The sequence below is a fragment of the Syzygium oleosum genome, unplaced genomic scaffold, assembly GCF_021117445.2.
Source record: "Syzygium oleosum isolate NSW1041296 unplaced genomic scaffold, Sole_v2.1 Sole_v2.01, whole genome shotgun sequence".
Lineage (NCBI taxonomy): Eukaryota > Viridiplantae > Streptophyta > Magnoliopsida > Myrtales > Myrtaceae > Syzygium > Syzygium oleosum.
In genome coordinates this window covers 25881121-26025299 of record NW_026607485.1, presented here as the reverse complement: position 1 = coordinate 26025299, position 144179 = coordinate 25881121, and the positions used below count along the sequence as shown (strand labels likewise).

Genomic DNA, 144179 nt, shown 5'->3' with positions numbered 1-144179 from the left:
GATGGACTCTGTGACCATGGCGGCCTACCATAACGGTGGTTGGACTGCACAGGTGAGGAGAGAGGATGAGAAAGAGAGATTAGAGATTGGTGAAATTGGGTTGTGGTCCCTAATTTGAACAGTAATTCCACATTCAAATGAGGGAGTTCGGATGCCGGTCGATGACACAATGGACACTCCCTTTGATATAAGACACTTCCCTTACAGTCCATGATAGCACCACACAAGCAATGCCAGTCAAGAACACCAGTTGAGCGGACCAACTGATATCGAAGATAAGTCCTACTCTTGACTGGAATTCCTTTCCAATGATTGTCAGATAACACCTTGAATAATGTTTGTATCGTGGCAAATCATCACTGTAGCCCCATATTATCTGCTAGAAGTCGAAATCGATTGGACTCAACACGTTAGCAGCAATCGTGCCCAGAAAAATAATCTCAGAGATGCAAAGTAAAATCCTTCAAGCCGAGCTTAGGGTCACACTCTTGATGCATGCTCTCTATCAGTAGCACAAGAAAAATGAGAAAAAAACAAAGACGATGAGCTTACAAAGTGAACTAGCCACGAAAGGAGGCAAATACACGAGGGGTATACAATAAACGACAGCAATAAGAGAAGCTACTAAATAAAAAGTAAGGACAAAGGCGAGGAGACTCGAGGAAAGAAGATAAAGCATATGAATCTCAAGTTTGATGTATGACATATTCCATTCACCATATAATTCTAGTGCAGAATTTATAATGAAACAATGCTACACAGAAGTGAGAATAATAGTTGTAGGAAGCATAAGCTTTTCTTTCAGCCAAATTTGAAGATGAGCGAATGGGAGATGAATCTCCATTAAACAATTTTTAGATAGTTGCTCTTTCTCATTTAATTTCTATTTTCCGGTACGCTCCAAGAATATCAGAAAAGCAGCCAGTCAGCAGGTATCCACTTTGGCTTTCCAAGTAGCATCATTCTGACAATACCATGTTCAGATACCAATTTTAGAGAACAAGGGAGAGAGCGAGATCTATTGCTGCCGAAATAGAAGATGACTAACTGGGGGAAAAAGCCTAGAGCCGAAATCAACATTGGCTCCATTCATCTCATAGACCAACTACTGGCATGTCAATGGCCTACACTTTGGATCATCATGAATATCTGAATGGAGTAGTGCTTCTGATCACGTACTTCCTCGAATTTTTTCAAAGACAAATCTGCTAAAAGCAAGCAGCTATATCAAAAATGCCAATCCTTTTCTAACTTTCCACTTTCCAGCACTCTTCATTGCCCAGGCTTATTCTTTCTTGGTGTTTCAGTAAACATGACTAATGCCATTCTCAGCAAAGTACAAAGATGCTAATTGTACAAAGCCATCTAATTACAACCCAACACCCAACAAAGAAGAACGTACAAATCAAATGCTGGCTAGTATTTTTTTCAAAAGTTGCTTCAGTTGTCAAATACAAAGTAAATTGTTAGTTACCCAAATTCATTAAGCTTCGCTGCCGAGCCAACAATAAGCTGAATTTAATCAGAAAACTACAAACCACCTATGCAATTCTGACCTTGACAACCTGCCCATCGCTAGAATCTCATGCACAGTTTGTATAGGTAAGCCATCTCATGCCAAAACGAGAGCATGCCAATAACTATGACCTTGAAACTACCCAAATTTTAGAGCCTATTCTCTCCACTTCTCATTCTGCTCAAACCATAGACACCCATGGGCTTCGGAATAATAGTGGCCCTGGCAACTCGAAGCATTTTATCAGACCGACTTCACCCAACACTGCCTGACAAACGGGGGAGATATCCAGATAAATCAGGAGAATTAACCATGCGCAGCAAATCAATTCAAAATGTGACAAGTCCATGATTTACATCTGTGCGACCGCCTGAGGTAAGCGACACTTTTGATCATTAGGTGCCAGAATCACAACAACTAAGTCCAAACATATTTTCATATCCTTTTCCTCTTCTACACATACAACATTGCTCATTATGCAATTAGTGATCGGTCAAGAAGCAATTTTTGGTGGCTTCTTTTGAGTCAAATTCCAAGGCTTAATCCTAGATCCAACCCAGATGAACCTAAAGGTGATAACCATTGCATGCTGAATCCTCAATCAAACGATGTCATGTGTACATCATCATTCAACAGTTAACTGGCTTAAGCAAATTGCAAACTACAGCATAAGAAACTCTCAATTTTACTCCTACAGCCCTCCAGATGATTATCTTTCGCCTTTTTTCAGGAGTTAGGAAGTTGCATTCCAAGGAATAAGAAAGTCTCGACATAATTTCACTGCTCCAGCCCTTCAATGGATGACAGCTAGAAGGCAAGGTCGGCTATTTGTATCACAATATTCAAAAAACCAAGACTTCCAAAAAAAATTTCAGTTAGTGAATGAACTGTCTCATTACTTTGGCATTTCCAAGAGAAGTTAAGTTTACTATTTCTCAATGTGGCAGCTTTAACCAAGACTTACATAGCTTTGCTTATTCAGGAAGCATCTAATTCTAAACAACTTATACAGCATCATTATGCACTCCAGCTGTTCATCGTCATCATTCAAAGTTTAGCATTGAAAAAGCACAAGAACTGTCACACAGTTTCAATCCATAAAGGCCAAAGAGGCCAAATGCTCTCCCTGGAGCATAACATCAGAGCATCCCATTTAGAACATGAGAGAAATAGTTGCAAGATCAGCTATGGTCGACATGGATCTTATTGGCAAAACAAAATATTCCCATCATCGTCCTGTCATTGCCAGGATCTCCAAAATGACAAATTTTTCCTCATTATGAGCACTCAATGTCTATGTTTTGACACGAGAGCACCACATGAAGTTTGAAAAGAAAACCTTCAGCACAATGTGAAGCCCTACAAATTAGGAATCCTGCAATCAAATGATACATGCTCAATATCCACAGATGAGTCCACAACTTTCACTTGCTTTTCTGATTAGGTTCTCCATTGCATACATAAGGTAGATCCTCTACCGAATAAAGACGAAATTGTCTCGATTAACAGAGTGGAGATCTATTAGCTGAACATGACTTGCCCTAACGCAGTGATAAGAATCATTATGTCGCAAAACCAGATCCAAGTAGTCATCTAGTTCACAGTAGCTCTATTTCTTGGTTTCATCCAGAGAGATTTCATGTCTCCTTGAGAGAATGTTGCGAGATATGCACAAGGATAGTGACTATACAACTTGACACTAGAGGTGCCTGTATCACATTCCACACCAGATTGTCATCAGTCGTCAAATGCATACAAGCTTCCATGCCGCAAAAGGACATTAAGCAAATGCATCGCCACAGGAGTCCATGAGTAGAATTTTTTGTTTAACTTTGTCATTCTGATCAAATGCACTGTAGTAAAGAATATTATCCGTGCACAGATCATTGGCAATCTGGTATCAGGTGATACCCTGACAGGGAACCCAGACTCTACATATATTTTTCTTAAACTATGCACTTACCTAGCGCTAAACAATGGCGAATATTCCTCGAGAAACCCGTTTCAGATTATAATCTCCATTTCATCTCAACGAACAGTCCATGGATCGATCCGCACAACATGATTGAAACCACGCCCGCAAGTCCAAGGCTTTAGTTCCGACCATCGTCGTGTTTGTAATTCAACCACCAATCTGCTTAATTTGATTGGTCTTATTCTACATTATATGTATTATATGCCGAGAAGCACCAATTGCGTCGACTCATCACAATACATCAGCAATAAGCAGCCACCAGTCACCACCAACCAGTAAAAAGCAATTCGAATTCCAATTGCGATCAATCCGTTTGAATCACCCAATCCGAAAAGAAAGAAAGAACGACAAAGGAACGAAAGAGAAACAGTATGATCCCCACCTACCGAGCAAAGCCCTAAATCGAAGAAGCCAGAGCCTTCATCCTGATCTTCCTCGCGCCGCCTCCGCCGACGCAATCGAACCCGCACCCGCACTGCGGGGACTCGAAGAAGTTGTCGATGGTGAAGGAAGCCGAGGCGATCCCGACCGAGAACTCGAGCTCGTCCCCGACCCTCTCGACCTCGACGATGTTGAGCCACAGGAAGAGCACCTTGACGCTGACCCCGGTGAGGCTGGTGAGCTTGTTCTGCGAGATGTACCCGCTGATCGTGGACTTGTACCGGAGCTGGTACGACCCTTCGAGGGAGAAGCTGCAGGAGCCGCCCAGGTAGGCCCGGAACTTCCCCGTGGGGCGGTCGAGCTCGTACCCGGTCACGCCCTTGGGGAGGATGCCCTCCGGGAAGTTGAACCCCTCGAGGACCTCGTAGGCCGACCGGCCGTCGTCATCGTCGCCGTCGCCGGCGGCGGAGGCGAGAGGGGACGCGGCGGCGGCGTCGGCGGCGGAGAAGAGGAGGAGGAGGAGGGAGAGGGCGGCGAGGATGAGAGAGGGAGACATGGCCGCGTTCGAAGACTCAGCTTGTCTCACTTGTGCAACACAGAGCGAGAGAGACAGAGAATTTGTACTAGGGTGGGGACGACGACGATGTCGATGTCGATGACGATGACGATGACGACGACGACGACGACGATCGGAACATGTCTGGCTTGGGCCTTCTCTTACCAAATGACGGTGGGCGGTGGGACACAACAACACAACGTAACTCGATTTGCTTCCTCCTTGGAAGGTGGAAATACGTCGGCGTTTCATCATAGGCACGTCAAAATGGCACAAATGGTTCATGAACTTTTTGTTAATATGCAATGCGGCCCTCGAACTTTTAATTTGTTCATTGTGATCCTTGAATTATGGCCCAATGTGCGACGTGGTCCTTGAACTTTCGATTTGTTTAATATGATCCTTGTAATTTCGGTAAGTGTTCATTTCAGCCAGTAAACTATATGAAAATGTTCGATATTATCTATGAACTTGAATTAATGGAATGATAATATTGAACATTTTCATATAGCTTAGGGACTAAGTTGAATATGTGCCAAAAGTTTAGGAATCGCGTTAAACAAATTAAAAGTTGAGGGATCACATTGCACATTGAATCAAAGTTTATGGACCATATCGAACAAATTAAAAGTTCACGGATCATATTGTGCATTGGGCTAAAGTTCAAGGAACATTTTTGTCATTATCCCTCACATAAAAAAAGTGACACCTGTCAAATTCAAGTCGACCTTAGTCATCTACATATGCCTTTTTAGGCGACGCTAATTCCACCCACCTAGACGATTAAATCCTCCTAATTTTCATCATAAAAGCAAAATTTCATTCAATTGCAATTTAAGTTGGTGGTCCCAAATTTATTTACTGTCCTTTTTTAAGTTTTTTTATATCTATGTATGATCTACTTACCATAATTAAGAATTTAATATGTTTAGTTTTTGTTTATTGTAAATTTTCGCATGTATATCAAAGGCATTATGTTTTTTTTTAATTTATTGTTAGATATTACTTCCATAAAATTTGTTTCGTTGAAAAGAGAAATTTCCAAGAAATCTAGTTGTTTTCTACGCTGTTGATCAAATTTATGGATAAATTGTTAAGTAGATTAAATTTAACAAATCAAGACTCTACATAAAGTAAGATTTTTTTTTTGGAAAATTCCAGTTAAATATCATTATTTTAGATTGACAAAAATTAATATCTCCTGCGAACTATTTACAAAAAAATATCCTGATACCTAATTGCTCACCTAGCCATGGTGAGGCTTGAGCTCTCTGTCGTTGAGCCTCACCTAGTGACGGCGAGGTCAGCTGGTGAGGCCTCGCCTTTGGCCAGTTGCCAAGATTTGACACCCAGTTAGAGGAAGAAGGAAGGGAAGAAGAAAAAAAAAAGAAAGAGAAAGAAAACAAAAGGAGGAAAAAGAAAATTAAAAAAAATTAAAAAATCGAAAACATATTAAAATATTATTTAAAATGTCCACGTCAGCGTCGACTGCGCCATGTATGACGGTTGATGTCCAAGTCAGTGCCAGCAGGTCAAAATTGACCGAATGAACTGAATTGGTATAAATGCAAAAAGTTTGGAACTCAATTGGTAAAAAAAATGTTTAGGACTGATTTGGCATAAATACAATAGATTTAAGACTTTTTTGGTAATTCTCCCAAAGATTGAGGGCAATTTTATTTTTTTAGTGTAAATTGAGGTAGATTTAGTCATTCAAGGGTAGAAATACCGCTGCCCTTTTTTTTTTGTCACATTTTTACATCTTCTAATTTACTCTTCCATTTTGTTTTCTCGTATCGCCCATTTCTTAAATAACACCTCGCCTTTTTTTTCTCTCTCTCTTCTCGCTGTTAGATTTCTTAAATTACCCTTATCCTTTTTATCCTATACCCACCTTCCGTACATAACTATTCATTTTCTTTCCGTTAATTATCTAATTACTAATCATGCACACGTACTGCGCCCGTACCTTAACCTAACAATATATTACCAATAAATCACAAATCCATAACTTTAATCCATTAAAATTTTAAATTTAAGCTCGAGCTCCAATTCGTAAAATGTAGTTTCTTTGCTCAAGATTGACCTTTTTTTTTTTCATCGATCCCAAAAATAAATTTGATGATGAAATTGAATAACAGTGAAGAACCTCAACTATCGTTAGGACAATCTTGGTAAACTATCGTTAGGACAATCTCTGCAGTGATTTTCACACCGTGTGGCTCCACTTCATAGGATTGGACTTTGTCTAATTAACAGTAACCATTAGAATCAGGAGCTGCGATTGATCCACTCCACAGGCCTCTTAAATCTAGTCGCATCGCATGCAATGTGATCAAATTACACAAAATTCTCAACCTTCGATTCAATCCCAACCAGCCCAAGAAAAGCTTAGAACGAGAAATTCCAACCAGCCTCGAGACACCAACATCTTTGCCCGTTTGACATTATGACAAATCCATGAACACTACCGAAATGCACCCAATTCCCAAAACTAGGAGACAGAAGAAAGTAAAATAGTTCGATCAAGAGATTACTTTGCTCACACCGCCATTTCCCACATTTCGATTAATCCATAAGATCTTGAAACACGTCTCTCTTGATTAGGAAGACGCCCAAAAGGGGTTCTTGATCCTGAACTTCCTCTTCTTCTCCACGCTATCGCAGTCGAATCCGCACCCGCAGGTCGGGCACTCGTCGAAGTTGCTCACCGCGAAGTCCGCGGACGCTATCCCGACAGAGAACTCCAGCTCGTCGCTGTCGCGGACCACCTTGACTATGCTGAGCCAGAAGAACCACACCTTCACCTTGATCCCGCTCAGGCTCGAGAGCTTGTCCGTGGATATGATCCCGGTGATCGACGAGCTGTACTTGAGCTCGTAGGAGTCGATTGAGAAGGTGCACGACCCGTTCAGGTACGCGGTGAACTCGCCGGTCGAGTTGTCCAGCTCGTAGCCGAGGACGCCGTTGGGGAGGAGGCCGATCGGGAAGTCGTACTCCTCGAGGACTTCATAGGCGGACAGCGAGTTGTCATTGGCGGCAGAGGAGGAATGCGATGGTGGGGTTGAGAAGATCAAGAGGATGGTGAAGATGAGGATTGGGTAGAGATGGACATGGAGATGTTTTGGGAGGGACATGGTCTCTGTGTTCTTGGTTCGGAGATGATGCGAAGTCCCCTTCTTTGTGTATTGATTTAAAGAGGAGTGACATCTTTTGACCGTTTGGTTTTGAGAGGCAGGTGGTAGAGAAACTATATATAGTTGAGTTTGGTTGAAGAGACGACATGGGGAAAAATGGATATGGATAATGGCATATTCCATGAGGGTGGACCTACTTGCAGTTTGATGTATACATCTTAGCAGATCTGCATAATTAAGTTTATGTATTTGTGCATATGGATCATGATTTAGGTTCTGAATGTGCAATCTTGATGTCCTTTATATGGTTAGATTTGAATTATAGACCAATCAACTTAATTGAGTTTTAGTTATAAGATGACTTGATAGGTTAGCATTTCGGATGCAAGATTTTCTCATCCTACGTCTGGTTCATAAGATAAAGATATCAAACTTTATTACATTCTGTCTCGTCTCGGTTTTATGCTCAAGGTCGACTTGGAAGAGTTGCGCATTGAGAGGATCGATCAATGCATAAAGAAGCAAAGCCAAAGAGCAAAATTCGACATTATGACGCGACGAATCGACTTAACGAAGTTGCTCTCTTGCAAGATTGAGCATCTCCATCCCCTAAAAGCAACTGATTAAATCTCAGGTCATGGTTTCAATTTGTTGATCAAGACGTAGGTGAGATGCCAGATGGAATTTTGAGCCGGGACCAACAAGTTCCGGTAAATGATGTCGTATAGACGAACAAATGCTACTACACACAAAAGCAATCGCTTGGCTACACTCGCTCACCAAGCAAACGAGGGGAAACGAGTTTACACTTGCTTAAGCATTTAGTGAGATCGTGTGAATAATGACCTAGCTCTACCAAGAATAGTTCATGGAATAGCGACAACCTAACCGGATCATAATCCAGAAAGAACACTGCCTCAATAGTCACCGACTCCAAGCCGCAATACGATCAGCAAACTAGATGCAATTTACAGTGAACTAGATGCTATATACAAAGAAGGCATTCAATCACAGCAAATTCTTGGCCAAACACTTTATTTTTAGAGCAGATCATAAGACGGTTGACAGATAGAAAGCGACGACAAATTAAATAGATATCTCAGAATAACAAGCTCGTTATAATCTGCACAAAGAAACATAACCCGCGCATAGAGTTACTCCCTATAAGAACAACACTTACGAACAATCCTAAGGAGGATGATTTGCTTGATCTGGACTAGCTAACATAAAGGAGTGGAAACATTGAGCACTATTTTATTACACAACATTCTAATTCTATGGCCAAAAAGAATACCGTCACGACTAAAAATTCTTGAACTCAAGTTTTATAGGTATTGAAACCAAGCAACCATAGTAATTAGCATGAAGCAAGCATCATAGCTGTAGCTTTAAAATAGATACTGAAGACATTCATCCAATCCATAGTGCGGAACATGAGAACAAGAAGTGTTTGGTCTCAATGTAATGTCTGGGCCATGTGACATTAATAGATTCTCTTAGGTGGCATAGAGCAACCACCCTGTCTGTGTGTTAATTTTATCTTTCCCAAAGATTTTCTTAGAATGATGACAATTGGTCGCTTAACCACTCCATCTTTCTTATCTGCTTTAGGACAGACATCTCTCTCTCTAACATGAGCTAGGCAATTTGGAAAAGATGAGTTTAGGTTTGATGCGAATAGAAAATTTCATCTCACAGAATCTTAGAAGAAAAACAGCAACACCGGAGGGTCCAAAACTGAGGGCACCGTGCCAGCTTTGTCCCATAAGATGGAAGAGTCCTATCTGTAAATTGGCACGAGCTACTCTCATCCAGGCTAGAGTTAGGGTATGCATATTTTGGAAGCTTGCGGAATGCCTCTTGAATGGAGCGGACAAGGAATTTAATCAGTCATGGACAACCGGGTTCATTAGTTTCTCCAAATGATAAATGACTGCAAGACTGACCAGCACGGCTCTCAGCTAAAGAATGAACCGAGAATAATCTGACAATTAAATAATGGAAGCATCCTTCCGGAAGACAGATTTTGAATACATTCACTGATCATTCAATGGATGTTTTGAGGCATAGATTTACAAGGATCAAAGATCAGAAAGCTCAAATGCGTACAGAGAGAGAGAGAGAGAGAGAGAGAGAGAGAGAGAGAGAGAGAGAGAGTTCACATATTCTGAACTTGAAGGTATGCACTTTACATACAAAGAAGGGGCAAACCCTCAAGAGTTGTACCAGAAGACATGAAAATGGATGTTTTTATGTCAGCATGAGAAGACCAAGCTCACATTGATTGAATAAAAATAGCTGAGATAGCCACTGCACAAGGGGCGTAGTATGTAGCAGCAAAATCTAAAGGTTCTTTCAAGTCTTGAATGATGCCCGACTTCTGGAAAATCAGTTATGCAGCCTTTAATTTACTTTTCTTCTCAACACTATATAGGAGGGGAAACAAGCTCGCTAGTCTTGACAATTCAGATGTCCATGAAGAGACAAGCCGTAAGGATAAGGCCTCAACTCAAAATGGTCACTAGGGATACCTCAATATACCATGCTGCAATGGCAATGATATCCATTTTATTGTGTTCAGTCGGAACCATCCTCAGTAGGGGTGAGCAACGGTTTTGCATGCAGTGCATAGTGAAAGAGAAGGTAAAACCTCAACAAGTCAGTTTCCTACCAAAAAGCCTACTTTTTCACATGATCTAACCTCCAAAGTCGCAACTGGAAAAACTTAATTAACTTCAGGAGTCTCTGGTCTGGGCATATGCTTCCTTATGGTATGATGGCATGAAATACATCCTGGGGCTCCCAGAATAATTGAATCCATAAATTTCTATCAGTAAAAATAATTGAAACATTAATAACTCTAACTTGTCCTCTATTGTGAAGAACCAGAAGTTTATGGTTGCCTAGCTCTCAGCAGAACCCACCTCAATTATTTATCCCTAATTTGCTAGTTCTACAGACATATTACCATATACATCCTGCCTCATAATGCTCTCTGGGATAAACGGGGTTTAGCCATCATATGCTACCACAGGTGAATCTAGGAGTCCATGTTTCATAAAACATGGAAGTCCATGATTTCCATGATTACAGTCTACGCAAGCAGAAGTCACCAAATGGATCCAATCCTGTTTCTTCCAAAGTGATTCTTCACATTTTATTCATGGCAAGTGACAGATGTTTATAAAGCCAAAAATAGTTCCACACAATCAAAAAGATAATATCGTGCCAAATTAGAGGATCAAGGGGATCATTATAAAGAAGACGACGCAAAAAACAAATCAATCCCAACACAGGGAAGAGATCACAAGTACTAAGAGCGAGAAGAGAGTTTCTTCTCTTAATCAGTATTGTGGTTGATAAAGCCAAGAAATAAGCTGACAATTGATAACGTTTCTACTACACAAATAACGAGTTCTAATCAGACTTAAGGGTTCAACGGTGGTCTATGTTGAATTAAAGATGTTGCATCAAGTCACAAATGATTTATCAAGAGCAGCATCAGTTCTCCTAAGGATGTTGGAAGCACACGATTGAAAGATGCTCTCATAATTAAAAGAATTGATACAACTCATGCAAGTGTGACAATTATACAGCCAAAAAGAACTTATGAAACTATCGATACAATAAACAGAAAAACCTGAATGACCTTTACCACTAACAATAACAGAAATGATTTTCTACAAAGTAAATAGAATGCAATCGACACAGACAATTTAGAACAAGGAAATATCACAAGTAGAGTCATGTCTGAATCAATTGACATCCTTGAGTCTTCTTATTAATGTATCAAGAGATTTCTTTTTCGGATTTTGCTTGGCTCCTCTTGTTGTAAAGGAAGAGAAATACCTGTCTGAAGGATCCCTCAACTTTTCCGAGATCGTCACAACTTTCTTGTGGTCCAAAGTGTTGTAACTCCTCACCCGAATGACAGGATTCAAGAAATTCTCCGGATGATTGCTTAGAAGCAAATTGATCATTTGCCTCGACTCAGAAAGTGCTGTTTTCAGCTGGTTTGCTTCCTCCTCCGAGAAAAGTGGAGCTTGATTATCTGCAAAAGATTCTAGTAATCGTACGTCCACATCAATCCCCATGATTGCATTGACATTAAACCTTTTCACAGAATCACCGTATAAGGCACCAATTATCATCTCCGAAATGTGAGATAGGACATCTTGTAATACTCTCTTGAGAACATTAGCTGGCAATATCTGCTGTGCGGTAGAAACCAGAGTTTCCAAATAAATAATCACCTCATTTACATACTCGTTCCCGCTTTGTGGAGGGTCATCGGCCATCCAATTTACATTCTCAATTAATGACATGAACCCATCGACCTTTTGCTTAAGCAACCCGGATAGCATTTCCTCCGCTGCAGCACGGGACTTAGTCAGAGGAAACTGCCTCCGACTCCTCTCAACCATTCTCAGAGCAACGCCCGAAAGCTGTCCCGCATGACGGGAGAAGAAATCACAAGCACGCTCAAATACGGCCATATTAGCAGCAATTTGCATCGCCTGGGAAACCCCATGGACGGACGTATTTATGATTTTCAACAGAGCTCCATCCAGGACCTCACCCAAAAGCCTGTCTAGATACTTCTTGACCACATCGTAAAAATCCAACTGCCCTCCGTAAGACATGAAACTCACAGAATCTTCAATAAAAGACCTCACAATACGGCAACAATCCGGCACAGTCGATGAAAATGGCGCGACATAGGGAAATGCCGGTGTGATATCGGAAGCTTGCAACTGAAAAGAAAGCACATTCATTGAATACTCATACTCTTTCTTCATCAGCAGCTGTTCAAACTTATCGGCAGCAAGCGCTTCAGTGATCTGCTTTCGGCAATCGGACAGCAATAGCTCGTGGTACTTATCCCTATGCTTACTCAACACGTCAAGCAACGAATCGACCAGGTATCCGTATCTTCGCAGCGTCACACCCAACAAGCTCACATAGTCCTTTATCAACAAAAGATGATTCGCCGTCTGCATCCTAGAAAACTGATCCTCCAAAACCGAACACATCTTACTGACCGCCGTCTCCCACAGATTCTCGACTTCCATTTTCGAGATCAACCCGCCGCCGGTCCTCATAATGCGATCCTCGACGATGAAAAAGCCGGCGATTTGCGCGAAAAAGGTCTGGTGCGATTCGAGAAACGGGGTCATGGACGATACCTGGAAATCCGACGTCAATTGAAGCTTCCTGTTCTCGAAATAATACTGCTTGAACCGGTCCTCGAGCCCCAGAGTCTGGTGAATGTGATAAGCTCTGTACAGCGGGGTTAAATCGAGACCCGAGAATCCATTCTCGGACTTGCCATCGCTCTCACTCCCCACGCTGAGCACGTCGTCGTCGTCCTCCTCCTGCAGAGCATAAACGCAGTCTCTCAAGCTAAGCCTGCTCTGTTCCTCGGCTTGCCTCTGCTTGATCCTAAGATCTTCCTCCCTCTGTCGCGCAGCAGAGGCTTGCCCGATCGCTAATTGACCTAGGTTCCTGCTGACCACGCGGATCTCGACGAGCCAATCGCCGAACTCCTTGCTCACCTTCCTCTCTATGCAGGATCGAATCTCCGGAATCTTCTTCTCGAGCATGTTCTTGAGGGTGGACGAGGGCGTCCTGTCGAGGAACTGGGCCTCGATGGCGTCGACGCACTTCAGGGCCATGTAGAAGTTGCCGCCGGAGAGGTGGAGGTTGGCCCGGGAGCAGAGATCCATGAGGCCGATGCAGGAGGCGACGGAGCCGAGGGCGAGGTGGATGTTGGCGGAGACGTTGCGGGCCTCGAGGTAGGCGTCGAGGGAGGAGAGGAGCGGGAGGGCGACGGACTGGAGGGCGGAGTTGGAGCGGGAGAGGGCGGACTTGAGGGAATCGACGTCGGAGAGGAGGGATCGGAGGTCGTCGACGGCGAGGATGAAGTCCTGGTAGTGGGCCTTGCAGACCTCCTCGATCTCGGACTCCTTGGCGCGGGCGAAGTGGCGGAGGAGGTGGAGGAGGGCGTCGGGCTTGCCGGACGCGAAGGCGCGGCGGATGAAGGGGCCGAGGTCCTCGTTGTTGCAGATGGCGGAGGAGAGGAGGAGCTGGTCCTGCTTGTCGGCTGAGTCGAAGCCGCCGCCGTCCGCGGCCGCCGCGGCGGGGGCCACCTTGCGGCGCGGCTTGGTGGCGGAGGACTGCATCATCATCCTTCTTCTACTACTTCGACGCGGCGTCTCTGAGAGAGAGAGAGAGAGAGAGAGTCGGAGAGAGAGAAGAACGGAGCAGTTTTTTTTTTTTTTTGTTTTCTGGTTATTAGGACATGGGGCTGGATGGTGGTTTGACCAAAATGACACTATAAATTACAGTTACTTTGGTGGGCGTCTTGTTCCCTCCTCTTAAGGGGTCACAACCGCGAAGATTGAGGATGGGCAGAATGGGCATTTCGCCAATTGGGATGGAGGGGTGGCGGAAGAAACGGGTTGACTAAAAGGAGGGGGAAGAGGTCGGCGTTGTGGCGGCGGCGAGGCACCGGACCTGTCCGGAGGCGGGCATGAGCTGTAACCGGATTTGACATGAATATCGGGCTCTCCAATTATGGTGATTTGAAGCTCCTCTCGTTGCCATTTTGAATACCTCCATCTTTAAAATCTAGATTAGACAGTCAAAATGAGTTATGAACGGATGTTTTTAATTCATATTTCGTAGATTGAGTTATTATATAAATCAGTTATATTCAGTAAATGGATCATAAATGAATTTAGAATAATCAAACTTAAAAATAATATGGGTATTAAATAGGTTCACAACTTATTTAGACAAGTTTATCTTTGATTTTGCGCTCGTTCACTTTGCGCTCTCACCTCTATTTGGCCATAAGTTTTTCTAGATTTAGTTTTATATGGAAGTATTTTAGTAATATAATTCGGATCGGATATAACTCTTTGAATTTTATACTACATGGAAATGGGTCAAAAATAGGTTAAATGGGTCAATTTGGGTTAAACCATTTTCGACCAAATCCAAACTCACATGTTTGACGGGTCTAACGTAAATTGAGTCTATCTACCATAGGTATTGTGGGGGAACTGCTCGAGATGAGCAGAAGAAGCAGTAGTGACCATCCGACGCGGATTGCCTCTACCCAACTTATTTAATGAAAAAAGAATTATAATTTTAATGAAATGACCCATCAAACTCTTCCTTTTCTTATAGGAAACACCCTTTTATTATCGATAAGCCTTGACGTGGCATTCCCATTATTGGAGATAAAGACCAACTTAATTATTCCAAATAAGAAGAAAAACCCTATTTTAACTGAATAATTCGCATCAAAGGGGAGGAAGAGAGACACCAGTCGGCCATTCTTGACCACCATGGAGTCCGCGTTGAGTGCTCCGGCCGCAACCTTTATTATGGCACGGAGATCGTAATCTCCATCGCGATCTGAGTTGCGACTTCGGGAACCGATGGGAGAATAGATAATGTGTACCATCGATAATACCCGAGATAGGAATCGCGAAATCTCCTCGCGTAAGTCGAGTTCGTGCCTGCAGTGAGGCCTGATCATGGGGCTGACGGACCACCTGACTAGCTCGGGCCCAGAAACTCGTCGCATAGAGTATAATATACCCTCTTCGGCTCGGGCCCGCCCATTTAAGCCCGATCAAGCCCGCCCGCATCCTATTACCTTGGCCCAACCTCAATACAACAAGAACATGATTGTAGGCTATGGGTGAATTTATTTTTGCAGAGAATGAATGATTCGGAAATGCTTTTTCTAAAAATGATTGCTTACAAAAATGAACCAATGAAAAATATTGCAATCATTCACGAAAATGAACTATTTTTTATTGATTGATTATTTTAAATGATACAAGCGATCATTTGTAGGAATTTTTTTTTTCAAATAATTCATTTTCCGTGAAAAACAAGCAGAGCCTGTGTATATATGGTTTTTTTTTCCAAATAATTTATTTTCTCTCTAGACCGGATCCTAATTTGGCATTGGGTGAGATTTCGGACAAGTTGAATGTTCTGGTTCGGGATGTGAAAAATGTTATCATATGGGGAAATCACTCGTCAACTCAATATCCCCATGTCAACCGTCCTGTGGTCCATACATCGTTTGGTGAATATGGGTGCACTCATTAACGATGGTGCACGGTTGAACGGAGAGTGTATCACTAATTTTTCAACAACACGCTGCTTCGATTATTGAAATTGGGGGAGTTTTAGATGCCATTACTATTGCTCGAGGTGCCCGTGACCACGTCCGTGATTGGGTGCCTAGAACTCCGAAGGGTACGTGGGTTTCGATGGGGTTGCATTCTTTCCCGATAACTTGTCACAATAGAGAATGGACCATCGTGCAAGGTCTCCCGCCTGATGAGTTGCTTATTCTAATTTGATTCGTGTTGACCTAATTATTATCATAGGTTGACACGACACGGACATCACTCCGGAGTGGATTTCAAGATAAGACGATGAATGATATTCCCTATGAAAGAAAAATTCGTAAATTTTTTGGTCATAGTTCAGGTTTTTTTTTTTTGGGTCAAACACAGTTCAGGTTATTATCGATAAGAATTGTAAATTTTCAAGAACTTGCGGGGTGCAGCAAACTTGATCGTTGAGTGACCGATCTAAAATGCCTTATAGAGCAACTGTTTGAATCTTTTATTCTTGCACGACTCCATTACATTTTTCGAATCTACTGCAGAAAATTTCATATGCTTATCGAATCGCTAATGATGGGAAAAGGGTTCGGCATTCAGCGGGCACAAGTGCATTTGCAGAGTCCCCTGTGACACTTCTTCCCCGGGCATTTGAAGTAATCGCAGAATTTCACGCAATCATGATCGCCGGCGCAAGGGTGTCGGACAACGTCGTCAACCGCAGCACGTTCGCCGCTTGCAAGACAATAGCAGATGTGCTCAAGACAGTAACCTTTTTTCGTAGGGCATTGAGAGATGCAGGCTTCTGTCGATCTGCAGAACGCTTGAGAGCTTGGTACGACTGTCAAAAGTCAATGCATTGATAAGTGAAAATGTGATGGCTATGGCGTGATGCGAGAGAGAGAGAGAGAGAGAGAGAGAGAGAAAGAGAGACTAACATGCTACGACGAGCAATACCGCAACTACGTACGTCAACTGGCACGACCTCTTCTCCATGTCTCGTATGTTGTATGAGAGCTGAGAACAAGTCACGAGACAAGCAGTGCATGATTGGTAAATATAGTGGCTTCACATTGACTGCAGTATCAGATTTTTTTTTTTTGGTCAGATTGTAGTATCAGATTACAACGCCTAGGTTGGAAACTCCGTTAACACATCCCCCAACGTAGCCGATCTCGTATTTATGAACCTGACAATTTTAAGTTTATAACTAGGCGAGGGCCGGGACAGTTTTCCCTTTATTTTTCAACAAGTGGACTAATTTTCACTATTAAGTCCTTAAATTGCTAAACAAGCTCTAACCAGCATGAGTGAAAGACTTAACAGAGTATTCTTTTGGTACGTGTATGCGTATGTTTCGATGTGAATCGTATTTCGTTGGTAATAAGAAGAATCGCGATGATGATACGAGTCTATAAATATCTCTTTAAGTGGGAATAAAACGGGAGAATTATTCAAAAAATCCTAAACCTATTACACTTTTATCAATTCAGTTCTAAACTTTTTAATTATGCACATTTTCATTTTTTACCAATTGAGTCTGTTTGATCAATTTTGATCTAAAATCGCTAACGTGGACTACGTGGCGTCATAAGCGCTGACGTTGACAATTTTAATATTTTAGATTTAATTATTTATTTTCTTTTTTCTTTTCTTTCTCTTTCTTTTTTTTTTTTCTGCCCTTCTTTCTATTGCGTGAGGTCGAGGGAGAAGCTAGCAACGGTGAGGTCAGCCTAGCCTTGGCTGGGTGAGGCTTGAGGCGAGCGAGCTTCGCCAAAGGCCAGAGAGGTTGACCTCATCGGGCATCGCCTTTGGCAGGTCGCTAGAGGAAGAAGAGCAGAAAAAAAGAAAGAGAAAGAAAAGAAAAAATAAAAAAATTCAATTTTTTAATAATATTATTAAAAATTATCCACATTGATGCCATTGACGCTGTATTAGATGGCTGGTGTCCAAGTTAGCGATTTTCGGCCAAAATTAGCCAGATGGACTCAATTGACAAAAAGTAAAAATGTTTGGAACTCAATTGGCACAATTAAAAGGTTTAGGATTGAATTGACAAAATTGTAATAGATTTATGACATTTTGAATAATTTTTCTGTTATTATTAAGTCATTAATGTAATGTTCTTGCGCTTAAAAAGTATGACAGGAACTAGTATTGTGTTGGTTTTGTTTGTCTATAGGAGCTACATTTTCATAACTCTATAATTGGGTATTAAACTTTCTCAACTTCTGGAGCAGAATGAAATGACAATATTTATTAATGACTTGTTTTTGAATCTATTGAGAAATTTAATGGGCCATAAGTAAAGGTGGCAAAATGGGTCTAGAACCCATATTTTAATTCATATTTAATAATGTGGGTCATAAATGGGATGTTTTAAGTTTTGAAAACAATCTTAAGTGTATCATAAACAAGTTATTAACAACTTAATGAGCCTTAAATGGGTTTTAAATAGATCATAAATGGGTTACTTAAGTGAGTCCCAGATAGATAAATCGTTTTTTTAATTTTCTAATTTTTCATAATTTTTAATTATTTTGTTTTTCTTTCTTTTCCTTTTTTTATTGTCGGCAGCCGTCAGTCGTTGGTCGTCGCTTGCCACTAGTCGTCGCTGGTCACCAGTCGTTAGTGGTCGTCGGTCGCCAATCGCTTGCCAGTAGTTGCAGGACGCCACCGATCATTGCTAGTTGCCGGTCACCACCGATTGCCGGTCGTCACCGATTGCCGATCGCCGGTGGTCATTGGTTGTCGGCAGTCATCGTTGGCTGCCGGTCATTGCCAGTCACCGGGCACTACTGGTAGTTGCCGGCCGGTCAACGGTCACCAACGGCCTCCATTCATTGGCCGTCGCCAGTCGCTAGCAAGCCGGAGGTCGCTGGCCATCGCTGGTTGCCCAACGTGGAAGAGAAAAAAAATGGATTTTTTTGAAAATTATAAAAATTGTCCACAATGTTTTAGCAATATATATTTTTAAAAATTAATAAGAAACATGTTTTCTAAATTGGATTTATCAGCCTCTAGTTTTTCTCACACTCAAAACAGCTAAGACGAGTTCAAAGAACCACTGCGTGAGTTTGTGTGATACTTGTAAAAAGAGGAGGAAGAAGACAATAAGAGGTGAAAGTAGTAAGCTTTAACCTTGAGCTGCCGTCGACAAGGGGCGAGCGGATGAGAGGCAGGAAAGGAGGTGTTGAAAATAGAGACAATTCAACTTCTTTGATAGGTTATTGAGCTTTATCGCAAAGCCTTTTCCTATCAAAACTGTAAGCTTTCTGACAAACTATTTTCCTCTGCAGGTCTTGTCAGAAGCTGTGCGATAAAAGCTCAACATCCAATCAACTAAGTTGCCCAAAACAAAGTGGAACCCGAGATTGGCCTTCATTTATCTTCGCATTTATCTTCGGCCTTTCGCGTGTCTTGATCGTTGACGAACTGGAGCACCCGAGAGAGAGAGAGAGAGAGAGACAGAGATTTGGGACAAGGAATAAAACTAACGAAAAGATATTAGGAAGTTGAGAGGACATGTTGGGGTATTTACTATTTATTAGACGGAGTCCACGCTAATCCAACAGATGGGAAGAATATAAAAACAGGAAGACCTTTGTAGACATGGAACAACTCAAGAATCATACGGCCACGGGCCAGTAGGGACAAGAAGAGCGAAGACAAGACCCATCTCCAAAAAGTCCCCGCCATGCAACCACCGAAACTTCGATTCCACTTCTTTTGTCCTCTTTCTCAAGACCTATTACGTTACCTTCACCGAACAGAACAGCCCCTCTCTCTCTCTCTCATCTTGGCATGCGGCTCATATTGGCCATGCACTTCTTTGTAGTTCTTTCTTTTCTGACTTTATTAAGATCCAATGTGAGCTCGTGGTTCCTTCAATCCTACGCAAACTTCTTAAGGTATATATCTGATTGAAGTTTGCAGAAATTGAACTACTCGATCAGGTTCAACTTATTACGTATATTGGGTTCACTGAATGATTTGCCGTGGCTTGTAATTGTCCGGACTGGAGTTATTTAATCGGCCGTATTTCATGGCCACTATTTCATCTTTATGCATATCGGAATAGGGTTTCATTTGTACAAAAGCCTATGAGGTCATCATTTACATGTGGTGAGAAAAAATATTAAATAGATCAGTCTTGTCACGTAAGCAATAAAATACTCTACTCATTGATTGCCATGTGTCCGAGTGCGACCCACATTTCAGATTTTCTCTCTCTCTCTCTCTCTCTCTCCCCGCCTCCTCCTCCTATTTGTTTCTTCTTCTTCTTCTTCTTCTTCTCTGTGCAGGCAACATCTCCTTCCACATCGACTGCGGCTCCGCCACCAACTCCACCAAACCCTTCAACACTTCCTGGCTGCCCGATTGCTTCTTCATCGACAGCTCCTCCTCCGTCGCCACTCCACTCATTGATTTTCGTCCTTGCCCTCTCGTCCTCGCTGTCTAGCAATGCGAGGGCCGCAATGCCCTGTCGGCCCTCACCCCATAGCCAAGTACCAACCACAAGTCAAGGGAAAGAAAGGAAAAAAAGAAAAAAAAAGAGGAAAAAAACGGTGAAGAAGACAAAGAGACTCACTAGTAAGGTCACCTAGACACGTGGCGAGCGCTGAATGGAGTGTCCTACCGCCTACGTGGCAAAATCAACCTACCTAATATTTTCTCCACATACGATAGTAGGGTGCAAAATAGGTCAATCTTAAAGATGGTCAAAGGCCGAGAGTTGTTTTGCAACTGCCGACTTTCTTCTCCAACTCTAGCTTTCTTCTAAAACTGGGCGAGGTAGCAATTTTATTTCAACTTATTAATTGAAAAAAGAATTATAATTTTAATGAAATGACCCATCAAACTCTTCCTTTTCTTATAGGAAACACCCTTTTCTTATCGATAAGCCTTGACGTGGCATTCCCATTATTGGAGATAAAGACCAATTTAATTATTCCTAATAAGAAGAAAAACCTATTTTAACTGAATAATTCGCATCAAAGGGGAGGGAGAGAGACAGCACTGGGCCATTCTTGACCACCATGGAGTCCGCGTTGAGTGCTCCGGCCGCAACCTTTATTATGGCACGGAGATCGTAATCTCCATCGCGATATGAGTTGCGACTTCGGGAACCGATGGGAGAATAGATAATAATGTGTACTATCGATAATACCCGAGATAGGAATCGCGAAATCTCCTCGCGTAAGTCGAGTTCGTGCCTGCAGTGAGGCCTGATCATGGGGCTGACGGACCACCTGACTAGCTCGGGCCCAGAAACTCGTTGCATAGAGTATAATATACCCTCTTCGGCTCAGGCCTGCCCATTGAAGCCCGATCAAGCCCGCCCGCATACTAATACCTTGGCCCAACCTCAATACAACAAGAACATGATTGTAGATTATGGGTGAATTTATTTTCGCAGAGAACGAATGATTCGGAAAAATATTTCCTAAAAATGATTACTTACAAAAATGAACCAATGAAAAATATTGCAATCATTCACGAAAATGAACTATTTTTTATTGATTGATTATTTTAAATGATACAAGCGATCATTTGTAGGAATTTTTTTTTTCAAATAATTCATTTTCCGTGAAAACAAGCAGAGCCTGCGTATATATGGTTTTTTTTCCAAATAATTTATTTTCTCTCTAGACCGGATCCTAATTTGGCATTGGGTGAGATTTCGGACAAGTTGAATGTTCTGGTTCGGGATGTGAAAAATGTTATCATATGGGGAAATCACTCGTCAACTCAATATCCCCATGTCAACCGTCCTGTGGTCCATACATCGTTTGGTGAATATGGGTGCACTCATTAACGATGGTGCACGGTTGAACGGAGAGTGTATCACTAATTTTTCAACAACACGCTGCTTCGATTATTGAAATTGGGGGAGTTTTAGATGCCATTACTATTGCTGGAGGTGCCCGCGACCACGTCCGTGATTGGGTGCCTAGAACTCCGAAGGGTACGTGGGTTTCGATGGGGTTGCATTCTTTCCCGATAACTTGTCACAATAGAGAATGGACCATCGTGCAAGGTCTCCTGCCTGATGAGTTGCTTTTTCTAATTTGATTCGTGTTGACCTAATTATTATCATAAGTTGACACGATACGGACATCACTCCGGAGTGGATTTCAAGATAAGACGATGAATGATATTCCCTATGAAAGAAAAATTCGTAAATTTTTTGGTCATAGTTCAGGTTTTTTTTTTTTTGGGTCAAACACAGTTCAGGTTATTATCGATAAGAATTGTAAATTTTCAAGAACTTGTGGGGTGCAGCAAACTTGATCATTGAGTGACCGATCTAAAATGCCTTATAGAGCAACTGTTTGAATCTTTTATTCTTGCACGACTCCATTTCATTTTTCGAATCTACTGCAGAAATTCCATATGCTTATCGAATCACTAATGACAGGAAAAGGGGTCGGCATTCAGCGGGTACAAGTGCATTTGCAGAGTCCCTTGTCACACTTCCTCACCGGGCATTTGAAGTAATCGCAGAATTTCACGCAATCTTGATCGCCGGCGCAAGGGTGTCCGACAACGTTGTCAACCGCAGCACGTTCGCCGCTTGCAAAACAAAAGCAGATGTGCTCAAGACAGAAACCTTTTTCCGTAGGGCATTGAAAGATGCAGTCTTCTGTCGATCTGCACTTGGCTTGAGAGCTTGGTACGACTGTCAAAAGTCAATGCATTGATAAGTGAATATGTGATGGCTATGGCGTGATGCGAGAGAGAGAGAGAGAGAGAGAGAGAGAGAGAGAGAGACTAACATGCTACGACGAGCAACATCGCAACTACGCACGTCAACTGGCACGAACTCTTCTCCATGTCTCGCACGTTGTATGAGAGTTGAAAACAAGTCACGAGATAAGCGGTGCATGATTGGTAAATATAGTGGCTTCACATTGAATGCAGTATCAGATTACAACGCCTAGGTACAACTGGCACGAACTCTTCTCCATGTCTCACACGTTGTATGAGAGTTGAAAACAAGTCACGAGACAAGCAGTGCATGATTAGTAAATATAGTAGCTTCACATTGAATGCAGTATCAGATTCCAACGCCTAGGTAGGAAACTCCCTTAACACATCCCCCAACGTAGCCGGTCTCGTATTTATGAACCTGACAATTTTAAGTTTATAACTAGGCGAGGGCTGGGACAGTTTTCCCTTTATTTTTCAACAAGTGGACTAATTTTCACTATTAAGTCCTTAAATTACTAAACAAGCTCTAACCAGCATAAGTGAAAGCCTTAACGGAGTATTCTTTTGGTACGTGTACGCATATGGTTCGATGTGAATCGTATTTCGTAGGTAATAAGAAGAATCGCGATGATGATACACTACAAAAAAATACCGGATTAGGGACAAAATTTGCGACGGAACTTTTGGAAAAATCCGTCGCAAATCGAATTTGCGACGAATTTTGCGACGGAAAAAATTCCGTTGCTACTAGGTCGTCGCAAAATTTTGCGACGGAAAATTTAAAAGTTCGTCGCAAAATTGCGACGAAAATAAATTCGTCGCAAATTAGCCACGAATACAATCCGTCGTAAAATTCGTCGCAAATATTTCATCGCAAATTTGCGACGAACTCTATCCGTCGCAAAATTCGTCGCAAATTTCGTCGCAAATTCGTCGGAAATTCGTCGCAAAATCTCGTCGCAAAATTTCGTCGCAAAATCGTCGCAAAATTCGTCGCAAATTTCGTCGCAAAATTAGCGACGAATACAATCCGTCGCAAAATTCGTCGCAAATAGTTCGTCTCAAAATTCGTCGTAAAATTTGTCGCAAATTACATCGCAAAATTCGTCGCAAAATTCGTCGCAAAGTTCGTCGCAAAAATTCGTTGAAAAATGTATTCGTCGCAAATTAGCGACAAACTGTAATGATTGCAAAATTCGGCTTAAAATATTTGTCGCTATGTTTACATCATTTCGGCCATAAATTCTTGTCCATATCAAACAAAGGAGACAATGACATATAATTGAAACAGAAAAATAAACAAACCATAAATTCTGACAAACAAGCCGCAATGACATATAATTGAAACAAATAACTGAAGGAAAGTTACAGAGTCTGACATGATGCTATTTGATATTCAATCTTACAATACATTCAAAACATGAACTAAGAGACGGGACAACCATAGAAGACGTAGAAAAACCATACACAAGAAGACGCAGCTTTGGTACGATGGCAGGACACCAAAAGTAGTGTCACGCCCCGAATCCTACGGACACACAACATCCCGCTATGGTCATTATGATGCGACGTCCCAGGACTCGTCGCCGACCCTTCATTTTATCTTTTAATTACGCATGCGGAAACGAACACAACAATCCCGGACAACAACAAATAGGGATAGTCGGGAAAACAAATCACAACACCAAACAACACTATTTTAATTTCCACTTGATTAACCCCTGGAATATTCTTACAAGCCCATTTCGGCGCCGCCACAAAAGCCAGCAAAAGATATTAGGCTGGGGTCGGTCTACTCCACCAACAGTCGAACTCCAAAAACCAGCTTTCAAACGACCGAACCACACTGGGTGCGTCGACATGCTAAGGGCCCGAAAAAGGGGTTAACAACAACAAATGAGACGAAAGTCTCAATAAGTTAACGGCCTAAGCCCCGCTTAGGAGGCCTACTCGCACGGGGGTCCCTAAGCAGGCAACACAGCACCAACAATACATTATTAAACAACCACAGGCATCCTTACCTCGCCTTGGTACATTCGTTGATGAAATGCATATGTCACATACTCGAAGCATTTAAAGAGATTTCCCATGCATCAATGCATCACAGTCGCGCGTGTCTCGATTATAAGGTAAAACCCACTTGGGCACGTCCCATACCATGCCTAGCAGTTTCTACCCCATAATCAAGCACTATGCATCACATGTATCCAGTTATTACGCCCCCTCGGGGCCACTACACATCAAGCGATACGCAGCAAGATGGCGCTCTTCCGATAAAAACCAGTTCGTCCCGCCCGTCGGGCACGGCTACGTCAAACGATACACGGATGACGGCATTCCAATACGGCAACATCAAACGATACACGCAAGATGGTATCCCGTAAGAGCATCGAGTCCGGCCTCAAAGCCGCGACAAGGCATCCGGGTATCGGTACTCGCATAATCCCCGTGCATCCGATAAATCGGGCATCGTCAAGCGATACACAGCAAGACGGCTCCAACGTGTGACCACACGAGCACACAAGCATTCCGGCCAATTATTATCTTTGCAATTAGCCCATGCATCCATGAATAGTGCTCACAAAATGCCACATAACAAATCAAGTGGTCACACATGTAAACAGTCAATCAATTCTTGCAAACTTCGATGCCAAACATGTTTATCAACTACAAAGCACCACTATCATTCTTGGCATAACAATAAAAATAATTTAATGCCAATAATCTCGTAAACTTTCTTGAAAACTTCCGATCAAAACAATTTGTCGTAAAAATAGTTTTATACGACAAATCACGGCACAAACGCCAACATTCAAACTAGAAATTATAAATTTTCCGAAATAATAATAAATAAATTCGGAATTTAATTATTTAATAATATCCGAAAATAATTTCTTTTCAAAGAATTCAAAATATTTTCTCGAATCAAAATCATTCAAATAATTTTCTAAAACGCCATCTGATACGGCAAAACTCAACATTGGCATCACAATTTGACGCTAGAAATTTTCCGAAAATAATAACATTTAATTTTCGGAAATTAATTATTTAATAATAAAATATTAATATTTAATCCGAAATTTATCATTTAATAATAAAATAATATTTAATTCCGAAATAAATTCATTTAATAAAATAATCAATAACAATAAAATAACTGATAACTTATCACAATTACACGATAGCTTATCGCAACCCATCAATAGCCTATCAAATAATTACCGATAACCTATCACCTAATCCCACTTAATTTACCATAAACTTAAATCAACTACCCTAAGCAAGTTTAACACCCTAAACACGGATTAGGGGTTAACTTACTCGGCTAACGCCGGCGACGACGCGAGGACGACGGCGGTGACGAGGCGGCTCCGCGGTGTCCCCTGAATGCTCGGTGAGCGGCGAACGGGCGTGGCGAGGGAGACACCGCTTTCAGCAAGGGCCGGGCTGGCCGGTTCAAGGCCGAACTGCTGGCCGATGGTGGTGTCCCGGCCGGCAGGGACAACGGTGGCGAGCGACGGTGGACGGACGGCGGCCGGGTTTGGCGAGCCCAGTGCGGCTCGCGCTGCGAGACAAAGCCGCCGACGGCCGAGGACGTAGCCGCGGAGCCTGGCCGCTCGCGAGGGAAGCCGGGATGGCGGCGGCTCGCGCGAAGGCGGCGTGCGGCGGAGCTGGTCCCTGCGAAGATGGCCGGCGACGCAGTGAGAAGAAGCAAGAAGCGCAGCAAAGAACAAGCCGAAGCCGGCTGAAGGAAGCAAGACCAGCGAAGGAGAAGAAGAAAGGAAGAAAAGAAAAGAAAAAGAAGAAAAGAAAAGAAAAGGAAGAAGAGAGGAAATGATGGGGCTGGTGAGAGTGGGTGGGGTGTCAGACGCATGGGGGGAGACCGGCGTGGAAAAGAGGGGAGGAGAGAGAGAGAGAAAATAGTCAAATCGCAATAATTGCGATCCAACGGCTACGATTCGAATTCAAAAACGATCTAACGGTCCCCGAAAAATCCTAATTAATAATTTAGGATTTGGCCAAAGGGTATTAATAAAAACACACCGCGAGAGAGGTCTACCAGTCCACATTCGTACCCGGTCAAAAATTTACTTTTCCCATATCCCGGGTAACATCGAGGTTGGCCACAATAATATTGACACCATCCAATTAAATTCGTCCCGAAACCCCGAGAAACTCGACACCAAAGTTTGGGTTCTAAATAACGGTCAAATTCGATCGAGTGCGATTCTAGCGAAATCTCAATTTTAAAACAATAACCGGGAGTGATCGGTTCCGGCGAGATTTTACTATAAGCACACCGACGAATTACACGTTTTATAAATCCCAAAAATGGGTCGAAATTCGGAATGTCACAAGTAGTCACTTTTGTCGAAACCTGAGGAAATGTCGATACATAAATCAGTCCAGAAAACGAAGCGTTTATGCATGGATGTGGAACTAGGTGTAAAATAACAAGAGGGTTAACAAAAATACATTTCAGGACGAACATAAATGTTTTTACTTATGAATATGAGTGAAATTATGAAAAATCAAGATTATGAAGCAAGCTTACCCCCGATTTTGAGAATTTTAACTAGAAAGACTGGAGAAAATCATCATCATCATCATCATCATCATCATCAGCATTCTCGGCATCAATGTGTTGGTCATCATTGTGCCCATCACCTACTGGATTGACTTGAGGTACAAGAGGATCGTCATAGCGATTGAGGTTAAGGTGTTGCATAACGAGTCTCATTTGTTGTTCTAAGTTATTTATTTGTTCGTCCTTCTGAACAAGTAAATTATTCAGACGATGCACTTCTTGGGTCAATTGCTTGCTTGTCGTGGCCTCCTTCGACCAGTCGCAGTGGATGATGAACTTCTAGGATTATTCGGCATGTACATCCTTGACAACGATCCCATCCCAAATATTTTCCCTTTTTTCACCCCACCCGTTGCCTCCATCCATAATGTCATATTATCAACTGGTGGCCCAGACTCAGGACAATCATCACTACTACTAGCACTGCTCATTAAAAGTTCATCATATTTTTTCTACATTAACAATGTAGATGAAAATAAAATCACTATATATATATACATATATCTACCATAAATATTGAAAGCATTCACGGTTTTCATTATAGTTTACATATAAGCCAAAGTATAACCTTACATACCTTAACAGCTTTTGCTCGATCGCCAGTCCATGTCTTATCTTTCTTTTGAAATGTGCGTTCAAATGTAGCTGCAAATGTGGGTTCCGTTCCCAATTCTTGTGCCTACAAAATGTAAACATGAGTAATTGAATTAAATTAACTTATAACTCATTTAACAGACTTACCAGTCGTTTGCGATGCTCCGCAATGTTGATAGAACCCCCAGCATATGTGGCTGACCCATCACTAGAGCTAGAAGATCGATTCTTCTTATTCTGCTCACAGAGTTGCCGACTCTGTTCAGATGCCCAAAATCTGTTAATTGCCGCCCAATTGTCAGCTGTAAAGAAAGACGGCTTCACTTGCTTGATCTTCGCTCTATTCATGACATTTCGCATAAAATCACTGTTTTTCTTATCGAAAATTCTTCTCACTTCATTGTCTTCCGCTTCCTCCCACTTGAACTTCCGCTGTAATGAATAAAAACACAAATTGAAAGTTATTATGATGATCACATATCCATAACCATGCACTAGACAAATATAGACAGATTTTGTAAAGTTCATGTCGGGGAAAATACCTGGTCCTTTAGGTATCGAAAACTACAGAGTTGTTCTGGTCCCTTTACATCATTCTTGACCATCAATATACTACACCAAACTTAATTGGTGAGAAAATAAAATATGTAAAACTTACCTTGAACTCATTCCACCACATTTCTTTCACTTCTTGTGGAACACTTCTGTAAGTAATATACTCTTCCATCCAAAAGTTTCTTACTATTTTGTTCAATTCCCTCACAACAGACGGAGCATCCGTGAATCTGCAATCATACGGATATTGTGCAACATCGACAATTCAGTTGACATCAATATCTAAAGCCCTAAATATTACATATACTAAAATAAAAATGAAGTACTTACGAATCTCCAAATGGGCATATGAAGAATCGGTTATCTTCTTGACCTGTGTTTCCGTCAATATTCGATTGTTCCGCCGAATAATGGGGTGGAACGGAAGGAGAGGGAGCTAAAGGAGATTGAACTGGAGGATATTCAGTTCGCATGTGGCCAAGTCCCGTAACATGTTGTTGAGTGTTGGAGGAAGGGCCAACGTGTCCATATTGTGATGGACCATATTGTGGTCGAGGGTTAGATGACGGGACAGGGGAAGAGAAAAGGGCCGGGGACGAGGACGAGGAAGATGCTTGTCTTCTATACGAATGACTTCCACGTTTATATTGACAAGTAGGAAGGTTATGCGAATATGTAAAGAACTATTGACACGTATTACGGACACATAATGATGTACATGACGAAGCTTACCATTTTGATGGAAAGACTGAGAAAATGTTTCCTTGAAATGAGCCAATGTCGAGTGCTTATGACGTGCAATTTCCTACGAACAAATATACTATGAATCCCATTTATTTTGATATGAAACATCAATATATGAGCACGATATGGGTGGCCACAGGTATCAAACATCACTATATGAATCGCATTCATTTTGATTAAATTTTTTTTGACCACGTACAAAAATTTAAATTTCACTGAAAGTGGGTGGCCACAGGTATTCTAAGTCATTCTGTAAAGTTTTGTAAGAGAAAAATTGTTATTATTGTTAAATTTTTTTTGGGACCTAAAAAAATTAAATTTCACTAAAAGTTGGTGGCCACCGATATTCTAAGACATTCTGTAAAGTTTTGAAATTTAAAAATTTGTAGAATTTTTAAATTATTATTTTTTAATATAAAATTTTTCCCGTGAAATAAAAAAAATTTTCCATACTAAAATTGGGTGGCCACAGGTAGTATAAGCTATTAGGTGAAGTTTCCAAAATTTTTGTTCTTCTTTATTTTAATAATTTTTAGGACACGTTAAAAAAATTAAATATAACTAAAAGTGGGTGGCCACAGGTATTATAAGCCATTGAGTGAAGTTTTGAAAATTTTTAAATTCTAATTTTTTTTTGGCCACCTAAAAAAATTTAAATTTCACTATGAAGTTGATGGCCACATGTTTTCTAGGCAATTCTATGCAGTTTTGAAATTTTATATTTTTTTAATTTTTTTTTCACCCAAAAAAAATAAAAATTTCCCTCACAATGGGAGACCACATTTATTTTAAGCCATTTTATACGGTTATGACAATTTTTAATATTTTAATATTTTTGTGTCCTGGAACGTTAGAAACTCTAAATTTCACTCAAAATGGGTAGTCACTATTAATTTTTGCCATTTTGTGATATTATGAAATTTTAGTTTTTTAAAAATTTTAAAAAACTTTTACGGTCAAATTTCATATTTGTTGTCAACATATATCGTTTTTTTAATTTTCCGAAATTTTACATGATTTTTTATAGAATTGTTCAATTTTCAAACATTTTCTGTGAAAACGTTTAATCAATCACCCTATCGTCATTTAACGCTTAATCATCCACACAATAGACAAATTAACCAGTCGACTATCGATCAAAGCCACATGCAATCCTGAAATCGACCCGTAACTTAGCCAACGAAAAGTGATTATAAATAATCCCTAAACAAGTCCGACTAATTACCTAATTATACTAACTAGGGTTTAGGGAGTTGCTTACTTGGTTCAAGGACAACAAAAACCGGCCAATCGAACAGTGGTAGTCCTGGCGCGGGCGTGGGCCCAAATGGTGACTAGTCGGCCAGGTGCTCGGCCACGACCGGGCAAACGACGGCGGAACTCGGCGGCGACGGCGTCGGGCGGCGGCTAGCCGGGCGACGGCGTCGGGAGGCGGCGATTACGGCAGACGGGCCGGCGACGGCGTCGGCCGGCGACTAGGAGGCGGGTGGCCGGCGGCGGCGAGGCGGCGGCGGCGGGCAAGGGGGCTATCGGTGGACGACGGCATCGGCGGCGGCCCGGCGGCGGCGATGGGGCCGTGTTCTCCGGCTGAGGGCGGCAACTGGGGAGGTCGCTTCTCCGGCGAGAGCCTCTGGCCGCTCGGGATGGTGGGCGGCGACGGCGACGGCGGCGGGCCGCGGTGAGCGGACAGCGTGGCGGCTCCCGGCGGGCGGGCGAGGGCGGCGAGGCCGGGCGGCGACGTCACGCTCTGGCTCTGGCCGGGTCTGGCGGCGGCGAGGCTTCGGCCGCCGGCCGGATGCGGCGAGGGCGGCGAGGCTTCGGGCCGTCGGCCGCTTGACGCGGCGAGGGCTAGCGAGGTGGGGGCGGGGCGGCGCGCTACGGCGGGCGGGGCGGCGACGGGCGGGGGGGGCCGCGGGGCGGCCGGCGACCGGCGACGGACGGACGGCGGGGAGCGGGCACTGCGAGCCGAGCCGGCGACGGCGACGGCGACGGCGAGGGCAAGACCGGGGGGAACTGGCGACGGCGGGGCCGCAGTGGGCCGGCCGGCGAATGCCGACGGGGCGGGGGCCTGCGTGGGCGACCGGCGATGGGCGGGGAGCTGCGGGGCAGCCGCGAGGTTGGGCGCCGACGGCGGCGGGGGAGCAGCGCAGATCGAGCTTGGGCGGAGTCGGGGAAGGGGGTAATAATATCGCAAATTTGCGACGGAAATTGGAGTTCCATCGCAAATTTGCGACGGACACTTTAAGTTCCGTTGCAAATTTGCGACGGAAGGAGCTATGTCCTTCGCAAATTTGCGACGGACACTTCTTCCGTCGCAAATTTGCACGGACTTTGAATGTCCGTCGCAAATTTTCCATCGACAAAAATTTCCGACGGAAAAATTGCAAGCAACGTAAAAAATCCGTTGAAATTTCCGAACCGCAAATTTTCCATCGCAAAAATTTCCGACGGAAAAAATAGTCCGTCGCAAAATTTGCAACGGACAAAAAAATCCGTCGCAAAATTTGCGACGGACATAATTTAATTCGTCGCAAATTTGCGACGGACTATACGATCCGTCGCAAATTTGCGATGGATTAAATCCACTGTCCGTCGCAAATTTTCGATTGACAAAAATTTCGACGTAAAAAATTTTCGTGATAAATTTACGACGTAAAAAAAAATCCGTGGTAAATTTGCGACGGAAATAAAAATCCGTCGCAAATTTTGAACGGTAAAATTTTCCTCCCAAAATTTGTGAAAATTTGCAACGGACTCAAGCTGTCCGTCGCAAATTTGCGACGGAAAGTGGACGGAATATACTGGTCCGTCGCAAATATGGACATACTACATATCGTTGTAAATTTGTGACGTCTTTTTTTCGATCAAAAATTTAGCATATCATTTATTTGGGTCCTAAATTTGCCACGTCTTTTTGTCAGTCCAAAATTTTGACATCTCAAATTTTGCAATGGAAATTAGAATATCGGAAATGTTAGGGCACGTTAATAATATTTGACTTGTCGGCATTTAGGGACAAAATTTCGGATGATCAATTAAAATAAAAAGAATAATCGACAATAACAATAATAAAAAAGCACAATAATAATAATAACAAGAACAATAATGATAACAACCAAAATAGCACTTGTAGCGTTAATAATTACACATCTATAGTGTTTTGTGACAAAAATTTTAATCTTCATCTTCGTCTTCGTCTTCGTCTTCGTCTTCGTCATCTGTCTGAAAATCAGATTCTGAATATTCTTGTACATTTAATTCGCAAATTTCAGTTGGATCCACATCTATCATTGCTCCACACGAATCTCGTAAAGTTGGTATGTTATATTCCTCAATTTCAACCGTGTTACACACTTCCTCTTGTTGGTAGGCTCTATCCTTCCAGTGTTCCTCGATTTTCCTCCGTGCTTTGATTTTACATACAGCCCATTAATCAGCTTTGTCACGTTTCAAACTAGGATATGATGCATAACATACTTGAATTGCTTGTTGTGCCAAGACAAATGGTTCATACTTCATATACCTTTTCTTGTGATTTACTTCAACCAAATTGAACTTCGTATGTACCTTTATTCCTTTGACCGGGTCGAACCACGTGCATTTAAATAACACAACCCGCATCATTAATGGTCCAAGGTACTCTATCTCTATGATTTCATCTAACAAGCCATAAAAATCATCTTCTGAACTGCTACCATTGGATGACCGAACAGACACACCACTATTCATTGTGGATTTTCCCATTCCATATTCTTGAGTATGAAAATTATATCCATTTATGAAATATGCTGGCCAACTTCGAACTTTTAACTGTAGACCCCATGACAGATGATATAGCAATCCTTGCCCTCCAATTTCATCATAATTACTGTGAACCTAAGGTTACACATGCAAAGTCAATAATATATATTATACTAAATGATGTATATAATTTTAATAACTTGATTTTGGTCCATAGGCAACTTACATATGTCTTGAACCATGCTGCAAATTGTTCATTGCACAAACGGTCAAACTCATTTGGTTGTAGTCCAAACATTTCAGTTTGGAAAATCCTAATATTAAAAATCATATAAATATTAGCAAATATTTGACACACAAAACATATATTTGCAAATTTACACTTACTTGAAGTATGGCTCGACTTCCGGGCGCCAAGAAAATATAAGTACGGGCTGCATGAAATTCTTCGCCTCGATAAGTAACGAAACCGACATGCGCCGCTTGGTCGACCCGCATAATTGAAAATAGAGAACGCTGTGCAATTGGGATCAATGGGGCCCTCATCATTTCTGCCTGCTCTCCGCCTCTTGCACTGAACGTGCGGCTCAAAATAGTATGATGCAAATGTTATCACTTCTTCCACAATATATGCATTACAAATTGAAGCTTCAACACGTGCCTTATTCTTCACTTTTTTCTTCAAATGATATAAGAATCTAGTTGAAATAGAAAGAAGCTTATTGGAACATATTATATGATAAACTAATTTGAACTGTATTTAAAAAAAAACATTACCTCTCAAATGGATACATCTATCGAAATTGGACGGGACCTGCAACTTTGGCTTCATAAGGCAAGTGAACTAAGAGATGCTCCATCGAATCAAAAAACGTTGGAGGAAATATCCTTTCTAAGTTGCAAAGAATAATTAAAATATCTCTCTCTAGTTTTTTCATGTGCGATGCTTTTAACACTGTCGAGCAAATAACATGGAGGAAATTGCTTAACTCTGTAATGGCGCCCCATACAAAGTTCGGTAGAACTTCCTTCAAAGCTATTGGAATTAGTCTTTCCATCAGGATGTGACAATCATTACTCTTCAAACCTGTGAACTTGCATTCATTCAAATCAACACATCTCTCGAGGTTCGAAGCATATCCATCAGGAAACCACACAGATTTCAACCATTGACAAACAACTCGCCTCTGCTCCTTATCCAATGTATAAACTGCTTTAGGTTTTGGTCCCCTGCTGCTTGCATCCACAGCTAGTATTGGCCGATCGCAAATATCTCTCATATCTTTTCTTGCGTTCAAGTTGGCTTTTGTTTTTCCGGCGACATCCATCACAGTATTTATGACATTGTCGAAAACATTCTTTTCTATGTGCATGACGTCAAGATTATGATGAATAAGATGAGCCTTCCAATATAGTAGATCCCAAAATATACTGCATTTTGTTCACTTATGTGTACTTCCGTACGCAAAAGTCGTGCCGTGCGGGTTCTCAACAACAGTTGGAAAATCCTGCACACGCTCCCAAATTTGATCGCCGGTCAACCTCATTGGTGGACGTGTTCTTTCAGTCTTATTCTTGGTGAACTCTTTCTTATTCCTTCTGAAAGGATGACTTGGCGGTAAAAATTGTCTGTGACAGTCAAAATAGCTGGGGTTCTTTCCATGTTTTAATCTAAATGACTTTGACCTCTCCAAACATATCGGACATCCTAAGATCCCAGCTGTACTCCATCCAGATAATATTCCGTAAGCTGAAAAGTCATTTATCGTCCAAAGAAGGGCAGCCTTCATTACAAATGTTTGATCGGTAGAAACGTCATACGTAGGGACACCTTCAACCCATAGCCGTTGTAACTCCTCAATCAATGGTTGCATATAAACATCTATCAACTTTTTCGGATTTTGCGGCCCTGTCACGATCAATGTCAAAAACATATAAGGTGTCTTCATGCACATACCAGGTAGAAGATTGTACGGCGTTAAGATAACTAGCCAACATGAATAATTTTTTCCTGTTTTCCCAAATGGAGCAAATCCATCGGCACAGAGACCTAACCTGATGTTCCGAGGCTCCATCGCAAACTCAGGGTATGTTCTATCAAAATGTTGCCATGCCTCCGCATCTGAAAGATGACACATTAGACCCTCTTCTGTTTCATGATTTGCATGCCAAGTCATGTGTTCAGCAGTGGCTTTAGACACATAAAGCCTTTGCAATCTGGGGATTAAGGGCAGATAAAACATTTGCTTGCATGGTCTACGCTTCTGATTACGACCCGGCCTCCTGTTAATCTTGTACCTAGGTTGACTACAGAATTTGCAAGATTCTGCAGTTTTATCATCTCTCCAATATATCATACAACCCCTACTACATACATCAATCCTTACCACTGGAAGACCTAAGTTATCCACTAGCTTTTTCATATCATAAAAATCACTTGGCATGATGTTATCACGAGGCAATGATTCCCCCATTACTTCAACAAAAGAGTTGAAGCAATCCGCAGACACATTATGCTCTGCCTTAATATTTAATAGTCGGGCTGTCACCGATAACTTAGTGTGGTCCTCACAATCTGCCCATAAAGGTTCATCTGCTGCTTTCAACACATCCCGGAACTGATTAGATTGAAAAGTTTCATTATAGACATTCTCATCAAAACCCGTTACTCCTATATCTTCCAATTGTGAAGCATGACTAGTACCCACTTGTTCACGTATAGGAGTAAAACTAGTACTTGCATGATTTTATTCTGTGACAAAATTATAACTAGCTGCATCAATCACCATCCTTTCGTATGGGTTCAATTGCTCATAATAGCCACATTCTTCCCTAACTGAAAATTGGTCACTTCTTCCATATCCTTCATCAGATATAAATGGTTCACCATGGGAAGTCCAATTATAATAGTTCGGACTAAACCCAAATCTAGTAAGGTGTTCTCTAACTTGATCACACACAAGAAATTTACCATTACCGCACTTTTTACACGGACACCTTAACTTATTTCCATTCATGAACTCATATTTACTACTAGCAAAGTCTAAAAATAGTTCCAACCCAGTACGAAACTCATCTGTCAATCCTTGACGTCCAGGTAAGTTCTTATTATACATCCAAGCCCTTTCTCTTTGCATTGTGTCTGTATTAAAATAAAAAATTATGGTAAAATATTTAAAATATCATATCTATTGTTCTTAATTAAAACCATAAAATTTTGGAAAATATAATTTTTGTTATTCACGCAACAATTAATATGAAATTGCAAAAATAGAAAAAATTACCATGTAAAGAAGACTTACCCAAATATTTGACTGAAATATTGGTAGGAGAAAGTGGTCAATTTGATGAGAATTGCAACGTCCACTTGGATTGCGAGACCTTCAATTAGACACATACCCAAAAAGAATAATCACTGAAGAATCATTTTTTAATAATTTTTAATGTGCGATGGAAATGGAATTCATCCGTCGCAAATTATTTGCGATGGATTTCCTTTATTCCGTCGCAAATTTGCGACGGATCCTTCATTCCGTCGCAAATTTGCGACGGAATCAAGAAAATCCGTCGCAAATTTGCGACGGATTCTTTATTCTGTCGCAAATTTGCGACAGATCCTTGATTCCGTCGCAAATTTGCGACGAATTTTCACTTATTCGTCGCAAATTTGCGACGGAAATGGCCGTTCTGCCTCATCCAAAGGCCGGCGAGGTGTCGCCGGTCGTTCAACCGGTGATGCAGATACGAAAAAAAAACAAACATAAACATATATAAAATAAAAGAAATTACAATGCAACGATGAATAGTCACGAAGCTAGCTAATGATACTTACCGGTACAAAAGCTTCACCGAGATTAATATGTGCATGCGCGAATTTTGCTGATTTCAGACATATGAAATAGGGAGAAAAGCGAGAGAGAGCGAGAGAGAGAGAGATAGGGCTGGAATATCACGGGCTAATAAACTACAAATTTGCGACGGACGTGCGTTTTCGTCGCAAATTTGCGACGGATTTGGCGACGGTTTTTTTTTCCGTCGGAAATTTGCGACGAAAATTTTGCGACGGATTTATTTTCCGTTGCAAATTTGCGACGAACTTATTTCCGTTGCAAATTTGGGATGGATTTTGTGACGGTTTTTTTTTTCTGTCGCAAATTTGCGACGAACTTTTTTCCGTCGCAAATTTGCGACGGAATTAGCGACGGTTTTTTTTATTTCCGTCGGAAATTTGCGACGGAATTTACGACGTATAAAAATTCCGTCGCAAATTTGCAACGGAAAATATAATCCGTCGCAAAATTTGCGACGAAAAATTTCCGTTGCAAATTACATGTTTTTTTTGTAGTGATACAAGTCTATAAATATCTCTTTAAGTGGGAGTAAAACAGGAAAATCATTCAAAAAATCATAAACCTATTACACTTTTATTAATTCAGTTCTAAACCTTTTTAATTATGCACATTTTCATTTTTTTTACCAATTGAGTCTATTTGATCAATTTTGATCTAAAATCGCTAACGTGGACTACGTGGCATAATAAGCGCTGATGTGGACAATTTTAATAATATTTTAATATTTTGACTTATTTATTTATTTTACTTTTTTTCTTTTCTTTCTCTCTTTTTTTTTGCCCTTCTTTCTATGGCCATGAGGTCAAGGGAGAAGCTAGCAACGGCGAGGTCAACCTAGCCTTGGCTGGGTGAGGCTTGAGGCGGGCAAGCTTCGCCAAAGGCCGGAGAGGTTGACCTCGCTGGACATCACCTTTGGCCAGTCTGGCGACCGGCTAAAGGAAGAAGAGCAGAAAAAAAGAAAGAGAAAGAAAAGAAAAAATAAATTTTTTAATTTTTTAAATAATATTATTAAAAATTATCCATGTCGATACCATTTACGTTGCATTGGATGGTTGGTGTCCAAGTTAGCGATTTTCGGCCAAAATTGACCAAATAGACTCAATTGACAAAAAGTAAAAATGTTTATGACTCAATTGGCACAATTAAAAAGTTTATGATTGAATTGACAAAATTGCACTAGGTTTAGGACATTTTGAATAATTTTTCTGTTATTATTAAGTCATTAATGTAATGTTCTTGCGATTAAAAAAGTACGACAGGAATTAGTATTGCGTTGGTTTTGTTTGTGTACAGGAGCTACATTTTCATAACTCTATAATTGGGTATTAAACTTTCTCAACTTCTGGAGCAGAATGAAATGACAATATTTATTAATGACTTGTTTTTGAATCTGTTGAGAAATTTAATGGGCCATAGGTGGCAAAATGGGTCTAGGACCCATATTTTAATTCATATTTAATAATGTGGGTCATAAATGGGATGTCTTAAGTTTTGAAAACAATCTTAAGTGGATCATAAACAAGTTAGTTAACAACTTAATGAGCCTTAAATGGGTTTTAAATGGATCATAAATGTGTTACTTAAGTGAGTCCCATATAGACAAATCATTTTTTTAATTTTCTAATTTTTAATTTTTTTTTCTTTCTTTTCCTTTTTTTAATTGTCGGCGGCCATCGGTCGTCGCTGGCCATCATTCGTCGTCAACCGCCATTGGTCGCCATCGGTCCCTGGCTGATCGGTGGTCAGCGACCGTCGGTCGTCACCGGTCACCCCTTGTTGCTGGTCATTGCCGATCACCCTTAGTTGCCGGTCGTCGCTGGTCACCAGTCGTTAGTGGTTGCCGATCACCAATCGCTTGTCAATAGTCGTAGGACGCCACCGATCATTGCTGGTTGCCGGACACCACCGATCGCCGGTGGTCGCCAATTACCGATTGCCGATGGTCGTCGATTGTCACCAGTCACCGTTGGCTGCCAATCGTCGCCAGTCTCCGGGCACTGCTGGTCGTTGCTGGCCGGTCAACGGTCACCAATGGCCTCCAGTCATTGGCCATCGCCAGTCGCTAGCTAGCCGGAGGTCGCTGGCCGTCGTTGGTTGCCAAACGTAGAAGAGAAAAAAAATATAAAATATAAAAAAAACGGATTTTTTTGAAAATTATAAAAATTGTCCACAATGTTTTAGCAATATATATTTTTAAAAATTAATAAGAAACATTTTTTTTTCTAAATTGGATTGAATATTGAAATCTTTTTTAGTAATATGGTTCGAGTCGGGTATGGATTGCTAGAATCAATATGGGTTGGGCCATTTTCGACAAGATCTGACCTACCTATTTGATAGGTCTAGCGAGAAGCTATTCTTTAAGCCAAAATGGTTTAATATAACCTAAAAATTCTTGATCATAAACCAACGTAGATAACGCTCTTCAATATAAATAAATTCTCTCTCATAAGATCCATCAATTAGAACGGGCAGAGCCCTACAAACCAACCCGAGACAAACTCATGTCAAGATTAGGTAACATCCTCATCCTTTCCTTCTGAACTAAATTGCTACCTTTATATCATTGTTTTCCCAAGAATGTCCACAACATGTCGATTGGAGAAAGTCACATCACTTGATATGGACCACTTTCATTAACCAAAGGGAGACATCAAATTAATCAAGTAGAAGTTGGAATGTCTTCCAGACACGAGATTCGCAGCGTACATGCCCAGAAAAAGCTGACAATAATCGTAATCCAAGTGAGCCTCTGCAATCATCCTTCTCTTTACGCACCCTTCATCACGACTTTCTCCGATTCTATCCCCATAAGCTGCAAAATCAATCCAAGCACCAAAAAGGACAAATTATGGAACTGAGTGGCGAGCCACCTAAGAAGGGAAAAAGAGAAAATGAGCTTCATAGACATGTACTATTGATTCTTGCATTTGGGAGATCAGCTGCTTCAGTGACTAGGTTTGCAGTCCCCGCTGAGCCATCAGCCTCTAGTTTTTCTCACACTCAAAACAGCTAAGACGAGTTCAAAGAACCACTGCGTGAGTTTGTGTGATACTTGTAAAAAGAGGAGGAAGAAGACAATAAGAGGTGAAAGTAGTAAGCTTTAACCTTGTGCTGCCGTCGACAAGGGGCGAGCGGATGAGAGGCAGGAAAGGAGGTGTTGAAAATAGAGACAATTCAACTTCTTTGATAGGTTATTGAGCTTTATCGCAAAGCCTTTTCCTATCAAAACTGTAAGCTTTCTGACAAACTATTTTCCTCTGCAGGTCTTGTCAGAAGCTGTGCGATAAAAGCTCAACACCCAATCAACAAAGTTGCCCAAAACAAAGTGGAACCCGAGATTGGCCTTCATTTCTCTTCGCATTTATCTTCGGTCTTTCGCGCGTCTTGATCGTTGACGAACTGGAGCACCTGAGAGAGAGAGAGAGAGAGAGAGAGAGAGAGAGAGAGAGAGAGAGAGAGAGAGAGAGAGAGAGAGAGACAGAGACAGAGAGATTTGGGACAAGGAATAAATCTAACGAAAAGATGTGAGGAAGTTGAGAGGACATGCTGGGGTATTTACTGTTTATTAGATGGAGTCCACGCGAATCCAACAGATGGGAAGAATAGAAAAACAGGACGACCTTAGTAGACATGGAACAGCTCAAGAATCATACAACCACGAGCCAGTAGGGACAAGAAGAGAGAAGACAAAACCCATCTCCAAAAAGTCCACGCCATGCAACCGCCGAAACTCCGATTCCACTTCTTTTGTCCTCTTTCTCAAGACTTATTACGTTACCTTCACAGAACAGAACAGTCCCTCTCTCTCTCTCATCTTTGTAATGCAGCTCACATTGGCCATGCACTTCTTTGTAGTTCTTCTTTCTTTTCTGACTCTACTAGAAGATGCAATGTGAGCTCATGGTTCCATCAATCCAACGCAAACTTCTTAAGGTATATATCTGATTGAAGTTTGCAGAAATCGAACTACTTGTTAGATTCAACTTATTACGTATATTGGGTTCACTGAATAATTTGCTGTGGCTTGTACTTGTCCCTACTGGAGCTATTTAATCAGCCGTATTTCATGGCCACTAATTCATCTTTATGCGCATTGGAATGGGGTTTCATTTGTACAAAAGCCTACCAGGTTGTCATCAACATGTGGTGAGAAAAAATATTAAATAGGTCAGTCTTGCCACGTAGGCAATAGGACATTCCACTCATTGATTGCCACGTGTCCGAGTGGGATCCACATTTTAGATTGTCTTAATCTCTCTCCTCCTCCTCCTCCTATTTGTTTATTCTTCTTCTCTATGCAAGCAACATCTCCTTCCACATTGACTACGGCACCGCCACAAACTCCACCAACGCCTTCAACACCACCTAGCTGTCCAATTGCTTCTTCATCGGCAGCTCCTCCTCCGTTGCCACTCCACTCACTGATTTTTTGTCCTTGGCCACGTCCTCACTATCTGGCAAGGATGGCCCTTGTGCAGGCCGTGAGGGTCGAGCCCTCGCTAGATCTGGCAAGAGTGACCCTCGCTTATGGCCGGCGAGGCCGCAATGCCCTGCCGACCCTCACCCCATAGCCGAGTACCAACCACTGGTCAAGGGAAAGAAAGGAAAAAAAGAAAAAAAAAAGAAATTAACGAAAAGAATGGTGAAGAAGACAGAGACTCACTAGTGAGGTTACCTGAACACGTGACGAGCGCTAAATGGAATGTTCTACCACCTAAGTAACATGATCAACCTATTTAATATTTTCTCCATACATGGTAGTAGGATGTGAAATAGGTCAACCTTAAAGACGGTCAAAGGCCGACAGATGTTTTGCAACTGGCGACTTTCTTCTCCAACTCTAGCTTTCTCCTAAACTAGGCGAGGCAGCAATTTTATTTCAAAGAGAGGAATAATATTGTCTAACGAACATAATTCGGCATTCAGTGCATTGACTTTGAAGGACCTTTCTCACTATACCGAATCATAATTTGGCATTGTGTGAGATTTCGCACAAGTTGAATGTTCCAATTTGCGATGTGAAAAATGTTATCATATGGGAAATCAATCGTCGGCTCAATATTCCCTGGTCAACCATGTTATGGTCAATACATCATTTGGTGAATATGCGTGCACTCATTAACGATGATGCATGGTTGAACGGAGACTTTATTACTAATTTCTAATAATACGCTGCTTTGATTATTAAAATTGGGGGAATTTTAGATTCCATTCCCATTGCGATGAAAGAAAATTTCAACGAAAGAAAATTTCGTAAATCTGTTGGATAAGTTTCATGGTTCAGGTTATTATTGATAACAAATGTAAATTTTCAAGGACTTGCGGGGTGCAGCTAACATGCTCATTGAGTTGACCGATCTAAAATGCCTCATAGAACAACTGCTTGAATCTTTTATTCTTGCACGACTCCATTTCATTTATTTGAATCTACTACAGAAATTTCATATGCTCATCGTATCGTCAACGATGGGCGTAGGTTTCGGCATGCAGTGCATTTACAGAGTTTGTTATAATTCTTCACGGGGCATTTGAAGTAATCGCAGAATTTCGCGCAATCTTGATCGCCGGCACAAGGGTGTCCTGCCACGTCATCAACTGCAGCACGTTCACCGCTTGCGAAACAAAAACAGATCTGCTTAAGACAGAAACCATTTTCCGTAGGGCATTGAAAGATGTAGTCTTCTGTCGATCTGCACTTGGCTTGAGAGCTTGGCACCACTGTCAAAAGTCAATGCATGGTGAGTGAATATGTGATGGCTATGGCCTGATGAGAGAGAGAGAGAGAGAGAGAGAGAGAGAGAGAGAGAGAGAGAGAGAGAGAGAGAGAGAGAAACATCGCAACTACACGTACGTCAACTAGCACGAACTCTTCTCCATGTCTCGTACATTGTATGAGAGCTGAGAGCAAGTTACGAGATAAGCAGTGCTTGATTGGTAATATAGTAGCTTCACATTGTATGCAATATCAGATTACAACGCCGAGGTAGGAAACTCCATTAACGCATCCCCCAACGTAGCCAGTCTCGCATTTATGAACCTGACAATTTTAAGTTTATTCGTAGGCGGGGGCCGGGATAGTTTTCCCTTTATTTCAACAAGAGGACTAATTTTCACTATTAAGTCCTTAAATTACTAAACAAGCTCTAACCAACATGAGTGAAAGACTTAACAGAGTATTCTTTTGGCACATGTATGCATATTTTTCGATGTGAATCATATTTCATACATAATAAGAAGAATCACCATGATCATACGGGTTTATAAATATCTCTTTAAGTGGGAACAAAACTGATCAATGATTATTAAGTCATTAACGTAATGTTCTTGCGCTTAAAAGTATGACAGGAATCAGTATTATGCTGGTTTCGTTTGTCTATGGAAGCTACATTTTCAAAACTCAATAATTGGGTATCAAACTTTATCAACTTGTGGGGCATAATGAAATGATATTATCTATTATTGACCTGTTTTTGAATCTGTTGAGAAATTGAATGGGCCAGAAGCTATTCTTTAGGCCAAAATGGTTTAATGTAACCTAAAAATTCTTGATCGGCATGCATGTTAATGTTATAGATCATAAACGAACGTAGATAAAGCTCTTCAATATAAATAGTACGGGAGAGCCTACTAACCCACCCGAGACAAACTCATGTCAAGATTAGGTAACATTCTCATCCTTTCCTTCTGAACTAAATTGCCACCTATAAATCATCGTTTTTTTCAAGAATGTCCACAACGTGTCGATTGGAGAAAGTCACATCAAAGGGAAACATCGGATTTATTAAGTAAAAGTTGGAATGTCTTCGAGACTCGAGATTCGTAGCGTACATGCCCAAGAAAGGACACAATATGGAAGTAAGAGACGAGCCACATGAGAAGGAAAAAAGAGAAATGAACTTCATAAAGATGTATTATTGATTCTTGCATTCGGGAGATCAGCTGCTTCGGTGACTAGGTTTGCCGTCGCCGCCGAGCCATCAGCCTCTGGTTTTCCTCGCACCCAAAACAGCTTAAGACAAGTTCAAAGAACAACTGCGTGACTTTTTGAGATACTTGTAAAAATAGGAGAGAGAAGACAATTCAGAGGTGAGAGTAGTAAGCTTTAACCTTGCGCAGCAGTCGACAATGGGCGAGCGGATGAGAGGCAGGAAAGGAGGTGTAGAAAATAGAGACAATTCAACTTCTTTGATAGGGTATTGAGCTTTATCGCAAAGCCTTTCCTATCAAAACTGTAAGCGTTCTGACAAACTATTTTCCTCTGCAGGTCTTGTCAGAAGCTGTGCGATAAAAGCTCAACACCCAATCAACGAAGTTGCCCAAAACAAAGTGGAACCCGAGATTGGCCTTCATTTCTCTTCGCATTTATCTTCAGCCTTTCGCGTTTCTTGATCGGCGCAGGAACTTGTGCACCTGAGAGAGAGAGAGAGAGAGAGAGAGAGGGAGAGAGAGAGAGAGAGAGAGTGAGAGAGGGAGAGAGAGAGAGAGAGAGAGAGAGAGAGAGAGAGAGAGGGGTGAGACTTGGGACAAGGAATAAAACTGACAAGAAGATGCGAGGAAGTTGAGGAGAGATGGTGGTGTATTTATTAGATGGAGTCCACGCGAACCCAACAGATGGGAAGAATATAAAAACAGGAAGACCTGTGTAGACATGGAACAACTCAAGAATCATACAACCATGAGCCAGTAGGGACAAGAAGAGAGAAAACAAGACCCAGCTCCAAAAAATCCATGCCCTACAGGCTACAACCACCGAAACTTCGATCCCACTTCTTTTGTAGTTGTTTCTTTCTTTTCCGACTCTAGAAGGCGCAATATAAGCTCGTGGTTCCATCAATCCAACGCAAACTTCGTGAGGTATATATCTGATTGAAGTTTGCAGAAATTTAAACTACTTGAACAGATTCAACTTATTACATACTGGGTTTACTGAATAATTTGCCGTGGCTTGTTCTTGTCCCTACTGGAGCTATTTAATCAGCTGCATTTCATGGCCACTCTTTCATCTTTATGCGCATCGGAACATAGTCTCATTTGTACGAAAGCCTAGCCTACGAGGTTGTCATCGACGTGTGGTGGGACATGTGGTAGTCGGAAGCGAAACAGGTCATAGGCGAGCTAGCAATTTTATGTTAACAAGAGTAATAATCTTGTCTAACGAACATGAGTTGAAACCTTGGTGAATATTCTATATATATATGCGCGCATGCATGTTTCCATTTTAATAGGACTTCATTTCTAGTCAAAGATCACTCAGTAATTATTTATAGGAACTACATTTTGATAACTCTATAGTTGGTCATCGAACTGTAACAAATTTGTGGAGGCAAATTGGAAAAAAAAACATTTACTATTCACATATCTGTGAAAATTTTCGATAAATTTAATGGGCCACAAGTCATTTTTCTAAGCCTAAATGGATTATTCTCACCCTTCGCATATAGACCTGTCCCAAGTCACTATTGTTGGGGTGTGGGTCATATTCCCTTGACATGTCCCAGTTTCTTATTTTGAATAGGTTTTCTAATTGAATGATTTCATAATTGGAGTAGGCTTCCTAGAAAGAGGTTTCATATTTTGAATCAAATTATTGCCTATATATATGTATTTTCTTTCTTTTGTAATTGAGAGATGTAACATAGAGGTGTAGGGTGCTAATTTAGTGGAATCATCTGCTGGACGGAGCTCTAGTTTAAGGGTGAACTGGAATAAAACCTTACGTTTCAAATTCTTTCTCACTTTTACTCTCTATTTTCTCTGTGATTGTGCAGCAAATTCTAACAACTATACCGTATTAAGCTCTTCAATATAAATGGACTCTTACTTGCACTAGTCTCTCTCATTATCAATCAGTAAATGTGCAAATTTTAATTTTGATAAGATATCAGTTGCATGCATGCACATACCAAAAGACTAATCGTGTGCTTCGTGACATTGTACGTCTAGATAACGATTTTTACCCTCTCATTTTTGTCCCCCCGAAAATGGTCGTTAAAGTTTTTTTTTTTGGTCGATAAAGCATGAAATTTCATTAACACATCAAAAGTTTATTTACATCAAAAACTAAGATATCCAACATATATTTCGAGGGATAAAGCAGCCAATTCGGGGGAAGTTCTTTTTTCCGTTTTGCCTTGACCACCCAATTTGCAAGTTGATTTGCTTCTCTCGGACAGAATGACACACTCACCCAATTTAGTTGGGCCAGCTTTGATCTGCATTCGTCCATCCAGGCCTGTATGTTCCATGGACTTTGCTCCCCTTGAACTAGGCACTAAATGAGCAAAGTACAATCGGTATGTACTTCCACTTTGCTCCCACATGGGATTTCTCTTCCTAGCTTTTCTTCCATAAAACGTAGGCCATGGAGAAGAGCTAGGGCTTCAGCTGCTTCGGCCAATCCAGCATGAATGGAGTGCGCAAACCCATCAATCATCATTCCTCTATAGTCACGAACCACCCCAGCCACCACTGAGTCCAACGATCCTTCCGATTTTGAGCCATCCAGGTTAAGCTTTAGAGATCCCCTCTCTGGCGGCTTCCAGGTAATATCTGAATCATTTCTGTGTTCGGTTCTGTTTGTTTTGCGTGAATTCCATCTCCGAAATCTTGCCAGCTCTGTGAGTGTGATGTCTATAGTTCGGTTTGGTTCTAGCCGTCGCAAGTTGAAAACGAAGGCATTTCGCGATTTCCAAATCGACCATAGTATTCCGACTATCTCCTCGGTTGTCACCAGGTATGTGTTTGATTCCAAAACTTGTGAGACCCATTTATCTAGGCGTGTGATTGGTAGGCTTGAACATTGCAGATTTAGCCTTGGATCCGCCCAAATAGAAGCTGTCCATGGGCAAAGGAGTAGGATATGCTCGACTATTTCTGGTACCTGTCTGCACAAGGGGCATAAGGGGTCAGGTTCGATCTTTCTCTTGTATAGATTTTCTCTAGTTGGTAAGGCATTTTGGCATGCACTCCATAGGAATATCTGAATCTTGGGGGGAGTGTTTAACTTCCATAGAGTATTCCAGAAAGATCTTGGTACTTGGAATGAGGTGGAGGGTAACGCTAATTGTTGTTGTAGGCTTACTGAACGTAGTTTGTCGTAAGCACTTTTAACTGTGTGTTTTCCGGTTTTGTTCCCTATCCAGATCATCCTGTCCTCCTCGGTGTTGCTATTGAGGAGAACAGCTAAGATTTCGCTAACAACATCCTCTTCAAATAAAGACCTCAATTTTTGTTCATTCCATGTTCTATTTTCCTGGTTGATCAGTTCGTCCACTTTATGGGGTTCGCCATGGTTCACTGATCCGGTCGTTAAAGTTGGTAGCTAACTACTTTGTCATGTTCTTGTCTTTCTTCCGAAAACTTTGTTTTGGACCAAGAGTTTCACACACGATGCGACCTCCGTCGTTTGCTGAAATTTGTACATGTGGGTGTGGGTAGAGCCTGGAAATCTCATTCGCAATCTAAGTCCACTTGATTCATGATTGACTGACTTTAGGTATTCTTTATTTCTACATTAACTTGACGTTGCAACCTTCTCTTGTATTACAAGGAAAGGACTCGTACGATGGCTAAAGGTACAACACAGATTTCAGGTTATTTCTTTTACTGTCAGGATACAATCAAATCAAGGGTTGAGCATTGAGCACTCGTCCTGGATTGGATTGGCAGGTTCCGGGTGGTTTCCGCGAGAACCGGTTTAGGAATAATTGATCCGGTTTGCGATTCTCGGTGTAGAATCGAACCGAAGAACTGGGATTGAACTAAAATAACATTCATATTGCTTATGCTTTGCTTGATGCGTCTCTTTTCTCACTCTTGCCGGTCTCCCTCTGTCAATTTCTTCTCTCAGCTCAGTTTTCTCTCTCCCTCACTCTCTCAGATTTTTAGTTGAGCTCTCTACATTCTTCCTTCATTATTTAAATCTAGAATCGACAAGGGTGCTTCGAAACTCAGATCTAGAACCGGCGACGTCTGAGGGACGAGTATTTCCTCCTCAAAGCTTTTGATGACGAAATCGATCGAATCACCATATCTCGATTTGTGATGCCCTCAGAATCGTCGAGCATGTTGAGCAAGCCGTTCGGGATTTGCTTCACCTCTGGCGAGCTAAGATCCGAGTTGGCTGAGTTGAGATTCAACTTAGAGCCTTTGCTATGATCTTCTTCAACGAGCGCTTTAAGCACTTGTGCATTTTCTTCGCAACACTATGTAATGTTTGTTGGAGTTGGCGAATACTTCGGGGACCCTTGTTTCTCACACCGGGTACGCCAACGTGAGTTTAGGGAAACTGAAGTGTTGTCCGACGACATGTGACCCATGCGTGCGGAATGCGGGGGTTCGGGGCGCGCGCCCGACACGGTGCCCCATTGCCGTCGTAGGCGGGTTCGGGCGGCGCCCCGTCTCTTGCGGGATGTAGCCCCGATAGGGTGAACCCGGATAAATTCGTGCATCGTCTATTTTCTCTACATTTTCGCGTGATCGTTACGTTTCGGTTCTCGATCGTCCCTTCAATTGGTATCGAGGCGGAGTTGTTCGAGGAATTAGGGTTTATTCGAGATGTCGGGAGGATCACGAATTGAGATAGAAAAATTCGACGGACGCGGTTGATTGTCTGTGGAAGATGAAGATGGAGGATCTTCTCTGTGATCGAGATCTTTGGTCGACAATCGAAACGGAAAGGCCTATTGCTGCGCAACCTGGTGTCGTGATAGGCAAGGAAGCGGTGAAGGAAACGGATTCAACTTCCAAACCGGCAGATCCAAAGGAGATTGAAGACTGGAATCGGATTGATCGGAGAGCAAAGGGTTTGATTCGGCTTTGTCTTGCGGACTCGATTCGACAAACGTGATGGGGAACCTACGGCCCGGGGACCTATGGCGAAACCTGAGTCGCCGTATCAAAGTAAGTCGTTGGTTAATAAGCTGTTTTTGAGGAAAAAGCTGTATAATCTTCGGATGCATGAGGGCGACTCGTTTTCTGCACATCTGTATAACTTTAACACATTGATTAGTCAACTCGTATCAATCGGTGTTAAGTTCCAGGATGATGATAAGGCAATAACACTGCTCTGTTCACTGCCGGATTCATGGGATAACCTGATTGTGGTGATCGGTGGTGGGGATAAGGAATTATCGTATGAAAGTGTGTGTTCTGCTTTGTTATGGGAGGAGACACGAAGAAAGGGATCGGGAAATTCCGGTAAAGAGGCATTGGCGGCTAGGGGAAGGCCAGCAGAGAAGACTCTGAATCCGAGAGGATCCAGATCCAAATCTCGTGGGCGATCGAAGAGTAGGGAGAGGAGGGTACAGTGCTGGAAATGTCAAGAGTGGGGCCATGTGAAGCGGGACTGTAAAAACAAGCCAGTTTTTAAGAAAGAAGCTGAATCATCCTCGGGTAAAAAGGTGGTCGATGCGGGAGATATGTATTTGGCTGCTGCGTGTATGGTGCAGTCAGACAAGGATATATGGTTGATCGATACCGGTGCTTCATACCACATGACGCCTCATAGACACCGGTTTTGTGAATATGAGCAATATAATGGTGGGGATGTCATGCTCGGAGATGATCTTGAGTTCAAATTATCGGGCGTGGCGGGGTGAAGGCGAGGATGAGTAATGGCACGGTGAAGACTATTCCGGACGTGATGCACATACCCTTGATGAGTAGAAATTTGTTATCAGTCGGTACGATGGCCGATTCGGGGGTTATTTTTAGCTGTGATAAGGATTCGTGCAAGATGACTCGAGGTTCTATTGTGATTGCACGAGGAGTCTATTACGGGACATTATACAAGCTGCTCGGGAAACTTGATGGTTGGTAGCGGGTTCGTTTCGAAGAGGCCAAGGAAGATGGACATGATACGTCCATGTTGTGGCATCGAGGTTAGGGCATATCGGTGAAAAGGACTGTCTACCTTAGCTTCAAGTCGGATGGTAGAAGGAATTCCAAAATGCTCTATGGGTTTCGGGTTACGTGAACACTTGTCTCCATGGAAAACGAATCGAGTTAGCTTCCAACACACTTGGTACAAGAGCAACGAGGTTCTTGAGGCGATTCACAGCGATGTCTTTGGACCTACTCCGACTCCATCTATTGGAGGATCCAGGTACTATGTATCATTCATAGATGATTTTTCGAGATATAGTTGGATTTATTTTATTAAAAGTAAATCAGATGTATTCGAGAAATTTCGAGAATTTAAGGTTTTGGTTGAAAACCAATTGGGCGAGAAAATCAAGGTCCTTCGTACGGATAACGGAGGTGAATTCACATTTGGATAAGTTCGAGCAATTTTGTGTGGATAATGGTATTGCAAGGCAGAAGACGACTCCATATACGCCTCAACAGAATGGGGTAGCCGAAAGATTAAATCGGTCACTCATAGAAAAGGCAAGATGCATGCTGAGTTGGGCAAGTTTAGGGCCAGAATTTTGGGCAGAAGCTGTAGCCATAGCCAGTTATTTGAAGAACCGGTCACCGACCTCATCAGTGAAGGATCGTACACCATATGAGCAGTGTTTGGGAAGAAGCCGAATCTGTCGCATGTTCGGGTGTTCGGGTGTGACGCATATGTTCATGTACCCAAGGAGAAACGGGGTAAGCTTGACAACAAGTCTGAGAAGAACATATTTGTCGGATACAAGGAAGGGGTCAAAGGCTATAAGGCATGGAATCCGAATCAAAGACCATTGTATACGGCGGGGATGTTGTCTTTCGTGAATCACAACCCCAGGTTGGCACACGAAAGGTGATGAGCCCAAGAAAGTGGTAGTGCTTGAAGAAAGTCCTAAAGCGAAACCGTGGAGATAGTTCCACAAGGCACGCTAGTAGAGTCGATTCGAATCGGAGCAAGGGGACTCGGTTAATGAAGTCGAGGATGCGGTCGGATGAAGACACTGGATACGAATAGCATGCTAGGCTCTCGGGAGATCGGCAGAAGAAAGGTACCACTTCGATACTCACTTAGTGCTTTAAGTACGTTTCATGCTTTGAGCATTACCGGAGATGATCCTAGTTACGTAAAAGAGGCGAGATCTATGGATGATGCGAATCGGTGGGAGCTCGCAATGATAGATGAGATGCGATCGCTTGATAAAAATGAAACATGGAGCTTGTGTAAATTGCCTAAGGATAGAAAGGCAATTGGGTGTAAATGGGTGTTCAAGCGAAAGCTGAAACGGATGGGACTGTAGAGAAGTACAAGGCTAGGCTTGTAGCCAAGGGGTACTCTCGGATTGAGGGAGTTGACTATGACGAGATTTTCTCTCCCGTGGCGAGTTGACCTCGATACGGTTTGTTCGTACATCTATAGCAGTGCATATGATCTTGAGGTAGAACAGATGGATGTAAAGACGGCATTCCTTCATGGAAACTTGGAGGAGGAGATATATAGAGGCAACCGAAGGCTTTGAAGTAAGAGGAAAGGAGAATTTGGCGTGCAAATTGAAAAAGTCTTTATATGGGCTGAAGCAGTCACCGAGGATGTGGTACCGAGAAGTTTGACATGTACATGCTCCGACTTAATTTTGTGCGTTCAAATTCGACCATTGCGTTTATGTGAAGAGAACGGGCGATCGGTTTGTCATTCTCACGCTATATGTGGATGATATGTTGTTGATCGGGAATAATGTGAAGATGGTGAATTACGTGAAGAGTTTGCTGGCCAAAAAGTTCGAAATGAAAGACTTGGGGCACAAATTTTATTTTGGGCATGCGGATTAGGAGGGACCGTGAGAAACGGAAGGCGTGGCTAGGGCGGGAGAAATACATAAAAGAAATATTGAAGAAATTCAATATGATAGGCTAAAGCTTGTTGGTACCCCTATACCTTTAGGGACCAAGCTATACGGAACAATGTCCAAAAACGGATGAAGAAGCTAAAGAGATGGCCCGAATTCCATACGCGAGTGCGGTGGGTAGCTTGATGTATGCTATGGTGTGCACGCGTCCGGATATAGCCCAAGCAGTGGGAGTCTTGAGTCGATACATGTCTAACCCGGGTAGAGAACACTGGAATGCGATCAAAAGAGTTTTCAAGTATCTTCGTGGAACTTTGAATTTTTCTTTATGTTTTAAAGGTACAGGGAATGGAAACATGTTTGATATCGTAGGCCATGTAGATGCTGATTGGGGTGGAGATATTGATAGTAGACGGTCCACTAGCGGATATGTTTTCACATTGTTTGGTGCTGCATTGAGTTGGATGAGCAGGAGGCAAAGCGTGGTAGCGCTTTCTTCTACTGAGGCTGAGTATATGGCTCTTACTCATGCTGGAAAAGAGGCCGTATGGTTACGGCGATTGTGCTTGGAGCTCGGTTTTGAGCAAGGTGCCATAGAGGTGAGATGTGATAATCAATGGGCTATTTATTTAGCTAAGAATCCAGCATTTCACTCACGCACAAAGCACATTGATATACAATATCATTTCATCCGAGAAAAAGTAGAGAAGAAAGAGGTTCGGCTTGTAAAGGTCGACACGGTAGAAAATAGTTCTGACTTCCTTACTAAAGCCGTCACAGGTGCGAAGTTTGAATGGTGCTCTCTGCGATTGGATTGAAGAAGAATGATATTGGAAAGGCCCTCATTTGCACGAAGTATCCACCAAGTGGGAGAATGTTGGAGTTGGCGAATACTTGGGGACCCTTGTTTCTCACAGGATGCGCCACGTGAGCTTAGGAAGCGAAGTGTTGTCCGACGACATGTGACCCATGCGTGCGGAATGAGGGGTTCGGGCGCGCGCCCGACACGGTGTCTCATTGCCGGTCGGCGGGCGGGGAGTTCGGGCGCGCGAAACCTCAACGGGTTTGGGCTGGCCCGTATAGTGCGAGATTAAGAGATTTTATATAGGTTTAGGTTTTGGGCCCGTTTGGAGCATATATATATTTTGCTCGTTTTTCTTATCATTGTAACGAGTTGAGTGGCTGTAAACCGAAAACATAGTGAAATCTCTTTGCGGCACGTACCACGATAGGGTGAACACAGGTAAATTCGTGCATCGTCTATTTTCTCTGTTTTCTGCGTGATCGTTCTGTTTCGGTTCTCGATACGTCCCTTCAATGTTGTGTATTGTAAAATGGTGTTCCAATGTCTGAAATGCTTCATAAGATTGGCTTCCAGTGCCTCTCACCCATCACCCCTCTCAGGCCAATTATGCATGGCCTGGTTCTTGGGCCGATTTTGGTCCGGTCTAGTTTTAGAACCGTCCGATCCGATTCCCAATTTTAGGCAGAGAACCAATCCACGATGGAACCAATCGTCCCTAATCAGATCACATTATGAAGTTACACTTCTGGTCCCTGTAATTTTGGAGGTTCTACTTTTGGTCTTCATATATTGTTTGGGTACAACTTACACTATTCTCTAACGACAATATAAGTCTTTTGGTCAAAATTTTCGATCAAATTTTGACTGAAATTGCTGAGTTGGCATTGGCTATTGACACGGGTGCCTATGTATAGAAAATTTTAAAATAGAATTACACTTTTGGTCCATTACTTTTAGGGACAACCCATTTTGGTCAATATGCTTTATTTTAGTGACAAAACTAGTCTCTGTATTATTTTTTTTGGAAAACTTAGTAAAGTCCATCACATTTCGATCTGAAATCTTTTGAAAGTATCAAATTCAGACCAACTATTAATAGGCAATTCGTATGTTTGTAAGTATGCCCAAATTGATCGATGGTCCCAATAAGATCAATTCCATTGCATTCAGCAATGGTTTCCTCATTTTCAGTTTAGATACATATAGACGTATCTCCAATTACTTTTAGAGAAACGTAAATAAGTGAGGGGAGAGAGAATAGAGTGAATTTCGAAATATCCGAAATGTGAGAGGCCCATTTATACGCGTGGCGGTCAATGAATGCAGGGAAACTTGGCTGGCGTGGAGAGGTTTGGACTACGTACACATGTAGGGCTCACATGGCAGATGTTGCTGGCTCAGCAATTTCCAGCATATTTTGAACATAAATCCGACGGCAAGACTTGAATTTCGGCCGGACAATAGTATTGGAGAGAGAGACTAGAATTACGGGCTCGGAATTGGGCCGACCTAAGACCAGCCGGCGGCGGTTTGGCGTCCGGGCTTGCCAGGATTTTCGAACTCTATCTTACCCGTCGTCCGAAAGTTCGTTCGGCCGAACGCCCTGGCGGGTATCGTGCGGTTTGCATCAAAGTAAAAGGAAAAAAGGTAAACAAAGCTTGAAACGCAGTCAAAAGAGAGGGGTTAATTTAGCACGTAGGGAGCGGGTATCTGGCAAGAACAGAGAACGGGGCAGGCGGTGGAGCGCATCCTCCTGCAACCGGTGGCGTCTCTCTCCTCCTCCGCACCGTCCACCTCGATTCAGCCCAACTCATACACCCAAACGTCAAAACCTTCTTTTTTGGTTCCTTCAAACAGATTAACCAACCATCCCCATCTCTACATTATTGCTCCCAAAGCCCTCCCCTTTTACCTTCACAACCCACCACCCGTTCGACGAAATTCCCCACTGAACGAGGAGAAAAGGGAAATAACACAAACACCATGAAGCTGTGCTCGCTCTCCCTCTCCCTCTTGCCCCTGGCTCTCTGCCTCGCCCTCCTCGGCCACCGCGGCGTCGCCGCTCACGCCTCCGCCGCTCATGCCGCCGCCACCGCTGCCAATGCCTCCGCCACCGCCACCGCCACCGCCGGCCTCGTGGCTAAGGTCTGCGGGAAGTCGAACCACAGGGACCTGTGCCTATCGAGCCTCCAGTCCGTCCCGGATGTCGGCTCAGCCACCGACGTCGGCATCCTCGCCATCGCCGCGCTCCGCGTCGCGGCCACCAATGCCAGCGACACGGCCGCGCTCATCCAGGGCCTGCTCAATGACACGACCCTCTCGCCCGCCGTCCAGCAGGGGCTCAGCGACTGCGCCGACCACTACGTGGACGCGGTCGAGCAGCTCGACGACTCGGTCGCCGCGCTGACCGTGAAGGCATACAGCGACGTGCGCACGTGGGTGAAGACGGCCATAGCTGATGCCGACACTTGCGAGGCGGGGTTCCAGCAGCTGGCGACTGGGCCGAACATCTTGTCCCATAGGAACCTGATTTTCCGGCAGTTGTGTAACAATGCCCTGGGCATCGTCAAACTCCTGAAGGCTTGAATGGAGGTAGCAATGAGCCTCTCCTTTTATTCTTTAAATTTGTAACGACGTCTCATATATAGAGTCGGCTCTTGTTGTGACTCATGATTGAGATTGCGGAGCTCAGTCTGCATGTGATTCACGTTCTTGAGTTTCATGTAATGGGAAGATCGAAATCCGTCGTGATTTGTGAACAACGGTAGCTTTTCCATCTTATCAACGACATGCGGGATCATTGGGTCTTACCCCATAAGATTAGAGTATGTCGGAGCTTGTGCAAGCGGTGACAATATGCTTAAGAAGAAAAGTTTCCTAAAACACTTTGTTCTATTACTCAGCACTCGGCAGATGTAACATAAATCTCTCCCGATCTCTAGTTGGAAATCGGTTCCTAAAACAAAAACAAAAGAATAATGGCTATTAAAACGAGCTAACCCTTTTGACCAAAAAAAAAAAAAACGAGGTAACCCTAACTCAACTTGGAAAGATCCTCCCTCAAACCCAACAATGTGAGTTATTCCCTCTAAGGCAATTGCTTGTCCAGGAGCAACCTAAGAAAAAATTAGGTATAAAAGTCTTCTTCATCCGCGATGTCGGTCCATTCATCCAAGAAAGAAGTTTGATCTGCCGAAATCCGGTGCCTCGTCCGCGCTAATCACATGGTATCCAGGCCAAGTAACTCGGTTCGTGGTATCGGAACCGGGTCCGGTATTATTGTGTTCTGCATAGTAAAGTGTGCTCAGCGCAAAATCAGTCCCATTCCAATCGTGCCAACCCGCAGGGTGAATCAGACTATCCATGAACGTATGCATGTAAACCGTCCTCGAGTAGTCCTTCCACGGCCGCCCTAGATACGTCTCCACCGAGTAATTGCTCGACGCCAGGTCATCAGCAGCTCTGATGGTACAATTACGGAAGTAGATGCCTGTGTCCGTGCCCTCATTGGTCCTCCCTTGGGCAGTTATGGCATTGTACTGACCTTTTATGGGGCGGCGGGGGTACACGTTGCAGTTCTCAAAGACCACGTTTGCATCTCCGAAGATAAAGTCAACCGTGCCGTAAATGTCGCACTCCCTGTAAAATTGCTTGAAGCTGTGTGTAAAGAGGGTGTCTTGGTACCCCTCAAAGCTGCATCGATAGAACATGGACCGGTCGGCACTGTTTCGGACGGCCACGGCTTGTCCCTTCTCCGGCCCTGCTGTGTTCCGGAAGGTCAAGTCCATTGCAATAAAATGGGGTGCCTCCACGGCTGTCACAAAACAGTGCAAGATTCTGAATAAAATCTCTGTTCCGTTACCATAATAGAAACATTATTGCAAACAAATGGAAAAGGAAGACACGTTATTCATATATTTGAGAGCTTTCTTACTAAATGTTGGACTGCTAAGAATACTCCATCCATCACGGTTGTTGCGATCTCCGGTGATCACAGTTTGATTGATGCCGTCTCCGACCATCATGAGGTTCTTCTTGTTCGAGTTGACATAAACATACTCCTGATAGATGCCTGCAGCTATGTAGATCAAGAAGTAGCCATTGGACCCGTCACCGTTATTAGGAGCTGCCGCGACGGCCTCGTTTATGCTGGTGAAGTTCCCGCTTCCGTCCTTATTCACCACCACCATGTCGCGGATCAACACTCTGTTATGTTGACCCGCAGCGCAAATATTCATCTTGCTTAGAGACCCATGAAAAGCACGAGCTAGGCTTGACATGTTCAGTGAGACCTGGCTGAGTCTAAGGGGTGTTAGTGTGCTCTCGGAGTACCGCATGGCTGCTTCGCCCTTCCTCGAGGACCAACCTTTGTTGAACAGCGCCAAGGAAGCGCTGTGCAACTTGGTGTCCTCTGAAAGGCGAACGGGCAGACCGCCCTTGATCCTCGAGCCGGCCGCGGCCCACTGGAGACTGTCCGAGCAGGTCGCCTGATTGGTCAGAACGGCGCTAAGCATGCTCCGGACATCATCCGCCTCTTGGTCCGGGAGCTCCCCGGCCTTGTCATCGACCGCTTTCGAAGATTTGAGCAGGAACTCCACGTTCAGCGCCGCGACGTGGCGGCAATCCTCGAGGGCTTGGGCCTTGGGAGCCGTCAGGCGTGCCCACACTCTCGAGAGATGCTCGTCAACCAGGGAGAGAAACCTGCATGCTCGGGAGAGGGATTTCCGCACAAAGTAGCGGCCGAAGTGGCGGAAGTCGCCGGCGGCATTAGGGCCATGCAGCGCGGATAAGCAGAAGGCAGGGTCGGGAGTGGAGCTGCACGCGGTTTCCGCCGAGACGAGGCTCACATTCCTTGCATGGATATCGTCATCTTCTAGGGCAAGAGAGTTAGAGCATGCAAAAAGCAAAGGAAGAAGAAGCAGAAGAAGAGCAAGGAAGAAGTGTGGCTTCGACATGTTGGAAGAGAGGGTGATGGAGAACGAGGCAGCCAAGAAAGGTTTTTGAGGAAGACAGAGACAAGGAGTGTTGTAGTAAAGATACAAACTCCAATGCCTTAATACTACTGCTCCACGTAATAATCCATAACCCTGTGTAATTATCATTGATGTGTTTTGTGTACTCAAATTGTTCTAATCCTCATCCTTTCCGATCCATGTACTTATCAGCTGGATCCTAACAAGTTCAAACTTTTGGAACTCTACTCGTAGATTCCTGATACGTTAAAACACTCGAGCGGTAGATATCCGTTAATTTTAATTTTCATAAAATTAATTTAAGATCGTTTTCTTATTCAATCCTAATGATAACAGAGACAAGGAGCCTGAGAAATTGTAGTCAAATACAAAATCCAATTCCTTAGCGCTACTAGTAAATTGTAGTGAAATACAAAATCGAATTCCTCATTATCACCACCGCTCCATGTAATAATCCTTGACCGAGTTCAATTATCATTAGTCTGTTTTATGTATCCAAATTGCACCAATCCTTCCAGAATTTTGAGGATGCATTGAATTATCAACTGAATCCTAACAGGTTTGGAACTTTTGGGACTCTAATCGTAGATTCTTGAGATGTTAGAACAGTCGAGTATTAGGTATTCATCTATTTTAATATCATAAAAAAATTATTGAGATCCACATCTTACCCAATCGTGGTGATGACAGAGACAAGTAGTCTTAGAAATTGTAGTAACATACAAACTCCAATGGTACGGCTACGGTTACATGTAATGATCCTTAACCAAGTAAAATTATCATTAATTTGTTTTGTGTATCCAAATTGTCTTGATCCTTTCTAGGATCCACGTACTTATCAGCTGAATCCTAGCAAAGTTTGGAAGTTCTGGGATTTTGATTGTAGATTCCTAGTGTCAGGTATCCTTTTATTTTGGTACCATAAAATTCGTTACAGATCAAGTTCTGATTCTATTCCGGTGATGACACGGACAAGGAGTCTAGGAAATTGTAGTAAGATACAAACTCGAATTTGTTAGTACCACTGCTGCATGTGATAATCCTTAACAGAGTGAAATTGTCATTATTATGTGTTTAAATTAAACCAATTATTGAGTGGGTGGATGAACCACGCAATACTTTTGAGATATGTCTAAATTTACCCCTCACTAAATCTTAGTATTAGAGAATCCAATAGCTAACATTTTTGTGAATGTGCAATGATTGAAGTAGACCCGTTCTACTGAATCAAGTTAATAATATTATATCAGTCGTTTTAGGCCGGATAAACAAGTACTCGTTTATTTCGTGAAAAATATTATGTTTTTGAAAAATATTTTCCGGAAGTCATTTTATAAAATATATTTTTTTTCCGGTGTTTAAAGGCTTTACATCAATAGGCGGCTCATCTTTTCGACAAAACTCATTTAAGGGCTTTTTCTTAAGGGTTAATACCACGAAAAACCCTAAACTGGTACACTTGTGACACATTTACCCCAAACTATTTTTTTGACCATAAAAAACCCCAAACTGGTACACCTGTGACAATTTTACCCCGAACTATTTTTTTGACCATAAAAAACCCCAAACTGGTACATCTGTGACAATTTTACCCTGAACTTACCATAAAAAACCCCAAACTGGTACATATGTGACAATTTTACCCTGAATTAAAATTTTAATATTATTTTTTATTTTTTTCGAATATTTATTTATTTTTTTTTATTTTTTTCCTTTATTTTTTTTTTCTTTATCTTCAAGCTCTGGCCGGTCGCCGGTCCGGCGACCGGCCAGAGGCGGAAGCCGGCGAGGGCCGTCCTCGCCGGCGTCGAAGAGAGAACCGCCCTCGCCGCGTCGGGCGAGGCCGCCACCACGCCGGCGTCAGCCGAGCGAGCCGCCCTCGCCGCGTCAGCGCGCCGCCCTCGCCGGCGTCGGGCGAGGGCCGCCCTCGCCGCGTCGGGCGAGGGCCGCCCTCGCCCGCCCGGGGCTAAGGGCGATCCTCGCCGGTATCGGGGCGAGGCGCCCTCGCCGGATCCGCGAGCGACCCTAGCTGCGTTGGCGAGGTTGCCCTCGCCGCGTCGGCGAGCGGCATCCTCGCCGGCGTCGGGCGAGGGCGACCTCGCCCGAGCTTAGGCGGGCGACCCTCGCTGCGTCGGGTGAGGGCTGCCACTACTGCAGCCGAGCTTGCCTCGCCGGACTTCGGGCGAGCGGCCCGCTGGGCGGGTGAGGACGGCCCTCGCTCGAGGTCGGGCGAGGGCCGCCCTCGCTAGATCCGGGGAGGGTCGCCCTTGCTTGGGTCGAACGAGGCGGCCCTCGCCGGCCTTCCTTCCTACGGCCGGTCAGCCGGACCGGCGACCGGCCAGAGGTTGAAGTGAAGAAAAAAAAAACAAAAGAAAAGAAAAGAAAAGAAAAAAGAAAAAATTCAAAAAAATTCAAAAAATAAAAAAAAATAATATTAAAAATTAGTTGGGGTAAAATTGTCACATGTGTACCTTGGGGTTTTTGTGGTATGTTCGAGGTAAAATTGTCACAATGTACCGGTTTGGGGTTTTTATGGTCAAAAAATAGTTTGGGGTAAATGTGTCACAAGTGTACCAGTTTAGGGTTTTCCGTGGTATTAACCCTTTTCTTAATAATTTTGTCTCCGACCAAAAAAAAATAATAATTTTGTCTTGACATAAGCAAAATTACTAAAATATCGTACTAGGTATCACATCAGCCTGTCGGGGTCAAAGGTTTTTTTTTTCTTTTCCTCCTGCTTTATTCAGAATAGGCGAGTTACATGGTCAAACAACAAAAGGCACGTATTATCATTTTTCTGAAAAATAATTTTTTGAAATTTTTTTTCAAAAATATCAAACTTTTCGTGAAACAAATACAGTCTTTATAATTTCGTGTCTTTATGTTTTCCAATTGCATTTAAACCGAAGCAATCTTGCAAGTGAATTAACATTTAAGTATGTGATTACTAGTTGAAGGAACACCGTTGAACAATATTGAGTTAAAAATTTGAAAATAATTAGATGCTCCAAGTCTCACTTGTTGAGAATTTCATTATTATTTCCAAAGAAAGATACATTGACAATGGTCATCAATCAATCAGTGGTTAATTTGCACACACAGTTCATGTAATGCATATATCTTAACACGGTCGCCAAATTTTTTTTTTTTTGAGATCTTGAAGTAGATTTCATTTGATTTTCTGAATCAACATGAGTTAGTTAACGGAAAAGTTGTCCGAGCCTTTGTGTGTTTAGATGAATTCCATGTAAAATTTAGTGTTGCATAGAAGATTGATCCTTTGCTGGAACAACCATATAGGACGTGGGCTACATATGAATTATTTGCATAACTTAAGATTTTCTTTAGCGAAAATGAGAGATAATTTCGGTGACATACCTTTAATTAGCAGATGATATTGACATCACGAAAGAATATTGAGTGGCATCTCGCTATAAACATAACCTCAACTTCAACAAGTAAATAATGAGGTGTCCGAAATTCTTTTGGTCCTCGACTAATATCTCAAATTTACATTATCTCAACACTATGAAAAGTTTATCGAAACAATGTTGGCCCCCAAATCCTGCGCCATAACTATATACAATATATGTTCGAATTGATGTTAAAGTTAGGCCCATTCTATTTTATATTTATAGGTGAAAATGGATATGAGTTGAGCTGGAGTTTTGAAATAGACGCTCTTCACTCCGGTTAGAGCATAAATCCACCGACGCCTCTTGATTCGTGAATCGTCACGACGTGTCCGTATAAAACAATTAACCGTCTCTGATCAAGAAGATCATATCCTTTTATTGCACATTGACAACAAATGACAAGAATGAAAGAACAAAGTAGCTAACTTGTCATCTCCACTCATAAGAGTCCTTTTGTCCTTGTCCGGTTTTCTCCTTTCGAAACAGATTGGTCTTGACCTTCATTTTGGAGTCGTATGGTTATATCAACCCGCTCGCATAAGGCACGCTCGTCTGAGGCAACCAGTTGTCCCCGAGCAAGAAGCTCGGCACCGTGAAGTTTGCTGCATCCGTGGCGTTGATCACGTGGTACCCAGGCCACGTGACCCGGTTCGTGGTGTTCGATCCGAGCCCAGTATTGTTATACTCGGTGTAATATAGTGCTCAGAGCGAAGTCCTCATCCCAGATTTGCCACCCGGCGGGATTAATTAGACTATCCATGAAGCTTTGCATGTACACTGCCTTGAGTACTGCTTCCAAGGCCTACCCAAATATGTCTGCACAGAGGTATTGTTTGAGGCCAAGTCGTCAGCCGCCCTGATGGTGCAATTGTGAATGAACGTGCTTGTGTTTTGGTTCACGTCCATTCGCCCCTGGGTGGTGATCATGTTGGATTGGCCACTTATTGGGAGGCGAGGGTAGAGGTTACAGTTTTGGAAGACGACGGCTGCGTTGCCAAAGATGAAGTCGATTGTGCCATAAAAATCGCACTCCCGATAAAACTGCCTTAGGGAGTGTGTATAAAGAGTTTATTGGTACGTCTCGAAGCTGCAGCTGTAGAACACCGATAGGTCAGCTCCACTACGGACGACCACAGCTTGGTACTTCTACGGCCCGGCCGTGTTCCGGAAGGTCATGTTTACTGCCACGAAATTTGGTGCTACCACGGCTGCAATAGCAATTATGAATACATGAGATCGATCTCTATCGTTATGATAGAGTTTAGAGATAATTAATCTTAGTCTAACTATATCAAATCCAATTGCGGAGACATGTTAGTTAAGGCGGAAAAAAGTGCTAAAAAAGTCATAAATCTATTGCACTTGTGTCAATTCAGTATTAGATTTTTCAATTATTGACGATTTGCCAATGTAGTCCATTCGACCAGTTTTGGTCAAAAATCGCTAACATGAACGTCATCCGTCCTACGTGGCATGATTGGCTCTAATGCGGACAAATTTTACAAAGTTTTAATATTTTTTGATTTTTTCTTTTCTTTTCTTTTTTATTACAACTCTGGGTTGGCGAGGGTCACGCCTTTGCCTGTTGGTTGGTGAGGTCACGAGGCCACATTTGGGAAAAAAAAGAAAGGAAAGATAAAAAAAGAAAAAAAGTAATAAAAATTTAAAAATTTTATCCACATCAGTGCCGACTTTACCACATAGGATGCCTCGAATCCATGTTATCAATTTTTGGCTAAAATTGGCCGGATGGATTATATTGGTAAATTGTTAAAATGTTTATGACTAAATGACACAATTGAAAGATTTATAACTGAATTGGCACAAATGCAATAAGTTTAAGGCTCCGTTTGTTTCGCGGAAAATAACTTCCAGGAAAATATTTTTCGGATTTTCCGGTGTTTGTTTCATGGAAAATAAACTAGCCATGGAAAATATTTTCCCTCAATGGACAAAACACCTTCAAAAGTGGGGAAAATGTTTTCCTCTTTTATTCATTCTTTCATCATTCATTATAATTATTTTTATTTAATTTTTTTGAAATTCTAATATTTTATTATTTTTAATTATCTTTATTTTTTATTTTTCTTTTCTATCTTCTTCTCGGCCGGCCGCCGGCGAGCTTGAGCCTCGCCAGAACAGGCGAGATTCAGCCTCACCTGTGGACGATCACTAGCCGCTGCCGGCCGAGAAAGAATAAGAAGGAAAAAAAAGAAAAGAAAAAAGAAAATTAAAAATATTTTTTAAAAATAAAAATAAAAATTATTAAAAGTAGTGCAAGGTGGAAAATATTTTCCATACCGAACAACGGAAAATATTTTCCGAGAATTTTTTATATTTCAACCGAACACCGGAAAATTGTGCCATTTTCTAGGAAAATGGCTTCTTGGAAAATATTTTCCAGAAACATAACATTTTCCGCGAAACGACAGAGCCTAAGACTTTTTTGATACTTTTCCCAGTTGAGACAGCATAATTCAAAATTAATTTAGTTGGTGAACCACCCAATACTTTAATAATGAGTTCCCTGTCCCTCTTCCCGTCATGGAAAAGTTTAAATGAGGAACCCAATAAACTATTATGAAACTTCAAAAATCCTTTTTTCTAAATTCTTTTTAGGTAGAAAGAAAATCACTTATATCCAATTGATCAAATACATATATAGCACCTACATTACGCTAAGGTTGCAGAGAATGCAAAGTGCAAAGTGCAGTCATACCAAATGTTGCGGAGTTAAACGTGGTCCACCCATCGGCCGTGCTCCGGTTGCCAGTGATCACCGTCTGATTGATGCTGTCTCCGATCATCATGAGATAATTCTTGTTGTTGGCAATGGACACATACTCCTCGTAAATACCGGCGGTCACATATATCAAGAAATACCCACTTGTGCCGTCAGTGTTGTTCGGAGCTGTAGTGATCGCATCGTTGACGGTTATAAAGTTCCCGGTCCCATCTTGGCTTACCACCATGATGTCGCTGACCAAGACCGAATCATCCCCACTCAATTGAAGGAGTGGCCTCCTCGTCACTGAGTCGTAAATTTCTCGTGTTCAACTCGACATCTTGAATGACATGCGGCCGTTCTGGAACGGTAGCTTCCGGCTCTTCGGCTGCCATGCGCCAGCACCACCCTTACCCTTCTTCTTTTTCAGGACCCAGGCCCTCATGAAAAGCACAAGCGAGATGCTATATAGCTTGGTGTCGTCGGCAAGCGGCACGGAGAGGCTTTTTGTCATGCTCCATGCTGAGGCAGTCGATTGGAGACCATCGAGGCACGTCATCTCATTGGTCAAAATTGCACTAAGTAGGGTTTGAATGTCGTTAGCCTTGAGCGTCGGGAGGGCCGAGCTTGTTGCATCGATGGCCTGAAAGGAACTGAGGAGGAAGTTGAGGTTGAGCGAGGCAAGGAAGCGGCAATCCTCACGGGCGCGGAGGGTAGGAATAGTGAGGGAGGCCTGCCTGGCGAGGTACTTGTCAACCAGGGCGAGGAAATTGCGGGCCTGCGAGAGGGACTTGTGCACGGAGGAGCGGCCGTAGTAATAGATGTCCCCGCTGTCATTGCTTGGCAGGTTGGATCTGCAAATGGAAGGGTAAGGAGTGTGTCAAAGGATATCAAATCTGGAATCTAATATTCAGCAGATCTATAGCAATCATTCTCGATATTCAGCAATCGCTCCTGATATTCAATGAATCTCTTGCAATCACTCCTTGATTTCTTTCTAATTTATTGTTGTTTTGTTTATACCCTTAACTTCTTATAAATAGAAGCTGAAAAGAGAGATAAAGATGTACAAAAACATTCATAAAAATTACAATATAGTTTTACGTTTTTAACATGGTATTAGAGTTTTCTAGCTAAAGCTTTCTTTTATTCTCAAATGGCATCCTCACCTTCTTCAACATCTGCTTCGATCTCAAGTACCATCCCTGGCTTAACAACCTAGGTACTTGGATCCACAGCCACTGGAATTCCTGCAAATTCCATCTCCTGTCCAGCAATTGGAGTCAAGCTCACAGGAGACAATTTTTTTATTTGGAGGGCACGCTTATTACCGTGTCTTCGAGCAAGCAAACTACTACCAATTGTAGAAGGATCTTCAGTATGTCCACCTAGCCAAATTGTGCAAACAGCAAATGGAACCACAACCACTATTCCGAACCCAGCATATGACGAGTGGGTAACACGCGATCAAATTGCACTTGGGTGGATTCTTAGAACGACATCCGACGCCATCGTCGGTCAGCTTTCGAATTTCAACACATCCACAGAAGCATGGGAATTCCTTGGTACATCTTATGCTGCTCATAATCTTGCTAGAGCAACTCATCTTAGAATGCAGCTGCAAGCTCTTCGGAAAAGTAACCAAACAGTTACGGAATTTCTTCAACAAGCCACTGTTCTTGTAGACCAACTTGCTTCGATTGACGAGTCATGAGTATCAAACTCACATTTTTCGTGGATTGGGAGCCGAATATCAAAGCCTTGCAGTATCCATATCAGTGCAAAGTCAAAATCAAACAATGACTAGAGATGCCCTTCACGGTCTCATATTGTCCCATGAAGCACGCTTAGACCTCATGGAGTCTACTGTTGCTCCACCGGCTGCATTTGCTGCACATTTTGATGGGCCTACAATGGTTTCCTCACAACCTCAAAGATCACGACAACAACATGCTGTCAGATAGTCTCGAGGTAATGGGCATTCTTTCCAAAATCGGAATCAAGAAGGAAGAGACAAAAATTATCGAGGGGCTGGCCAACAATATCACAATCGGAATCTCAACACCAATTTCAATCCATGTTTTGGCAATAACCAGAGTCAGAGACGAAGCAATCTTCGGTGTCAAATTTGTAACAAACACGGTCACAGTGCCAATGTTTGCCGTGACAGATATCTTCAACATCCACCATCCGAATTTTCTCCTCAGCTCAACTTGGCTGAAATTCCTCCTCCACCTTCCATCTTCTCCAGTGAATCCTAGTATCCTGATTCTGGTGCTACCCACCATGTGACAAATAATCCTTCCGGTCTGTCTAATGTTCGGCCTTATTTTGGATCCCAACAAGTCACCATAGGTTACGGGTCCCATCTACCCATTACTCACATAGGTAGCTATGTTTCTCCTCATTTTCGTATGTCTAATGTTCTCATTGTTCCCATAATCAAAAAGAATTTGCTATATGTACGTCAGTTTTGTCAAGAAAACAACTGTGATTTCCTATTCTCATCAAACTCCTTTTTTGTGAAGTGTCGTCACGCAGGGAGGACTCTACTTCAAGGGGAAACTGATCAGGACCTTTATTCCATTCCAGCGTCTTCTTCGCAATTGTCATCTCCGTCCGTGTTCCAAGCCTCTGCAACCAATCTTGTTCGTATGTGGCACAACCGACTTGGTCATGCCGCCTTCTCAGTTGTTTGTCAAGTTCTTAATAAATCACCGGTGGCACTCTCACCGTGTCCTGCATGTATGTCTAGTAAGAGTCATAGTCAATTTCATGCACCCACCCATCATAGGTCTACCTTTCCGTTGCAGTTAATTCACTTTGATGTATGGGGTCTAGCTCCGGTAACCTCTACATCTAATAATCGGTATTATATTTGTTTTGTTGATGACTATTCCAAATTTACATGGCTATACTTGTTGCAATCTCGTGATTAATTCCTCTCCATTTTCTCTGTGTTCCTTAATTTTGTGGAAAATCAATTTTCCACCACAGTCAAAGCCATTCAGTGTGATTGTGCACGCGAATTTCTGTCGACCTCTTTTCAGCGTTTATTACAGGATCGTGGCATTCATCAAAGGACCTCGTGTCCTCATCAACATCATCAAAATGACACAGCTGAGAGAAAGCATCGCTATATTGTTGAAATGGGCCTTTCAATGCTTAACCATGCTTCTGTGCCGCCTCGCTTCTGGGATTTTGCATTTGAGACTGCAGTACATATTATCAATCGGCTGCCGACACCAGTTCTACAGAATCGAACACCATGGGAGACACTTCATAAAGTTGTTCCCTCTATTCAGCACCTCAAGGTTTTCGGGTGTGCAGTTTACCCCAATCTTCGATCTTATGCAAAGAACAAGCTCCAATCCAAATCTCATTTATGCATTTTTCTAGGATATCCATCATGCTACAAGGGCTACCGTTGCTATTCTCTAAGAGATCGTCGCATCTACATCACCAACGATGCAATTTTTGATGAGCAATTATTTCCCTTATTACCTCCGGTTCAATGAATGCTTGTCAAACCACTGTTGCGGCTTCAGAATGTCTTATTCTCCCTCCATTTTTGAACAAAAATGTGCAACAACCTTAGTCAATGGAGCGCATCTCTACTGCCCCAACTAATTTTCTTTCTCTTGTACAGGTTCAGCAAAATTCTCCAACACCTTTTTCAGAATCGGAGTCATCTTTGCTCCCAGATCCACCCACTACTGATGTTCAAAACGATAGTGACAGCACCTCCAACTCTCCTTCACCGCCAGCTGCCTCATCTCATCCTATGGTGACAAGGCGGCGGGATGGAACTTTGGCGCGGCGTCAACTTTGGGCTGATCACACTTATGGCCTGCAAACCGAAGCTTCCTCAATATCGACACCGACTTCCTTCACTCAAGCAAATAAAGATCCAGCATGGCGAGGGGTTATGAATGAAGAATACACTGCCTTGATGCACAATCAAACCTAGACCCTTGTATCTCCACCGAAATAGTGCAAACCCATTGGTTGTAAGTGGGTATTTCGAGTTAAGCTGAAGGCTGACGGATCCCTTGAAAGATACAAGGCTCGGTTAGTTGCCAAAGGCTTCAATCAACAAGAAGGGGTAGATTTCCATGAAACTTTTAGTCCCATGGTAAAACATGTAACGGTTCGCACCGTTATTTCTCTTGCCTTCAGTCAGGGATGGCAGCTTCGACAATTGTACGTGAATAATGCTTTCTCCATGGTCATCTTGAAGAGGAAATTTATATGCAGCAGCCTCCAGGCTTCGTCGACTCTACTCATCCTCACCATGTATGCTGTCTTCAACATTCACTTTATGGACTAAAACAGGCACCGCGTGCATGGCATCAACGACTAAGTTCTTTTCTTCTCTCTCTTGGGTTTCAAGTATCTCGCGCTGACTCCTCTTTATTTATGCTTCACTCGGCAGCATACAATGTCTTTCTCTTGGTATATGTAGATGATATAATTTTAACTGGGTCACCCTCAGCGTCTTTATCTGCTCTAATTGAATCCCTGCAACTAGAATTTACTATTAAGGACCTCGGTGAGCTCCATTATTTTCTCGGCATTGAATTGCAAAGAACTGACAAAGGTCTACTACTCCATCAAGGCAAGTATGCACACGATATTCCTCAACGTACCAATATGCAAGATGCTCGACCAGTCACGACTCCTTGTGTTACTGGTACTGACCCGTCTTTACTGTAGCACGGAGCTTTATTTAATGATCCTACCTTATATCGTAGTACTTTTGGTGCTCTCCAGTACCTTACCATCACTCGGCCGGATCTTGCCTGTGTGGTGAATACCGCGTGTCAGTTCATGCATGCTCCCACCGATACACATTGGCAGTTCGTTAAGCGTATTCTACGTGGTACTACTAATTATGGCATTCTGCTTACTCGCAGCTCTACTTGTCAACTACATGCTTTCTCCGATGCAAGTTGGGCAGGTGACCATGACACTCGTAGGTCTGTTGGTGGTTATAGTGTCTTTCTTGGATCTAATCTTATTTCGTGGAGCTCCCGTAAACAACGGACTGTAGCTCGCTCTAGAACCGAAGCGGAATTTAAGTGTCTAGCCGATGTCAAATGATATCAAATCTGGAATCTGATATTCAGTAGATCTCTAGCAACCATTCCCGATGTTCAGCAATCGCTCCTAATATTCAGTGAATCTCTTCCAATCACTCATTGATTTCTTTCTGATTTATTATTGTTTTGTTTATACCCTTAACTTCTTATAAATAGAAGCTGAAAAGAGAGATAAAGATGTACAAAAACATTCATAAAAATTACAATATAGTTTTACGTTTTTAACAGAGTGGACATGCTTATCGTCCCGATCGAGATGAGGCTGGTATAGACAATGTCGGCACGCGCAAAACCTAGAGGGGCCAAGGATGGAAGAATAAGAAGGGTAGGGAACAGCACGAAAGTGGGTGTGCTTGCCATTGCTAGAAAAAGAGATGGTTTAGAGAGTTGTGATTAATGGTGGATTAGGTTTAGTTTCGCTGGCTTTTATAGAGCGAGAGCGAGAGAGATGGTTATGTCTTCGTATTGTGATTGCTAGCCGGAGAATTTTTTAAAGTCAACCGCAACGGAATTCAGAGAAAAGGCGTATCGATCTCGAGCTAGCTTTCAATGCAAAATTTTAGGACACGAAGAAAGATGGGAAGTCAGGAGGGTGCGTGGGCCTTTGTTTGTTCCTTACCTTATATGGTTTTACCAGAAGAAACAACGTGTTCATTAATATGCTCGGACAAGAAAAAGCAAATCGAATCTACTATCATTCCCAAGCTGACATCTATATACTTGGTTTGGAGGAGGCGAATTTAGACATGAGAGTTAAAAACAGGATCCATCTATAGATCTTTCAAGGGCTTGCTGGGAAGAACTTTACTTTTCATAGCGTGCACAAGGCGCGGAAAACAGTTTCTACCAACACTAATCGTAAAGGAAATGTATGCATATTCATTTTTCGTGATTGCGCTCGCAATTTTTTACACGGTCCGAAAATGGGCTGCGGTAGACCTTCGGAACGGGCCATGGACACAAATTGGGCCATTACACCAAGCCATTTTGAGTAAAAGAACTTTCAAGAACCCCCTAACTTCAACTAAAGCCACAACAAGTCCAGCTTTCATTGTGAACATACTAAGCCCAAAACCCTGTATCCATTATGAACGAAAGTGGCCTATTTATCATCATGCTAACACTAAGCCCAAAACCTTTGTGACCGCACCATACGTCTATTCAGTATTCACTAAGTCTAGTTAAGTTTATCCGATAAACCCAATTAAACCTAAAGCTCATTAAACCCATAATTCAACACCTACAGCTATCTCAGCGTAGTCTTCCCCCATCTCACAAACACCTTCATCCTCCTTTTCCTTTACGGGCACGTTTAAATTCAATATATTTATTATTTGTTATCATATCTGGATATTCAGAGATTGTTTTATCATCATCAAATATGGGAAGATTGTTTGAAAAATTCCTTATATTATTTTTACGATGACCAAGACAATCAAAGGCTTTTAATGTGTATTAGTTGAGTAGTACCGGGTAGAGGTGGCCACGGTTCGGAACCGGCGGTTCCGGTTCGTGGCCAAGTGTGAACCGGAACCGGTTCCTATTTTTTTCTGTTTTTTTTCTTTTCCTTTTCCTTTTCCTTTTCCTTTTCTTTTTTTTTTCTTCCTCCGCGGCCGGCCATAGCCAGGGCCGGCGCGGAGGTCGCCGGCCTCTAGGCGAGGCGGCCCTCGCCGGCGTCGGGCGAGGCCGGCCCTCGTCTGGGCTGGGCGAGGCCGGCCTCGCCCGACGCCGGCGAGGTCGAGCCTCGCCCGGAGGCCGGCCTCGCCCAGACGCCGGCGAGGTCGAGCCTCGCCGGTTGCGGCGAGGCCGAGCCTTGCCGGGCGTCGGGCAAGGCCGGCCTCGCCCGGCCCGAGGCGAGCCGGCCTCGCCCGCCGCGCGAGATCGAGCCTCGCCCGATTGCGAGGCGAGCCGAGCCTCGCCTCGCCCGGCCTCGCCCGGCCCGGGCGAGGCCGCCCTCGCCCACGCCCGGTGAGGGCCCCTCGCCCGGCCGCCGCGACCTCCGCGCCGGCCCGGCCATGGCGCGCCCGGCCCGGCCATGGCCCGCCGGCGGCGCGGAGGAAGAAAAAAAAATTAAAATATAAATTATAATTTTAAAAAACAGAAACAAGGAAAAAAGACAAAAGAGAAAAAGGAAAAACAGAAAAGGAAAAGGAAAAGAAAAAGAAGAAAAACAGAAATGAAAATAAAAAAAATTAAAAAAATACTATTGTTGTGATAGAACATTATTCAATATAAATTGTGATTAAAATGTAAATTGTACTCAAATTTGGGGACAAAAAGACAAGAGAGAAAGAGAGGGCTTCAACTTAATAAATTATCATTAAGCACATTACAATTCGTTACAATGATCTTAAAAAAAAAGGAGTACAATATATATACTCTAAAATTATCCCTAAACCTAAGCATTCCGTGCGCAGGGGACCAGAGGTCACATATCGTCGGATTATATTTCCGTTTCCCTAAGTTCACGTGGGCGTACCCGGTATGAGAAACAAGAGTTCCCGAAATATTTGCCAACTCCAATAGTTCTTTTACCCTCAATCATCACTACCCGTTCCATCTACCGATAGTGGCGTGCGGTAGTATCTCCGTCGTTAAAGAATTCGAATTCATTATTCCGATCTATCTCTTGTTGCCGGTATTGAGCCTTCGTCCAATCAGCAACACAAGCTTGCATCTCCACTGATTCTGGATATAATCTTGAACGATGTTCGTTCAAAATATTACCTCCGGCACTAAATGCTTGTTCGACCGCAACTGTGGAACAATGGGTTGAAAAAATCTGTTTTGCAATAAGAGAAAGGATTGGGTATTGGCTTGCGTGCCTCTTCCACCAATCCAAAATAAAAAAATCTGTACCACCTTCGGCTTCAGTAAACTCAAATAAAATGGTTAGATAACTCTCTAATTTAGAAATATTTCCTATTACTCCCTTTTATTTTTTTTGTCTAAGTAATAAAAGTTGGTACCCTCTACTAATTTTACCTGTACTGTCATTTTGTATCTCCATAGATTGAGAAGATCTAATATCACCTAAATTATATTTAGTATAAAATTCATTATATAATTCTATTACTACGTTTTTAACCTCACGTACTATGGTTGTAACATTTGTCACATCATAATGTAAACATTGATAATACGCACGCAAAAAATCATTTAAGCCATCCAATTTGCAACACGGATAAAAAACACAAGTAACTAAATAAATCATGAGAATTTCACTATAATAATGAAGCCATTTCATTTTCATTGCAACTATAGTATGTTGTAATTCAACATCATTTTCATATTCATCAAAAGTTCCGACAATATTAGTACACTCTACTAAAAATAAATGTGTAGTAGGATAATAAACACCAGACAAAGTATAAGTTGCATCATTAAAAACCTTTAAAAGATCTAAAATTTTTTGGCAAATATGCCACTCTTGTGGGTATAAATTAATCTCAGGTATATTATTAGAAATGAATGCATATAATAAATCTTTATATGCTAAAAATTCACTAAGCAAGTGGAAAGTAGAATTCCAACGAGTTGGAACATCTCTTGGAAATCTTTTTGGCTTTTTGCCATTATCTCTACAAAATCTACCCAATTCTTTCATTTTTTTGGGATGTTTCCATAAAAATTGAATCGCCGTTTTTATTGGTTGAAGAAAAATATCAAGAGTTTTCAAACCATCTTGTACACATAAATTTAAAACATGACAAGCACATCTAATGTGAAAAAATTTTCCGCCAAAAGCGGGTTTACAAATATTTTCTAACTCGGCAATTGAAGCGGTATTTGCTGCGGCATTATAAAAACCAATTGAAAAATTTTTTTTAAGCAAATAATATTCTTCTAAAACTTGCCTAATTAGTCTATAAATATTATTTGCCGTATGATGATCATCGAAAACTCTAAATGCAATAACTCTTTTTTGAATAGTCCACTCGTCATCTATCCAATGACATGTTATGCCCATGTAAGAATGATTTTGCCAATGATCACTCCAAATATCACTACCTATATGCACGCATCCATTAAATTGCATAAAAAAATTTTGTAAATCATTTTTTCCATTTTTGTAAAGATCTTTAATTACTCGTTTAGTTGTATTTCTAGAAACACGTTTTGCTTGTGGAGCACATGCTTTTTGTACAAATTCATTAAAACCAAATCTTTCTCCAAAATTAAATGCTAAATGCTCAACGGAAATAAATTTGCCTAATTCTTCCTTATAAGTTTTTTCATTAAAATGAAATAAAGGGGAAGTGTTAGGATTGACGTACCCGGAAATTTGTTGTTGCCCGATATCGATTCCCGTTTCGGTTGTATGTTTGCTCATAAGATGTCGTTTAAATATTCCATATCCTTGTCCACCTGTATATTTATATATTTTTCCACAATATTTACAAATTATATCATACCTTTTTTGACCGATATCAAACCTTTCCATTTTCGTGAAGTGATTCCAAATGTCAGATGTAAATTCCCGTTCCGCTTCCTTTGTTGTAGATATTTCAGCAGGAGGATGAAAACTTTCTTGCGTCAGGACGCGCTCCACATCGTGAAAAATGTTAATTTCATCATCTTGAAAATCTGCATATTCACGAGGATCAAAAGAATGATGGGATTCCGTCGCGATATTCTTACCTTTGCCAGTTGGCACTCGACTTCCACTTGCCATTTTTCGAATGGATTGAGAGAATTGAGCGGATTAATTGGGAGAATTAAGAAAGAATTGCGTGGATTGAGAAAATTGAGAGAATTTCAGAGAATTTGAGAGAATTTCGAGTATTGAGAAAATTTGAGACTTGAGAGAAGAGAATTGGAGAGAATTTGAGAGAATTGTGTGTGTATTGTGAGAATTTGAGAGAATTTATAGAAAAAAAATAGAAGAAAATTTAGAATTAAAAAAAATAAAACATAACCGTTGCAAAATTGCAACGGTTATGTGTTTTTTTTTATTTATTATAAAAACGCCCGTTGGGGCTACTAGCCGTTGCCCCAACGGGCCGCACCCTGGAGTCTTTGCGGCACGCGCGGGCTGCACGTGCTGCGAGCCTGCTGCGGATAAATAAATTTTTTTTTTTTTTTTGGTTGGGCCGTTGGCCCGTCCCCGTTCTCCTGGTCAGTACTGCTGCCAGCTGCGGCATGGCTGCAGAGCCACACCTTTGCAGTGTGTCTTTAACCTGCCAGCTTTTTTTTTTTTTTAAATTTTCTTTTTTCGCGAAACGGCCCGGAACCGGCGGTTCAGGCTGGTTCAAATTTTTCAGGCCGGAACCGGGACCGTATGCCACGGGCGGTTCGGTTCCAACCAGAGGCCCGGTCAACGGGCCGGGCCCGGTTTGACCGGGCCGGTTCCGGTTCCGGTTCCGGGCCAAAACCGGCCCGTGGCCACCTCTAGTACCGGGTGACATATGCACAAGTCAGTATGCAGATGATGACCAAGATAATCAAAGTCTACTAATGTGAGGAATTCATTGGATTAATTTCCAAAAAAGTCCTAAACATACTATACTAGTGCCAATTTAGTTTTAAACTTTTAATTTGGCCAATTTAATCATGAACTTTTTGACAATTTGCCAATGTAGTCATTCCAACCAATTTTAGCCAAAAATCGCTAACATGGATGCTAGATGTCTTACGTCGCACGACCGACGCTGACATAGATGGAAATTTTTAATTTTTTATATGTTATTTTATTTTTTTCCACTGTGATTGGCGAGAACGCGAAGGTCTCAAGGGCTTCTTTCCTATGACTGGTGAGGTCTACCCTAGGCGAGGCCCCAGTGCCTTCGCCAGCCACTATGGAAAAAAAATATAAAAAATAAGAAATTCTTTTGAAAAATTACAAAAAAAAAAATATTCACGTCAATGTCAATCGTGTTATGTAGAACGGTTAGCATCCACATCGGCGGTTTCTGACCAAAATTGATCAGAAAGACTACATTGGCAAATCGTCAAAATGTTTAGAAAAATTGGCCAAATTGAAAGGTTTAAGACTCAATTGGCACAAGTGCAATAGATTTATGACTATTTTGATAATCTTCGCGTTATCCAATTTTATTTAATAAATCATCTTTCTAAATAGAATAATTTGATTGGGAGGATGAACACGTGCTACTTTTGAAATATGTATGAATTTGCTTTCATGGGACTCTTATGTATCAGAGCATCCAATATCTAACATCTTCATGACTGCACATTGATTTAATTAGACCCATCCTACTCGATCAAGTCAATAACCATCAAAAGTTCATTAAAATTATGTAGGCCCCCATCATGAAATCCAGCGTTATGACTATATACAATATATTTTCGAATTGGTGTTAAAGTTAGGCCCATTCTTTTTTTATATTCAGGGGAAAAAGGATATGAGTTGACTTGGAGTTTTGAAATGGAGTACAATCTACCGACGCTGTTGACTCCGGTTAGAGCACAAATCCACCGACGCCTCTTGAATCGTGAATCGTCACGACGTCTTCGTGTACGATATACAATATTTCTTGAATGAAATAACAATCAATCTTCTATATTCGAGAAGATCATATCATTTATTGAACATTGGAAATAAATAACAAGAATGAAAGAACAAATGTAGCTAATTTGTCATCTCCACTTAGGAGAGTTCTTTCTCGCTGTCTTTTCCTCTCAAAATAGATTCATTCAACCTCCAATTTGTAGGGGGATGGTTATATCAACCCGCTCATATAAGGCACGCCCGTTTGAGGCAACCAGTCGTCCCCGAGCAAGAAGCTTGACACCGTGAAGTTCACCGCATCCGTGGCATTGATCATGTGGTACCCGGGCCACGTGACCCGATTCGTGGTGTTCGATCCAGGTCCGGTATTGTTATACTCCGCATAGTACAGAGTGCTCAATGCAAAGTCCCCATCCCAAATTTGCCACCCGGCGGGATTTATTAGACTATCCATGAAGCTTTGCATGTACACTGTCCTCGAGTATTGCTTCCACGGCCTCCCCAGATACGTCTGCACAGAGGTATTGCTTGAGGCCAGGTCGTTAGCCGCCTTGATAATGCAGTTGTGAATGGACGTGCCCGTGTTCTGGTTCACGTCTGTCCGGCCCTGGGCGGTGATCATGTTGGATTGGCCGCTCATTGGGAGGCGGGGGTAGAGGTTGCAATTCTGGAAGACGACGGCTGCGTTGCCAAAGATGAAGTCGACCGTGCCATAAATATCGCACTCCCGATAGAACTGCCTCAAAGAGTGTGTGTAGAGAGTGTCTTGGTACGCCTCGAAACTGCAACTATAAAACATCGATAGGTCAGCTCCACTGCGGACGGCCACAGCTTGATGCTTTGCTGGCCCGGCCGTGTTCCGAAAGGTCATGTTTACCGCCACAAAATTTGGTGCCACCACGGCTGCAATAGTGATAATGAATTAATGACATCGATCTCCATTATTATAGTAGGATTTGAAGATGAGACTGGACAACAAAGAAATTTAATGAAATTTACGATAATATGCTCTTGATTTGTTCTTTTACTTTGTTTTATGGGCCTGAAAATAAGCTTTAGCTTATTGAATGCCTTTACTTGCTTTAAGATAAAGTATACAACTTTTGTAAGTGACATTTGACGAAAAAAAATGCTCCATTTGATAGATATACTAATTAAATCTTAGTATAACTCTATCAAATGCCAATAGTGGAGACATGTCAGTTAAGGCAGCAGAATTCAAAAATTAATTTAGTTGGTGAACCGCCCAATAGCTTAATAATGAGTTCCCTGTGCCGTTTCCCGCCCTGGAAAGTTCTAAATAAGCAACCCAATAAATTATTATGAAACTTCTGAATCAATTTTTGTCAATTATTATTAGTTAGAAAGATCAATCACTTATATCCAATTACTAAAATAGAAATATAGTACCTACGTAACGCTAAGGTTGTGGAAAATCCATATGCAAAGTGCAGTCTTACCGAATGTTGAGGAATTGAACATGGTCCACCCATCGACCACGTTCCGGTTGCCGGTAATCACCGTTTGGTTGATGCCGTCTCCAATCATCATGAGATACTTCTTATTCTTGGCAATGGACACATACTCCTCGTAAACATCGGCGGTTACATATATCAAGAAATACCCACTCTTGCCATCGGTGTTGTTCGGAGCCACCGCGACCGCGTCGTTGATGGTTGTGAAGTTCCCAGTCCCATCCTGGCTCACCACCACCATATCGCTGACCAAGACAGAATCATCCCCGCTCGATTGAAGGAGCGTCCTCCTCGTGACCGACTCGTAAATTCCTCGTGTACGACTCGACATCGTGAACGACATGCGGCCATTCTGGAACGGTAGCTGCCGGCTCTTCGGCTGCCGCACGCCAGTGCCGCCGTTGCCTTTCTTCTTCTTCGGGACCCAGCCCCTCGTGAAGAGCGCAAGCGAGACGCTGGACAACTTCGTGTCATTGGCAAGCGGCACAGAGAGGCCGCTCTTCACGCTCCACGCAGAGGCAGTTGACTGGAGGCCATCGAGGCATGTTATCTGATTGGTCAAAACAGCACTAAGTACGGTCTGAACGTCATCAGCCTTGAGAACCGAGAGGGCCGAGCTCGTCGCGTTGATGGCCTGGAAGGAACTGAGGAGGAAGTCGAGGTTGAGCGAGGCGAGGAAGCGGCAGTCCTCAAGGGCACGGACGGCAGGAATGGTGAGGGAGGCCTGCCGGGCGAGGTACTTGTCAACCAGGGCGAGGAACTTGCTGGCCTGCGAGAGGGACTTGCGCACGGAGGAGCGGCCAAAGTAGTAGATGTCGCCGGTGTCGTTGCTCGGCAGGTTGGATCTGCAAATGGAAGGGTAAGGAGTGGACATGCATATCGTCCCGGTCGAGACGAGGCTGGTCGAGGCAATGTCAGCACCCGCGAAGCTTAGGGAGGCCAAGAACGGAAGAACAAGAAGGAGAGGTAGGAGCACGAAAATGGGCGAGCTTGCCATTGCTGGAAAAAAGAGATAGTTTAGAGGGCTGTGATGAACGGTGGATTAGGTTTAGTTTCATTGGCTTTTATAGAGCGAGAGAGAGAGAGATGTAATGTCTTCGTATTGTGATTGCTAGCTGGAATTCAACCGGAGCGGAATTCAGAGAAAAAAGCGCGTCGATCTCGAGCTCGCTTTCCATGCAAAATTTTTGGACGCGAAGAAAGACAGGAAGTCAAGTGCGGTGCCGTGGGTCTTCGCTTATTCCTTTATTTTATATGGTTTTACCAGAAGAAATAACGTATTTGCATGAGCCCTTTGTGTTGACGTCAACGTACGTGCGAGATGTACAGTTTGTTAATAAATGCTCGGGCAAGAAAAAGCAAACTCGAACTCGCTATCATTCCCAAGCTTAGGTTTTCGAGGAGGCGAATTTAGACATGAGAGCTAAAAGAAAGGATCCGTCTAGATCTTCAGAGGGCTTGCTTGCTTGTAAAGTTGTAAGGACTTTACTAAAATGAGAAGTCATTTCACTTAAAATTTGGAATCTATCATCGAGTACAGATTTTTTATTTTTTAGAATCTAGAACCTACCTGTTAAAATCTGGAACCTACCATGTCACAGGTTCCAAGGTAAGTTTCAGAATCTAGCAGGTTTTTTTTTTTTTGCATTTTTAATTAAACAAAACAAATATGAACTCAACAATACTAAACAAGCTTATCATTCATCAAAGAAAATACAAAAGACTAGTTTTCATAGCATTACGGTTCAAATAAATGTAACTAAAATGAGAAGTCATCGAGTGAATCGATATTAGGGGTAAGCAATTCTATGTTCCGTATAGGTTCCACCCATGATAATAGATTCCTCATTTTTTTGAACTTGGAACTTACCCTATCACAGGTTCGATGGTCGGTTCTAGAGTCTACTCAGGTTCCACCTGTATTATTAATTAAACAATTACAGTGAATCATCACCTTAAATAACCACTACTTACTGCTATGATCCACTAACCACAACTTATATTTAGACACACAAATAATATGAAACATTAACAAGTCATAAAATGAAAGTTCAGACTAATGGTTCGAGATCATATACTCATCATCTAATACCATAAAACACCGCAGGATCATGTGAAAACAGGTTCCAAGTTCCAGGTTCCACCTACCTAGAACCTGGAACCTACTTGTCAAAACAGATTTCCCAATTTTTGGAACCTAGAACCTACCCTGCATACCTTGAAACTTGGAACCTACAGGTTCTCATTGGTCAGGTTCACAGGTTCCAGGGTAGAACTTGGAACCATGCTCACCCCTAGCGTGCACAAGGCGCGGAAAACAGTTTCCACTAGCACTATTTAATAAAGGAGATGTATGCATATTGATTTTTCGTGATTGCATTCGCAATTTTTTGAATGATACCGAGAATTTTCTTTTGTTGCTACTTTATGGAGGATTAGTTATACTTCCTTATATGTAACAAAAGTGAAAGATTAATTTATTCACTCGGTTTGCTTCTTAATAGGATAAATAAATTTTCGTCACACGAGTGTTTTGTCAAAATGAAAATAAGGATCGAGATTATATTAAATTAGAGGCTAGCCGCACATGTTCAAGTCGCCTGGACTACTTCGTCGACAACATTGCCTAGGCTCCTTTGCCGTCATCGCCTCTTTGTCACTGGCTACCTCTCTCCCTGATACGTGAGACCCATGAACATCTCTCTCTCTCTCTCTCTCTCATTTTGTTTCCCAAAGTGCTTGGCTAGGTTTAGATTGAACTATCGATGGGCGCCTTTACGTTACATCTCTAAATGAGAGCAGTAAGAAATGATGACGGAATAAAGTTTATTTGATGAATTATTATTGAGGTGAGCATGTCAGGGTGTTAGGCGAAAGAAATCCCACATTGGGGATGCAGCGTATAGTGGAGAGATTAATATAATTTAGTCATACTGCTAATTAGTGGCTTAAATTTTTGAGGAAAAGTGCGTCTAACTGGACATTTTAATGGGCTCTAGTTTGAGCTCCCTATCGTTGATCTAAAGGCATCGGACTTATCAAAACTAATTATTTTTCAAGGGGTAGGCTCAAATATGTGTGGGTCGTGTTTAGTAATTATCTCAAGGAATGAATCTTGAATGTAACTCCCTATTGAGGTGGCGGATGGGTGCATGTAAGGTGAAAAACTTAAAATATCATAATTGACCTATGATTTATCAGCTAAAATTTGATTATCTTCTCAAATTAAGGTATTTATGTTTTTGTCGTGCGCCCTAACAATTGTCATCGACTTCATGGGGCTCAACTTCCCTGTTGCAACTCATTGATTGCACGTGCTAATGAAAAGGGCAAAAAAAGGACAAATAATTGGAGCCGATGAAGGCGAATCCTTGCAATTACACCCCTCACCTAATCCATAAAATAATTAAAGCGAGATTTTGAATATTAGAAAATCTTGATCTAAGACACGTACGACTTGAACTGGTGGATGGAAGAGTAGCTACTTTTTGAAATAATCGTTAAAAAACATCATTAAATACTCTCGGGTGCGTGGAGAGAGAGTGTCGGTGGGCCTTGGTCTTTCTTTTTGAGGTGTGGGAAATTTGAGAAATAAAATTGCAATTTGATAAATTATGCATCGGTAAAAAATATAATTTAAAATTCATTGTAACAAGTGATGACGATCATCGTAGATTTTGAAATGTGAAGAGAATATTCGAAATGGGAAGTAAAGACCAACATAATATTTGTAATTTTTTCAATTTTTTTTTGTTTAAAGTAATGTGAGAGTGGATTAGTTAAGGTCTATTGGCTGCAACGTCGTTGGATTTGTGTGCAATGGAGTCCACAAAATCCAAAACGGTGAGAGACCCCACAATCTGCGTTAACCATAAAAAGAAATGGTGCGGAGTTTGAATATGTTATCATCATAGTACGTATTAAAGTGGAGGGTTTGAAAATCCAACAGCGAGCAGATAATATGAATGTCTTAAAAATATATTCATTAGTACTCATCAGGAACTTGTTAAGATTTTTCAAGCGACTTCATTAAAATGTGTATTCTTCCATTTTCAGAATGTCTTAAAAAGTGTTATTTCAAATTTTGGTAATTCAATTGGAACCCTAAAATCATTTGTTAACAAGACCCTTTACTCAAACAATAATGACCGCATTAATTGTAAAGTTCACATTTTAGAAATATATCTCAAACTATTAACAAGTATCGTGAAATTGTAAGGACATTCTTTAAAATTTTTCATATGAATAATATGTCACAAGAATTAAAACGATTTTCACATACGCCCAAAAGCACCACATGCTTTCAAGAAATGTTGGGGAGCCAGAAATCTCTCGAGAAGTGGGGAATTCTACATACGCTCGCCTAATTAGTTCATTTAACATTTGCCATAGCTTCATGTGGAAAAGAACGCCATATATAAAAAGTGATATATTAACATTTTCTTTTCTTTCTATATTTGATTAAGATAAAAGCAACAAAGAGTGCTATTAAATAAAATTCACAAGTAGAGTATAACAATGGCATCGCAAGAGTTATTCTTTTGAAAGAAAATTCACAAACTCGACATGTAATAATATGTTTATAATCTTTATATGTATGCCAAGTTGCAATCTAGGAATTTCCTATTGGCCTACTTGCAATCTTTCGTTTAGGGGAAGTTGAGTTGGATAATTAATCACTTGTCAAGTCAATGTGGATGCAAGCATTCTCTCGTTTGACTAAGTGCACCGCCAAGCGTGTGAAAGCTGCCGGATATTATCTCGTGTTCTATACGTCCTCCAATTGGGCATTTGTTAGTTCTAGCCCCACCATCTAGTCTTTAGTTTGTGAAACGAAAGTGAAACTCTACGTGCACGTCAAGCCTTATGTTGCGGTGCGATTTCAGGAGCCTTATGTTGCGGTGCGATTTGAGGAGGTGCAATTGTCAAAATGACATTGTTTTTTACGGAAATTACAACGATACCGTTTGAAAGGGGGGAGATGAATGTTATCTTCGTGTGACACAATCTTGGGAGTCCCATGCCGATCGATTTGTTTTGGGTTCTTCTGGTGCAATTGTATGTGTGAGTCGAACAAGGCGCTACAAGTACTGCTCATCCCATGGGATGTCCCCTGGTTTAGAGATAAGTGGGATGTTTCGTGTGTCTAGGGTTTGCTCATCAAAGGTGGATTTCCTTGTCGAAAAAAAATCTACTAGTTTTATCTTGGAAGGATCGGTTTATAGTAACACCCTTTTATGATGTTTAGCTCACCGACCCAAACATTGCATTGCAACTTTAAGAAAAAAAATGAGAGATGGGTCAATTCACCTCATAGCAATAAAGTTAGGCAGGTCTGAGTTTACTCAATTTTTTCGAGAGTATTCAATGAAAGATTAACACATGATGAGTTGGCTCATGTTAGAAAATTACATATGATCTTTCACAAAAACCCAACTCATCCACCTCTCTCACTTCCTCATCCTCATTCTCATAGACCAGCCACCACCGCTATCTCTTGCCATAGACACTACCGCTGCTGGAAAAACCAGTGTTGTCCACCGCCGGCATCTCTACGATTACCACCGCCACTGGCTCCCCCAACCACCCACATTGTTGTAAGTATTTGTATATCTACCTACAATTTTCACCTTACAGAGCGACATTTATATCTAATAAAAACTATGTGTATGGATAACATAACTAACTTGCAGATACCCGAATCATTATTCCCGTGCGACATCAAAATCTTAGAGCCACATTCAAAAATGTTTTCTCGTGCATTTTTACTAATTATAATCGTATAATCCTAAAATCATCAATATCGATTTAGAGATTGACTTGTGAAGCGATGCGGCGATTCTCCATACGGATATCGTATGAATAAAACATTCAAGTTATTCAATCATGGCTTAAAGTTTGTGGAATCTCTAAGGACCAAACTTTCTGACCTCGAAATTATTCTTAATTATTTGTCAACGTCTCGAAATCATTCTTTAATCATCTGTCAACAAGCTTATGCCTTCATTAATCCTATCGACCTCCCCTGGAGGCTCCCTCCCATTGGGTGGAAGCTAGCCCGAATGCCAACTTGGGGTTTCATCAGCGTATAAAACAAGTTGGAAACCTTGGAGTTCAACACGGAAACATGTGCAGCAGAAGCGACGAAGGGTCCTTGGTTGTACCCTCGAACCATCACCGATGAGTTGAATGATACCTAAAGAAAAGAACAAAGAGAGAAATTATTGCAATGGGTAAGAGTCACTGGCAGATCCTCGACCATTACTACTTCGGTTGACCCGGAGATTTTTCAAATGCAAATTGCATCGACAGATAGAGAGAAGAAAACATAATAATGGGAGTTCCAAGACCATAGATTTCCAATCTGCCTAACGAAGTCAAAGTCGTACGCATTCATGTCTCCTTTCGATTCCAAACACGTAAGCAGGTAAAAGTTAGACGCAAATTATGATTAATACAATATATATAATAAAATGAAATTTGATATCTTTGAGCTTTGGCCTTTGGAATAGAGGCTTGAAACAGGTTGGCGAGGTTTCAATTATTAGGTGGCTTCGGTGCCGCGGTCCTAGCATAAACCACCGACTCATCTTAATTTAAGTGTCTTGACTAAGATAAATGGATTTAATCGTAATGTCAATAGTGTCAATGCTGACGAAAATTTGTTCAATCGAATCCTGTCTCTAACCCTTGAAGATAAGGACCGTGATCTTCACGAATATGTAATTAACATTAGTTCCTAATGACAAGATTTTTGTAACCCTAGAACTGTAATGTTCCTGACCATGGATTGGATCATCAAAGGAGAAATCCGGGTATGCTTGACGTCTTGTCTAGTTAATTATAGTTTGGCTCACGCAAGAAACGGCGGTTTCGACAGAGAATTTTTACGTCTCACTGTACTTGTGTAGGATTAATGACGAGGACTTACGAGTTTCAAGCCCCGCGAGCCGGTCAAGGTTACGTCGATTTGTGAGATTTGAACGGTGATCGCCAATTCTTGAGTTGGAAATCCCTCGTTATGTAACCAAAGGCCCCAACTCGGAGGTTTAGAATCGAAATGTATATTGTTTTCATGGAATTTTAATAAAAGATTCCTTTCTTTCTTTTTGGCCCCAAAATAGCAGATTCATTTTAATTTTGTACACTTCACTTATTCTTAAATTTCCTGCTCATCTTTAAGATAGATCCGACACGCTTAAATCTTGATTTGACTTTTTGCCGGGACATTGACTCTTCCGTGGCTGAAAACTTTGAATATCTGCATGCATGAATCCAAATGCTACCAACTACCGATCATCCAGGAGTAGGTACCACCTCCAATCTCCAGGACCCTTGAGAGACCTTGAACATCTTTTTCCACGTCAACCCCGATATTGTCCGACGACCCCATTTAGTAGATTTGATTGAAATTGGTGTCGAATGGACTTAATTAAAAAAAAAATTCATACAAAGTTTTGAAGTGGAACACGATAAGCTTAGAGATTATGAATTGGTTTAATTTCATTGGATTTAGTTTATTGGAATTTTAGATTCCTATCTTAGGGATTTAGGTAATTTATCTCTTTATTAGTTTTTTTTTTTGGTCAAAGTAGCATTTCATTCATTGCCAAGGAAATACAAGAGAAAAACAATGCAGTCCAACTGCAAACCAAGACAAATCACAAACAACTTCATAACAAAACAAGCTCCGGATAAATCATCAAAACAATATTAGGGGTCACCCGTTCAAAAAGAAAATCTATGATTTCTTTAAATCAAAATCGGCGGCCGATCACCAAATCCATCTTCAGTAATGAGAACACACCGAGATCTCTATATGTTTCTACAGTTTTGCCTTTCAGCGGTGCGCGTAAGTTCAGCATCCTCAACACCATCGCCATTCAGAGTAACAAAGTTGAACGAGCATAAATCTGACGCTTGTAAGAGTGAAACTTTCACAAAACTCCTCCGATATCCGTTGAAATTGGACTTATACATCAACGAAACTTGAGGGAAGCGAAATCCCGAAATCAACAAAAATTCCCAAATCCAGACTAGATCGAGCTAAAAACCTCCCCAAAACGGGAAAGAGAAGCTTCTAGATTCAGACTAGATCAGAAGAGAAAAGCTCCGCAAAATGGAAGGAAAGCAAGAAAAAGAGAATAGAGAACTACGTCAGCCAAAGAAAAAAGAAAATGGAGGGGAAGGAGAGATCTAGCTCAAACCCTTCTGTCCATAGTGGTGGAAGAAGAAAGTTGTGTGAAAATGCGAGACGGAAAGGAAGAAACCCTAGGGAGGAGAGAGGCTATGCCGGGCTCATCTCTTTATTAGTTAACTAATTAGATTCTATAATCTAGATAATATCAAGCAGATTTAGTTACTTTTTTGAACAACTTTCTCATTATTTTTAATTAGTATATCTTTAGGAGTTTTGAGTTATTTATATTCACATTACTCTTTTTTTTTTATCAGATACCTTTTGAAAATTGATAAAATTGATAGTACTTCTTGAAATTGCACTCCCTGCATGTGTTATCCTCGCTTTTACCGCCTCACATGGTATAGGAGCCGGTTAGTCGCAGGAACACGAAACTCGACTTATACGGCTTTGGGGATAACCATCTAGCCAGCGAAGTTGGGGAGGTGTAGGCTCTTTGACAAGGGTATCTCAACAAGTTATTGAACATCGATTGAATGCGACCAGTAATCCATCGGAAGACTGAACATAATGACATACGGGTTTGAAGCTCTTGGCTCAAGGAGAGAACTGGATTGGGATAACAAGGGATAATTGTCCAAAAAATTCTAAACCTATTATACGGCAGTCAATTCAAAAATTTAGTTAGAATTTTCATGAAAATCCAATCAACGATTTCAATTTGGAATGTTTCTAAGAAGAGCCATTTTGAACGTTGGAGATGATGCGGATAAATATGTTTTATCGTCAAGTACTTCACAATTTGAGGAATGGTTTTTTTACCATTGTGGCGACCATGGTTTGAATCACGACATGTCCTGTTCTTGCATCGACACTTCTCGAGCGTTCTATCTCAAGGGAACTGGCCTTTGCTCGACCACCATAATGTCGATACCGGGCCTTCTTCGTCGCCAGTCGAAAGGACCCTTTGACAACGATGGATCCATCAAACTACAGGAAGAAGGCCCATAGCCTCATTCATTGGGCTGTCATCACTACATGTGATATAATTGAGGTCCGGGCTTGAGCTATGGGAGATTATCTACTCATCCGACCAATCCTAAGTGAAAACTTGGAATATCGGCAATGTCCAGGACCAGGTGGTCCGTTTTCTTACACGGTCCAGTCGCAACGATTGGACCTCCATCGCGGTCCAGAGACATGGTTCGATTCCCCCACGCGCAACTATCGAGAAGCAACGATGTTGCATGGGACCATCACGAATTCGCGACACCAAACGAGACCGAAAGAGCAAATGTCGCATTCGATTAAAGACCGGTCAACACATAATAGCCCAAAAGCAGCACGGGGACGGGAGAAGCAAGACGACGGGCCGAAAAAAGGGTAAAAGGGTCGCTGTCCAGTCGGTCGCGTGATTGGATTGTGTCCTTTGAGAAAATTACTAGTGACTGGTATGGCAAGTTGGCAACCCTTCATGATTGGTTTCATGGTACCACAAATAGATTACAGATGCGCCTGTAATTAGTATAGAATTAATAGTATGAAAAATCCTAAACCGGTATCAAATTTATACAAAACTAATTTTTTTAACTAGAAAAATTCTAAACTGATACATTTGTGACAAATTTACCTCAAATTTAATTTTTTATCACCAAAAACTTTAAATTGATACATTTATGATAAATTTATCTTCCGTTAAATTAAATTAATACCACGAAAAATTACAAACCGGTACACATGTGACAAACAGAGGGTAAATCCCTAAACTGGTACACCCGTCAACTGCCACGAGTCATCCAACTTAAAAATTTGACGGTAAAATTTAACAAAAACTAACGAAGGGTAAAATTGTCGCAGATGTAGCAGTTTGAGATTTTTTGTGGTCAAAAAATTAGTTTAGGGTAAATTTGTCACAAATATACAAGTTTGGGGGTTTTTTTTTTATGGTATTAATCCATTAGTATAATATCGAGTCAAGCATGTAACTTCTGCATTTGCATCTCGTAGATTGGATACGCCGTCGATGAGAGACGATACATTCTATCGTTGTTAGATTTCGTCTCGTTGTGAACACGATTGTTATTTTAAGAAGTAATGCTCTCGATCTCGAGGTTTTGATGTTGATACTGATGCAACTCCGATCTCTCGGCGTGGCGCATTGATCCGATGAATCACGTGTACTAATCATGCGGATTCCGCGTGAATCACATAAGCAATACATTCGCTGCAAGTACATCTGATCGAGGAACGCGATCTGGGCAAGTAAGCTCGCCCGCTCCCACATATGCAGATACAAAAACGAGCAAAGCAACGGCTAAAATGTTAAAAGTCAAATCGCAAAGAAAGTTGGTTGAGGGAGTCGGTGATGATCATTGCCCCCAAGAAGGAAGTTTTTTCTTCCTGTTAATATGCTCCGTATACGCAGAGTCATAAAAGATCCGGTGCTGGAATTTTGCCTTCCCAAGAAGAAGACATGGGAAACTGTAGTTCCTGGTGCTTCATCGCTATCCTCTGCAGACTATCACCGTGACCATTGATTGTCCTTGTGCTCCGGGACAATATATACAGTGTAGAATAGATCGCAAGTCCCTCCAAAAGTCTCTCAAACACAATATTATCTCTAGGAGTGAAACTCTGAATAATTAGCATCGAAGCTTAATGAGTCAGTGACATGTTGGATCGACTCTAATGTTCTTTCCAAAATAAAAACGATTTTTTCTTCCATTCTGTTGGTGTTCTGAAAGAGTTATTGAAGCTTCCAAAAAAACTGTTGGTAGGAAAAATTATCAGTAGGTTGGTTTTCCGTAACTTTTTGAGAAAGTTAGAGGACTTAATTATACAAAACCAGAAAGTTGGAGGACTTGATTAAGCAAAAAAAAAAAAAAAGTTAGAGGACCGATCGCACATAAGGTGAAATTTAAGGGACTGAATATGTAGCTAACCATTTTTTTTTTCAATTTATCAGTTATAGCTCTTTAACTGGAGAATTGTCCAAAGTCAGTTCTAAATTTTTCAATTTGACTAATTTAGTTTTAAACCTCTTTGATGATTTTCCAATGTAGTTCATCCAGCTAGTTTAGGTCGGAGATTGTGGACGTGGCAATTTAGTCAACGGTGACCGTACTACATGGCACAGTGGCTACTAATGTAAATGATTTTTGTAATTTTTTAAAAAAATTTTGAATTTTTTCTTTTTTTCCCTTCTCGCTCCCCCTGTGGTAGATCCTCGGCGATTGGCAGAGGTAAAAGATAAACAATAGGTGGAAAAAAATTAAAATTCTTTTTAAAAGATTGCAAAAATCGTTTACGTTATGTGTCAACCGTGCTACATAAAACAGCCAGCGTCCACTTCTGCGATTTTGGGCCTATATTAGCTGGATGAACTACATTGTAAATTCATTAAAATGCTTACGACTGAATTGATCAAATTGAAAAGTTTATGACTGAATTAGCCACCGTACAATAAGTTCAAGATTTTTTGTACAATATTCCCGCTCTTCATCAAAATTATTTTCAAAAAGTAGTAACTAAATTCAAGAGTATTCCAATAAAAAAATATCTTTAAAAAAGCAGTAATTGAATTCGAGAGTACTATTTACAGTCTGTCGGTGTAAAAGGTTCTCTACGCATTGGCGGATGACATACGGATGGATTCGGTTGCATAGCTATTCGTAAGTACACGCATCGCATATCCATCGATGAATACGTAGAGAAACTTTTACACCGGCAATGGACCCGATATCAACACGTTATGAAAAGCCATTCTCTTTTGTTGAAAAATTTCAATCTCAGCAAAGGGGTTTCATAACTTTTGTGGGGTTTTCGGAAGACAGTCTTTAAATGTCGTTACCTTCCAATTATGGAAGTCTCTCAGCTACTGTACCCCGAATTACTTACTAAACTCAGACCCCATAATCAATCGGACCTACCCACCGCAAGCTTGTGGACATTAAAACGAAGAGAAATCTTCCTTTTTTCTTAGAACGCGCGACGATCCGAGTTGTCTCCTTCCGAGGTTGTCCTTATCACCACCAGATCTAGAGGATAATAACCCCTTGTCTGAACTCTCTTTACACCCAATGACAAGTATCAAATCACGACGCTAAGTTAACCCAGTTGAACAAAGGTCTCCCCACTCGTCTCCGTGCTGTGAATTCCTTAGAGACAACTTGAGACCTGACGTAGCATTCAGCAAATAATTCAAGTAAAATTTTATTTAGAGAAAAAAATCTCGAAATTCAATATTAATAATAATATTTTGTCCTTAAAAAAGAACCCTAAAACAAGCTTATATATCCTTAAACCAAACCTTACTAGGACTATAAATCATAAAATATCAAAATTACAAATTGCCCTTAAAATTAAAACCCATAAAAAATATTAAAATAATAAAAAAATCCATGTAAATGATCCAAAATCGCTAAAATCTATCATTAGTTTCAATCAAAGGCTGTGAGTTTTGTTTAAACCGTCGTTTCGCTTCAAATGACCGAATTTGAACTCGATCCGATGTCGTCAACCGGGTGACCACCACCAATCGCCAAAGGTTTTGATAGCACATGACGCAGCGTTCAACGAATAATTCAAGCAAAACTTTGCTTAGAAAAAGAAATCCCGAAATTCAATATTGATGATAATGTTCTGTACTTAAAAAAGAACCCTAAAACAAGCTTATATATTCCTAAACCAAACCCTACTAGGACTATAAATCATAAAATATCAAAATTACAAAATCGCCTTTAAAATTAAAACCCATAAAAATATAAAAATAATAGAAAAACCCATGTAAACGATTCCGAATCGTTAAAATTCATCGTTAGTCACGGCCAAAGGCGATGAGTTTTGTTCAGACTGCCGTTTCGCTTCAAACGATCGAATTTGAGCCCGATCTGATGTCGTCAATCGGGTCTGTCGATTCTAGTCGCATCACCATTTTACCTTCCGTTTGGACTTTTACCTATCTAATCGGTCCAAAAATGCATCACTAATAGATTCTGCATCAAGAGCCCCCATGTACATGTATAAAGTTGTTCCTCTTTCGTCGCCATTCTCAACAACTCGAACGAGAGAACTGAGACTTACCCTTTCAACCATGTACAGTCTCCGGACACACCTCCTCCCAACTCTGCTACCCACCACCTCCCTCTTCCTCCTCCTCGCCCTCCTCCTCTTCCTCCCCCTCAACCTCCTCCCCACCACCACTACCAAAAGCCCGCAAGCCACCCCGCATTTCCACGTCCGCCGCCACCTCCAGGTCGCTCACTCCACCTGCCAAGGCACCCTCTACCCGGATCTCTGCGTCTCCACCCTCGCCTCCTTCCCCAACCTCGCTTCCAAGTCCGTCCCGCAGATGATCTCCTCCACCGTCAACCTCACCGCCGCCCAGGCCCGGGCCGCCTCCTCCAGCTGCTCCGGCCTCCGGCGGCGCCTCGCCGCCAAGCTCGGCCCCCTCGAGCGCCGCGCCCTCGACGACTGCCTCGAGCTCCTCGCCGACACCGTCGGCGAGTTCAGCAACGCCATCTCCGACCTCTCCTGCAAGAATGGCCCGACCGCCCCGGCGGCGCACTTCCACGACCTCCAGACGCTCCTCAGCGGCGCCATGACGAACCAGTACACGTGCCTCGACGGCTTTGCGTACAGCAAGCAGAACGTCCGGCAAGCCATCGAGAGGAGCCTCGTCAACATCTCCCACCACGTCAGCAACTCGCTGGTCATGCTCAAGAAGCTGCCCGGCGTGAAGGGGAGGCCGTCCGGCTCGCCGGCTGCGGAGGTCTTCCCGGAGTACGGCAGGATGAGGGACGGGTTTCCTTCGTGGGTGTCGCCCAAGGATAGGAGGTTGTTGCAGGCTCCGGTGAGCGCGATAAAGTACAATGTAACTGTGGCGCAGGATGGGACGGGAAACTTCACCACCGTCAGTGCGGCGGTGGCCGCCGCTCCAAATGCCAGCACCACCAGGTGGGGGTCTGCCGACACTACGGAGTTAATGCAGTAGCTCAATTATTACTTTTAACTCTCATTCTTTCGTACAGCCATAGAAGGTACCAAGATCTACAAAATAGCATAAGTAAATTAATCTGGCATTCTTACTTTAGGTTATCGAATGTGCCCTACTTATCTATATACTTTGCCTGACCTATCATTTAGGATGCCAACTTTATAAAAAATATATATATATATATATATATATTTTTTTTTTGCGTCCATATTAGAATTCTCTATTGGCTGTTATCAATTAATCAATCACAACTCGGTTTTGATGAAATGATTGCATCCACCACTAACTGAAGTTCCTTTGTGGGTTGTGCTCCTTGATTGGAAAACATTTTCAGGTTTGTGATATACATAAAGGCGGGGGCCTACTTCGAGAATGTGGAGGTGGATAGTAAGAAGCCGATGATAATGTTCTTGGGGGACGGCATAGGGAAGACGTGGATCAAGGGCAACCGTAGCGTCGTCGACGGCTGGACCACCTTCCGATCTGCCACCGTTGGTGAGTTCAACTCACCAATCGTGTTTCAACCTCCCCGTTCATGCATACAAGATTTCTCTTTCGAAATCATCTGATGAATTTACACTTCGGTTTGCCCTCGCTAACTTCACTTCTCATATCCCACTCGAAAAAAACACTTGCATGAAGCTATGAATCTTGAGTACGTTGTCGAGATCGTCCGGATGTTTGTATAGATTTGGTGTGACGCGAGATCAGTTTTGCTGAAATTAGGTTGGTGATGTTTGACTTGACATTAGTTGAGAGTAATATGTGTCGGACCACGGCGTTACAAGGATTTTAGATATATCTTAGATTAGAAGTGCAGCCGTGATTATTGGTTCCCGTGTGGGCACGAGGCTTGACTTTGTCATATTATTGCCTCGTTTTGTAGGCCTGTAGAGCAGCTCATGTTCATGTGAGCACCTTAAATCCTCTCACGACTTGCGACGTCGGTGCAGTTTTTGTCTATGCTAGGCGAAGTAAATTACTAACCTTCGGTAAGAATTTAGTAGTTAGGATGTTACGGAAGAGTTTGGATTTGGCATTTAAACAATGCAGCAGTATCTTTTTTTAACAACATTAAAATATGACCACAAAGTGTCAAAAGTTTGGTTAGTGTCGGTGGCATGGACCCGAGTTTACCCGCGTTTGTAGGGTCGGGGGGGTTGTCGGGCAAGAAGATTTGAAGAATTCTGGATGATATGCTCTTTTTGGGAGCATGTAATGGTAAGCAGCTAAGCAGCAATACCAACAAAAAAGATATGAAAATCATCTTTTGAAATCACGGCGAGCGGCCCATAAGAACCAAAATTGACTTCTATCTTCCATGTTGCACCATGTGTAGTTTGTCCTATTTTGTGCTCATTGGGCAAGGGTGCACCCATTTCTCCTTGTTTGAACGAAAGAGCTCGACAAGGAGAGTCCAAGACCGTGATAGAACGATGTTGATTGGTGAGAAAATAACTTGTCGGGCCACATTTCCGTCCGTCTCTCTGATTGGGAGGAAACTTAATGGGTTACATAAACATGGACATTTGACGACTTTTTTTTTTAGCTTGCATGTGGATGACGTCCATCTTTGAGTTATTAAAACCTTCGAAATAAAATCTTCTTGTGATGCGGATACGTTAAAACTTTTGGAACTCTACTCGTAGATTCCTGATACGTTAAAACACTCGAGCGGTAGATATCCGTTAATTTTAATTTTCATAAAATTAATTTAAGATCGTTTTCTTATTCAATCCTAATGATAAGAGAGACAAGGAGCCTGAGAAATTGTAGTCAAATACAAAATCCAATTCCTTAGCGCTACTAGTAAATTGTAGTGAAATACAAAATCGAATTCCTCATTATCACCACCGCTCAATGTAATAATCCTTGACCGAGTTCAATCATTAGTCTGTTTTATGTATCCAAATTGCACCAATCCTTCCAGAATTTTGAGGATGCATCGAATTATCAACTGAATCCTAACAGGTTTGGAACTTTTGGGACTCTAATCGTAGATTCTTGAGATGTTAGAACAGTCGAGTATTAGGTATTCATCTATTTTAATATCATAAAAAAATTGTTGAGATCCACATCTTACCCAATCGTGGTGATGACAGAGACAAGTAGTCTTAGAAATTGTAGTAACATACAAACTCCAATAGTACGGCTACGGCTACATGTAATAATCCTTAACCAAGTAAAATTATCATTAATTTGTTTTGTGTATCCAAATTGTCTTGATCCTTTCTAGGATCCACGTACTTATCAGCTGAATCCTAGCAAAGTTTGGAATTTCTGGGATTTTGATTGTAGATTCCTAGTGTCAGGTATCCTTTTATTTTGGTACCATAAAATTCGTTACAGATCAAGTTCTGATTCTATTCCGGTGATGACACGGACAAGGAGTCTAGGAAATTGTAGTAAGATACAAACTCGAATTTGTTAGTACCACTGCTGCATGTGATAATCCTTAACAGAGTGAAATTATCATTATTATGTGTTTAAATTAAATCAATTATCGAGTGGGTGGATGAACCACACGATACTTTTGAGATATGTCTAAATTTACCCCTCACTAGATCTTAGTATTAGAGAATCCAATCGCTAACATTTTTGTGAACGTGTAATGATTGAAGTAGACCTGTTCTACTGAATCAAGTTAATAATATTATATCAGTCGTTTTAGGCCGGATAAACAAGTACTCGTTTATTTCGTGAAAAATATTATGTTTTTGAAAAATATTTTCCGAAAGTCATTTTATAAAAAATATTTTTTTTCCTGTGTTTAAAGGCTTTACATCAATAGGCGGCTCATCTTTTCGACAATGCTCATTAATTTAAGGGCTTTTTCTTAATAATTTTGTCTCCGACCAAAAAAAAAAAATTTTTTGTCTTGACATAAGCAAAATTACTAAAATATCGTACTAGGTATCACATCAGCCTGTCGGGGTCAAAGGTTTTTTTTTTCCTTTTCCTCCTGCTTTATTCAAAATAGGCGAGTTACATGGTCAAACAACAAAAAGGCACGTATTATCATTTTTCTGAAAAATAATTTTTTGAAATAATTTTTCAAAAATATCAAACTTTTCGTGAAACAAATACAGTCTTTTTAATTTCGTGTCTTTATGTTTTCCAATTGCATTTAAACCGAAGCAATCTTGCAAGTGAATTAACATTTAAGTATGTGATTACTAGTTGAAGGAACACCGTTGAACAATATTGAGTTAAAAATTTGAAAATAATTAGATGCTCCAAGTCTCACTTGTTGAGAATTTCATTATTATTTCCAAAGAAAGATACATTGACAACGGTCATCAATCAATCAGTGGTTAATTTGCACACACAGTTCATGTAATGCATCTTAACACGGTCGCCAATTTTTTTTTTTTTGAGATCTTGAAGTAGATTTCATTTGATTTTCTGAATCAACATGAGTTAGTTAACGGAAAAGTTGTCCGAGCCTTTGTGTTTAGATGAATTCCATGTAAAATTTAGTGTTGCATAGAAGATTGACCCTTTGCTGGAACAACCATATAGGACGTGGGCTACATATGAATTATTTGCATAACTTAAGATTTTCTTTAGCGAAAATGAGAGATAATTTCGGTGACATACCTTTAATTAGCAGATGATATTGACATCACGAAAGAATATTGAGTGGCATCTCGCTATAAACATAACCTCAACTTCAACAAGTAAATAATGAGGTGTCCGAAATTCTTTTGGTCCTCGACTAATATCTCAAATTTACATTATCTCAACACTATGAAAAGTTTATCGAAACAATGTTGGCCCCCAAATCCTGCGCCATAACTATATACAATATATGTTCGAATTGATGTTAAAGTTAGGCCCATTCTATTTTATATTTATAGGTGAAAATGGATATGAGTTGAGTTGGAGTTTTGAAATAGACGCTCTTCACTCCGGTTAGAGCATAAATCCACTGACGCCTCTTGATTCGTGAATCGTCACGACGTGTCCGTATAAAACAATTAACCATCTCTAATCAAGAAGATCATATCCTTTTATTGCACATTGACAACAAATGACAAGAATGAAAGAACAAAGTAGCTAACTTGTCATCTCCACTCACAAGAGTCCTTTTATCCTTGTCCGGTTTTCTCCTTTCGAAACAGATTGGTCTTGACCTTCATTTTGGAGTCGTATGGTTATATCAACCCACTCGTATAAGGCACGCTCGTCTGAGGCAACCAGTTGTCCCCGAGCAAGAAGCTCGGCACCGTGAAGTTTGCTGCATCCATGGCATTGATCACGTGGTACCCAGGCCACATGACCCGGTTCGTGGTGTTCGATCTGGGCCCAGTATTGTTATACTCAGCGTAATATAGAGTGCTCAGAGCGAAGTCCTCATCCCAGATTTGCCACCCGACGGGATTAATTAGACTATCCATGAAGCTTTGCATGTACACTGCCTTGAGTACTGCTTCCAAGGCCTACCCAAATATGTCTGCACAGAGGTATTGCTTGAGGCCAAGTCGTCAGCCACCCTGATGGTGTAATTGTGAATGAGCGTGCCCGTGTTTTGGTTCATGTCCATTCACCCCTTGGTGGTGATCATGTTGGATTGGCCGCTTATTGGGAGGCGAGGGTAGAGGTTACAGTTTTGGAACACAACGGCTGCGTTGCCAAAGATGAAGTCGATTGTGCCATAAAAATCGCACTCCCGGTAAAAATGCCTTAGGGAGTGCGTGTAAAGTGTTTATTGGTACGCCTCGAAGCTGCAGCCGTAGAACACCAATAGGTCAGCTCCACTACGGATGACCACAACTTGGTACTTCTGCGGCCCGGCCGTGTTCCCAAAGGTCATGTTTACTGCCGCAAAATTTGGTGCTACCACGGCCGCAATAGCAATTATGAATACATGAGATCGATCTCTATCGTTATGATAGAGTTTAGAGATAATTAAATCTTAGTCTAACTATATCAAATCCAATTGTGGAGACATGTTAGTTAAGGCGGAAAAAAGTGCTAAAAAAGTCATAAATCTATTGCACTTGTGCCAATTCAGTATTAGATTTTTCAATTGTTGACGATTTGCTAATGTAGTCCATTCGATCAATTTTGATCAGAAATCGCTGACATGAACGTCAGCCCTCCTACGTGGCATGATTGGCTCTAATGCGGACAAATTTTACAAATTTTTTTATATTTTTTGATTTTTTCTTTTCTTTTTTTTTCTTTTTTATTACAACTCTGGGTTGGCGAGGGTCACGCCTTCGCCTGTTGGTTGGTGAGGTCACGAGCCCACATTTGGGAAAAAAAGAAAGGAAAGATAAATAAAGTAATAAAAATTTAAAAATTTTATCCACATCAGTGCCGACTTTACCATATAGAATGGCCCAAATCCATGTTATTGTTTTTTGGCTAAAATTGGCCGGATGGATTATGTTGGCAAATTGTCAAAATGTTTATGACTAAATGGCACAATTGAAAGATTTATAACTGAATTGGCACAAATGCAATAAGTTTAAGGCTCCATTTGTTTCGCGGAAAATAACTTCCAGGAAAACATTTTTCGGGTTTTTCGGTGTTTGTTTCATGGAAAATAAACTTGCCATGGAAAACACTTTCCCTCACTAGACAAAACACCTTCAAAAGCGGGGACAATGTTTTCCTCTTTAAATAAAAGAGGAAAAAATTTTCCCCCCTCATTCTTTCATCATTCATTATAATTATTTTTATTTAAATTTTTTGAAATTCTAATTTTTTATTATTTGTAATTATCTTTATTTTTATTTTTTAGTTTTTATTTTTCTTTTCTATCTTCTTCTCGGCCGGTCGCCGGTGAGCTCGAGCCTCGCCAGATCAGGCGAGATTGAGCCTCACCTGTGGCCGATCGCTGGCCGCTGCCGGCCGAGGAAGAATAAGAAGGAAAAAAAAAAAAAAGAAAATTAAAAATTAAAAATATTTTTTTAAAAATAAAAATAAAAAATTATTAAAAGTAGTGCAAGGTGGAAAATATTTTCCGAGAATTTTTCATATTTCAATCGAACACCGGAAAATTGTGCCATTTTCTAGGAAAATGGCTTCCTACAAAATATTTTCCAGAAACATAACATTTTCGGCGAAACGATGGAGCCTAAGACTTTTTTGATACTTTTCCCAGTTGAGGCAGCATAATTCAAAATTAATTTAGTTGGTGAACCACCCAATACTTTAATAATGAGTTCCCTGTCCTGCTTCCCGTCATGGAAAAGTTTAAATGAGGAACCCAATAAACTATTATGAAACTTCAAAAATCCTTTTTTCTAAATTCTTTTTAGGTAGAAAGAAAATCACTTATATCCAATTGATCAAATACATATATAGCACCTACATTACGCTAAGGTTGCAGAGAATGCAAAGTGCAAAGTGCAAAGTGCAGCCATACCAAATGTTGCGGAGTTAAATGTGGTCCACCCATCAGCCATGCTCTGGTTGCCAGTGATCACCGTCTGATTGATGCCGTCTCCGATCATCATGAGATAATTCTTGTTGTTGGCAATGGACATATACTCCTCGTAAATACCGGCGATCACATATATCAAGAAATACCCACTTGTGCCGTTAGTGTTGTTCGGAGCTGCAGTGACCGCATCGTTGATGGTTATAAAGTTCCCGGTCCCATCTTGGCTTACCACCACGATGTCGTTGACCAAGATCGAATCATACCCACTCGATTGAAGGAGTGTCCTCCTCGTCACTGAGTCGTAAATTTCTCGTGTTCAACTCGACATCTTGAATGACATGCGGCCGTTCTGGAATGGCAGCTTCCGGCTCTTCGGCTGCCATGCGCCAGCACTGCCCTTACCCTTCTTCTTTTTCGGGACCCAGGACCTCATGAAAAGCACAAGCGAGATGCTATATAGCTTGGTGTCGTCGGCAAGCAGCACGGAGAGGCTTTTTGTCATGCTCCATGCTGAGGCAGTCGATTGGAGACCATCGAGGCTTGTCATCTCATTGGTCAAAATTGCACTAAGTAGGGTTTGAATGTCGTCAGCCTTGAGCGTCAGGAGGGCCGAGCTCGTTGCGTCGATGGCCTGGAAGGAACTGAGGAGGAAGTTGAGGTTGAGCGAGGCAAGGAAGCGGCAATCCTCAAGGGCGCGGAGGGTAGGAATAGTGAGGGAGGCCTGCCTGGCGAGGTACTTGTCAACCAGGGCGAGGAAATTGCGGGCCTGCGAGAGGGACTTGTGCACGGAGGAGCGGCCGTAGTAATAGATGTCCCCGCTGTCATTGCTTGGCAGGTTGGATCTGCAAATGGAAGGGTAAGGAGTGGACATGCTTATCGTCCCGGTCGAGACGAGGCTGGTATAGACAATGTCGGCACACGCGAAACCTAGAGAGGCCAAGGATGGAAGAACAAGAAGGAGAGGGAACAGCACGAAAGTGGGTGTGCTTGCCATTGCTGGAAAAAGAGATGGTTTAGAGAGTTGTGATTAATGGTGGATTAGGTTTAGTTTCGTTGGCTTTTATAGAGCGAGAGCGAGAGAGATGGTTATGTCTTCGTATTGTGATTGCTAGCTGGAGAATTTTTTAAAGTCAACCGCAATGGAATTCAGAGAAAAGGCGTATCGATCTCGAGCTAGCTTTCAATGCAAAATTTTAGGACACGAAGAAAGATGGGAAGTCAGGAGGGTGCGTGGGCCTTTGTTTGTTCCTTACCTTATATGGTTTTACCAGAAGAAACAACGTGTTCATTAATATGCTCGGACAAGAAAAAGCAAATCGAATCCACTATCATTCCCAAGCTGACATCTATATACTTGGTTTGGAGGAGGCGAATTTAGACATGAGAGTTACAAACAGGATCCATCTATAGATCTTTCAAGGGCTTGCTGGCAAGAACTTTACTTTTCATAGCGTGCACAAGGCGCGGAAAACAGTTTCTACCAACACTAATCGTAAAGGAAATGTATGCATATTCATTTTTCGTGATTGCGCTCGCAATTTTTTACACGGTCCGAAAATGGGCTGCGGTAGACCTTCGGAACGGGCCATGGACACAAATTGGGCCATTACACCAAGCCATTTTCATTAAAAGAACTTTCAAGAACCCCCTAACTTCAACTAAAGCCACAACAAGTCCAGCTTTCATTGTGAACATACTAAGCCCAAGACCCTGTATCCATTATGAACGAAAGTGGCCTATTTATCATCATGCTAACACTAAGCCCAAAACCTTTGTGACCGCACCATACGCCTATTCGGTATTCACTAGGCTCCGTTCGTTTGGCGGAAAATATTCTCCTTTTGGAAAATATTTTTCCGGAAGTCATTTTCCTTGAAAATGTTTTCCCGGAACATAATTTTCCGGTGTTCGGCGACCAATATGAAAAAGTTTCTGAATATTTTTCACGGCGGTGGCGACGGCGGTGGTGGCCGTGCCGACGGCGGCGGCGGTGACCGACGCGCGGCGGCGGCCCGAGACCGAAGGGCGGCGCCGGCGACCGAGCGGGCGACCGGCGGCGGCGCGGCCGGCGATCACGGCGGCGGCGGCCGGCGATCGGGCGGCGGTACCGGCGACCGGGCGGCGGGGCGGCGCGGCGGGCGCCGGCGACTGGCGGCGGCGGTGCGGCGGGCCGGGACGGCTGGCGGCGGCGGCGGCGCTGGCGACCGGCGGCGGCGGCGGCGCCGGCGCACCGGCGGCCGGGCGACTGAGGCGGTGGTGGTCTACGACCTTAGTGAAGAAGAGAAGAAGAAGAAGCTCCGGAAAATGATTTCCGCTTTTGAAGAAGCGGAAGTCATTTTCCATAGACTTAGGCTATTTTGTGAAGGGGGGAAGGAAAATATTTTTCCACGGAAAACGTTTTCCGCCCCCCGAACACCGGAAAACCCGGAAAATATTTTCCGGAAGAATATTTTCCGCCAAACGAACGGAGCCTAAGTCTAAGTTAAGTTTATCCGATAAACCCAATTAAACCTAAAGCTCATTAAACCCATAATTCAACACCTACAGCTATCTCAGCGTCGTCTTCCCCCATCTCACAAACACCTTCATCCTCCTTTTCCTTTACGGGCACGTTTAAATTCAATATATTTATTATTTGTTATCATATCTGGATATTCAGAGATTGTTTTATCATCATCAAATATGGGAAGATTGTTTGAAAAATTCCTTATATTATTTTTACGATGACCAAGACAATCAAAGGCTTTTAATGTGTATTAGTTGAATAGTACCGGGTGACATATGCATAAGTCAGTATGCAGATGATGACCAAGATAATCAAAGGCTACTAATGTGAGGAATTCATTGGATTAATTTCCAAAAAAGTCCTAAACATACTATACTAGTGCCAATTTAGTTTTAAACTTTTAATTTGGCCAATTTAATCATGAACTTTTTGACAATTTGCCAATGTAGTCATTCCAACCAATTTTAGCCGAAAATCGCTGACATGGATGCCAGTTGTCTTACGTCGCACGACCGACGCTGACATAGATGGAAATTTTTAATTTTTTATATGTTATTTTATTTTTTTCCACTGTGACTGGCGAGAGCGCGAAGGTCTCAAGGGCCTCTTTCCTATGACTGGTGAGGTCTACCCTAGGTGAGGCCCCAGTGCCTTCGCCAGCCACTATGGAAAAAAATATAAAAATCAGAAATTCTTTTGAAAAATTACAACAAAAAAATATTCACGTTAATGTCAATCGTGCTACGTAGAACGGTCAGCATCCACATCGGCGGTTTCTGACCAAAATTGATCAGAAAGACTATATTGGCAAATCGTCAAAATGTTTAGAAAAATTGGCCAAATTGAAAGGTTTAAGACTCAATTGGCACAAGTGCAATAGATTTATGACTATTTTGATAATCTTCGCGTTATCCATTTTTATTTAATAAATCATCTTTCTAAATAGAATAATTTGATTGGGAGGATGAACACGTGCTACTTTTGAAATATGTATGAATTTGCTTTCATGAGACTCTTATGTATCAGAGCATCCAATATCTAACATCTTCATGACTGCACATTGATTTAATTAGACCCATCCTACTCGATCAAGTCAATAACCATCAAAAGTTCATTAAAATTATGTAGGCCCCCATCATGAAATCCAGCGTTATGACTATATACAATATATTTCGAATTGGTGTTAAAGTTAGGCCCATTCTTTTTTTATATTCAGGGGAAAAAGGATATGAGTTGACTTGGAGTTTTGAAATGGAGTACAATCCACCGACGCTGTTGACTCCGGTTAGAGCACAAATCCACCGACGCCTCTTGATTCGTGAATCGTCACGACGTCTTCGTGTACGATATACAATATTTTTTTAATGAAATAACAATCAATCTTCTATATTCGAGAAGATCATATCATTTATTGAACATTGGAAATAAATAACAAGAATGAAAGAACAAATGTAGCTAATTTGTCATCTCCACTTAGGAGAGTTCTTTCTCGCTGTCTTTTCCTCTCAAAATAGATTCATTCAACCTCCAATTTGTAGGGGGATGGTTATATCAACCCGTTCATATAAGGCACGCCCGTTTGAGGCAACCAGTCGTCCCCGAGCAAGAAGCTTGACACCGTGAAGTTCACCGCATCCGTGGCATTGATCATGTGGTACCCGGGCCACGTGACCCGATTCGTGATGCTCGATCCAGGTCCGGTATTGTTATACTCCGCATAGTACAGAGTGCTCAACGCAAAGTCCCCATCCCAAATTTGCCACCCGGCGGGATTTATTAGACTATCCATGAAGCTTTGCATGTACACTGTCCTCGAGTACTGCTTCCACGGCCTCCCCAGATACGTCTGCACAGAGGTATTGCTTGAGGCCAGGTCGTTAGCCGCCTTGATAATGCAGTTGTGAATGGACGTGCCCGTGTTCTGGTTCACGTCTGTCCGGCCCTGGGCGGTGATCATGTTGGATTGGCCGCTCATTGGGAGGCGGGGGTAGAGGTTGCAATTCTGGAAGACGACGGCTGCGTTGCCAAAGATGAAGTCGACCGTGCCATAAATATCGCACTCCCGATAGAACTGCCTCAAAGAGTGTGTGTAGAGAGTGTCTTGGTACGCCTCGAAACTGCAACTATAGAACATCGATAGGTCAGCTCCACTGCGGACGGCCACAGCTTGATGCTTTGCTGGCCCGGCCGTGTTCCGAAAGGTCATGTTTACCGCCACAAAATTTGGTGCCACCACGGCTGCAATAGTGATAATGAATTAATGACATCGATCTCCATTATTATAGTAGAATTTGAAGATGAGACTGGACAACAAAGAAATTTAATGAAATTTACGATAATATGCTCTTGATTTGTTCTTTTACTTTGTTTTATGGGCCTGAAAATAAGCTTTAGCTTATTGAATGCCTTTACTTGCTTTAAGATAAAGTATACAACTTTTGTAAGTGACATTTGACGAAAAATAATGCTCCATTTGATAGATATACTAATTAAATCTTAGTATGACTCTATCAAATGCCAATAGTGGAGACATGTCAGTTAAGGCAGCAGAATTTAAAAATTAATTTAGTTGGTGAACCGCCCAATAGCTTAATAATGAGTTCCCTGTGCCGTTTCCCGCCCTGGAAAGTTCTAAATAAGCAACCCAATAAATTATTATGAAACTTCTGAATCAATTTTTGTCAATTATTATTAATTAGAAGGATCGATCACTTATATCCAATTACTTAAATAGAAATATAGTACCTACGTAACGCTAAGGCTGCAGAAAATCCATATGCAAAGTGCAGTCTTACCGAATGTTGCAGAATTGAACGTGGTCCACCCATCGACCACGTTCCGGTTGCCGGTAATCACCGTTTGGTTGATGCCGTCTCCGATCATCATGAGATACTTCTTATTCTTGGCAATGGACACATACTCCTCATAAACACCGGCAGTTACATATATCAAGAAATACCCACTCTTGCCATCAGTGTTGTTTGGAGCCGCCGCGACCGCGTCGTTGATGGTTGTGAAGTTCCCAGTCCCATCCTGGCTCACCACCACCATATCGCTGACCAAGACAGAATCGTCCCCGCTCGATTGAAGGAGTGTCCTCCTTGTGACCGACTCGTAAATTCCTCGTGTACGACTCGACATCGTGAACGACATGCGGCCATTCTGGAATGGTAGCTGCCGGCTCTTCGGCTGCCGCACGCCAGTGCCGCCGTTGCCTTTCTTCTTCTTCGGGACCCAGCCCCTCGTGAAGAGCGCAAGCGAGACGCTGGACAACTTCGTGTCATTGGCAAGCGGCACGGAGAGGCCGTTCTTCACGCTCCACGCAGAGGCAGTTGACTGGAGGCCATCGAGGCATGTTATCTGATTGGTCAAAACAGCACTAAGTACGGTCTGAACGTCATCAGCCTTGAGAACCGAGAGGGCCGAGCTCGTCGCGTTGACGGCCTGGAAGGAACTGAGGAGGAAGTCGAGGTTGAGCGAGGCGAGGAAGCGGCAGTCCTCAAGGGCACGGACGGCAGGAATGGTGAGGGAGGCCTGCCGGGCGAGGTACTTGTCAACCAGGGCGAGGAACTTGCTGGCCTGCGAGAGGGACTTGCGCACGGAGGAGCGGCCAAAGTAGTAGATGTCGCCGGTGTCGTTGCTCGGCAGGTTGGATCTGCAAATGGAAGGGTAAGGAGTGGACATGCATATCGTCCCGGTCGAGACGAGGCTGGTCGAGGCAATGTCAGCACCCGCGAAGCTTAGGGAGGCCAAGAACGGATGAACAAGAAGGAGAGGTAGGAGCACGAAAATGGGCGAGCTTGCCATTGCTGGAAAAAAGAGATGGTTTAGAGGGCTGTGATGAATGGTGGATTAGGTTTAGTTTCATTGGCTTTTATAGAGAGAGAGAGCGAGAGAGAGAGAGATGTAATGTCTTCGTATTGTGATTGCTAGCTGGAATTTAACCGGAGCGGAATTCAGAGAAAAAAGCGCGTCGATCTCGAGTTCGCTTTCCATGCAAAATTTTTGGACGCGAAGAAAGACAGGAAGTCAAGTGCGGTGCCGTGGGTCTTCGCTTATTTCTTTATTTTATATGGTTTTACCAGAAGAAATAACGTATTTGCATGAGCCCTTTGTGTTGACGTCAACGTACGTACGAGATGTACAGTTTGTTAATAAATGCTCGGGCAAGAAAAAGCAAACTCGAACTCGCTATCATTCCCAAGCTTAGGTTTTCGAGGAGGCGAATTTAGACATGAGAGCTAAAAGAAAGGATCCGTCTAGATCTTCAAAGGGCTTGCTTGCTTGTAAAGTTGCAAGGACTTTACTAAAATGAGAAGTCATTTCACGTAAAATTTGGAATCTACCATCGAGTACAGATTTTTTATTTTTTAGAACCTAGAACCTACCTGTTAAAATCTAGAACCTACCCTGTCACAGGTTCCAAGGTAAGTCTCAGAATCTAGCAAGTTTTTTTTTTTTGCATTTTTAATTAAACAAAACAAAAATGAACGCAACAATACTAAACAAGCTTGTCATTCATCAAAGAAAATACAAAAGACTAGTTTTCCTAGCATTATGGTTCAAATAAATGTAACTAAAATGAGAAGTCATCGAGTGAATCGATATTAGGGGTGAGCAATTCTACGTTCCGTATAGGTTCCACCCATGATAATAGATTCCTCATTTTTTTGAACTTGGAACTTACCCTATCACAGGTTCGAGGGTTGGTTCTAGAGTCTACTCAGGTTCCACCTGTATTATTAATTGAACAATTGCAGTGAATCATCACCTTTAATAACCACTACTTACTGCTATGATTCACTAACCACAACTTATATTTAGACACACAAATAATATGAAACATTAACAAGTCATAAAATGAAAGTTCAAACTAATGGTTCGAGATCATATACTCATCATCTAATACCATAAAATACCGCAGGATCACGTGAAGACAGGTTCCAGGTTCCACCTACCTAGAACTTGGAACTTACTCGTCAAAACAGATTTCCAAATTTTTGGAACCTAGAACCTACCATGCATACCTTGAAACTTGGAACCTACAGGTTCTCATTGGTCAGGTTCACAGGTTCTAAGGTAGAACTTGGAACCATGCTCACCCCTAGCGTGCACAAGGCGCGGAAAACAGTTTCCACTAACACTATTTAATAAAGGAGACGTATGCATATTGATTTTTCGTGATTGCATTCGCAATTTTTTGAATGATACCGAGAATTTTCTTTTGTTGCTACTTTATGGAGGATTAGTTATACTTCCTTATATGTAACAAAAGTGAAAGATTAATTTATTCACTCGGTTTGCTTCTTAATAGGATAAATAAATTTTCGTCACACGAGTGTTTTGTCAAAATGAAAATAAGGATCGAGATTATATTAAATTAGAGGCTAGCCGCACATGTTCAAGTCGCCTGGACTACTTCGTCGACAATATTGCCTAGGCTCCTTTGCCGTCATCGCCTCTTTGTCACTGGCTACCTCTCTCCCTGATATGTGAGACCCATGAACATCTCTCTCTCTCTCTCTCTCTCTCTCTCTCTCTCTCTCTCTCTCTCTCTCTCTCTCTCTCTCTCTCTCTCTCTCTCTCTCTCTCTCTCTCTCTCTCTCTCTCTCTCTCTCTCTCTCTCTCTCTCTCTCATTTTGTTTCCCAAAGTGCTTGGCTAGGTTTAGATTGAACTATCGATGGGCGCCTTTACGTTACATCTCTAAATGAGAGCAATAAGAAATGATGACGGAATAAAGTTTATTTGATGAATTATTATTGAGGTGAGCATGTCAGGGTGTTAGGCGAAAGAAATCCCACATTGGGGATGCAGCGTATAGTGGAGAGATTAATATAATTTAGTCATACTGCTAATTAGGGGCTTAAATTTTTGAGGAAAAGTGCATCTAACTAGACATTTTAATGGGCTCTAGTTTTAGCTTCCTATCGTTGATCTAAAGGCATCGGACTTATCAAAACTAATTATTTTTCAGGGGGTAGGCTCAAATATGTGTGGGTCATGTTTAGTAATTATCTCAAGGAATGAATCTTGAATGTAACTCCCTATTGAGGTGGCGGATGGGTGCACGTAAGGTGAAAAACTTAAAATATCATAATTGACCTATGATTTATCAGCTAAAATTTGATTATCTTCTCAAATTAAGGTATTTATGTTTTTGTCGTGCGCCCTAACAATTGTCATCGACTTCATGGGGCTCAACTTCCCTGTTGCAACTCATTGATTGCACGTGCTAATGAAAAGGGCAAAAAAAGGACAAATAATTGGAGCCGATGAAGGCGAATCCTTGCAATTACACCCCTCACCTAATCCATAAAATAATTAAAGCGAGATTTTGAATATCAGAAAATCTTGATCTAAGACACGGACGACTTGAACTGGTGGATGGAAGAGTAGCTACTTTTTGAAATAATCGTTAAAAAACATCATTAAATACTCTCGGGTGCGTGGAGAGAGAGTGTCGGTGGGCCTTGGTCTTTCTTTTTGAGGTGTGGGAAATTTGAGAAATAAAATTGCAATTTGATAAATTATGCATCGGTAAAAAATATAATTTAAAATTCATTGTAACAAGTGATGACGATCATCGTAGATTTTGAAATGTGAAGAGAATATTCGAAATGGGAAGTAAAGACCAACATAATATTTGTAATTTTTTCAATTTTTTTTTGTTTAAAGTAATGTGAGAGTGGATTAGTTAAGGTCTATTGGCTGCAACGTCGTTGGATTTGTGTGCAATGGAGTCCACAAAATCCAAAATGGTGAGAGACCCCACAATCTGCGTTAACCATAAAAAGAAATGGTGCGGAGTTTGAATATGTTATCATCATAGTACGTATTAAAGTGGAGGGTTTGAAAATCCGACAGCGAGCAGATAATATGAATGTCTTAAAAATATATTCATTAGTACTCATCAGGAACTTGTTAAGATTTTTCAAGCGACTTCATTAAAATGTGTATTCTTCCATTTTCAGAATGTCTTAAAAAGTGTTATTTCAAATTTTGGTAATTCAATTGGAACCCTAAAATCATTTGTTAACAAGACCCTTTACTCAAACAATAATGACCGCATTAATTGTAAAGTTCACATTTTAGAAATATATCTCAAACTATTAACAAGTATCGTGAAATTGTAAGGACATTCTTTAAAATTTTTCATATGAATAATATGTCACAAGAATTAAAACGATTTTCACATACGCCCAAAAGCACCACATGCTTTCAAGAAATGTTGGGGAGCCAGAAATCTCTCGAGAAGTGGGGAATTCTACATACGCTCGCCTAATTAGTTCATTTAACATTTGCCATAGCTTCATGTGGAAAAGAACGCCATATATAAAAAGTGATATATTAACATTTTCTTTTCTTTCTATATTTGATTAAGATAAAAGCAACAAAGAGTGCTATTAAATAAAATTCACAAGTAGAGTATAACAATGGCATCGCAAGAGTTATTCTTTTGAAAGAAAATTCACAAACTCGACATGTAATAATATGTTTATAATCTTTATATGTATGCCAAGTTGCAATCTAGGAATTTCCTATTGGCCTACTTGCAATCTTTCGTTTAGGGGAAGTTGAGTTGGATAATTAATCACTTGTCAAGTCAATGTGGATGCAAGCATTCTCTCGTTTGACTAAGTGCACCGCCAAGCGTGTGAAAGCTGCCGGATATTATCTCGTGTTCTATACGTCCTCCAATTGGGCATTTGTTAGTTCTAGCCCCACCATCTAGTCTTTAGTTTGTGAAACGAAAGTGAAACTCTACGTGCACGTCAAGCCTTATGTTGCGGTGCGATTTGAGGAGCCTTATGTTGCGGTGCGATTTGAGGAGGTGCAATTGTCAAAATGACATTGTTTTTTACGGAAATTACAACGATACCGTTTGAAAGGGGGGAGATGAATGTTGTCTTCGTGTGACACAATCCTGGGAGTCCCATGCCGATCGATTTGTTTTGGGTTCTTCTGGTGCAATTGTATGTGTGAGTCGAACAAGGCGCTACAAGTACTGCTCATCCCATGGGATGTCCCCTGGTTTAGAGATAAGTGGGATGTTTCGTGTGTCTAGGGTTTGCTCATCAAAGGTGGATTTCCTTGTCGAAAAAAAATCTACTAGTTTTATCTTGGAAGGATCGGTTTATAGTAACACCCTTTTATGATGTTTAGCTCACCGACCCAAACATTGCATTGCAACTTTAAGAAAAAAAATGAGAGATGGGTCAATTCACCTCATAGCAATAAAGTTAGGCAGGTCTGAGTTTACTCAATTTTTCGAGAGTATTCAATGAAAGATTAACACATGATGAGTTGGCTCATGTTAGAAAATTACATATGATCTTTCACAAAAACCCAACTCATCCACCTCTCTCACTTCCTCATCCTCATTCTCATAGACCAGCCACCACCGCTATCTCTTGCCATAGACACTACCGCTGCTGGAAAAACCAGTGTTGTCCACCGCCGGCATCTCTACGATTACCACCGCCACTGGCTCCCCCAACCACCCACATTGTTGTAAGTATTTGTATATCTACCTACAATTTTCACCTTACAGAGCGACATTTATATCTAATAAAAACTATGTGTATGGATAACATAACTAACTTGCAGATACCCGAATCATTATTCCCGTGCGACATCAAAATCTTAGAGCCACATTCAAAAATGTTTTCTCGTGCATTTTTACTAATTATAATCGTATAATCCTAAAATCATCAATATCGATTTAGAGATTGACTTGTGAAGCGATGCGGCGATTCTCCATACGGATATCGTATGAATAAAACATTCAAGTTATTCAATCATGGCTTAAAGTTTGTGGAATCTCTAAGGACCAAACTTTCTGACCTCGAAATTATTCTTAATTATTTGTCAACGTCTCGAAATCATTCTTTAATCATCTGTCAACAAGCTTATGCCTTCATTAATCCTATCGACCTCCCCTGGAGGCTCCCTCCCATTGGGTGGAAGCTAGCCCGAATGCCAACTTGGGGTTTCATCAGCGTATAAAACAAGTTGGAAACCTTGGAGTTCAACACGGAAACATGTGCAGCAGAAGCGACGAAGGGTCCTTGGTTGTACCCTCGAACCATCACCGATGAGTTGAATGATACCTAAAGAAAAGAACAAAGAGAGAAATTATTGCAATGGGTAAGAGTCACTGGCAGATCCTCGACCATTACTACTTCGGTTGACCCGGAGATTTTTCAAATGCAAATTGCATCGACAGATAGAGACAATAATGGGAGTTCCAAGACCATAGATTTCCAATCTGCCTAACGAAGTCAAAGTCGTACGCATTCATGTCTCCTTTCGATTCCAAACACGTAAGCAGGTAAAAGTTAGGCGCAAATTATGATTAATACAATAAAATGGATATCTTTGAAATTTGATATCTTTGAGCTTTGGCCTTTGGAATAGAGGCTTGAAACAGGTTGGCGAGGTTTCAATTATTAGGTGGCTTCGGTGCCGCGGTCCTAGCATAAACCACCGACTCATCTTAATTTAAGTGTCTTGACTAAGATAAATGGATTTAATCGTAATGTCAATAGCGTCAATGCTGACGAAAATTTGTTCAATCGAATCCTGTCTCTAACCCTTGAAGATAAGGACCGTGATCTTCACTAATATGTAATTAACATTAGTTCCTAATGACAAGATTTTTGTAACCCTAGAACTGTAATGTTCCTGACCATGGATTGGATCATCAAAGGAGAAATCCGGGTATGCTTGACGTCTTGTCTAGTTAATTATAGTTTGGCTCACGCAAGAAACGGCGGTTTCGACAGAGAAATTTTACGTCTCACTGTACTTATGTAGGATTAATGACAAGGACTTACGAGTTTCAAGCCCCACGAGCCGGTCAAGATTACGTCGATTTGTGAAATTTGAACGGTGATCGCCAATTCTTGAGTTGGAAATCCCTCGTTATGTAACCAAAGGCCCCAACTCGGAGGTTTAGAATCGAAATGTATATTGTTTTCATGGAATTTTAATAAAAGATTCCTTTCTTTCTTTTTGGCCCCAAAATAGCATATTCATTTTAATTTTGTACACTTCACTTATTCTTAAATTTCCTGCTCATCTTTAAGATAGATCCGACACGCTTAAAGCTTGATTTGACTTTTTGCCGGGACATTGACTCTTCCGTGGCTGAAAACTTTGAATATCTGCATGCATGAATCCAAATGCTACCAACTACCGATCATCCAGGAGTAGGTACCACCTCCAATCTCCAGGACCCTTGAGAGACCTTGAACATCTTTTTCCACGTCAACCCCGATATTGTCCGACGACCCCATTTAGTAGATTTGATTGAAATTGGTGTCGAATGGACTTAATTAAAAAAAATTTCATACAAAGTTTTGAAGTGGAACACGATAAGCTTAGAGATTATGATTTGGTTTAATTTCATTGGATTTAGTTTATTGGAATTTTAGATTCCTATCTTAGGGATTTAGTTAATTAATCTCTTTATTTGTTTTTTTTTGTCCAAGTAGCCTTTCATTCATTGCCAAGGAAATACAAGAGAAAAACAATGCAGTCTAACTGCAAACCAAGACAAATTACAAACATAACAAAACAAGCTCCGGATAAATCATCAAAACAAGATTAGGAGTCACCCGTTCAAAAAGAAAATCCATGATTTCTTTAAATCAAAATCGGCGGCCGATCACCGAATCCATCTTTAATAATAAGCACACACCGAGATCTCCATATGTTTCTATAGCTTTGCCTTTCGGCAGTGCGCATAAGTTCAGCGTCCCCAAGACCATCGTCATTCAGAGTAACAAGGTTGAATGAGCATAGATCTGACACTTGTAAGAGTGAAACTTTCACAAAATTCCTCCGATCTCCATTGAAATTGGACTTGTACATCAACGAAACTCTAGGGAAGCGAAATCCCGAAATCAACAAAAATTCCCAAATCCAGACTAGATCGGGCTAAAAACCTTCCCAAAACGGGAAAGAGAAGCTTCCAGATTCAAACTAGATCAGAAGAGAAAAGCTCCGCAAAATGAAAGGAAAGCAAGAAAAAGAGAATAGAGAACTACATGAGCCAAAGAAAAAGGAAAACACTACAAAAAAACATGATTATTGCGACGGAAATCTGCGACGGATTATTTTCGTCGCTAATTTGCGACAAACTTTGCGATGGATTTATAAATCCGTCGCAAATTTGCGACGACTAATTTTCCGTCACAAATTTGCGACAGATTTATTTTCCGTCGCGACGAATATTTTATCTGTCGCAATTTGCGACGAAAAAGGGTTCGTCGCTAATTTGTCACGGAAAATTAATTTTTTGATATGCACCCCACCCCACCCGTCAATTTCTCTCTCTCTCTCAGTAGTGATTCGTCAGACCGCCCGCTTTTCTCTCACCTTCTCATTCTATCATTTCTCTCAATAATCCGTGCGTCCAGAAATCAATCTCGGTGAAGCTTTTCCACTGGTAAGTATCGTAGCTAATTTCGTGACTAAACATCAACTAATATGGTCCTGTCCTTCTGATTCGTCGTTGGATGCGAATTTTTTTTTTATTGACATTTTTTTCTGTTTTTGTTGTACCGGCGATCGGCCACCAATTTACGACGGACGATCTAGGTCCGTCGCAAATTTGCGATGGACACACCTGGGCGAGGTGCCGGTCGACCTCGCCGCCATGGCGAGGCCGCGCGGCCTCCCCCAGATCTGGGCGAGGCCGACCGGCCTCGACCCATGGCCGGCGAGGCCGCGCGGGGTGGCCATGGCCGCGGGTCGACTCGCCGTCGCCCACTGGCGATTTGGCGAGGTCCCGACTACGGCCCCCCGGCTGAGCCGCTCGGCCTCCCCCGATCCGGGTGAGGCCGAGAGGCCTTTGCCGGGAGCCGCCCGGTCGACCTCGTCGTCACCCAGCAGCCGGACCGGCGGCCATGGCAAGGCCGAGCGGCCTCGCCGGCGTCAGCCGGTCGCCGAACCGGCGACCAGAGAAAATTGTAAGGAAATTTTTTTTTAAAAATTCGGAAAAAATAAAAAATTATTTAAAAATGAATGTTAAGTGATTTTGCTTTTATTTAGGTACGTGTCCAATTGAAGGTCTCGCAATCCAAGTGAAATTTGCAATTCTCTTCAAATTGACCATTTTCTGCTACCAAGATTTCAGTCAAATATCTAAGTAAGTCTTCTTTACATGGTAATTTTTTCATTTTTTAAAATTTCAAAGTAATTGTTGCGTGAAAACAAAATTTTAATTTTCATAATTTTTTTTAATTAACAACAGTAGATATGCTATTTTAAATATTTTACGAGATTTTTTTATTTTAATACAGACACAATACAAAGAAACAGGGCTTGGATGTATAATAAGAACTTACCTGGACGTCAAGGATTGATCGATGAGTTTCGTACTGGGTTGAAACTATTTTTAGACTTTGCTAGTAGTAAATATGAGTTCATGGATGGAAATAAGTTAAGGTGTCCGTGTAGAAAGTGCAGTAATGGTAAATTTCATGTGCGTGATACAGTTGGAGAACATCTTTGTAGATTTGGGTTTACTCCGAATTATTATAATTGAACTTCCCATGGTGAACCATGTATATCTGATGAAGGATATCAAAGAAGTGACCAATTTTTAATTAGGGAAGAATGTAGCTATTATGACCAATTGAACCCATACGAGAGGATAGTGATTGATGCAGCTGGTCAGAATTTTGTTTCAGATTCGAACCATGCAAGTACTAGTTTTATTCCTACACATGAACAAGTGGGTACTAGTCATGCATCACAAATGGAAGAGATAAGAGTAACAGGTTTTGATGAGAATGTGTGTAATGGAGCTTTTTCATCTAATCAGTTCTGGGAAGTATTGAAAGCAGTAGATCAACCTTTATGGCCAGGTTGTGACAACCATACTAAGTTATCAGTGACAGCAAGACTGTTAAATATCAAGGCAGAGCATAATGTGTCGCAAGATTGCTTCAACTCTTTTGTTGAAGTAATGCGGGAAACAATGCCTCGTGATAACAGCATGCCAAGTGATTGTTACGATATGAAAAAGCTAGTGGATAACTTAAGTCTTCCGGTTGTAAGGATTGATGTATGTAGTAGGGGTTGTATGTTATATTGGAGAGATGATGAAAATGCAGAATCTTGCAAATTCTGTAGCCAACCTAGGTACAAGATTAACAGGAGGCAGGGTCGTAATCAGAAGCGTAGACCATGCAAGCAAATGTTTTATCTGCCCTTAATCCCCATGATTGCAAAGGCTTTATGCGTCTCAAGCCACAGCTGAACACATGACTTGGCACGCAAATCATGAAACAGAAGAGGATCTAATGTGTCATCCTTCAGATGCAGAGGCGTGGAAGCATTTTGATAGAACGTATCCTGAGTTTGCGATAGAGCCTCGAAACATCAGGTTAGGTCTCTGTACTGATGGATTTGTCCCATTTGGGAAATCAGGAAAAAGTTATTCATGTTGGCCAGTTATCTTAACGCCGTACAATCTTCCACCTGGTATGTGCATGAAGACACCTTATATGTTTTTGACATTGATCGTGCCTGGCCTGCAAAATCCGAAAAAGTTAATAGATATTTATATGCAACCATTGATTGAAGAGTTACAACGGCTATGGGAGGAAGGTGTCCTTACATATGATGTTTCTACCGATCAAACATTTGTAATGAAGGCTGCTCTTCTTTGGACGATAAATGACTTTCTAGCTTACGGAATGTTATCTGGATGGAGTACAGCTGGGATCTCAGGATGTCCGATATGTTTGGAGAGATCAAAGTCATTTAGATTAAAACATGGAAAGAAGCCCACTATTTTGATCACAGACAATTTTTACCGATAAATCATACATTCGAAGGAATAAAAAAGAGTTCATGAAGAATAGGATCTGAAAGAACACGTCCACCATTGAGGTTGACCGGCGATCAAATTTGGGAGCGGGTGCAGGACTTTCCAACTGTTGTTCAGAACCCTCACGACACAACTTTTGCGTACGGAAGTACACATAAGTGGACAAAACACAGTATATTTTGGAATCTACCATATTGGAAGGCCCATCTTATTCATTATAATCTTGACATCATGCACATAGAAAAGAATGTTTTCGACAATGTCATAAATACTGTGATGGATGTCACCGGAAAAATAAAAGACAACTTGAACGCAAGAAAAGATATGAGAGATATTTGTGATCGACCAACACTAGATGTGGATGCAAGCAGCAGGGGACCAAAACCAAAAGCAGTTTATACATTGGATAAGGAGCAGAGGCGAGTTGTTTGTCAATGGTTGAAATCTGTGCGGTTTCCTGATGGATATGCTTCGAACCTCGGAAGATGTGTTGATTTGAATGAATGCAAGTTGACAGGTTTAAAAAGTCATGATTGTCACATATTGATAGAAAGACTAATTCTAATAGCTTTCAAGGAAGTTCTACCGAATTTTGTTTGGGGCTCCATTACAGAGTTAAGCAATTTCCTGCATGATATTTGCTCGACAGTGTTAAAAGCATCGCACATGGACAAACTAGAGAGAGATATTCCAATTATTCTTTGCAACTTAGAAAGGATATTTCCTCCATTATTTTTTGATTCGATGGAGCATCTCTTAGTTCACTTACCTTATGAGGCCAAAGTTGCAGGTCCCGTACAATTTCGATGGATGTATCCATTTGAGAGGTAATTTTTTTTTTTAAATAAAGTTCAAATTACTTTATTATATATTATGTTCCGATAAACTTCTTTCTATTGCAACTAGATTCTTATATCATTTGAAGAAAAAAGTGAAGAATAAGGCACGTGTTGAAGCTTCAATTTGTAATGCATATATTGTGGAAGAAGTGACAACATTTGCATCATACTATTTTGAGCCGCAAGTGTAGTGCAAAAGGCGGAGAACAGGCAGAAATGATGAGGGCCCCATTGATCCCAATTGCAAAGCATTCTCTATTTTCAATTATCTGAGTCGACCAAGCGGCGCATGTCAGTCTCGTTACCTAACAGGCGAAGAATTGCATGCAGCCCCTACATGTATTTTACTGAACTGCCCAGAAGTCGAGCCATACTTCGAGTAAGTGTAAATTTGCAAATATATGTATTGTGTGTCAAATATTTGCTAATATATAAATGGTATTTATTACTAGGATTTTCCAAACTTCAATGTATGGACTACCACAAAATGAGTTTGATCGTATGTGCGACGAACAATTTGCAGCATGGTTCAAAACATATGTAAGTTGCCTATGGACCGTTCACTTGCCTTATTAAAATTTTATACATCATTTATTGAAATATATATTATTGACTTTGCGTGTATAACATTAGGTTCACAATAATCATGATGAACTTGGAGAGCAAGGATTGCTATATTATCTGTCATGGGGTCCACAGTTAAGAGTGCGGAGTTGGCCAGCATATTTCATAAATGGATATAATTTTCACACTCAAGAATATGGAATGGGAAAAGCCACAATGAATAGTGGTGTGTCTGTTCGGTCATCCAATGGTAGCAGTTCAAAAGATGATTTTTATGGATTGTTGGATGAAATCATAGAGATAGAGTACCCTGGACCATTAATGATGCGGGTTGTGTTATTTAAGTGCAAGTGGTTCGACCCCGTCAAAGGAATGAATGTGCATACGAAGTTTAATTTGGTTGAAATAAATCACAAGAAAATGTATATGAAATATGAACCATTTGTCTTGGCACAACAAGCAATTCAAGTATGTTATGCATCATATCCTAGTTTGAAACGTGATAAAGATGATTGGTGGGCTGTATGTAAAATCAAAGCACGGAGAAAAATCGAGGAACACTAGAAGGATAGAGCCTATCAACAAGAGGAAGTTTGTAACACGGTTGAAACTGAGAAATATAACATTCCAACTTTACGAGATCCATGTGGAGTTATGATAGATGTGGATCCAACATAAATTTGCGAATTAAATGTACAAGACTGTTCAGAATCTGATTTTGAGACAGATGATGAAGACGAAGAACAAGACGAAGACGAATTGGAAGATGAAGACGAAGACGAAGACAAAGACGCAGACAAAGACGAAGATTAAAATTTTTATGACAAAACACTAATGATGTGTAATTATTATTGCGACAAGTGTTATTTTGGTTGTCATAATTATTATTATTGTTCTTGTTATTATTGTTATTAACATTATTGTTGTTGTTATTACTGTTGTTGTCGCTTATTCTTCTTAATTTAATTGATCGTCGGAAAATTTCTCGCTAAATGACGACAAGTCAAATATTATTCGTGCGATGACATTTGTAATATTATATTTTCCATTGGATTTGGATTGTCGCTAATTTCGTCGCTCATTTTACGACAACAACTTATTCATGGCTACTATACATCGAAGAATTATTGACGGACCAAAAAATTCATGGCAATTGTTCGAATCCGTCGCAAAATTTGCGATGGAATCCAAAATGTCCTTTATTTTTGGAATCCGAAATAAATCCGTGATAAATTTGCGACGGAAAAATATTGTCTGTCGCAAAATTGTGGATGGAAAAAAATACGTCGCATATTTGCGACGGACAAATACTATCCGTCGCAAATTTGCGACGGACACGACAAAGTCCGTTGCAAATTTGCGACGGACCAAAAATAATGTCTGTCGCAAATTTGCGACAGACCAACATAATGTCCGTAGCAAATTTGCGAAACAACAAAGTCCGTCGCAAATTTGGGACGGCAAAAATTTCCTACGGAAATTTGCGACGGACAAAAAGGTCCATCGCAAATTTGCGACCAACATAATGTCCGTCGCAAATTTGTGACGGACCAAAAAAAGTCCGTCGCAAATTTGCGACGGGAAAAAAAATTCCGTCGCAAATTTGGGACAGACCAAAATAATGTCCGTCGCAAATTTGCGACGGACAAAAAAAAGTTCGTCGCAAATTTGCGATAGATAAAAAAAAGTCCGCCGCAAATTTGGGACGGGAAAAAAAATTCCCTCGCAAATTTGCGACGGACAATAAAAGTCTGTCGCAAATTTGGGACGGGAAAAAATTCCCTCCCAAATTTGCGACGGACAGAAAAGTCCGTCGCAAATTTGCGATGGAAAAAAATGTCCGTCGCAAATTTGAGATGGACTATTTCACGTCCGTCACAAATTTGCGACGGAAAAAAGGTCCGTCGCAAATTTGGGACGAGAAAAAAAATTCCCTCCCAAATTTGCGACGGATTGTTTTGTCTGTCCGAAATTTGCAACGGGAAAAAAAGTCCGTCGCAAATTTGCGACGGACGCACCTTTCCGGTGACTCCGTCGTTCGTCCGTCGCAAATTTGCTTTCCCACCTGCACGCGCACGTGCCTCCGTCAGCTTTTCTTCTCTGACAATTTTTGTTGTCTTCCTCCTTTTTGCGACTGGAAAAAAAGTCTGTCGCAAATTTGCTTTCCCGCCTGCACGCGCACGTCCCCCCGTCAGCTTTTCTTCTATGACAATTTTTGTTGTCTTCCTCCTCTTTGCGACAGACTGTTTTGTCCGTCGCAAATTTGCGACTGGAAAAAAAGTCCGTCGCAAATTTGCGACGGACGGGAGTTGTCCGTCACAAATTTGCGACGGGAAAAAATGTCCATCGCAAATTTGCGACGAAAAAAATAGTCCGTCGCAAATTTGCGACGGACGCACCTTTCCAGTTACTCCGTCTCAAATTTACGAAGGACGAAATAGTCCGTTGCAAATTTGCTTTCCCGCCTGTACGCGCACGTGCCCCCGTCAGCTTTTCTTCTCTAACAATTTTTGTTGTCTTCCTCCTCTTCTTCTTCTTCTTCTTCGTCTTCCTGTGGGTTGTCTTCGCAGAGTGCACTGATCCGCCGCCACCGTCGCCGCAACCGCCGTCGCCGTCGCCCCCGTCGCCGTCGCCACCGTCCCCGTCGTTGTCTGCCCTCGCGTGGGGTCACCGCTCGCCGCCTCCCTCGCTCGCACGCGCGCGCCTCGCCGGCCCGCCTCGCCCGCCAAACCGCTGCCGTCGTCGCTCGGTCTCGCCGAGCTCGTCGTCATGACACTTTGCCCAGCCGCGCCCAACCGTCACCGCCCGGCTGCCCGGCCTCGTCGAGCTCGCCGTCCCGCCCAACCGTCGCCGCCCGGCCAGGCCGCCCGGCCTCGCCGAGCTCGCCGTCCCCGCCCGGCCGCCGCTCACTCGGGGCTCGCCGCCGCCCCTCGGCCGCAGCTCGCTGGAATCCCCGCCCAACCGCCGCCCGATCCCGTTGCCGCCCGGCTACGCCGCCCCGTCCAGCCGCCGCCCGGTCAGTCTCCCGCCCCGCCTGCCGCCCAGCCTCGCCGTGTCACCGTCAGCCGGCCCGCCCAAGGCCATCGCCGCCTAGCTCGCCGCCATCGAGCCGCCGCCCGGCCGCCGTGCGGCCGTCGCCCGCCCGCCCACCCGATCGTTTGTCTCCGCCCGGCCAGCCCAGCTCCAGCCTCGCCGGAGCTCGCCGTCACCGCCCGGCCAGCCACCGCCACGCCGTTGCCGTCGCCGCCACCCGCCGCCGGCCGACGCCCGTGCCGAGCCCGCCACTATTAACCGGACCAAAATCTAATTATTGTTGGGTTTTTCTTGGCCTTGAACCAAGTAAGCAACTCTCTAAATCCTACCTACTATAATGAGTATTAATCGGACTTGTTTACGGATTGTTTAGTGTCTGATTAGTTGGCTAAGTTAGGGGTCGATTTCAGGATTGCATGTGGCTTTGATCGATGTTCGACTGGTTAATTTGTCCATTATATCGCCGATTAAGCGTTTAATGATCATCGGGTGATTGATTATGCGTTTATTCAGAAAATGCATTAAATTGAACAATTCTGGAAAAATTCCGAAAAATTTCGTGAAAATTTAATAAAGTCATATTTTGGGAGAATATTAAATTTGGTGAATTTTTTTTTAAATTAAAAAAACCAAAATTTCAAAATATCACAAAATGGCAAAAAATAACTGTGGCCACCCAATTTGAGTGAAATTTAATTTTTTTTAGGTGCCCAAAAAAGGAATAATAATAAAAAATCCAAAATTTTCAAAATATTATTATATTGGCTTAAAATACCTGTGGCCACCCATTTTGAGAGAAATTGTAAATTTTTTAGGTGCAGAAAAAATGTAAAAATAATAATAAAATAAACAATTCAAAACTTCACAGAATGGCTTAGAATACATGTGGCCATCGACTTTGAGTGAAAAATAAATATTTTTAGGTGGCCAAAAAAAAATTAAATATTTAAAAAAATTGAAAACTTCACAAAATTGCTTATAATACCTGTGGCCACCCATTTTGAGTGAAATTTAAAATTTTTTTACGTCGCCAAAAAAATTTAAAAATACAAAAAAAAAATATTTCAAAACTTTACAGAATGGCTTAGAATACCCGTGGCCACACACATAAGTGACATTTAAATTTTTTTAGGTTCCCAAAAAATTGCAAAAATAATAAAATGAATTTTATTATAAAACTTCACAGAATGGCTTAGAATACTTGTGGCCAGCCACTTTAAGTGAAATTTTAATTTTTTTAGGTGCCCAAAAAAAATTTAAAAAATCAAAAATTTGAAAACTTCACAGAATGGCTTATGATATATGTGGCCACCCTCTTTTAGTGAAATTTACATTTTTTTAGGTGCCCAAAAAAATTAAAAAATAATGAAATAACAAAATTTCAAAACTTTACATAATGGCTTAGAATACCTGTGGCCATCCACTTTGAGTGAAATTTAAATTTTTTTAGATGCCCAAAAAAATTAATGGCTTATAATGCCTGTGGCCAGCCACTTTGATTGATGATCGTGTGGCCGAGAACGAAGATCATGTGGCTGAAATTGATGTTTCATGGTTGTTCTTGTACTTGATGAATTATCGTGTGGTTTGAAAGTGGATCGTCTGGTTAATTATGGCTAATGTCGGCTTACCATGGCATATCGTGCTCATATATTAATGTTTGATATCAAATTGAGTGCGATTCATAGTATATTTGTTCGTAGGTAATTGCACGTCATAAACACTCGGCATTGGCTAATTAAGAGGGAACATTTTCTGCTTGTCAACCAAAATGGTAAGCTTCGTCATGTACGTCATTATGTGTCCGTAATACGTGTTCATATTTTTTTACTTATTTGTCTAACCTTCCTACTTGTCAGTATAAACGTGGAGGTCACATGCATAGAAGACCAGCCTCTTCAACGGGGTCGTCCCCGGCCCTTTCCTCGTCTCCTGTCGGTTCATCTAACCCACAACCACAATATGCTGATGGATAATATGGACACGTTGGTCCTTCCTCCAATGCTCAAGAATATGTTATGGGACTTGGTCACATGCCAACTCAATCTCCTCCAGTTCCATCTCCTTTGGCTCCCTCTCCTTCCGTTCCACCTTATTATTTAGCGCAACATTCGCATAATGACGGAAACGAAGGTGAAGAAGATAACCGATTCCTGATATGCCCATTTGGAGATTCGTAAGTACTTCAATTTTTTTTTAGTATATGTAATATTTATAGCTTTCGATATGGATGTCAACTGAATTGTCGATGTTGCACAATATCTCGTATGTTTGCAGATTCACGGATGCTACGTCCGTTGTGAGGAACCGAATAAAATAGTCAAAAACTATTGGATGGGGGAGTATGTTAATTACAGAAGTGTTCCACAAGAGGTGAAAGATTTGTGGTGGAATGAGTTCAAGGTAAGTTTTAGATATTCTATTTTCTTACCAACTAAGTTCGGTGTAGTATATTGATAGTCAATAATGATGTAAAGGGATCAGAACAGCTCTTTACTTTTCGGTACTAAAGGGACCAGATATTTTCCCCGATATGAACTTAACAAAGTGTATCGCCGAATTGTCTGGTGCATGATAATGGATATGTGACCATCATAATAACTTTCAGTTTTGCTTGTAATGATTGTAGCGGAAGTTCAGGTGGGATGACCAGCAAGAGAATGAAGTGAGAAGAATTTTTTAGAAGAAAGTCAGTGATCACATACGAAATGTGATGAATAGAGCGAAGAGCAGGAAAGTGAAGCCGGCTTTCATTACAGCTGACAATTGGACGGAAATTAACAGAATTTGGGAAACTGAGAAGAGTCAGCAAATCAGTCAGCAGAATAAAAAGAATCGATCTTCCAGTTCTAGTGAAGGGTCTGCCACATATGCTGGAGGCTGTATCAACATTGGGGAGTATCGCAAACGACTGGTAAGTCTGTTACATAAGTTATAAGTTAATATAATTCAATTACTCATGTTTACATTTTGTAGGCACAAGAATTGGGGACGGAACCGACATTTGCAGTTACATTTGAACGCACATTTCAAAAGAAAGATAAGACGTGGATTGGCGATCGAGCAAAAGCTATTAAGGTATGTAAGGTTATACTTTGGGCTTTATGGAAACTAGAATGAAAACCGTCAATGCTTTTAATATTTATGGTAGATATATATATGAAGTATTTTATTTTCATCTATATTGTTAATGTAGGAAAAATATGATGAACTTTTAGTGGCCAATGCTAGTGGTAGTGATGGTTCTGCAAGTGCGTCTGAGCCAGCAGTTGACAGTGTGCCATTATGGGTGGAGGCAACGGGTGGGGTGAAAAAAGGAAAAATATTTGGGATGGGATCCTTGTCAAGGATGTTCATGCCGAATCAAGCTGGAACTTCATCATCCAATACGACTGGTCGAAGGAGGACACGACATGACGAGCAATTGACCTAAGAAGTGAACCAACTGAAAAATATAATTGTAGAGAGGGACGAAGAAATAAATGACTTGAAACAGCAAATGCAAATCGTTATGCGACACCTCAACATCAATCGCGGTGAGGTTCCTCCTGTACCCCCTGCCAATCCAATAGGTGATGAGCACAATGATGCCGACATTGATGATGATGCTGATGATTTTCTCGGTCATTTCTAGTTAAAATTGCCAAAATCGGGGGTAAGCTTGCTTCACAATCTTATATGACATAAGTGCAGTTTCACCCAATCTGTTCCTGCCCTACAATTACTTTTTCTGCACAACTTTCTTACTGACAGGTTCAACGATCTAATTTTTCCTATGTGACAGAAATACGGTTTACAAGGGTGAAAAAACTACAGTGGATGTCAAAGTTGACTCATACTCATATGTAAGAACATTGATGTTCGTCCTGAAACGTTTTTTTGTTAACCCTCTTACTTGTTTTTCTATACCTAGTTCCACATCCATGCATAAGCACTTCTTTTATATTCTTGACTGATTGAATATCTTTATTTATGTATCTACATTTCATCAGGTGTCGACAAAAGTGACTGCTTTTGGTGTCTTGCCGAGTACCACAGCTGCCCAATCTTGTGTCTAGTTTGTCGATTTTTCGTTTTCTAAAAAGAATCTATGGTTGTCCCGCCTCCTATGAATGTTTTGAATGTATTATAAGATTTGATATCAAATATCATCGTGTCAGGCTTTGCAACTTTGCATATATCATTATTTTTTGCGGATTAGCATCTTTCCTTCAGTTACATTTTTCAATTATATGGCATTGTGTCTGGTTTGTTCGGTTTCTGTTTCTGAGGCAGAATCTATGGTTTTCTCGTGTCCTTTGATTGTTTTCAATGTATTATATGATGTTCATTAATGCGTAGCAATTGATATGGACAAGATTTGATGGCCGAAATGCTGTAAAATTTGCGACGAATATTTATATACGAATTTTGCGACCATTACAGTTCGTGGCTAATTTGCAACGAATAAGTAGCGACGAATCAAGTTCGTGCCAAATTTCCGTCCACTACATTTTGCGACGAATTTTACGACGAATTTTGTGACGGATTTTGCTACGGATTTCGCGACGAATTTTGCGACGAATAAAGTTCGTGGCTAATTTGCGACGAATTTTGCGATGGATTTGCGACGAAATTTGTGACGAATTTTGCCACGAATTTTGCGACGAATTTTGCGACGAAATATTTGCAACGAACTTTGCGACGGATAGTGTTCGTGGCTAGTTTGCGACGAATTTTGCGACGAATTATTTGCGACGAATTTTTTTCCGTCGTAAATTTGCGACGAAAATTGAAATTTTCCGTCGCAAAAATTTGCGACGACCTAGCAGCGACGGAATTTTTTCCGTTGCTAAATTCGTCGCAAAAACGATTTGCGACGGATTTTTGCGATTGCAAAATCCGTCGCAATAAACATGTTTTTTTGTAGCGAAAGTGGAGGAGAATGAGAGATCTAGCTCAAACCCTTCTCTCCATGGCGGTTGAAGAAGAAAGTTGTGTGAAAATGAGAGGGAAAGGAAGAAACACTAGGGAGGAGCGAGGCAAAGCGGGGCTCATCTCTTTATTAGTTAACTAATTAGATTCTATAATCTAGATAATATCAAGCAGATTTAGTTACTTTTTTGAACAACTTTCTCATTATTTTTAATTAGTATATCTTTAGGAGTTTTGCGTTATTTATATTCACATCACTCTTTTTTTTAATCAGATACCTTTTGAAAATTGATAAAATTGATAGTACTTCTCAAAATTGCACTCCCTGCATGTGCGCCTTCTTCGTGTCTGAGTTTCACTTGAGTTGCGAATAGCAGTTTTGTTATCCTCGCTTTTACCGCCTCACATGGTATAGGCGCGGGTTAGTGTCGTGGGAACACGAAACTCGACTTATACGGCTTTGGGGATAACCATCTAGCCAGCGAAGTTGGGGAGGTGTAGGCTCTTTGACAAGGGTATCTCAACAAGTTATTGAACATCGATTGAATGCGACGAGTAATCCATTGGAAGACCGAACATAATGACATATGGGTTTGAAGCTCTTGGCTCAAGGAGAGAACTGGATTGGGATAACAAGGGATAATTGTCCAAAAAATTCTAAACCTATTGTACGGCAGCCAATTCAAAGATTTAGTTAGAATTTTCATGAAAATCCAATCAAAGATTTCAATTTGGAATGTTTCTAAGAAGAGCCATTCTGAATGTTGGAGATGACGCGGATAAATATGTTTTATCGTCAAACACTTCACAATTTGAGAAATGGTTTTTTTACCAATGTGGCAATCGTGTTTTGAATCACGACATGTCCTGTTCATGCATCGACACTTCTCTAGCACTCTATCTCGAGGGAACCGGCCTTTGCTCGACCTCCATAACGTCGATACCGGGCCTTTTTCGACGCCGGTCAAAAGGACCCCTTGACAACGATGGATCCATCAAACTACAGGAAGAAGGCCCATAGCCTCATTCATTGGGCTGTCATCGCTACCTGTGATATAATTGAGGTCCGGGCTTGAGCTATTGGAGATTATCTACTCGCCCGACCAATCCTAAGTGAAAACTTGGAACATCGGCAATGTCCAGGACCAGGTGGTCCGTTTTCTTACACGGTCCAGTCGCAACGGTTGGACCTCCATCGCGGTCCAGAGACATGGTTCGATTCCCCCACGCGCAACTATCGAGAAGCAACAATGCTGCATGGGACCATCACGAATTCGGGACACCAAACGAGGCCGAAAGAGCAAATGTCGCATTCGATTAAAGACCGGTCAACACACAATAGCCCAAAAGCAGCACGGGGACGGGAGACGCAAGACGACGGGCCGAAAAAAGGGTCAAAGGGTCGCTGTCCCTGTCGGTCGCGTGATTGGATTGTGTCCTTTGAGAAAATTACTAGTGACTGGTATGGCAAGTTGGCAACCCTACGTGATTGGTTTCACGGTACCACAAATAGATTACAGATGCGCCTGTAATTAGTATAGAATTAATAGTACGAAAAATCCTAAACTGGTATTAAATTTATACCAAATTAATTTTTATCAGAAAAATTCTAAACTGATATATTTATAATAAATTTATCTCAAACTAAATTTTTTATCACCAAAAACTTCAAATCAGTACATTTATGATAAGTTTACCTTTTGTTAAATTAAATTAATACTACGAAAAATCACAAACCGGTACACCTATGACAAATTGAGGGTAAATCCCCAAAATGGTACACCCGTCAACTGTCACGAGTCATCCAACACAAAAATTTGACGGTAAAATTTAATAAAAATTAACGGAGGGTAAAATTGTCGTAAATGTACCAGTTTTGGATTTTTTATTTTCAAAAAATTATTTTAGGGCAAATTTATCATAAGTATACAAGTTTTTGGATTTTTCATAGTATTAACCCATTAGTATAATATCGAGTCAAGCATGCAACTTCTACATTCGCATCTCGTAGATTGGATATGCCGTCGGTTGTTATTATATTCGGTCGTAGTTAGATTTCTTCTCGTTGTGAACACGATTGTTATTTTAAGAAGTAATGCCCTCGGTCTCGAGGTTTTGATGTTGATATTGATGCAACTCCGGTCTCTAGGCGTGGCGCTTTGATCCGATGAATCACGTGTGCTAATCATGCGGATTCCACATGAATCACATAAGCAATACATTCGCTGCAAGTACATCTGATCGAGGAACGCGATCTGGGCAAGTAAGCTCGCCCGCTCCCACACATGCAGATACAAAAACGAGCAAAGCAACGGCTAAAATGTTAAAGTCAAATCGCAACGAAAGTTGGTTGAGGGAGTCGGCGATGATCATTGCCCCCAAGAAGGAAGTTTATTCTTCCTGTTAATATGCTCCGCATACGCAGAGTCATAAAAGATCCGTTGCTGGATTTTTGCCTTCCCAAGAAGAAGACATGGGAAACTGTTGTTCCTGGTGCTTCATGGCTATCCTCTGCAGAGTATCACCATGACCATTGATTGTCCTTGTGCTCCGGGACAATATATACAGTGTAGAATAGATCGCAAGTCCCTCCAAAAGTCTCTCAAACACAATATTATCTCTAGGAGTGAAACTCTGAATAATTAGCATCGAAGCTTAATGAGTCAGTGACATGTTGGATCGACTCTAATGTTCTTTCCAAAATAAAATCGATTTTTTCTTCCATTCTGTTGGTGTTCTGAAAGAGTTATTGAAGCTTCCAAAAAAACTGTCGGTAAGAAAAATTATCGGTCGGTTGGTTTTCCGTAACTTTTTGAGAAAGTTAGAGGACTTAATTATACAAAATCAGAAAGTTGGAGGACTTGATTAAGCAAAAAAAAATTTTCAATGTAGTTCATCTAGCCAGTTTAGGTCGGAGATCGCGGACGTAGCAATCTAGTCAGCGGTGACCGTACTACATGGCACGACCGGTACTAATGTCAATGATTTTTGTAATTTTTTTTTAAATTTTCTGAATATTTTCTTCTTCTTTTTTCTATTTTTTTCGTTCTTGCTCCGCCTGTGGCTGATCCTCAGTGATTGGCAGAGGAAAAAGATAAACAATAGGTGGAAAAAAAAAAGAAAAGAAAAAATTTAAATTTTTGAAAGATTGCAAAAATCGTTTATATTTGTGCCAACCATGCTACATAGAACAACCAGTGTCCATTTTAGCGATTTTTGGCCTATATTAGTTGGATGAACTACATTGGAAATTCATCAAATTGCTTACGACTGAATTGACCAACTTGGAAAGTTTATGACTGAATTGGTCATTCAAGATTTTTTGTACAATATTCCCGCTCTTTATCAAAATTATTTTCAAAAAGTAGTAACTGAATTTGAGAGTATTTTATTAAACAAATATCTTCAAAAAAGCAGTAAATACACATCGCATATCCAATGATGAATACGTAGAGAGACTTTTACACCGACAATGGACCCGATATCAACACGTTATGATAAGTCATTCTCTTTTGTTGAAAAATTTCAATCTCAGCAAAGGGGTTTCATAACTTTTGTGGGGTTTTCGGAAGATAGTCTTTAAATGTCGTTGCCTTCCAATTATGGAAGTCTCTCAGCTACTGTACCACGAATTACTTACTAAACTCCGACCCCATAATCAATCGGACCTACCCACCGCAAGCTTGTGGACATTAAAACGAAGAGAAATCTTCCTTTTTTCTTAGAACGCGCGACGATCCGAGCTGTCTTCCCTCCGAGGTTGTCCTTATCACCACCAGATCTAGAGGATACAACCACTTGTCTGAACTCTCTTTACACCGAATGACAAGTATCAAATCACGACGCTAAGTTAACCAGCTGAACACTGATCTCCCCATTCGTCTCCATGCCGTGAATTCCTTACGGACAACTTGAGAGCCCCCATGTATAAAGTTGTTCCTCTTTGGTCGCCATTGTCAAACCAGTAACAGTCTCTCACACTCGAACCAGAAAACTGAGACTTACTCTTTCAACCATGTACAGTCTCCGGACACACCTCCTCCCAACTCTGCTACCCACCTCCCTCCTCCTCCTCCTCCTCCTCCTCTTCCTCCCCCTCGACCTCCTCACCACCACCACCACCACCATCAAAACCCCACAAGCCGCCCCGCATTCCCACGTGCGCCGCCACCTCCAGGTCGCTCACTCCACTTGCCAAGGCACCCTCTACCCGGACCTCTGCGTCTCCACCCTCGCCTCCTTCCCCGACCTCGCCTCCAAGTCCGTCCCGGAGATCATCTCCTCCACCGTCAACCTCACCGCCGCCCAGGCCCGGGCCGCCTCCTCCAGCTGCTCCGACCTCCGGTGGCGCCTCGCCGCCAAGCTCGGCCCCCTCGAGCGCCGCGCCCTCGACGACTGCCTCGAGCTCCTCGCCGACACCGTCGGCGAGTTCAGGAAGGCCATCTCCGACCTCTCCTGCAAGAATGGCCCAACCGCCCCGGCGGCGCACTTCCACGACCTCCAGACGCTCCTCAGCGGCGCCATGACGAACCAGTATACGTGCCTCGACGGCTTTGCGTACAGCAAGCAGAACGTCCGGCACGCCATCGAGAGGAGCCTCGTCAACATCTCCCACCACGTCAGCAACTCTCTGGTCATGCTCAAGAAGCTGCCCGGCGTGAAGGGGAGGCCGTCCGGCTCGCCGGTTGCGGAGGTCTTCCCGGAGTACGGCAGGATGAGGGACGGGTTTCCTTCGTGGGTGTCGCCCAAGGATAGGAGGTTGTTGCAGGCTCCGGTGAGCGCGATAAAGTACAATGTGACCGTGGCGCAGGATGGGACGGGAAACTTCACCACCGTCAGTGCGGCGGTGGCCGCCGCTCCAAATGCCAGCACCACCAGGTGGGGGTCTGCCGACACTATGGAGTTAATGCAGTAGCTCAATTATTACTTTTAATTCTCATTCTTTCGTACAGCCGTCGGAGGTACCAAGATCTACAAAATAACATAAGTAAATTAATCTGGCATTCTTACTTTAGGTTATCGAATGTGCCCTACTTATCTATATACTTTGCCTGACCTATCATTTAGGATGCCAACTTTATAAATATATATATTTTGCGTCCATATTAGAATTCTCTATTAGCTGTTATCAATTAATCAATCACAACTCGGTTTTGATGAAATGATTGCATCCACCACTAACTGAAGTTCCTTTGTGGGATGTGCTCCTTGATTGGAAAACATTTTCAGGTTTGTGATATACATAAAGGCGGGGGCCTACTTCGAGAATGTGGAGGTGGATAGTAAGAAGCCGATGATAATGTTCTTGGGGGACGGCATCGGGAAGACGTGGATCAAGGGCAACCGTAGCGTCGTCGACGGCTGGACCACCTTCCGATCTGCCACCGTTGGTGAGTTCAACTCACCAATCGTTTTTCGACCTCTCCGTTCATGCATACAAGATTTCTCTTTCGAAATCATCTGATGAATTTACACTTCGGTTCGCCCTCGCTAACTTCACTTCTCATATCCCACGCGGAAAAATCACTTGCATGAAGCTATGAATCTCGAGTACGTTGTTGAGATCGTCCGGATGTTTGTATAGATTTGGTGTGACGCGAGATCAGTTTTGCTGAAATTAGGTTGGTGATGTTTGACTTGACATTAGTTGAGAGTGATATGTGTCGGACCACGGCGTTACAAGGATTTTAGATATATCTTAGATTAGAAGTGCAGCCGTGATTATTGGTTCCGGTGTGGGCACGAGGCTTGACTTTGTCATATTATTGCCTCGTTTTGTAGGCCTGTAGAGCAGCTCATGATCACATGAGCACCTTAAATCCTCTCACGACTTACGACGTCGGTGCGGTTTTTGTCTATGCTAGGCGAAGTAAATTACTAACCTTCGGTAAGAATTTAGTAGTTAGGATGTTACGGAAGAGTTTGGATTTGGCATTTAAACAATGCAGCAGTATCTTTTTTTAACAACATTAAAATATGACCACAAAGTGATGATTGTCAAAAGTTTGGTTAGTGTCGGTGGCATGGACCCGAGTTTACCCGCGTTTGTAGGGTCAGGGGGGGTGTTGGGCAAGAAGATTTGAAGAATTCTGGATGATATGCTCTTTTTGGGAGCACATAATGGTAAGCAGCTAAGCAGCAATACCAACAAAAGATATGAAAATCATCTTTTGAAATCACGGCGTAGCGGCCCATAAGAACCAAAATTGACTTCTATCTTCCATGTTGCACCATGTGTAGTATGTCCTATGTTGTGCTCATTGGGCAAGGGTGCACCCATTTCTCCTTGTTTGAAAGAAAGAACTCGACAAGGAGAGTCCAAGACCGTGATAGAACGATGTCGATTGGTGAGAAAATAACTTGTCGGGCCACATTTTCGTCCGTCTCTGATTGGGAGGAAACTTAATGGGTTACACAAACATGGACAATTGACGACTTTTTTTTTTTAGCTTGCATGTGGATAACGTCCATCTTTGAGTTATTAAAACCTTCGAAATAAAATCTTCTTGTGATGCGGATATTTTGGATTTTTCATAATTGGCATGAACGATATATTAAATCTCCACTAAGTTTGAGTACTGTCTAGAGATACTGAGATATTATTTAGCTTTACGCGTATTTGAAAACACGAATTTCGTAAAAATAAATTCAAAAGATTGTATGCACTGGAAATGTATTTTCAATGATGCTATTTTTTCATTTTGTCTCACCCAGTATTTGAAAACTTGATTTATTCCTTGATCAATACAAATCGGGTTAGATGAGAAGTTAAGATATATAAATTTTCATTTTTCATGTCTTATTTTTATCAAATTTCGGTTTAATGTTATTTTTTCATGCATATCTTGTTTTCTTCTCATTATTGATCAATTAATTAAGTTGGTAATACTTAATACTATTGTTATCAACTTTTTGGATCCGTGACTGAAATGAAGAATCAGGATTATACATATGGATCCTTAATAGAACTAGGATGTTAAGGAACAGTGTTTTGCACGTATGATTAGTGTCCTCATCTGTAACTGGTCCAAGCGAAGCTGATCGAATCTTAAGTGCACATGGGTGCTGTCCAGTTCTCGATGGTTGATATAAATAATCTTTTTTTCACAGTTTCAAACAGATAAGACAAGATATGGGTTGGGGCGCGTCCCCGACAACACCACCAATTCATCATCGACTCTCCTGGAAAATGCCGTGACTTTGACAAAAGCTTGTGAACTGAATAAGATAGTAAATTCAGGGACAATGTTCTGATTAGATCGCGCGCTTTTTTTAGCCTAATTCAAGTTTGAGATGCGGAGAGGCCGCATTTGCATGTGATTTTGTCCTATGGAAAGTCCCCATGTTGCAGCTTGCAGTGTGCCATGAGCAAACCCAAGAGAAAAATAATGTTGCGTTTGAGAAAGATCGATGTCTGCACGTACATTGTCGCTACGCATGTGTCTTCTTGTATACGTCCTTCAGATAATATTTCGAATGCTTATGAACGCTAACCCTTGTGGCGACGAGAGAACCTTACTACTGATGGAAAAAACATAAAGTGGGATTGGTCGTGACATTGAGCCTCAATTCGCGGATCAAAGTCTAAATGCATGTTCTGAGCAAACACAACAAAAAGGTCCTTCATTGATCAAGAGATAATAGATTTACTGACTGAGATCTTGATTGAAAACTCATTTTCATATTGCAGAATGTTTTCTTTTTCCCTTGACTTGATGCTTAGTTGGTGTTGTGATAGATTATACAGCTGTTGGAGTGACGCCCACTGTGTTTTTTCAGACCATTCTCATTAAGTAGTATTAGGTGCATGGCCTAAGATAGACATCATTTGGAAGATGATGCTGATCAAAGGTTCCTTGAAAGACACGAGAAGGATCATCTGAACTAAAAAAGTCACATGTAGGGTTTCTCGTCTAGTAAGCCTTTCAGTTGCATATTGCTATGTCATTTGGGAGTATAGATTACGAAACTGGAATTAGCACATCATGCATGTCATCTCAACATCTTCTCAACTTTTGACCCACTTTTTTTCTTTTTCCTTTTTGTTTCCTCAGCCGCGGTCGGGAGTGGATTCATAGCGAAGGGCATATCCTTCGAGAACTATGCCGGTCCGAGCAAGCACCAGGCCGTGGCCTTTCGGAGCGGCTCCGACCTCTCCGCCTTTTACGGTTGCAGCTTCATTGGCTACCAAGACACACTTTATGTCCACTCCCTTCGCCAGTTCTATCGCGAGTGCGACATCTATGGCACGATCGACTTCATCTTCGGGAACGCGGCCGTGGTCTTCCAGAATTGCAGCTTGTATGCACGCAAGCCGAATGACAACCAGCAGAACATATTTACGGCTCAGGGGAGGGAGGACCCCAACCAAAACACGGGGATCTCGATCCTTCACTGCAAGGTCGCGGCCGCGGCGGACCTGATCGCTGTGAAGTCCTCATTCAAAACGTACCTTGGTCGCCCATGGAAGGAGTACTCTAGGACGGTCTATATGCTGTCGAACATCGAAGACTTGGTGGACCCTGCCGGGTGGTTGGAGTGGAATGGGACATTCGCGTTGAGCACGTTGTACTACGGGGAATACATGAACCGAGGGTTGGGTTCAAACACGAGTGCCAGAGTGACATGGCCTGGTTATAGAGTCATTACCAATGTCACGGAGGCCACTCAGTTCACGGTCGCGCCCTTTATACAAGGAAATGACTGGCTCAATGGTACTACCATTCCTTATTATCCCGGTTTGAATTGAGAGCCATAGTAATTCTTGGACGCATCGACGTGTCAATTTATTTTCATTATCTGCTCTCGAAAGGTATGCAGATAAGGAAATTCGCAGAGATGCTGTGCCCACGGAAAAGGTTCCGTGTCAATTTGAAATTCAATAAAAGATCAAATTCACTGAGCATGGAGTGGTTTTCCAAATATTTGTGGTAACTTGTGTGTATGTCTGAACTGTTTTTTGGACTGAAAGTTTCATGAAAAAGATGAAGAGGAAACAAGAGCAACTTTGGGCTTAGCAGAGACCGACCCGAGTTCAGCCTAGTCCAATTCGGTTCAGGCCAAACTATTGCTTTTAGGCCGGGCCTTTGGGTCGGTCTAAGCCGGGTCCGATCAGGCCGTTTGTAGCACTAGGAAGAGCATGGAGCACAGGAGCTAATTATCCAGCTTGTTAGTTGCATGTAAGGTGGCCCATTGCTTCCTTGGCCTAGGCTAGACATGTGTAGTCTCGTCCTTGGATGAAAATAATCGACAGTAAAAGCTTTTTAAAGCGGGTGCATTTGATTTTAAAGAATGTAAAGAATATAGAATTTGGGAATTGGTAGCTCCAAATTTAATTTAAATATACTACAGATAAAAGCTTGCCCCTGCATGGCACAAACTCTAACATATAGGAAGATGATCTGTGGGATTTTACTAGAAATTGGTCTTTCAATTGCAAAGTCTAAGTCTTTTTTTTATTGTCAACTAAGTCTAAGTATTGGCCAAAAAAAACAAATTGGCATTGCGCAATCCCTACTTAGACTATCCTTTGTTGGTTTTTTTTTTTCCTGAAACTATCCCAAGTGAAGAAAAGCACCCGAAAAAAGATTTAGAACTTAAAAGGCAAAGAAACAAAGCAATCCAAAACAGTCCCTTGTTTTTAAGGCATCACAATATTTGTTTTCCCCTATGTTCACTCCAGGGATGCTCATATATAACACAACTTACGAAACACAACAGAAGGTTAATTACAGTATACGAGATAAGTTTGAAGCTTCTCCATTTGATTTAACTAACAAGACTCAAATCGATGCAACTTGATGGGTTTGAGTCAATGGCCTAGCGCAAGAAATCTAGAGAAAGCAACTCAAACGAGTATATTCAGCAACTAAACGATGGAAATGTACTTTCAAAAAATATCAGCTATGGCTAATGGCTGCAACAATCTCACGTTGCTTGGTCTTTGCAGACACCGATTACATATCATTCACAGCTGAAAAGCTAGCTAGCAGAGAAAACATGGTTGACAGAGTTTAACAACTGAGTGCTCGTACTTACTCTCATCGACAAGAACGCATGACGTAAGTAAACATGGACTTAAATCGCATACCATAATTCTTCTGATCGACGTGCAGCTCATTTTCGTCACTAGAATGTCCTTATTTATTCCATGTTACATCTTGGGGAAGTCATGATCTGGTTCTTAGTCATCCGGTAGTGTAGAATGAGTTGTACTATATAACCATGTCTACTTTAATTAGAATCTGCAAATTTCGGTTTTTTGAAATTGGATATTTTTTTCAATAACATGAAAGTCTAGATTTCAGATCCATGAAACATCTTATGTGATTAGGGAGATATATCACATCACTCGAAGCGAGACCATGTACAATGTGAAGTGACGTTCGACTTCACACGAATGATATTCATCGCTTAAATATATATATGAAGATGTCGGGATGAATGTCCACAAACTTTAAGTTTTCGAAAATTACAGGGTTTTCAATGTTAGAGATGAATGCCTTTACAAGAAGAGGTCTTTCATTGCTTGATCTTCATATCTGTTACACGTTGATCAGAGAAGCACGTCCTTCTCTTAGCATGCACGAATTTGCTTACCAAAGAATAGGGCGAATGTTCATTCACCTGAACATCTTCTTAGTTCATACATCACATCAAGATGTACGTCATAAATATATAAGAATTCATAATCAAAATAAAGATGCATGAAGTACATGCGACTGAGAGATACAGATCAATCATGTTCCTGAATTCGTTCATATAAATGTCATGTCATTGTGCTTCGACAAGCATTATTAATCTTTTCGTCTGGCTTATTGTATTATATGAATCATTGATTTCATGCTTGGGAGATTTAAATTACATTAATTTATTCATTGGTTTTTCTAAAAGAGTTCGCTTTATATAACTTTGTTCAATTTCTAAACGTAGAAATGACTAACTTTCAGGCTCCATTTATTTCCTGTCTATTTGGTTAATTATTTCAAGCGATACGAGTAATCATATTTTGAAAAATATTTTTCAGATCATTCATTTTCTACAAAATAAAAGGAGCAAGGCACAGGCTTTTCAGTGATATGCATGACCATTGCTTTGAAAATCGAACATTATCTCATTAAGTATAGTTTCAAGACTCTTGAACACGATCATCATATATTGCTTCAGGTAAATTAACAAGATGCAGAATGTATGTATCTAAATGTAATAGTGGTTAAAGTGGGAAGCGGAAAGACTATACTCATTGAATCAAATATAACCATCCACTTCATGATATATCTAATAACCATTTGAGAGAGAGAGAGAGAGAGAGAGAGAGAGAGAGATCCTAATTAGAAGATAGAAGGAGGTTGACACTTACGACCGACAAACCTAGGGATGCAACTTCTATACTTTAATAATCACGTAGAAATTTAACTTCTTTCTATCATTATTTTTTTATTTATTAAGAGTTCGTCTATTTTGCGAAAAATGAATGATTTGAAAAATATTTTCCTAAAAATGATCGCTTGTATCACTTAAATATTTTCATCATCCACAAAAATATTTAGACATAAATTATTATCGATAACAAAAAAAAATTTATTGACTAATTATTTCAAGCGATTATTTTTAAGGAAATGTTTTTGAAATTATTTTTTCTCTGCGAAACAAATAGAGCCTAGGTGACATATAACTTTAGCCATAGGATCCGGTGTGGATAATCTACCCTGCACCTTGCGGTGCCACAATGAGTTTCATTTGTTGATTTATGGAAATGACCCTTATTCCGATAGTTGAGATTTGTCGAGAGACACGGAAGAAGACATTCCATTAGCATTACGATGATAGACAATTGAAAAATGTCAGCATTACGCTTTGTCAAAAGTGAAACGATGCCTTTCTTCTCTGATCCTTGAGTGTCGCATATATCTTCGTTAGTTATCACTCGATACACCCAAATGTTCACATTGAAGTAATGCTTCTCCTCGTAAGTTGGGGTCATGTTTACGCCCTCACTCAATGAGTAAGCATGCAAGCATAGCGAGAGAGCTTTGAGTTCACGCGATTCCAATTTTTGCTTCAGTAGTTGCTTAGGGCCCGTTTGGTAACGTGCCAAATAGTGAAAATTTCTATTCTTTTGTTCCCAGAAATAGTTTGGGAACAGAAATGCGTTTGGTAAACTTTTTGTTCTCGGGCACATTTTTGCAAAAATTTGTGCCAAGAAACAGTTTTGGAAGAGAAACAAGAAGTAAAAAAAAGTTGCTTCTTGTTTCTCGGCACAATTTTGAGAATCAGTTTTTTTTCTTTTTTTTCTTTTCTTATTTTTGTGTTGTTCTTCCCTGGGCCGGCCGGCGACCGGCCACAGCCCAGGGTCGGCGAGGGCGTCACGGTCCTCGCCGGCCGCCGGCGGAGGCGAGGGTCGCCCTCGCCGGCGAGGGCGAGGGTTGGACCCTCGCCGCCCGGGCGAGGCGGCCTCGCCCGATCGAGCGAGGACGAGCCTCGCCGTCGGTCGCGACGGCGAGGTCGGCTCGCCCAGAGACGGCGAGGGTCCAGCCCTCGCCCTTGCTCGCCCTCGCCGGCCATGGCGACCCTCGCCCTCGCCGGCCATGGCCAAAGAAGAAAATGGGTAAAAAGAAAAAAAAATTAAACAATTCAAAATATTATTTGGGAACAGAAATTTTGTGTAGTTACCAAACGCATTTCTGTTCTTTTCTACTCTAGGAATAGAAATTTTGGACAGTTTATCAAACGCCTTCAAATACTCTGAAATTGTTTCCGGGCACAGAATAAAAAAAAATCATTTCTGTTCAGAAATAGCTCCCGGGCACAGAATGGTATTCATGCGCACCCTTAATGTACTTGGTCGTGTCCGTCAAGTTGGCTTGTAGTAGCTAGAGCCCGATCAGCCCTAGCCGCTCGAGATTCGCCTCGTGGCTCTCTGGGTTTGACTCAAGAGACTTCATGCAGAAGCTGAAGTTATAGTCTGGATCGCTGTCTGCAAGCTTCTTGCAGGTGTCCAGAACAATGTCCTTTCCGGATTGAACACGATGGAAGACAAGGGAAAGGATCAAGAGCATGAAGAGATTGAGAATGCACGATTCATTTTTCTTATCATGAAGATGGGAGCTTGTCACAAAGTTTTCTTATGAAGACAATGTATTTGTACTTATGGATCAAATGACTAGTTATGTTATATTTAATAGCGAGCACATGTCATTGCCATCAATAGCGATCCCTCATTAAAATTTGAGAAAAGATATATCCGTGCAAGGATCGTGCAAGGTTAGTGAAATGCATCGTGTACTCGTGCACTTGAATGAATTTTGTTTGGATTTCATTTTAAATCCATTCTAGTTTAGAATGGATTCGGGATATTTAGGTGTTGCAATGAATTTTTCTATTAAATTAATCTCATGCAAGTTTAATAGGTTAATTGGGTAACATGTGGATTGTTGCCAATAATGCAAAGGCGTGTATGCTAGTCACAGCCTATGTTGCGCCGACACGCTCTCAGAGCCACCGTGTCGGTGTCGGACACCGACACGCGTCCGACATGCTCGGACACGCGGTCAAGAGATGTTGGACATCCGACACGCGGTCAACGCATCGGACACGCCGGCGACACGCGTGTCCTTTGTTACCGAGAGAGATGAGGAAGAAGGTGCAGCCAAGAGAGACAGATGAGAAAGAAGGTGCCAAATCTCCGGGGCCGAGGACGACACCCTCCACGCCATCATCTCCCTCGCCTCCCGCTTCTTCGGCTTCGAGGTCGACGCCCTTCACGCTATCATCTCCTTTGCCTTGCGCTTCGCCGGCGACGGAGGAGGCTGCGAGTCGTGCGAAGGAGGAAGTTAGAGAGAGCAGGAGGCGGAGAAAAAGAGAGGAAGATGTTATTACTTAGGGAAAAAATCACCAAAAACCCCAAACTTTGTCATCTGTGACACATTTACCCCGAACTTTTTTTTGTGACACCAAAAACCCCGAACTTTGCTTTTTGTGACACATTTACCCCAATGTATTTAGTCCATGGGCATTTTCGTCTTTTTTGCTTTTTCTTTTTTTTTTCCTTTCCGGCGAGGGGGGCCCTCGCCGGCGTCGAGCGAGGGCGGCCCTCGCCGGCGTCGGGCGAGGTTCGCCCTCACCCGACTCAGCGAGGTTGACTCCTCGCCGCGTCGGGCGAGGGTCGACCTTGCCTCGAGCCGGGCGAGGGCCGCCCTCGCCGCCCAGCGAGGGCGACCTCGCCGGCGTGCCGGCGAGGTCCGCCCGCCCGGGCGAGCGAGGGCGGCCCTCGCCCGATTTGGCGAGGTCGACCCTCGCCGGCGTCGAGCGAGGCGGCCTTGCCGTATCCGGCAAGGGCGGCCCTCGCCCGATCTAGCGAGGGCCGCCTCGCCGGCCGGGCGAGGGCCGCCCTCGCTCCTGTGCGGCAGGCGACCCTCGCCCGACGCCGGCGAGGGTCGACCTCGCCAGATCGGGCGAGGCCGCCCTCGCCTGTGCGAGGGCGGACCTCGCCCGATGCCGACGAGGTTCGCCCTTGCTCGTCTCAGCGAGGGCGGCCTCGCCCGACTCAGCGAGGTCGACCCTCGCCCGACGCCGGCGAGGGTCGACCTCGCTCGAGCCGGGCGAGGGCCGCCTCGCTCGCCCGCGAGGGCGAACCTCGCCCGACGCCGGCGAGGGCCGCCCTCGCCGGATCCGGCGAGGGCCGCCTGTTGACGCCGGCGAGGGCCCTCACTGGATCCGGCGATGGGCGCCCTCACGGAAAGGAAAAAAAAAAAAAAAAAAAAAAAGCAAAAAGACGAAAATGCCCATGGACTAAATACATTAGGTAAATGTGTCACAAAAAGCAAAGTTCGGGGTTTTTGGTGTCACAAAAAAAAGTTCAGGGTAAATGTGTCACAGATGGCAAAGTTTGGGGTTTTTGGTGGTTTTTTCCCTATTACTTATTAGGGTTTTGACAAATGAAAGTGGGCTGGGCTTCCAACAATGGGTTGTTTTTTTTTTTTTTTGATCTTGTACTTTCCTTTTTTTCTAATTTGATTATCTAATTTTAGTTTCTTAACTAATATATTTATTTACACATAATTATTTTTTGAAAATTTATGTTTTCTAAGCTTGCGTGTGTATAATGTTTTCAGGGTAAATTCATTCTAGGCTTTTTTTTGTCATTTATTTACTTATTTGAATCAAATTTAAAATTAATAATTTATTATGTATATATAAAAATATATATTTAACATACAACGTGTCCCAACGTGTCGAAATTCTCTATTTTTTTATAAATGACGTGTCGCGTGTCGTGTCGTGTCGTGTCGCGCGTTGGTGTCGGTGCAACATAGGTCACAACACCACTAAAAATAGCTATTAGCGGGAAAAAAGAAGAAATGAGATCAACCAACTGTGCAAAGTTTACAAAAATACCTGGTCTTGCTATTGTTCGGAGCAGCAGCCACAGCATCTTTGATGGATGTGAAATTACCCAAGCCGTCCTTTGTCACCACAAGATCAAACTTTGTTGCGTCCGTTGGTGTCTCCAACAATCGGCTTTCTCTGGAGGAGATCCACGCCAGGAACCCCTCTCTCATGCCTTGTCCAGAAGGCTTCTTGATGCCACGCATTTTTTTCAGGACATCCCGGTAGGGAGCACCTTGGCATGTGGAGCAAGCGGCTTGGAGACGGCTGTGGAGGGTTTTGGTGGCAATGAGGTTGGGCGACATGGAGAGAATGAAGAAAACAATGATTGGGAGGTGTACTTTCAAAGTGAACATGGTTGACTGTGTTTCGTATTTGCGAGTATAGACCGAGTTTCTGTATTCAAGTCACAGGAGCACTTCTGTAAGAGAGATATACACTCAGTTTGACTAAATGGCGAGTGTATTCAGCAGAGAAGAGTGCCTTCCAAGACAAACAAAAAGGAGTTCATGCCAAGTTCCAACGGTCTGTGTGCAGATTTGAGTCCAACTGGAGCTGCTTGATTCTTGTAAATTGTTACTAATTAAGAACGTTTACATTTGACTTCCTTTTTAACTTCATTTATTTACGGGAAGAAATGGAAGTGTGCCATTTGAAGCAATATTCCCCTTTTTTTTTAGCATGAGTACTCTGCATGCGGGATTGATCTCTCTATCACTCTAACCCATGCTGAAATGATTTGAATAAGGCACGAAATCATGGAATTTGGGTGGGGGTTAGTCACCTTCAGATCAAGGTCGATACATAATATAAAAGGGCCAAGTCCACCTAACAAGAACCCGCGCAAGTTTTGTGCAAGGTTCGTGCAACGTTTGTGCAAGTATTGTGTGCTTGTGCACTTGAATGAATTTTGTTTGGATTTCATTTTAAAATCCACTCTAGTTTAGAAAGGATTCAAGATATTTGGATGTTGCAATGAATATTTTTATTAAATTAATCTCATGCAAGTTTAAAAGGTTAATTGAATAACATGCGGATTATTGCCAATAATGCAAAGACAAAACTTAAAATATGAGCACTTAGCTTCCACCACGTGTACATACTATTTCAAGAAATTCTTCTACTTGATATTTTCTACTGTAAATTTTTTCGGCTTAGACAATCTAATTGAGCTCGAGTAGAGCAATTCGTTTTTGGATCTAAAATTCAAAAAATTATTTGATCAGAAATTGTGATTCAAGAACTCACGGTGGCCGACCGGTAAGTGCTTCATCCATCGATGTAGTTCTGATTGCCCTTGATCAACGTTCTCCCAATCCTGTCACCTACGAACATGAGACTGGTCTTCGTACTGTCCACCATTACGTACTCCAAATATACCCCCTCTTTGATATAGATGACAAACCTGTACAAAACAAGAAAATTGTTAAACAAGGAAGGTGATGTTTTTATAATTTGAAACATAATTAAAATCTTACCGTAACAACAAAGAGATTAATAGGAATTCGTTTTCAAAGTTACCAGTGAAAGGAAAGTGAAAAATAGTAATGAGAGAACAACTATATCATATTTCTTGATTTAGTTGGTTTCTTGTCATAATTACTCCTCCATTTTTGAGATTTTCTTTTTATTTAGTCATACTCATTCCTTCTTACTTATACACACCTCCCCCTTCAAATTAATGAAAACATAGCAACAAAGCCTTTTCATTCCAAATACCTAACAAGAACCCGTGCAAGTATCATGCAAGGTTCGTGCAGGGATCGTGCAAGTGTCGTGTTCTTGTGCACTTGAATGAATTTTGTTTGGATTTCATTTTAAAATCCACTCTAGTTTAGAAAGGATTCAAGATATTTGGGTGTTGCAGTGAATTTTTTAATTAAATTAATCTCCTGCAAGTTTAAAAGGTTAGTTGGGTAACATGCGGATTGTTGCCAATAATGCACAGACAATACATAAAATATCAGCACATAGCTTCTATAGAAATTTTACCAATTTCTGCTCTCTTCTTCTTCGTTTTTCTAATGATTCTTCTCCCTTGATTTCATGTTTAAGTTGATCGAGATCCGGTAGGTTCCCCACTTCCATACCGTCGTTTTTAGGTGGTGAGACTTGATAAATATGGCGACGAGATCAAATTGATGAAGTGGTATATTTTGGGAAAGAAGAAGCGGTTCAAACTTTATCATTATATTCTATTTAGGTCTATTTCATGCGTGTATTATCTTAATACATGCCCTAGAAGGAACTGGGGAAAGTGCTTTCAATTAATGTTCGGTTGTTACAACTTATTATAGAAAGCAGGAATTTTCTGTAACGTGATATTTTTAAGCATAGCACAACATAACGGAAGGTGATTTTCCTGGAATTAATTCCTAGGATCGAAGGAAGAAGCGAAAGACCAGCCAATCACAGGAAAGCGTGTGCATGTGTCACCATAGTCTCCATCATTCCAGACATATATAGATCAAGGTCATAACTCTCTCTATCTCTAGTTGAATTTTTCAAGTGAATACGACAATGTGGATTTTTTTTTTTTCACGAAATCTGCTACAACCTATGTTATTCGAGTGATGCACATAGACACGTTAAATCGGAGATGCTCGTGCTCATTTTTTATAATTTCGGGGCATTACGTGACAGCAATAATGTTTCCAGAAGTGATGTGTGAAATGTAGTATTGGGGGAGTCGAATTTGACCGAGGAAAGGATTAGGGATTTATAGTTGTTGAGATCGATGAATAGATCTCGGTCGAAAGCCTTTGAAATGTTTGTAATGGTATGGCACCTGTAAGAAGTATTATAAAATGCATTAGGGTGCGATATTTTTTAGACGATGGATCACTTCCTCGAGGGGCCATAGAAATCCACTAAACTTAGGGGTGCTTGATTCAAACATTGTATATTGATTTCAATCACACAAAGCACTAAACTTTTTGTTTTTCTTTTGTGATTGCCACACTGTGACCAAGATCCGATTAATTTTATGACCAAATGCTAACGTGGTGTGCACATGGCACCGGTATGAAATTTAACCTCTACCATTTGTCATTTCTAGCAAAGGAAGAATGGGTTGAGGGCGGCAGCACCCTGCCATCTCCGGCAAAGGGTCTAGCAACCATCTACCGTGGACACAGTCCCGATCCAATTCGCAAACCGAACTGGACCAAAGTGACTGGTTCTGGGTGGTTCCCGATTCCCATAATGTGAAATTGGAGGAAACCAATCCGGCTGCAGGTTCCATGAGCGGAGTCGAACAAGGGAAACTGGCTACCCTAACCCCTAAATTTTCAATGTAATAAATAAAAGAGGGACCGGCGTCTCTCTTCTAGACTATGCCCTTCAGATTTCCCTCATCGTCTTCATCAATCTCAACGATTAGTTTGGATTGCAATTGCCGAAATTTACCCCATACTTTGCCTTTGATGAACGCGGAGACAAGACGAACGATAATTTGCGGAAGATGTTTAGGGAAATACAAAATAGAAACAAATATGTAATGCAGAAAAGATTTAGAAGTAGAAGAAGAGGTAGAAATGAGACACTAAGATCGAAAATAGACAGAATAAAGGAAGATTCCAAGTGAGGCTCTAGTAAACAAATCGATAACATATGTTGACAAGCAATCCTCGGCCATTCGAAACTCTTTCACTCATAAGTCACCGAAGGCTTCCACGAGTTTTAGGCTCTAGTTACAGATGGTATGGGCACGTCATCAAACAAAAAAGGTAACGATTTGCTCTTTTTCTTTCCTTTCCCATAGTTTACAGCTTGAAGATCAGCCGCGTTGTTACGGTTCAGGTAATCCGACGTGGGGGAGTGCGTCTTAGAATCGCTCGGGTAAGCGGATCTGTCGAATCATGTTAAAGTTGGCCCGGACACCACCCGACCACTAAACCCCCCCAAATAAGAAGAGAAATGTGCGCTTGCTGCATCTATCTCCTAATTAGACTGACCTTCTCATAATATAATCTTCCTTCAAAAGCCAATTTCGCCAGTTTCTATTCTGGTCCTTGAAATTTAATACGAAGAATTTAAATCCTAGGCTTATAGAGACTGAGTCAACAAGTGGAAGCCCAAAGAGTCCACCAACCAACCAAAAAAAGAAAATGAAAGAAGAGAGAAAAAGACAGGAAACTTCATACGACTTACACCTCAATCCATAAAGAGAGTCAATCACTTCAGTGTACCTCAAGAGAAGGTGATATTGTTAAATGTATTTTGCTGCTTTGATCAATTCAACCCCGCTAGATACAACTACAATTCATTTGCTTGGGTTTTACATCGTTCCTCATGCCCTTTCTCCACAATTCAATTGATAGAACAGTTACTCATTATGGATCACAAAGGGGAATATTGGTCAATAATTATTTTTTTATTAGCATGGACCACATTCCAACTAAATTCTCAATTATGGGTCAAGTTTAAATGTATAATAAGGCTGTTTTGTCACTCAATTTTCACCCCCACTGGAATAATCAATTTGAGCATCCACTACTTGGCATAGAAGCATATAGGAAAAATTGTTTAATTAGTTCTAAATCTAATGGGCCCAATTCCCTAAAAAAACCCTCAACTTTAGCCTTTGTCCCAATTATATCTCAAACTTTTTTTTGTCTCATAAAAAACCCCAAACTTTCACTTTTGTCCCAAATCTACCCCATTAACTTTTCGCCCAATTTTTTAATAATATTTTTTCGAATTTTTTTATTTTTTCTTTTCGTTTCTTTTTCGTTTCCTTTTCTTTTTTTTTTGTTTCACCTTCAACCTTTGGCCGGTCGCCGGTCCGGCGACCGCCGTAGGCGTGGGCCGGCGAGGTCGGCCCCACCGGGCCGCCGGGCGAGGCTCGGCCTCGCGGCGTTGGGCGAGGTCGACCTCGCCAATAGCCGACGTGGCGAACCTCGCCGTTCTTTGGGCGAGGCCGACTCGCCCGGTTCGGCGGGGCCGAGCCTCGCCGTATCTGGCGAGCGCCGGCCACGCCGGCCGCCGGGCGAGGCTCGGCCTCGCCGGCGTTGCGCGAGGTCGGCCCCGCCGATCGGCGAGGTCGGCTCGCTTAGAACGGCGAGGCCGAGCCTCGCCAGGCCGGTGGGGCCAAGCCTCGCCGCCCACGGCGAGGACAATCTGTGAGGGCTCGGCCCCGCCAAAGAATCGGAGAGGTCGGCTCGCGCCTAAGCGGCGGCGAGGCTCGGCCCCGCGGCTATTGGCGAGGTCGGCCTAGCTCGAAGAACGGCGAGGCCGAGCCTCGCCCGACCGGCGGGGGCCGAGCCTCGCCACCACGATACGGCGAGGAAGCCTCGGGCGAGGCTCGGCCTCGCCGAAGAACTGGCGAGGTCGGCCGAGGCCGAACCTCGCCATTGCCGGGCGAGCCGACCTCGCCGTTCTTGGGGCCAAGCCCTCTCCAAATCGGGCGAGGGCTCGGCCACGCCGGCGTTAGGGCGAGGCCGACCTCGCGCCGCCGGCCGCCGAGCCTCGCCGCCACGGCGAGGCTCGACCCCGCCGGCTATTGGCAAGGTCGACCCGCCAGGCAACCGGCGAGGTCGGTCTCGCCCAAAGAATGGCGAGGTTCACCGCGCCTGTTCGGCGGGTCGAGCCTCGCCGTGGTTGGCGAGGCTCGGCCCCGCCGGCTATTGGTGAGGTCGGCCTCGCCAGCGTTGGGCGAGGCCGAGCCTCGCCAGCGTTGGGCGAGGCCGAGCCTCGCCAGCGGCCGGCGGGGCCGACCTCGCCGGCCAGAGGTTGAAGGTGAAACAAAAAAAAAAAAGAAAAGGAAAGGAAATAGAAAAGAAAAGAAAAAATAAAAAAATTCGAAAAAATAAAAAATAATATTAAAAAATTGGACGAAAAGTTAATGGGGTAGATTTGGGACAAAAGTGAAAATTTGGGGTTTTTTATGAGACAAAAAAAAGTTTGGGATATAATTGGGACAAAGGCTAAAGTTGAAGGTTTTTTAGGGAGTTGGGTCAAATCTAATGCACGGGGTTCCTATATCGTTTACTTCAAATTGCAACGCCAAGTTCCTTAAGTCGTTCTTGGCAAAGTCATTGGCACTTATTTGGCTGTGTGTTGAAGCATGGCAAGCATAGGACATCCACAGACCAGCGAGCGAACTGAGGTAGCGAACCGCACTTACAGTAATCCGATTCGAAGTATCTGTAGAGATAAGCCGAAGCAGTAGGACTTTGCTTTGGCTCCGGCAAAGTTTACATATAATAGCACAGTTCGAAGTACGGACTGATCGAAATCAAGCTAAAGGTTCATGACAAGAGAAGTTGATGAAGATTTACATGGAGATTTCAAGAAGATATTGGGATTTGATAAACATTTTGTAATAGAGATTTGAATAAAT

The 144179-nt window shown here is 42.0% G+C and overlaps 9 protein-coding genes and 2 pseudogenes across 14 annotated transcripts in view; 3 read left to right on the top strand and 8 right to left on the bottom strand.

Moving 5' to 3' along the window:
• LOC115694096 (uncharacterized protein At5g01610-like) overlaps positions 1–4532 on the bottom strand; it is a 6374-nt gene extending 1842 nt beyond the window's left edge. The window contains exons 1-2 of one of the 5 annotated variants that reach the window (XM_056318156.1): positions 3878–4532; positions 1–44 (exon numbers count right to left, since the gene is read on the bottom strand). The exon at positions 1–44 is cut by the window's left edge and continues 1842 nt beyond it. In XM_056318156.1, coding sequence (XP_056174131.1) covers positions 3889–4428 — 540 coding nt within the window. In that variant the 5' untranslated portion in view covers positions 4429–4532 and the 3' untranslated portion in view covers positions 1–44; positions 3878–3888. Of the gene's footprint in view, positions 45–110; positions 377–1494; positions 1785–2292; positions 2308–2769; positions 3226–3877 lie in introns of those variants that run through there. The other 4 variants (XM_056318159.1, XM_030621223.2, XM_056318146.1 and 1 more) reach the window with 4 other exon arrangements.
• A 2315-nt stretch (positions 4533–6847) lies between these two features.
• On the bottom strand, positions 6848–7753 carry LOC115694091 (uncharacterized). The gene has a single exon (XM_030621218.2). It carries the CDS (start codon positions 7746–7748, stop codon positions 7032–7034), a length of 717 nt encoding a protein of 238 aa, XP_030477078.2. The 5' UTR covers positions 7749–7753; the 3' UTR covers positions 6848–7031.
• Positions 7754–11082: 3329 nt separating this feature from the next.
• Positions 11083–13824, bottom strand: LOC115694090 (exocyst complex component SEC15B). Its single transcript, XM_030621217.2, has one exon. The coding sequence runs from the start codon at positions 13751–13753 to the stop codon at positions 11321–11323; it is 2433 nt and encodes an 810-aa protein (XP_030477077.1). The 5' UTR covers positions 13754–13824; the 3' UTR covers positions 11083–11320.
• Positions 13825–51395: 37571 nt separating this feature from the next.
• Positions 51396–52067, top strand: LOC130137375 (secreted RxLR effector protein 161-like). The gene has a single exon (XM_056308342.1). The coding sequence runs from the start codon at positions 51396–51398 to the stop codon at positions 52065–52067; it is 672 nt and encodes a 223-aa protein (XP_056164317.1).
• A 1970-nt stretch (positions 52068–54037) lies between these two features.
• Positions 54038–54640, top strand: LOC115664558 (pectinesterase inhibitor-like). The gene has a single exon (XM_030586479.2). It carries the CDS (start codon positions 54038–54040, stop codon positions 54638–54640), a length of 603 nt encoding a protein of 200 aa, XP_030442339.2.
• A 581-nt stretch (positions 54641–55221) lies between these two features.
• On the bottom strand, positions 55222–57009 carry LOC115664559 (probable pectinesterase/pectinesterase inhibitor 41). The gene is made up of 2 exons (XM_030586480.2): positions 55989–57009; positions 55222–55868 (listed from the first exon to the last, which is right to left on the bottom strand). The coding sequence occupies exons 1-2, from the start codon at positions 57007–57009 to the stop codon at positions 55222–55224; spliced, it is 1668 nt and encodes a 555-aa protein (XP_030442340.2).
• Positions 57010–60962: 3953 nt separating this feature from the next.
• Positions 60963–68630, bottom strand: LOC130140262 (probable pectinesterase/pectinesterase inhibitor 7; annotated as a pseudogene).
• Positions 68631–74777: 6147 nt separating this feature from the next.
• Positions 74778–77380, bottom strand: LOC130140021 (probable pectinesterase/pectinesterase inhibitor 7). Its single transcript, XM_056318215.1, has 2 exons — positions 76203–77380; positions 74778–75645 (listed from the first exon to the last, which is right to left on the bottom strand). The coding sequence occupies exons 1-2, from the start codon at positions 77212–77214 to the stop codon at positions 74954–74956; spliced, it is 1704 nt and encodes a 567-aa protein (XP_056174190.1). The 5' UTR covers positions 77215–77380; the 3' UTR covers positions 74778–74953.
• Positions 77381–89407: 12027 nt separating this feature from the next.
• On the top strand, positions 89408–131354 carry LOC115676192 (pectinesterase-like). 2 transcript variants are annotated; one of them, XM_056315658.1, is made up of 3 exons: positions 89408–90312; positions 90687–90847; positions 130504–131354. In XM_056315658.1, exons 1-3 carry the CDS (start codon positions 89450–89452, stop codon positions 131196–131198), a joined length of 1719 nt encoding a protein of 572 aa, XP_056171633.1. In that variant the 5' UTR covers positions 89408–89449; the 3' UTR covers positions 131199–131354. The 2 variants fall into 2 exon arrangements, with proteins under 2 accessions (XP_056171633.1, XP_056171628.1); XM_056315653.1 differs by lacking the exons at positions 89408–90312; positions 90687–90847 and adding exons at positions 126338–127327; positions 127679–127839.
• On the bottom strand, positions 94510–97743 carry LOC115662651 (probable pectinesterase/pectinesterase inhibitor 7; annotated as a pseudogene).
• LOC115662653 (probable pectinesterase/pectinesterase inhibitor 7) lies at positions 100620–103087 on the bottom strand. The gene is made up of 2 exons (XM_030584764.2): positions 102051–103087; positions 100620–101493 (listed from the first exon to the last, which is right to left on the bottom strand). The coding sequence occupies exons 1-2, from the start codon at positions 103060–103062 to the stop codon at positions 100802–100804; spliced, it is 1704 nt and encodes a 567-aa protein (XP_030440624.2). The 5' UTR covers positions 103063–103087; the 3' UTR covers positions 100620–100801.
• Positions 131355–144179: the final 12825 nt, after the last annotated feature.

Bases quoted from the DNA above. Each gene is read 5' to 3' on its own strand.
- LOC115694091 (XM_030621218.2), bottom strand. From the start codon at position 7,748: ATGGAATATGCCATTATCCATATCCATTTTTCCCCATGTCGTCTCTTC.
- LOC115694090 (XM_030621217.2), bottom strand. From the start codon at position 13,753: ATGATGATGCAGTCCTCCGCCACCAAGCCGCGCCGCAAGGTGGCCCCC.
- LOC130137375 (XM_056308342.1), top strand. From the start codon at position 51,396: ATGGCCCGAATTCCATACGCGAGTGCGGTGGGTAGCTTGATGTATGCT.
- LOC115664558 (XM_030586479.2), top strand. From the start codon at position 54,038: ATGAAGCTGTGCTCGCTCTCCCTCTCCCTCTTGCCCCTGGCTCTCTGC.
- LOC115664559 (XM_030586480.2), bottom strand. From the start codon at position 57,009: ATGTCGAAGCCACACTTCTTCCTTGCTCTTCTTCTGCTTCTTCTTCCT. The intron at 55,869-55,988 runs GTAAGAAAGCTC...GTTTTGTGACAG, and splicing joins TCTTAGCAGTCCAACATTTA to CCGTGGAGGCACCCCATTTT.
- LOC130140021 (XM_056318215.1), bottom strand. From the start codon at position 77,214: ATGGCAAGCTCGCCCATTTTCGTGCTCCTACCTCTCCTTCTTGTTCTT. The intron at 75,646-76,202 runs GTAAGACTGCAC...TCACTATTGCAG, and splicing joins GTTCAATTCCTCAACATTCG to CCGTGGTGGCACCAAATTTT.
- LOC115676192 (XM_056315658.1), top strand. From the start codon at position 89,450: ATGTACAGTCTCCGGACACACCTCCTCCCAACTCTGCTACCCACCACC. The intron at 90,313-90,686 runs GTGGGGGTCTGC...AAACATTTTCAG, and splicing joins CCAAATGCCAGCACCACCAG to GTTTGTGATATACATAAAGG. The intron at 90,848-130,503 runs GTGAGTTCAACT...TTGTTTCCTCAG, and splicing joins CTTCCGATCTGCCACCGTTG to CCGCGGTCGGGAGTGGATTC.
- LOC115662653 (XM_030584764.2), bottom strand. From the start codon at position 103,062: ATGGCAAGCTCGCCCATTTTCGTGCTCCTACCTCTCCTTCTTGTTCAT. The intron at 101,494-102,050 runs GTAAGACTGCAC...TCACTATTGCAG, and splicing joins GTTCAATTCTGCAACATTCG to CCGTGGTGGCACCAAATTTT.